Source organism: Seriola lalandi, unplaced genomic scaffold, assembly GCF_002814215.2.
Source record: "Seriola lalandi dorsalis isolate HSWRI2012SDOR001 ecotype SW California unplaced genomic scaffold, Sedor1 jcf7180002054464, whole genome shotgun sequence".
NCBI lineage: Eukaryota > Metazoa > Chordata > Actinopteri > Carangiformes > Carangidae > Seriola > Seriola lalandi.
Genome location: NW_019525017.1, coordinates 1,131,309 through 1,265,261, shown reverse-complemented (window position 1 = coordinate 1,265,261; position 133,953 = coordinate 1,131,309). Strand labels below are relative to the sequence as shown.

Here is a 133,953-nt window from a genome sequence, read left to right as displayed (position 1 = left end):
TGTTTATAATGTTTGATATTGTCATTTCAAGACTAAGGACTTGTTTTCTTATTCACCATGGAAAAAGTTGCAGCACACAGGAATGTTTGTGGTTTCCAACTTGTTTCCACAGTGGCTTTAGATGAACTCAAGTACCCTTTCATTAACACCTCCTGTCATGTTCATGTAATTTAACACTATCATATGTGAATATTCTTAATTTGTTTGTACGCAAAACCCTGTGTTCAGGTCAGTTTGGTCAAACTACTATTTTTACTGCAAGTGACAGAAGCTGGATGTTTCAGCCATTTATTCATACTGCTATTTCACCCATTTATCTATTACTTTTAGCTATTAATCCAAAACCTTAAGCTGTCCATTTCAACTAATTAACTTTTGACAAGGCACACCTGTTAATTGAAAAGCATTCCAGGCGACTGCCTCATGAAGCTTGTTAAGATAATGCCAATTTCTGTCCATGGACCCCCAAGCTTCTGCAGATGATGCACCCACTGGGGTATGTGGGGCAGTAAAAAGCGAATTTAAACTTCCTCTCCAGACACGTTTTAAATTATGTAAAAACCCTCTGCTATGATTAACATTTTGTTTAACATGGTTTTCCCGCATAAAATTGAAAATCAAAAACTGGGGCTGGAACATGGATGTATTATAAGATAAGATTATATTATATCCACGGGCTGGAAGCACGTTTACATTTACTTCCTCATTGGGAAATCTGGATCAGGCCTTGTGCCCCGCCCACCACCGCTGCTCGCGCCAGGTTCACAGGTGAAACAGCAGGGCCAATCAAGGCGACTACTGGAGGAAACATCGGAGAGACTCTGCCACATGTTTGAGCCTCAGTCAGACCCAGACTCAGGAGTTTTTAAAAGGAGTTTGTTGTGCACCATAATCGGCGACTAGAAGACGTATCAGAATGGTAAGTGTAATTATTTGTTTATGTTGTTTGTTAGCTTGTAGCTGGCAGTGGCTGACACGGTGTTAGCGGCGGTGCTAATGCAAACTCTCGCTCTCTGTGCTGACAAGTTTTTGGTGACCAGTGACTCAGCAGTGTGTACCAAGATGGTTAGTGTTAAAGGAAACACGGGAGAGACTCAGCTACATGTTTGAGTCTCAGTCAGACCCAGACTCAGATCAGGAGTGTGTTGTGCACCAAAATCGGTGACTGGCAGTCACAGTTAGCATCTTTTATTTGTTTATGATGTTTGTTAGCTAGTAAGTGGCAGTGGCTGACACAGTGTTAGTTGTTGTGCTAATGCAAACTCTCGCTCTCTGTACTGACAAGGTTTCTGGTTTATTTTTCCCTCCCCTGGTCCCCGCAAATTGACGGGATTGGTTCTTTAGTTATATGATGTATGAAACCCTGGCTGTCTGAATCCGCTTTTATGACACTCATCATTGGGTTTACTGCAGTTCCAAGGTGGAAATGTGCATTCATGGCAGCATGTCATGATATGTCTTGTATTATATAGAAACATCATATGGACATGTTAACAAGATTAAATACTTAATTTTCATCGGAGGGGGTCTTTAAAGCATTTATCGTAAAACCAATTTTCTTCAAGACTTGTTTTCCTGTAAATTGATAATTATACTATTTGTTTTAATTTAATCTGATTTTGAATCAAAAATGTAATTGAATGTTGGCATGAAGAGGCAACAGTGAGATCCTTTTGACAAACTTGCAGCTTGATCTGTGATTTCCTTATATGCTACTGTTATATTAACTGTCAGTGGAGCGTTGTTGCTTTTCATACCTTGCATCTCTTCTAGCCCACTGAAATTATTCATAGCTTATAAGATATATAACTTCATGAATAATGAAAGGCTTTCAATAATGCCATATTAGAAGGTCATACCATGACCAGCATGTGTAATGTTTGATTCACTCTATTCTCTACTCTTTATTGGTCTGTCTCTCATAATAATCAAAGTTTTCTTAGACCTCTTTCCCCTCTCATTTCTATCCATCATTAATTAGTGGGAAAGAACAAGCCCAGTGCACGACTCCTGGAACAAAATGTATGAAAATACAGGACATAGATCAACATCTATTAGCAGCTGTTGTGCTGAGAATTAAGCCAAGAGATTAAAGTCATGTAATGATGGTGTCTTGTCACAGATTTGAGTGATCACATACAGCAGTCTGGTTGTGTGCAAACTGTATTGCACTGATTGGAAAGTCAGAATGGAAATGAAAGTGCACTTTGGGACGGCAAAGTGAAATAGCCTTGTCAGATTCAGTCATGTAAAAGTGGAGTATGCTACGGAGCATCAACTGTCCAAAACAGGAGAAACATCCTTCCTTTTTCTACAGCAGGTTGCTCACAATTATCTGCAAAGCACAGTGTGTTTTTTTCTGTGCTCAACATAGAAAGTGCATTTTGTTTACACACGGCTAAGTCTCTTAATTGAGGCTTAGACAAGACGAGACATGCAACCTGAAAAAATAAGTGATAATTAGTTAGTTGCTTAGTGTTAATCCACAAATCGAATAACAATTTTTTCTATTTTAGTACTTTAGACATTGGGATGAGATTCAAATTTGTATTTTTTTTTTTTTAAACTACACTTGGTGAGACACATTTTCTCTCACAGCTTGAGCAACATTAAATGAGTATCACTCAGGCTTTAGGCCATAATTGCACATCTTCACCTTTGTTATCTCTTCTTCCAGGAGCCAGTTTCATATCTTGTGCAGTTCAGCTGCAGCGGCCCTGGGAATCTTTCTGCCTGAATGCGTCATGATAATTAAAAATGGAATTTATAGTCTGAAGAGCAACCATTTCTGAGGGTTCATTAATTTTTAATGGTTTTCCAGAATGGGAATGGGGGAAATTATGTAAGATAATACATCATACTTTGCACGTCACACAGCATAAACAATATTAGGTGTCACTTTGTCAGTGAGTCCACTTCGAGATCTTGTTCAAAGTACAAAAAAAGGTGGGCTTCTTACAACTCTTAAAAATAACTTTCCTTACTCTATAGTGTAATGTCTCTGCACTTTGACCTCACGATACAAAAAAACGACACCTTCCTACCTTCACAATATGACAGAACTGCATTCAAAACTACAGAGCTTCCTTCCATGTCACTTTTAAAAGAAATTTTAGGTACAAATCCTCCCATGTTTTCATTTTAGACACAGTTCATTTCCTCACAGCTGCCCACAGGAGACTGTTTCTGCTGGCACGGAGTCTACAGACACAGCACCATGCCTGCTGATACACTATGTATGAGAAGCTAGCACAATTAGCCTGGAAAGCCTTCTCTCTCCCTGAAGTGCCTTTTTTTTCACTCTTTCATCTCTCCATTTGCAACACGAGCAAGCTATTTTTGACTGCCTCACTAGTGATGAATACCTAAAAAAAACAAAACAAAACAAATGAAGACAACCTTCTTTGTTTGGAGCCTTTGTGTTTTTACCCTGAGCTGAAGGCGAGCTGGTTGACTTGGCACCCGCATTAATCACATTGGAATGACTTCTTTCATTTAGGAGCTTTTTCTCCATGCGCAGTTGCATTGTTTTTTCCCACAGTTGTCATCGGTTTCATGCGGAGAAATTTTAACGGTCGAGAAGATATGCCACCTCACTTGAAAGTACAACGTGATCAATGGATAGCATTGGCTTGGAGTACACCTCTGCATGCATAAATGGAGCTTTTGTAGAGAAATATGGTCGCAGACACAATGTGTATTCACAATCCTCATGCATATATACACAATCTAACAGAAACATTTACATATTTAGTCTGCCAAGGAGAAAATATACAGTACTTTTGGACCATTCTCGACTTCTGTCATAATCACTTTCTAAACATGAAGAAGAAGTGTTTGTTTCAAGTCTCTCACCAACAACGCATGCAGAGTTCTTCCTTTTAAAACATTTGTGAGGACATAAAACTCTGGAGGCATCCATAAAGTACGTGTCCTCTCTTTTTCTTTGCATGAATCTGCAGTGTCCTCAGTGGTGAGGAGAATACTGATTTTTGTAAAATAATTATTCATTGATTTGCTGCTTGAAATGAGCACAATACTGTTTTAAAATTCTCTGAAATCCCCCACCACCAAAGTATCTGTTTTTTTGTGTGTGTTTTGTTTTTGTTTTTGTCTTTTTTTTTTTTTTTTTTTTTTTAAACATGGAAACTTAAAGGTTACATCGCTATTCCTTCAACCAGACTCTTGCTCCACGCTTCAGGCCTGGAATCGATTGTTAAGTCCAACTGTGCTGCTCTGATGACAGGGGTCCTGATTTGTCACCACCCTGGGAATTTTGCTCACAGCTGCAGCTGGGATAGGCCACCGCCGGCTGTGCTGAAAATGATCGCAGCAGATTTAAGAATGTGAAAGGGCACTTTTCCATGCACAGAGCCTGGGTGTGTTTCTAGTCTGCAAGGTCACAGGCTCGCAAGCCGTTTACACGTCTGCATATTCAATCACTGCTGCCTAATGAGTTGTACAAATTTAATCATGTAGAAGGTTGTTTAGTTCGCCACCAGGTCCTCATTAGATTGTGAGAAGACCTGGGACTCATTCCTCTGCCGTCTACCGCACAAATCTTCTCCATGAATACACAAAGCTATAGCCCAAAATTCAAAAACTGATTATCATGCGTATTCTCTGTGGTCTCAGTGGAGTGTGTAGTTGTTAATCTCATGGGCACACACAAGCTTGGGATAATTGTGCATTAGTTACACTGATCTTTTAACTGTATTTGTTGTTCACTTCATTCTGTGCATCTCTTTTATTGCTATGATGATAATTTTTTATGTTATTTCTATGCATGTTTTATATCATCGCCTGCAGCAAAAGTTGTCTCTGCATATGCAACTTGTTTTTTTTTTTGTTTGTTTGTTTTTTTTCAACATATATTTCTTAAAATGAATTAAGCAAAGTGGTTTACATTAGTTTCCTGAACTGCTTTCACGTTGCTCATGTTTTGATAAACAAACCCGTCATCTCCCAGCCGTCTCACACATCTTGCTGCACAGTGGTGCTGTTTATTTATTTAAGAGTTTGCTAAAAAGGCTAAGTTCCTCAGTGAACACAAGCTGCTTTCTGCGTGTATGTCTGCTTGTTTGCATAAATGCTTATGTGGATGAGTGCTGGTGTCCTGAGAGAGGACATATGTAATACTGTTTGACAAATATGTACTTTTCAATGCCAATGCCAACACTGTGTGGACATTTTTTTACACGGAATTCATCAAAAGTCAATAATTTGTGGCAGTATCTGTTTATTTTTTGCCCCTTTCTTACACTGAATTTACATGTTTTTATTTTTTTAGCCCAAATACTCATTGATTCTTGGACATCAAAACTTTCTCCATCCATCCGTCCCCTCACAGACTATCCGGTGCTGGGTTGCCGTGGCAACTGGGTGATTGGAGCCACCCAGGTGTCCTTTCCCCAGCAACATTTTTCAGCTTCTCCTAGGAGTTCACAAATGCTCCCAGGCCACCTGGAACATGTAGTTCCCCAGCGAGTCCAAGATGTCTTCCCAGCTGTTTGCACCAGTGCTCTTAAAGGAAGAGTCTCTGGTCCATCTTTACCAGGTGCACTATCCTGCTTGTCGCCACAGTGGAGGTTCAGAATGAAAACCAATGAGAATATTAAGAGCTTTGCTATGTCGCCCACGTCTGTCTTCACCACCATGGTCCCATAGAATTGCATCAGCATTGGCAAAAAAAAAAGCAATACCATCCTAATGTCACAGAGTAAGACGCTGTCCAGCACTGGGCTGCACCTGGATATCCTTAGCGATAATTGCAAACGTTAGAACGATGAGCCACTTGTAAGAGGCTAGTAGAACTAGCTGTTCAATGCTTTGCTTTGGACCTGCAGTACTAATTAAGAAGACTTGACAGCGTCAATAACAATATATCACTCTGGTCATTACCCTGAGGAGCAAATACACCCACCTCACAATTCTCAACAACTTGTAATATTGATATGGGCCTTAAGCAAGCTGATTGACTGAATCAGCTCATGTCCCAAGACAAGTTTGTAACATAAAAGAAAAACCACATATAGTAAATGGTGTATATCCAAAAACCTATGCAAGTATAAAAGAAACACTCATGCAAAAATCTCCAAACAACCCCTCTGCAAGTTCAGTCAGTCCAGAGAGCGATATCGCAGCCAAGTCCTATTGGTATATGTGTGCATGAGCACAGTGACCCCCTTAGCTGAATTCAAATAATGAACATTTATTATTTGCCATTAAAGAACTGTGTAGTGTTTAAAAACATGCATGTGGTGAAGTAATTAGCAGACATCAGTAAAAAGAAATGTCTTATGCAAATTTTTCCTTGGTAATTAAAATATATTCAGAAGTAACCTATTAATAGTGCATTTACCTCATGAATCATGTCGTATTACTCTCTTTTACATAATACATTAGCTGCTTTTGAAAATAAAAACTTAGTAGTAGTAGAGATTTGTGCCTTTTCAGAAGTATTTTCTCTTTGGTTTTACAAGAGCAAAGGCTTGGCAAATGCATGTCTGGTTAACTTCCCCACCTCCAATAAATAGCAGGGAACCCTCCTGGCCTGTCTCCCATGTAGTGAATGAGACAGTGCAAATGGAGCTTTGGTCTCAGCCTTGAGCCAGACACTGAACTGTACGGTAACACGTCACTACTAACTACTACAGAGCAGAGGTGTTTATGCGTGTGATGCATACACAATCAACTGTGCCTCCTGAACCGTTTACGTTCTCATCACAGTTCAGTACTTTGCTTCATCCACTCCTCTTCACATGTGACTTATCTGCTGTCCCAACGGCCCGACTGGGCTAAGGTCACACAGGGACAGTGAGGAGGGACAGAGACCCTGAAACACACAGCTGGCTTCGGCTTGCTACTCTAACATGCACACACACTCACACACACTCACACACACACTCTCCTGTTCTGAGGGAGGAGGCTGCTCACTGCATCAGGGAAATCAATTGACCAGAAGAATAACACTGAGCTGCAGATGAAGATCTGATGATCCCGAGGGGGGAGTGGTGTGTCGGGGACTGTGTGTGCGTGCGCGTACGTGTGTGTGTGCACGTGTGAGAGGAGGGCTTAGTCAAGCTTAGTGTTTAATAAGTAGATGGCTCAATTTTCCAGAGATGCAGAGTCTGTTATTGCTTGCTCACCTTCTGTATTATCTATTAATCATCATCCTCTTTTGTTACCTAAGCTAACAAAATCAATTACGTTCATTCATTTGATTTCTTACGCTACATAAAAACGTCATTTGCATATGGACCCCTAAAGTGTGCAATCAGTATTGACATTACCACATTTGAAATGATACATATCACAGTCACGTCAGCCTATTAGATCTCCACAGACGTATGTGTTTCCATCACATATGTCCCGATTATATTTATAGTAGGTCTTCAGAATCAGTGCCAAGATCGAGGCTGCCAAGGACAGATGGCACTTCCTCTTTAAGCCACAGCTTTTTAATAAAGAGCATGGCATAAACAGCAAAAACTGGGAGATAAAAGGCTGGAACAAAAAACAAATCAGAATGCAGTAAAGCAGAAGAGAGAAAATGCTTGAGGTTTAAGTCACAGATCTGAAGCTCCGAGGGTCATATTTACCGACAAATTCACCCCAGTCAGTCCTCTTTTTTTTTTTTTTTTTTTTTTAACCATGGCTAACTGAATTTCTGACTCCCTGTTTAGATTTCCTGGCAAGTGTGCAGGGGATAGTATTTTTGGTCTTCTTTGAATAACTGCCAGTTTAGATGTGATCCATCTTTAGCGATCCAGACTGGGGCATCTCTGACGCTGGTGATGATGTAAGAGCTTCAGTGGGCTATTACTGTGAGGGACCCATCATTTTGGCAGAGACGGGAATGCAAACACAATACTTCATACAAGTTTATATTAAATGCCTATGAAGAATTATACTTTTAAAAACTGTTTTATTTGCCATTGCATTACAAGACTTTTATTAAGAGTATTGCTTCATTTAGGTTTCTGCATCATGGCAAGTTAAAATATCTCAGCATTTATAGGCTGCAGCTTCGCTGCTTTCTCCGCTGCTTCCATTTCTGAAAATGTTTTGTCCTTTGAAGATAAGAGAGACACGACTAATGAGCGATAAGTCCCAGAGCAACAATAGCAGACCAGACTTCAGTGTCAGGGCTGAGCTTCCTCTCTGCCATTATCCAAAATGCTGCTTATTTTATGTCCTTCTAATGTCATCAGCTTTCAGCTTCTCTAACGTCTGGCAGTGTATTGAATCTATCCAAGGCCTATAGAAAGGAATAAAGAACATTATACATTGTCATGGAATTTTTAGTTAGGTTTTAGTCTGTCCTAAGCCTTGATGACGGACTACCCCCCCCCCAGATTCCACATAAGTCACCTTGTAAGCTGTTCCAAATTTTCTACTTTGAATATGCATCACACTGAAGCTTAAAAAAATGGGCAGTCTTCTTAAATGTTTATCTTTTTTAGAGGGGATGTCCTGAGGAGATCCTCTGAATCGGGATTGAGCTGATCCAGGATATATGATTTTTATTTTTTTTGATAGTTTGGGAGTGTAGAGGTAAACAGGAAACACAGGGAGGGAAAGACAGTGGGGCATGACGTACAGCGGCATGTTGTGTTCGTATGTTATGCATCTTAACTATAATGTTAATTGGGTTGCGCCCGATCCAGGAATTATATTATGAATCAGACTCAGATGTATGCGGTAAAGCCCCATTTCTTATTCTTTCTTTGTTTGCTTTGAGTACAAAACACCCCAGCATGCTCCTCGCTCTGCATAAATTTGGAAACACGTTATTTGAGAAATATTGGATCAGACTGTAACTGGGACCAGGAGCACAGAATGTGATTAGGACAGTCTTTTAGCTTTTTAGTGCTGTATAATTGCTCACATGTACAGATGACACATGCATGATACATTATATACAGTATATATATATATATATATATATATATATATATATTATTTCTAAGTGCACACATTATGCAACATTATCAAGCAGCAGAGGCCATGCATTCACTCATCTTTGCACCCCATTTTCTCCTCTCCCATTTTCTCTCCTTTACAATCCATTCTCGTCCTCTTTCTCGCTGCTACCCATCCCACTGCTCCATAACTTCCTCTTTCTCTATTTCCCCAATTACTTAAGCCTCATTCATCCCCATCTCTTCCCTCCACACTTCACATACTCGTCTTCATGGATGAGGGTGCATTACAAAAAACACTACCCCCCTCAGGATCCTTAAGTAGGTCTGACGTAGCTGCATGGGAAGAATGACGCAGATGTATTCATAAGAGTAGGTGGTGTAGTCCTCAGGAGAGAAACAGACAGGGGTAGGGGGGTGGCAAAAGGGAAACAGGAGACTGAGCAAGAAGGCAGGGAGAAGAGCGAGAAATGAAAGGAGACAAGGAAATGGGAGTGGAAAGGGAGGCGACTGAGGGAGACAGATGAAGAGGGGGAATGTGAGAGGGGACAGATTGATGAATGAATGTTTGTGCACGCCATGGCGAGGCAAATGCCAATTTACTACACCAAGCAAGTATTTCAAATTGAAGTGATGTTTAGAGAGAAGCTGGAGGGGGATCCACTTGCATTCAAAGCTCTCCCTTGTTTCATCTTCAAATCCCTCCTGAGTAGAGACTAAAAAACACCAAAATGAACTCAACAAATTATTTAACTGTTATAGTGATCATTTGCACATTTCAAAAACACTGTGTATTGCACTGAATCAAAATAAGAGCTACAAGCTTTTGTCTCAGCAGTGTTAAACTTGACTACAGGAGCTGAATAGTAATCTCTCGCATGCTGCAAGCTCTTGAGGCCGTCAGACACGACTGACCTCACAAGGTCTTTGTAGAAGTTACTGTTCTATTTTGCATAACGACCTCCCTCTGCTTATTCCCCGCTTCACACCTGCAATGATTTATTTGTTTAACCAACTGGGGGCAGCAGAATCAACTTGTGAACACAACATTGACACATCATTACCCTTCAAAACCCTGTCTTTTAGAAAAATTCATACGAATCTAATTTTCAAAGGCTAATACAAGAAGAGAACATAACGCTAACCAGATTACATTTTCTATTGTTATAAAGCAGAGCTGTTTTTAATTAGCGTATTTAGCAAGTTGCAAAAACTGCACATACTGAATGTAAATACAGAAAGTTCACTGACGTATTTGTTTTCTGCCACAATACCTGATTTTGCAGTACAACATCCAGTTACAACAGCATTTTTACATTTTTCTGTGGTTATGTTTAGGCCCTTCAGCACTTGGTGAAGGTTAGGAACAGAGTGTGGTCTAGTTTGATACAGAAAATGCTAAAGCTAATTTTAATTATTGTGTTAAACTAAGCACAGACGGGGGTCAGGATGTGAAGCCTGGGCTGTGGTGTGACTGTTATGCGCTTTGAAACACCAGCCACTTCCTAGCAGCTCCAGTGCTATAAGTAAATATAGAGCTTCACTCAATAAAATGTTGCTTCTGAACATAATCTTATCCAGCCATTGGTTACATCTTTCTCCACTGCATAACTGGGAAAACAATTTAGTAATATATAAAATGTAATTTCAAGCAGACAGGGTTGCCATTTAAGTTGATTTGGCAAACCTTTTAGCAACATTACCATTCTTTTAAGTCATGTTTCCGGTCGCCGAGCAAATATAAGTCTAATATTCACTCTCTTTTAGCGCTGTTTTTGGTCTCTACCACCTCTCGAGGGAAATATCTGGCTCTCCACTGTGTTCACCCGCTTGTCGCTAACTGTGTCTTTCTACTGTTTGGTGCTGAACAGGTAGTTTACAGTAGGTTTTTAGAGCTTTTTCACTGAGAACCTGTTTTGACCGTTAACGACAGATGGTGAGAGTGAACCAGAACAATAAGGTTGTGGGCTGGACAGCTAAACAATGAACTGAAAGTCACTATATAGATGTGTAAAGCCCGGGGAGGCTGCAGGTAATTCTCTCCATGTTCATCATTAGAAACGAGATTGTCACATTGTTTTCACATTGTCATTTGATACGTTGTGTTTGGAAAGAAAAATAAATTATAGCCACTTTAAATGTCGTGTGTTGAATTTGCAGCAGTAAAAGGTTTCATTACAGGTGACACCTCCTGCTGAGTTTGTTTGAGCGCAGTGTGCTCAAAAAAAAAAAAGGCTCCAGTTAAATCAATTTCCATGGTGCGGCAGTCTGTGGTGAATTACTTTTAAATATGTTTTCATTACAGTATTACTTAGAGCTCCACCACAGTGAATGGTATACAAGCCTCTTTAAACAGGTAATGGCTGCAGCACAGTGATAGCATCAAGAATGAATGCAGCTGTGCACTGTAACAGAGTATATATCTAGGAATGCTTGTAATAATGTCAGAAGACGTGCACTACCCCCGTGCCTCTGTTTTTATGTGTGTCTGAGCCTTAAATTGTGTGTTTTATGATATTTTCTCAGGACAGTTAGTTATCCGGCATGTTAGCCTGTCAGCACGATACCTGAGAAGGGTATAGATAGATTTCAGTGAAGCTTGGTAAACAGATTGATTTTGATTTAAACCACAAGTGATTAGGTAATGATCCACTTCTGTGATTTTTACCATTAAAAGATTTGCCATATTTGTATCACTAACTGAAGAGGCTTTATTGTTAATTCTCAAGTTGTCAGGATGAATTTTTGGATAAATGTGGATAAAAATAATGCACAAGACATCTGTCTTTCAGTGTAGGCATATTCACTCAGGTATGGTTGCTTAATATGTGTAGGCATCATATGGCTTTGTGTGTAGAATAAGATGGTTTTTACAACCTTTGTAAGTATCTCAAGGGGAATACAGGTGGTGTAGGATACCTACTGTACAGATGTTGGCTGCAATCCAGCAATGGATGAACTGTCCGTAGGATGGTGTTGGTGTGTTTGTGTTCAGCTCAGCATCTAAACTAAACTCAGAACTCATTGGAAAGAACACACACACACCCACACACACACACTACACACAGTCAGTGCGTCTCTTGCTAGCTAGCTTACAACACAGTCGGTTCAAATGCTGTTTGGAACGACTGACTGTGAATGTCTCATCTGGTGTCACATTATCATGAAGGAGCTGACATGTAAACACCATGAGAAATACAGAAGTGCTGTCGCTATTAATCATCACTTTTATTTGTAGTTCTGTTTTTGTGATGATATTGAACATATTGTGTTCATATATACAGTGATATACAAACAATGTAGTTTGTGCACGCATGGCGCAATACTGAGGTCATGAGGTCATGAGCCCCCACCCCCTACCCACCCTTTATCCGACCATCCTTTACCCTCCTCAGAAAATTCTGACCACACACCAAAAAGAAAATATCGACTTTTTCTTACACATTGGATTTTGTCGTGTGTAATTGTAGTTAACTGTTGAATTATTTTTCCTATAAATCAGAATTTCTTCCATGAAGGTATAAATGCACACTGCCAGGGATAATGTCAAATGTAAATGTGTAAGTTTTTTTTATTTGTACAATGTAAACATGTTTTTAAAGCCTCCCAAATAAAATACCAAGGCCGTGTCCTCATATGTCGTTATAGAGAAAATATGAGTCCTTGTACTTTACCTACACACACATCTTTCTTCACCTCCTTCTGTGACCTGTTAGCTTCACCCAATAACTACATACAGTGTATAACATCCCTGCACTCTGCAGAAACAGCTCAGACACAGACCTTCGTTCTCTCCCAGCGCTCGTACTAATGAACCTCGTACTTTGATGAATTAACAGACCAGAACTCTGTTTGTCTGTTTTAATATCACACAGGGTATAAGGCGCGAAGACGAAATGAATCTGAACCAGGATATGAGCGTACTGCCTGGAACAGCGTGCGTAAACAGAATCGCTGTGTGTGCAGAGCTGTTGTTTCCTCTCTGTGACGGGGAACGCTGACATGTGTAACTAAGTTATTTATAAGATTTAGCTGATGATGAGGAGGATGATTGCAACAAAGCGCAGCAGCGCTTCGCTCCCTCCTCAGCAGAAGTGTGATAGACTCACCGGGACGGCATGAAAACACAATTATCCTGTTTCTGAAGTGTTTCGACTGGGCTAATCAGTGAAGTATGAAATGGCATTACTCACATCACTATATACTGCGTATTATGGTGTTTTTGTAGAACACCTGGGTATAAAACCTTCATGCATGCAAAGGAGGGCAGAAAGGAAAAATTTATGAAGGAGGAGATGCAGAAGATGCAAATGGGATCTTGCAGCTTTGGCGTATACTTCATGTAGTCTTCTTTCCTTGAGAACCAAAGGTAATGAGAGAATAAAAGAAAATAACCACAAAAGGAATAAGATTGAATAATTTTTTTTTTTTGCCAGGTGAAGCCCTGTATTTAATCATGTAATATGTTTAATTAATACATGGGTAGGAAGAAAAATACAATTACTAATGCAAAACCCTAATTAAAATCCATTTGTGCTGATTTGTAATCACGAGCATGATTTTCTTTCTGTTTGAATAATTGAAAAAGTGAAACGCTCTTATAGCTCATACCAGTGTTTGCAGACTCTTTGTTTTAATAACCCCACAGTTCGTTAGAAAACTTTCTTTTGTCCAACTAACTAGAAAAGCAAATGTTAATGAAGCACAGAGAAACGGACATATCATAAAGGCTGCAATATCAAAGTGTTTTTCTTTTTTTTTTTCTGTGATGATGATGAAAGTTCTGTGCCTTGTATTGTCAGCATGGCAGTAGAAAATGTTCTCCGGATTATTATCACCACAATGAAATGCATAGATTTGTGCAGGACAGAAAGGAAGATGCCCGTGGCAGACAATACTTCTGATTCCATTCATCGCACTCATTTTATCCAAAACAGTGGTGCCCGCAGCAGCACAGAGGGTTTGCAGAGGACAGCAGAGAGGAAGCTTGTAGGCTACCTTTTGTTCGCTGCTAGGCAACCTCAACTTTACAGCTGTTGATTGGCGGTAGTGTGTGCATATATATGCGTGTGTGTGTGCGCTGTGTGTTTATCCCTTCTTCTCCAAAGCTTCACTTCCCGTCTTAGAGTTTCATAATGGTAAACATTCACTTGATGGTTGCCTGAAATGCACCATCCTTCCAAACTGTTTTCAGATGCAGAGCGCCTTAAATGTTTGCAGTCGAGCCTGCTTTTAACTTCCAAATTGCTCCCCTGCATTGCTCCATCTGTTTCGATTTGGGCCAGCCTCACCAAGACTCAGCCAGTTCAGTCAGACAGGCCAAAGTACTTTAAGAATGATTAAATTTTAAACTCTTTTTCCTGTTGCTTACCATTGTACAGTGTCGGCAACCCAGCTTTCAAGAAACGCTTACGTAATGTGACAAAATTTAATCAACCACTGAGTGTGTTGTGTAACAAGCTTACACCGGAACCTCAGAACATATTGTAATTATATTGAGGCGACCTCATCCCAATATAGAGGTCATAATGGGTCATTTGACACATAATCAGATGCTGTTAATATCTTTATTTTGGTTTTGCATTGACTGAGCTTATTCCCAGGTCTGGTTACAGACGGCTCTGGCTTGACCACCGTAGGTGGAGCTGTATCTTTTTCCAGACTCATTTCTGATGGAACTGGCAGGAGTTTACGCAGAGAAATTCTCATGTTAATCCAAGTGAAACTTTTGCAATCAATAGGTGACGGTCAAAGTTCCTATTATTTTTCAACACTGGAGGAATAACTATAGCAGGAAATTACATAATAGGCCTATATACGCACAATTTGAATAAAATGTTTCATTGAAGATGTTAACAATGGTTAATAAAACATTTGCTTTAGTGCTGAATAGAAAAGCTTTATTACAGACAGATAGATCTGTCTGAAACTTTATATGTTCAGACTGGTTATCAAACCATATACTGTACACACGCTTCTTCCATTTCAACCTCTAGTACCTCCATTACCCATAATTCCATCTGCTGACAGTTGCGGCAGCCTTGAGCCTCTGAGTTCAGGCTACAGAGGTCTGATAAACTCACTTCTTTCTACCACCACTGTGCCAAATAGTTTTCAATCTTGTAGTCTTCAGCTCCAACCGGAGTTTTTGCATCTTCCCCTGGAACCACAAAAGCTTCATACATGTAGCAGCACTGCCCAAGATATGTAAACAGACTGTACACAATCATCGGCCTTTCCTTTTGATAATAGTTATGACTATTAAACCATAAACCTGATAAAGGTCATAAAATGAAATGAGTAAAATATGAATTGTACATAATAAACATTCAGTATTTTCAGGGTACATATAAATGCATATGAAAAGAATTAAATGTCACAGACTTGATCACAAAATCTTCATAGCCCACAGTGAATAAAACCTTTTCTCTCAATCATCTTTTCATATACAGGTCAAGACGAAGCTGTGTCTGAAAAATGCCTGGTACAGAAAGAATGCCATGCGTTTAAATGGTTAAAATACCCTCAGAAGAAGACTATTAATATCTCCTCCTCCTCAAGGGCTTCTTATGTGCTCAATGCAGATGCATCTAAGGGAGAACACTGTCACAGCCACACTGGTCGCCAGGACAACTTCTGTGTTTGGCTTTTCTGGGATTTAAGACTCTTTGTTTTCCTCACGTAGGTGACGGCAAATGGGCACATGATCTGACACTTTACATTTTCGGGGGGGAAACACAATGATTTATTAGAGTCGGTGTGTGGGTGAAAAAATGTTTCCCCAGCTTGACGATAAACTTGCATTTCATTGCTGCTAGAAACCAAGTATCTCCAAAATGTCAACTTCTTTTTTCAAATCCTTCAGTTTATCTGAAAAAATTAAGAAATAAACAAAGAAGACAGAGACACTAAACACTGTAACATATGTACATATAGGCCTACTGAATCTTCATATATGAAATGTACATAAAAATAAATATATATGAAAATGGAACAGTTTCATGCAGTGTATTGACTTCAATGTCTAGCCGATACAAATATTTATATTGTAGACATATATTACATAAATATATATATCCATCCCAAAGCCTGTCAATATACTGTAAGTTGATATTAAATATAGTAGGGTCCAAAGGTCTGAGACTTTTCCTATAGACATTGAAATTAATAAGAAATTGAAGACATATATAAACATCTAGAATATCATATGTATGTTGTTTTTATAAAGTTGTATATATAAATTAAATGTATATTATTAACAAATATGTTTGCACCATGTTATACATTATAAAAATGATTTGTGTAAATATTTTCAATATACAAATTTTATTATGGGTTTCATATACGTATGTGTATGTGATAATGTATCTGACATATATGACATCACTCTTGATATAGGGACATAATTGAAAAGCTACACTACAATAATTTTTAGTTAATTAGTAATTCATGTTTTGCTGGTGCAGATAAGAGGATCCTTCACTTAAATGTGGCTCTCAACCTCCAAGGCAACTCAAAGGCTTTATTCTTAATCTGTAAAGCATTAATATATTAATGCATTATGTATTTCTTATTTTTTATTGTAAAGTTTTACCATAGAAATTAAACTAGGCTTTCAGACCTCTAAACATTTAATTTATTTGACTATAGATTTACCCATTTTCATTAAAAACAGTTTCAGACAAAAGTATGTATTTTTCAGAACCCGTCAGTGTGAGAGAAGGGAAGTAATTAACTGGACACGCTCTGATATGTAGTATTTCTCTCTGTGTTGGGCGCTGATATGAAGATGAATTAAGTGTGAAGACTGAGTGCAAGTTTGATGGCAAACATGTTTGAAAAGAGGAGGACAAATTGCCTTCCCCCTCGGTCTGAATATCACAGATATGACGAGAGGAAGGAGCATTTTTCTAGCTCGCACAATCAATCTGTCCCTCCAGTGAGTTTCTGTGTTTGCTGCAAAAATGTTTTCATAAGTACTGCTTTAAACATTTCTGCTCTGAAATCAGCTTCTTGGGATCTTGGCCTTCAACTCTTGGATGACCTCATCAGCCAAGCAACATGCGGTACTTGAGAAGACCCTCGGCTCGCTTTAATGATGTGTTCAAATTGAGGAGCAAGCACTGTGTTAATTACTTTATATACAATGAGGTAATTAATGAGGTAGTCTATGCTGCCGTGTATTTTTAGTGTTAATGCAGTTAATGAGATTGAGCTACTATTTTTTTTCTTCCCCCCCCCCCCCCCCCCCCCCCCGCTGCTTTGAGAAGAATAAGTCGTCAGGTCATTTCTTTAAGGTTTCCTCCGAGCTGCTGCAGCTTTCCAAAGCATCTCATCTTTTTTCATGATGAATTATGTCTTACAGGAAGTGGATGGTTCTCTCAGTAGGATTCCTGTTTTCTTCCATAAAAGCCGTTTCTCTCCTCAGCTGTTTTAATCACAAACAACAAGCATCCAGTCATATCATGTTACCAACCATGGAGAGGTATTGAGATTACCCTGGCAACACAGACATGTGTTTACACCAGATGCAAAGCAAACCACTTCACGGGACTTGTTTTAATCACCTCTTGGAAACCAGCGGCGTTTGCTGTCACCCCAATCAAACTTTGTCTCTACTTCGCAGAAAACAACACTGAGATCACAGGTTGTGACAAGAGAGTCGGAGCGGCGTGAAGCTGCTGTCAGGAGTGAAATCAGTGAGAGTGATTCACTTTCCTCAGTACATTCATAGAGGTGTAGAGTGTGACTCACTTGGTTCTCAACCTGTAGCACATAAACATATGTCTAACTTTTTTTTTTTTTTTCTGTTCATAGCTATTTTCGGCCACATACGCCTCTGAATCTCCCTGGATCCCCACTATATCAGTGCAGCAGTTCTACAGTACAGTGCTGTAATTATTAAGTTATATTTTATTATTGTTATTATTACTGATGCAAATGACTCCCTTCAGTTAAACAGTAACCAAAATACAAAAATAATTATCTAAGACCAGAGGCCATCTCACTAGTAAGCTAGACCACCTCAAAACATATGTGACATCCCAACTACAGTCTCCATATGTGGGCCTTCCCCAGTCTCCAATAACTTGCCTGCAGATGGTACAAAATGTGGATACAAGGATGTTGGCCTGGTATTAAAATTACAAGCATATCACTCCAGTCCTGGCCTCTCTACTTTAGCTCCCTGTTCATTTTAGAATCCAATTTAATGCCTTGATAATTGTTTTTCAAGGCTCTAAATGGTCAGGCCCCATCTTACATTACAGACCTTATTCACTGGCACTCAGCTCCTGCGTCTCTTAGATCTAACAACAAATCCCTCTTAAAACTAAAAGGTGACTGAGCTTTTGCAGTTGCTGTTCCACAATTGTGGAACCAGTTACCATTAGAAATTAGATGTGCCCCCTCCATCTATGTTTTACAATCTAGGCTAAAGACACATTTTTTTTCACTGGCCTCTTTGGCCCACTAATCTGTTGTAATGTCTTTAATTCTGTATTTGTCCCTGGTTGTTTATTTTTGTGGTGGAATGTTGTCTCTTTTTTTGTACATCACTTTGGTCAGCTTGAGTTGTGTTTGAATGTGATTTACTAAAATAAATTTTACTGCCTTAGGTCAGTGGAGCAAATGTTATCTACCTTATTATGCCATTTGGTAATTGTCAATTCATTATTGAAAACTTTAATCTTCATTTATGCTGAATTGTACAAATGTCAGTTTTTAGCAGGTTCAGAGTACCTGCTGATCAAAGGGCTACCCTAACGATTAATTGTAATTATTTAACCAGGAGTGTAAGCCAGCCCTGTATTCGTGAATGTTTGTGAGTGACTGAGTGATTGTAGTTGAGTTGATCATAAATTAAGGATTTGGTTGGCCAAATGCCACATGACTGAGTTGGAGTTTACCCATTTGCTGTTGCTCTTTCAAAATGAATTGGTGCAAACAGTTTCTAGTAAGGGGGATGTTTACAGCCTGCAGTATTGCCAACTTAGTGTATTTGTCACTAGATTTAGAGACTAAATCTACTTTGGCTAGACTACAACAGCAGAATGGGGCTTTTATTAGCTCAACTTCTGAAGGTAACAGGCATTTAAAATAAAAAAAAAAGTCTAAACAGGGCTTATATTTCTGTGCTGACGTGCTTCAGTAAGCCATTTCCGGTTGCTGGTGTTCCTCTTGTTCACATGCTATTCACTTACCGATGGCTTCTCTCTCTCCCTCCCTCAGTCTTGTTTCGTTATTCCTCTGCTTCCTTTGGCGATGAGGGTACATGTAAATGCAGTTTGTTTGCTATAATGGAGGTGACGCTCTATGAATTCAAAGTGCGACTACGCTTCCCTGCAGATCCTGAGTAGCCAGTAGGCCGGTGCAGCTGGGTGATTGCATGACTGCCTGTAACAAGAGGCGTAGCCCTAAGCCCACAGTTCACACCCATACAGGGTCCAGCCATGTACTAGGTTTATACCTTGTCCTTTTTAAATTAAACTGCTCATATGACCATGACAAATTCAAATTTATGAAATTCCAATACCATCTCCCCTGACTTTAATCCTGCTCCATAAGTGCGTCACACAGGAACTGAAATGGATTCATTCTTTCACTGGCAGGGGCTGCATGCTGTGCTGGGTCACTGCTGGTTGAATTATCTGCTACAGAATGGGGAGAGTATATTCCCCAGAGTGTCTCCTGTGCACACTCGTCCATGTCTGGTGGCGGTGCCATGGGTGTTGAGGTGAGTAAGTCTAGTGTGTGACGTCAAAGCTGAGGCTTTCTTCGTTAACTGTCGGAGCAGCAGGGCACCAAGTTTCATCAAGCAGCTGCTAATATTCAAAAACTGCTGGGATGGGATATGCTATATCACTGAGATATTTAATTCAGGGTGAGAAAAAGAGACCTGCCTGTGTTGACACTGAGAAGGCTGACTTCCTTTTTCCATCAGAATCACTGCAGCTTGACTCTGAGTTGCTGCAGCTTCAAGGCTCAGGACAAACAAACACATTTAATACTTCCTCAAGGTCACAGGCAGCGATTTCACGGGTACTTGGGTCTTCAGGTGCGCAGCTAATTGTGAGCACCTTTTGAAGATACCACATGTGGAGGGGTCATATGAGGAGAATTGTAACATTTTCCAAGAAAATACAGGAGCCTGGCTGAACATATGTTACCCCCCACAATTCTCCCCGATTATTTGCTTTAATATTTAATTTACATGTCATTGATTTTTTGATTTTTTTTCAGGCAAAACCCCAGGGAAAAAAAATCAATTAAGTGCCTAAACTCAAAGTTCACACACCAGGATAACAAAGAGAGAGTGCCACGGGATCAGAGCCATTTTGCTGTTCTGGACATTCCACTGCAAAAGAGAAACCTTAAAACTGAAAACCAGGTTAATGGCTCCACAGAACGAACCCGATGACTGTCAGAAATCCAGGTTCAAACCACCAGTCACATTAACCTAATACTTTAATTGTAGGATAGACTGCTTTCAGAGGCGTAGACACCTCTTTAAAATGGGTGGACTTCACCTAAATAGATCTGGGATGAAGCTTTTCACCATTAACCTACAATACTCACTTCTCCATCCATCTGCTCATCACATAAAGATGTTCAACCATCTTCCCTGCATCCACCCTAATTCCTACGCAGCAACCCATGATACTAAAGACTGTGATGTGAACGTCAAACTGTCACCCTCTTCCTCCCTCTGCTCCACCCTCTCCCTTGGCCTAACTGAGGACATGGAAAGACATGTCAACATGGCTATCAAACACATGACCAAGGCCTTCCAGCCATTCCCAGCAACTACAATAACAGTCTACAGACACCCAGATCTTCCACCACCTCTCCATCTGAAAAACTGTCTGAGGCGCAGGCTGAGAGAAAGCTAATGGACGTCAGTAATCTGGCTTCCCAGATGAAAAACATAAACAGGCAAATTTAATATTCTTCTCCAATGTAACCAAACTGAACATGAATGTAAGGTCTCTATCAAGTATTTCATCATAAATAACCTCATTTATTTTCTAACTGGGACCTGGCTTGGAACAAGTGGACAGGCAGTACTGACAGACCTCGCCACCTAACTCAAACTTTACTCACTCCTTTCTCCTTTCCTCTTTCTTTCATCATAAAACATTGAATTTTGGTGGTTTTCTCCTCCCTTTGAATATCATGCTGTCTTACTGAACTGCAACCCTACTATTCTTGACGTTATGGTCTCCAGGCCCCCGGAGCACAGTCCTGTATTCTTTGATGAATTCTGACATTTTTCGACAAGTCTCTGCAGGTACGACAATATTCTAATCATGGGTGATTTTAAGTGTTGATGTGAAATCAGATGCTGGCTGTTGCATTACATAATCTTTTATATTCCACGGGCTTCAGTCAGTTAAGCGTGGCCACACACTTCATCTTGTTATCACTAGAGGACTTTCTACCTCTCTTACGTCAGACACTGATGTTGCTATCTTTGATCATTTTGGCATATTTTTCACCCACCTTGCACAATAAGAGCGTTTACTTCACTCTGATGCTGCAGATCGTTTCATGTCCGTTTTAAATGAGAATTCAACACCTCCCTTGACCTGTGTCCATTGTAATTAACAGCTTGGTTAACTTTTCAGAAAGCACCTCCATTGATTCAGTTGCACCCCTTTAGAATAAGAACAAAATACAAACCTGCACGAAATACAACTGCACTTAAAGGAAACTGCAGAAAGACTGGACAACAATGGCGGAAAACAAAATTACAAGAACAACATTTTGAGGAGAGAGCCCATCGCAGTTCTCCAAAGCTCAAGGTATTGTCCACAGACTGTTTGACCAAAACTCAAAGATATTTATTTTAGTATTATATATGACAAAGAAAAGCACAGAATCGTCACAGTTGAAAAGCTGAAACCAATGAATTTTTGGCATTTATGCTTGAAATATCACTGGAGTGATAAATCTGTTATCAAAATAGTTGCTGATTAATTCTCTACAGATTTACTAACTGATAAAGAAACTAATTGTTTCTGGGTTTTTACAGTTGGGGGAAAAGGATATCTCGGCGCTGCTGCACTGATTCTTCTATAGCGTTTTGGAAATGCAATGCTAAATTGCGAATACCTCACTTAACACAAGGAACACAGTCATAACCACAGAGGACAGGAATATGACTTCCAATTTATTAGAGAAATCTTTTGCAATATACTGTGTTAAAATTATACCTCTAGTCTTTTGACAAAAAAAAAAGAACTACATATAAGTAGTAGAAGATGATGATGATGATGATGATGATGATGATGGTGAGGCAGACCACTCTTCTGTAGCTTTTACTCACCACAGGTGCAATCACAGCATCACAGTGTTGAAGTGCTCTCTAACCACAGCAACAGGCTATTTTCTCAATAATACAAAATCCATGTCCCAGCAGGCGTCTGAAATACCCCTCACACTAACTGAGAGACTGACTGGTAGGTAGTCATTATAAAAATAAAAAAAAACTGCAAATGAAAATATTGATGGGAAGTGTTTCCTATCATATTGTTTGTTGTTAAATGCTCCAGCTATTGAAGTGAGCAGTTCATGTATTGGCCTCCATAAAGAAAGTAAATCTTGCTCAGGTCTGTTTGCAATCAGGCAAAAATAATTAATCTCTGCTTATCTTAGCCAAATAAGAAGCCATTTAAATGATCCAGTCAACACAATGCAGGAAATCATCTCCCATGTCCAGCCGGAGTTGGTGGTTTGCCTTCCTACTATCAGCGAGTTCTGGTGGACATGAATCATCTTTGCCGAGCCGCTAGCAGTAATTCTTCTGTCACAGCTGCATCTCTTGTTTCCCCACTTGTTACCGAAAGTCATTAGCAGATAATTGAAAGTAACGACACTGATTATGAGAAGCGCTTGAGCAGCATCCCTGGGGTCTTTGCAATTTACAAGCTGGCAATGACATGCAGACGATGCTATTGTCTACCACAATCCGTAAGGGAGTTGTGCTGTTTACAGGCAGGAAAAAAATAATAGTTTTGGTTTATGATTAATGATTATGTTGTGTTTCAGCATGTCTGTCTCCGTATCACCAATGCTGACCTCTGAGTTAGCTTTCTCCCTTGTTGATAGAGAACCACAGTGGGTAGGGGAAAAAGATAAGGAAAATACTCCCCAAGACATTTAATAAAGTTAAGAAGCCGACGCACCTCAGGACACAGGGATGATTTTGATATCGTCAAAATTTCCAGCATATGCAGATAAATGCTTCGAGGAATAGTTAGCCATTTTGAGAAATAGAGAACATTCGCTGTCTTGAATGTACGGCTACAGTCTATTAGCTTTGCTGAGCAAAAACAATGGAGATAGAGAAAAATAGCTAGCCTGGCGCTGTCCGAAGGTAACCTGCGATCAGCCAAGAAAGAAAAAGAAAAGAAAGACAGTAAGGACTTTGATAAGAGTGGTATCAATTTACTCTAAGCAATAAAGCAAATAAGCATTTTCCCCAAAATGTCAAACTATTGTTTTGAAGTGATGCGATTTATTTTTTCAAAGCCAAAACGGCACATTAATGCACTCTAGCAACAGTGCGCAGTGGCTTATCATAGCTAAGCTAATGTTAGCAAACTTAAGATAGACATTAACATTATGACTACATGACTAAATTTTAGCATTTTACATTAACCCATAATTGTTGCTTGTGTCCACATTGGCAGGTGTACAGCTAAAGTTAGCTAGTTAGCAGTGGGTGATTTGGTCCAGCAAATTGCCCAGTATCATCAGATTGATAGCAAAGGATTACACTAATAAGAATTCACAAAGCTTTATGAAAATGTATTTGATGTTCTGAGATGTATGTTATTATTGGCAAGACTTCAAAATCTATTTGTTCTTTTTTTGCATAGAGTCAACAGCCCTTTATTTCACACAGAGAAGGCAAAAACAGACCATGAATAACTCTCAAAAATCATCACTTGTTTGTGATCAATATTCTTTTCTTCTGTTTTCGAAGGGATGATAAAAGCAGAGCTCTTATGTTGTTGTTGTTGTTGTTGTTGTTGTTTTATTTCACATATGCTCTGTCATTCCTGTTCCTTCAGATATTTGTCTCCTTTTCATTTTCATTTAACTTAATGTCCCAGATATGCATTTAAAGATTGTCTGGCATATAGGAAAGTGCCATTAAGCAGCCTTGGATGAAGCAGTGCGTCACAGATTTTGGATACATAACAACATGGTGGATTTGTCCTTTTTAGGCTGGGGGTGAAGAGCTGGAAGAATTGAAGCATGGGAGATGACAGATGTTGGTGGGTGGCGCATGCAGGTCTCGTGGCAGCAGACAGTGCACATTCAGCCTTCAAAATGCAGGGAGAATTTCTGCCTTGAGTGGTGATAATATGAATATGAATGAAAATATGAAGCTTGTGGTTTTCATTTAGAGCCACAAGAGTCTGAACAAGAGGATTCTCCATGATTAATACATTCAAATGTGACTTCAAGCAGTAAAACAGGATTCAGACATGTTTTGTTTTTGTGGCCATCTGAGCATATAACTAATTAATTAAACAGACAAGCCTCCCAAAATAATGCTTAGATCTTACCATGTTTCTGATCCTGGCTCACATAAACACCTGCTGTTCAGAAACCTTTTTTCATTATGTTTTAATATTGGGTTGCACTTATTTCAAGATTCCTTCAATTACATTGCATTATGCTTCCACAGTGCATCTAATATCCATCTAAAATGCAATTAAACACACATAATCTGCAAACTGCCTATTAGATTGTGATAGATTATGATATTCTGTGTACTAAATTTTGACCGGAGGAAAGAGAGAATGCTGTCAGTAAATGTTTCTGTCAGTCTTCCTGTTAAATTTAGACTTTTCTTTGCCTGTTTGTGGCACAAGAGGAAAGATCAGGAGGTCTCAAAAAACACCATGATTCATACTCTATGGAAGATTTGATCAGAATCTGTGTGCTAGAGGGACGGTCAAAGGTTCATCAGATTCATTATGTATCATACACTGGGGATCAGGGCAAATTTCATGTGGCGGTCTTCTTAGTGGTTATCTTAATATTTTGAAAAGTAATTGTAAAATGTCTGGAGGGCGATTTTGGAAACGCTGATGCTGCCCTACCGTTAGCGTTCACAGAACATAATGTGCACATACAGCTCTGTACATTGTAGCCTGTTGTACAAGTGATACTGGATATCTTCTGTGCAGAGGAAGCCAGTTGTGTACTGAAGTAGAGATATGGTAAAATGCGGCACAAACAGGCGTCCTGCAGCTTAATGAGCCATCTGTACTGGAGACAGAATACCCACTCTAACATAAGGACAAAATGTTTCAGTATTATAAACCTAAACAAACACACACAAGCAAACGCTCAAGAGAAAGCGCTTGTACAGTACCCCCACAGCAAGGAATGCGGCGCTGGTTTCTAAAACAAGAAAGAAAATTTCAGAGCTCTTCTTCTAAACCGAGACCTTCTCAGTTGCTATAGCAATGGTGGCAGACGACCACACACTGTCTGAGAGTTTTTTTGTCTGACACTGACAAAATTTAGTGGCATACCTCAGGCAACACGCATACAGTACACATAAATAGGTTACTGACGGAGTACAGGTTTGCCGCGACCTAAAAACAGCACACATTTTGGAAAAACAAGGTTATTTTCTAATCACTCCTCTGCACTGAATTTGGTGTACACTCACTTTGTCTGTTTTCTCCGCTCTGACACTCTTTTCCTGTCCTTTCCTTTCCCTCGCCAGCTCTCCAGCTGTGATCAGACACTATTTCACATAACGCCTCAGTCTAGATCTGAGGGAGCGGGGAACCTCCCTTCACAGACAACCCCTGCTGAGATCACTATCACTATCTGAGTTTCCTACTTTCGACTCTCCGGCAGCTTTTCCAGCGTCATGCCTGCAGCTGTTTTGCAGAATACATCAGGGACACAGGAATAGTTCGTGGTGCATCCGACGGTTTCAGGGTGATTCATCTGTAGGTGCAGAGGCAGGAAGCTGAGGTGACGCAGGAGGTTTAATACTGTACAGTATGTTCCCTGTGGTGTTAGAATGAGCAGAAAATAATATTACTCTGCAACTTAGAGCGCTTAAAAATATCAGCCTCCTTTTGTTTACTATGCATACAACCTCTGGAAGAATGCTTCGCCTGTACTTGTTTGTCTTCTTACGCAGCTGAATTTCCACTGAAAAAAACCCACAGTTGGTGGTTCATGTAAAGACACAACAGCTGCATCTCTTTATTGTTCACCAGCAAGGCAGAAATGTTCAGTAATTACATGCCTGTGACCTCTGTTTGTACAAATCTGTCCTCATCTTTATCTGTGAGACAGCCTTGGAAACGCTGTACAATAGCTTCAACTCTTACCAGGCAGAATTTGGAGGTTGTGAGCCACATGTGTGAGCACTCTGTCTGCGTTTAAAAGCCACATAAAACTTTTAGGAATAACTTATTGCATTAAAAATGTCTTTAAAATGGAAAATGTGCTGCAAGTTTACCTGAATTATTTACTGTTCTCTGATTTCTCTTTCATTCACAGACCCAAGTGAAGCTACAAGGACATGACAACCCCTTTTATTTCTGCCAAACATTTCATGCTGTGATTATATCAAGTTGAGAGTGTGAGTGGGATTTTTCTCTCTGAGGGTTCTAATGGCACTTACATGAAATCTTATCCAAGCGATACATGGTAGAGATCACTGTGAAACCTGGCAATTGACGTTTTAGATGTGCTGACATGAATCGGGACAGTGAGTGGTCTCTCCGTCTCTTACACAGTGACCTCATGTTGCCGACGTTAGCCCTTGCTGAGGGAGCATAACTGAGGAGGATTTAACACTCGATCTCATGGAGACAGCTGCATCCAGGGAGATCACTTTCCTAGCTGCCCATGCTCCTGGACCACTTACTGAAGGCTTAACATCCAGCTTCCTTCAGTCCTGGGAATCAATTTGGTTTAGCTGACGGTCTTTTAAAAGCTGCAACTGAGGAATAATCCAGCATTGCTGAATCATTGCAGGGTCAGTTCAGCCCAATCGAGGAAAAAAAAACAAAACAAACATATTTTCCTGCTTAACCCATATCGGTATGTAGGCATGTAGATCGTTATTGAATAGTCGTGGGAAAAAAAGCAGCAGCAACATGTATGTGAATTATCCTGTTTGTCCAAAGACAAGTTGCTGCTGAGTTAAATGTGATGCTTTAGCCAGAAAATAGTAGATGCCACTCGGATTCATGGGGAAATGTTTGTGCTTTTTGTGATGTGGATGACCTGATACTTTAAACTCAAGTGGCATTAAATGCATCCACTTTTTGGCTCAGCCTGAGTTTAGCATCTTCCATTTATTTATTTATTTTATTTTTTATTTTTTTTCAGCTGAGCACTAGAGCTAACACAATTAGGACTCTTACACTGCCACTAGGCTGCTGTAGCCCTTTAAGGGCAGAGAACAAGCTATCACAAAGGACAAGCTTCCACTCACTACACAAGCCCTGCGTGTCATGGTTGACCTTTCCTTTCTCTTGCACTGTCTGAACTGATTAGCTTTTCTCAGTGGCAGATACACCACAGCTTACCGCCACTGTCCAAACTCAGTCTGATAACAACTTGAGCAAACTCCTCCACTCTGACACCACAGCTGAAACGCAGTAAGAAGGGGTGGTGGGCTGATAACTGTTCCCATCTTCGGTGCCATATTCTAACCGCCCTTGAACTCATTTGCTCTTTTGAGGGCAGCAGATAATTCCTATCTACAGATGTGTTAATTGGGCTTTCGGAAGGAAGTCAGCATATTAAAGTAGTCTGGGGGCTCGCTGGTGAAGCAGACCAAAGCCTCGGGAAATCACATGTGATTCAAGCTGACCTTCATCTAATGTGCAGTCTGGGGACCATACAAAGCTGGGCTGAATTAGCTTTGCCAACACTGGCAGAAAAAAATTCCACCACAGTATTTCTAACTAACCACAAAAATACCCAGGAGCCACGACGTGGTGCATAAATTTATTTCAACATATATTAACATTTTGTATATTCTTTTTTTTTTCCGTTTTTGTTAAAGACACAATACGTATAGTATTTACATGAGATTCTACAACAACACTTGCTGGCAGGAAACAGTTTGATAATTTGATAAGGATAAACTGGGTAAGAGGAAGGCTACTCTCTAGAGCTTCAATAAAACTTTATATAATTTGACACCTCATCATTAAACTTGACAATTCCTGTTATAACAGTCCATGAGAAACAACTGTGTACACCGCTATGTCTATGTCTAATGATGATAATGGCTGTGATGAATACAAAGCCAAAGCTGCTCACATCAGAGCGCTGAGTCAAGTTGGGGGCTACATGTATATTTAAGTTTATGATGTGTCATGTTATGATGGATCATATTACGTTGAATCATATTACATTACCTTATGTTATGATGCATCATTTTATATGTCCTCTTATGACACATCATCATATGATGTCATTTTATTATGCGTCATATGTTGTCACGATAAATTTCCTTGTTATGATGCATCATATTTTAATGTATCATGTGATCTTGTGTCATGTTATGTTACACCAGCGTTGTGTTTTGCAATGATATAGCATCATGCAACCCAATGTTATGTTATGTTTCATTGCGTTAAGTTGTGTTACTTGACCTTAAGCACACAATATGAGGATCCATCTAATCCCTGTCTTTTTGTTGTAAAGCAGGGCTGATTCACACCCCACTACAATCTACTGACGGATTACCTTTTGACAAATGCTATGAGGCAGCCAGCATCTCAGCATACAATACACCCCTTTGACAAGGCTTCAGCCTCAATCAGGTCACCTTTGCAAAATCAAGAGTGAGGCTGGAACGAGACGAGGGAAATGATAGGGACCATCAACGGCTCTGATTATGTAAGATGAAAATGGATAAAGACTTTGGTCTGTGAACTGGCTCATAAAATTGAAGAAAATGTGTATATGCAGAAATGAGTCCTCCAGTATAATAAGCTCAGCAGCTGTCTGGAGGGGGGGGGGGGGGGGGGGGGGGGGGGGGGGTTAGTGACCAGTTATTTCATTTGGGCTCAATTAGACTTGACGTTCAAGAAGACAGGACAGAAACCGAACCAGAGGAACATTGGTGCTGTCACTATAGCGACAGAGCTGATGGGCTGTCATGGGAGAAGTGGGTATATAAGAAAAGTAAAGACAAAAACACACACACACACCTGACTGACATTACAGTAAAGCAATCGAAGCAGGGAAAGTGATGGTAATGAGCATGCATTGAACCATACACACTGAACATACTGTGCTTTTTAGATGCTTTCGTAATTAGCGGTATCTTTTTGGAAGCTGTGTGTCAGGATCAATCAACAGCTTGCAGAACATTAATGGCTGACACAGAGGTCATTCCTGCAGACAAAAAACACCTGGGTACTGCTATTCGAATGACACATTTGGATGGCTTCCCAGAGAGAGGCAGGAAGATTAAATTAAAGGTGAGCACGGGAGCAACATCATATTCTGAGCAGTTGGGATTGTGTGTTTAATGTTGCATCTCGATAATCAAATATTGGAACACGTTTTGTGATGCTTGGAAAATTAATTTGTACGGTGCTGACCTGCAAAGCAGCTCTGAGCTTTAAATGATTGTACACTGAAAATGGATGTTGCTCATGATAAGGTTACAGTCACAGGAAAATGCACAAATGAGTGATGTCTGTTCACCAATTTGGGTCAAGAAAACTTGGTCCAGTTCAGAAAAAACCCAAAGCAGTAAAAGAAAACTGAGATCAGCAACTGCTACCATGTTATACATTGTGATAGGTTTTAGATCATATCTCTATATATTTAATTTCCTGTGGTGGACTGTACATTCTGTCACATTGTGTTGCTACATACAGTGCCTTGCCCCAACAGTAAATGTAAAACCCTAAAACCCACTTTCCCTGTTGTAGAAAAATTAGTACAGCTACATAGTTGAACTACCTGATATTACGGTGCACTCCTAGAAATATCAAATTATTTACAATAAAGAGTCGTAGTTTTCTCCTCCTTTACAAAAATCTTGTGCTTTAGCTTTTGAATCACACACATACATGTCCAAACACACACAGCAGGTAGAAAAGAAACAATACTCTTTGTTCCATCACCCTTTCCATTCAGAAAATGTACAATCCCTGTATTCTACTGCGTTACACTGGAGATGAAGTTCGGAAGTGGCCGATGTGTCTTCCAGCCAGTCGATGGTTTTCCATTAATGATAAAACAGGAAGTGACCCACTGAAGTGTCCTGAGGGGGTGTCTATCACTGATGATCTGTATTTCGGGCGACACACCTTCGTGAAAAGACGTCTCATACAAACTGCTACATTAAGCTTTCTTTTTTTTTTTTTTTTTCTTTTGAACACTTTCTCTTAAAAATGTCGAGGACAAAATTGGAACAGTTGGAAGTTGGCAGGAAGTCTGACAAATGGCGGACGAATGTAGTTGCGTAGGTTGCCCTCAGATCACCAGCCTCCGACTGAACAGCATCGCCTGATCAGGTGACGTTTTGGCCTCCCTGGAGCTCGTATTCGGAGATGAATAAAGACTAAAGTAAAGAGACACGGACTGATGAGTGAGAAGAGACAGAATCTGTTTTCATGAAGTATCTAATTATAGAATCATTAGCACCACCACAGTGTATGAGCCGAAAACACGAATGTCTGGATGGTAGAATGAGCTGCTGAGAGGAACATCATCAGCGGACTGTTAAACGCTGCCTGCATGGCTGCTCAGCTTGGGAAGCAGTCTTTGGTCACAAATCAAAACCTAAGCGGCATGTGCCAATGATGAGCTGTCCGAGTGTGTACCGCTGATTGATGATGTCCATTTCCACAGCGGTGGATGTGATCCTGAGCTTTCTCTTTCATGGTTAAAGTCGGTCTCCTTTTTAACTGGAGTCTCTGTGGTAGTTATTAACACCTCTTCACAGTTTGTTATTGCTGTGAAAAGCTATCCAAGTCTCCAGCGCTAACATTAGCGTGGTCACACGCAGATTTCAATGGCAGTTGCCATCACCATCTGGCTTTTGTTCTTGTCTCGGCCTGGAGACTGGTGCTGTCCAGACTCCTCTCTGGGAGACAGCGGGTCAGACAGGACACTACGTTTGAGTGGTGCTGGGCGCAAGCAAGATGTTCCTGGAGGAGTGGAGGGCTCAGGGTGTCGGTGGGAGGAACGTGTTGTAGTGGAGGACGAGGATGAAGTGCAACTGCCAGTACACACTCCCGAGCTTGACCTTTCCCCTCTCTTGGCTCGGCAGGATGCTCTGCGCCTGAGCTCGCTGACCAGCTCATACTTGACAAAGCAGAAAACATCCTTGACTCCACAGCGTTTTTCCGGCTCAGCGGCGAGCAGCCTCTGAAACATGCGCAAGGCATCATCAGTGAATCTGCGCCACTGAGACGGGTACGTTCCCACAGGGCACCCTGCTTTCTGCCAGCGCCGGAACTCCTCGTAGAAGGCATCGGCCTGCAGCGCTGCCTCCCAGGGGAAATTGCCCGTCAGCATACAGAAGACCAGCACGCCGAACGCCCACACATCCAGGCTGGTGGTCACAAGGAAACCTTCAGCACGACTGGCCCGGCACACCTCTGGCGCCGTGTAGGGAATGGTGCCACTCACCCGTTTCACACGGCAGCCCACGCGCCGGGTCATGCCAAAGTCTGCCAGCTTGATGCGGCGGCATTCGCGGTCAAACAAGAGCACATTCTCAGGTTTGACATCCCGATGCACCAGGTTTTTACTGTGCATAAAGTCCAGCGCCAGGCCCAGTTGTTGCATGCAGCGTTTGACCATTTCCTCTGGTAGACCCACCTGAGAGAGAGACAGAGTGGAGCAAGCAACAGAAAGTGTTGGAGACAGAAAGAGAAAAAGTGAGATTTTGATTATTACAGTCTAATACATGCAGCACAGTGTGTAGGAGGTGAGACTATAGGAGGCGATACAAGAGAAAAAAAACTTGATGGTGAGGTTACAGTACTGTTTGAAAGAATAGGTGATGGTTATGTTGAGAGGAGGAATGGAAGTACAGAGTGAAAAGTGATAAGCTTCTCCAAAAAGGAAAACTGAAACAAAAGAGTCTCAGTTCAGAGTTCTTCAACCATTTTTAATGAGTCTTCAGAAGAACCTTGAAGTCAAGCTCTCCCGACACATCAACTGGAATAGCACTAAAGCAAAGTGAGAGCTCTGCGCACAGAGAAAAGCAGGACAAAGACAAGGCTCCAATCCCACGAGAGCTTGTTAAAACCGCCGTGTCTGAACATGGCAACTGATTGGAGCAGCTCTGGCTGAGTGAGGACGGTGATTGGTGGAAGGAAGGATGATACCGTTACCTGTGGGGGGATGATGTCGAAAAGGTCCCCAGCGGGGGCATATTCTTGTCCAAATACATAGCTGTCCTCCGTCTCAAAAAGCACGTCCAGGACTTTGATGATGAAAGGGCTGCAGCTAAGTGAGCCTGTTAGACTGTATTCCCGCAGGAAACTCTTCAGCTTCGTCTTGTTCTTGGTAACAAACTTCAGCGCCATTTTGGTGCCTACGTAAATCAGACATAATATACAGAACACATGAGCAGACACAATTAAACTTTGGTCTATTAAACCTGTATATCATATCATATCAAGTACTGCCAATATTTTACTATTCAAAATATTCAAATCATTATCAAAAAAAAAGCACTTAAAAGTGAATTTGGAAGTGTTGACTGATACTCTACGAGAACTACCCAACCCTGTCTTGTAACAGCTGCTAGCTTCATTCATATAAACACATACAGTGAATGAATCACACCTCCATTACACACGTACAGCCAGCTGCTCACGTTAATAGCTGCAGAAATACAGAGGCTCTTTAGTGTGCACACAGCACTGTTAATCTCCAATGGCCTCTCAGCCCCTCAGCATCCCTCTGCACTACTTTATAATGCTTAGTTATACTGCTTTCAGCCTGAGTCAGTCAGCTCTCTAACCTTGATTTTCTTATAACAGAGGATTAAACAGTAGTCCTAACAAAAATCCTTAACAAACCCCTTTTAACTGTGCTGAAATTAAATTTCTTGGCACAATGCCTCGACACTTTATAACACGCTGATCGGCCTTAACCGGTTACCGTCAGCTGTGAGGCATCCTGGCACAATGTGGATATTGAGATCAGAACAAACTGTTTGATTACATTTCGTTTTTTTATTTACACTTGATTGATAAGTGATTAAAAAAAATAATTGACAATCACGACATATGAGACAGGAACAGATCTTGGTGCCTTTACCAACTCACCCTGTGTTCTGTGAGCCACCAGGTCCACCTTGCCGTACGTGCCCTTCCCCAGCTCGCGGATGTGCTCATACTGTTTGGCTACATCTGCTGCCGTAAGAGAAGTAATGGCCAGGGCCTGCATGTCCTCCACTGGCACCCCTCCGCAGTAGCCCATCTTGGATGTAGGGGAGCCCCCGCCGCTGCCCACCCGTCCCGGCCCAGATGGAGAAAGAGACAGGCTCGCCTTGACGCTGTGGGGCAGACTAAATGAAGACAGCACTGCTTAGTGTCAGGTTTTATTCTGCTGTGATGGTAGCAGGTGATATAAATTTTATGCATGAATGTGTTTATGACAGAATGCTCCTCAATATCTTTATTCTTTATGTTTGCTGGCGCACATCCATATATTCTTATCCGTACAGGTTGTCTCAGTGGGGGGGTAAATCAGAGAGGCTTGAGCAACCTCCATTTCCATACAATCAATTCAGTGAAAGGCATCAACAGGGGAAGTGCTTTCAGTAAATGTATTGGACATCCTGCTGTCCCCCTAGATCACTCTGGCCAGCTTTCAGATATGGTCTCAGACAGCACTTACTGGCAGACAGCTATGGGAAAATCAATACGACCAGGTAGAAGGACTAACAAATGGAAATAAATGGAAGGAGCTGACAGCTTCAAGGTGTATACATGCTGGAAGGACAAGCCGAAGATCATCTGTGACCACGTTGACGTGATCATACATATGCATTGTCCGAACAGTTGAAGAAATCAATGTGGGGCTGCTTAGTTTTGCCCGGCTTTGCACAGTGGTTGCTCTGAGTATATCATTCATATTGCTGAAGCTTAAAAAAAAGAGAAATACTGCAACAGAAAAGTTATTGCTGATTTTCAGAAGTGCCAAGTATGAAATAGGTCAAACTGATCCTAGGAGGCAAAAATAGAAAAAAAAAAAGCTGTTTTAATTGCAAGTTCAGATGGAGTCAGCCACACTAACTGTACCAACTGACAACAAATTAACAATCTGAGATGAGTGACATGAGTCTCAGGAAGAACAAACTGCACAAAATGGACCTTTTTGATGAAATGAAGCGGATCACACTAATGATCCTACCCATTGTCTCCGTCTCTCTTCAACCCTCCCTCCCCTCCTCCGTACACACACAATCAAATGTAATCATCCAATCATGCACTGCACGCACACACATGCAGTATACTCTAATAGGCATCAAATCAGCACAAACAATTTTGCTGATGGCCTCCTTCATCCATCATTCAACGGCAACTGTTTTGCTCTTTGTTCTTCTTTCCCCGCAGCCAGACACCTAAACAAGAGCATCACAAATGTGAGTGTGTGTCGACTGTTAGGCAAATTTTTTTTGGGGGGGGGGGCACAAAGCTCAATTCATGCACAGTTCCTAATGTATAGGTGATGAAAACATGGAACAGGAAGTTTTGTTCAGACATTTTGAAGTTGTTGAGGTTCCTATCTTGTGGGGAGGGTGATAAATATAGCTATTAGACAGCGAAAACTAAAATAGGATGCGACCATTTGCAGCCTTGTGTTCTTGGCTCAGCACTCTTTGTCGAAGAAAAGAAAAAAACAACAACACTGCAAATAGAAAGAGTGCCATGTGTACTGTATGTATCTCTGCAGATCACACTTGCTTCTTGATTTTATCACAAGCTTGGAGTTGGTTATATAAGAGACTATGAATATTGTAGCCTACTCATGCTGAGCGTGCCCACTGTATAGCCTTCAGCGAGTCGACACAAAAGTTGATCACTATCCAAACCAGTCTGTGGTCCAGGATTGGTGATTAAACATTTAAACAGGACAGACAGACAGACAGACTGGAAGCACATTTCCTCTGACCGCCCACCTCGCGTGGCCCCATAGCCTCTACCAGTGAGAGAGAAGCAGAGCGAAGGGAGCGCTTGTTTACTGGCACTCCTTCCAGTCAGCTCCACGGGCAGAGTGTGCAGCACTCCGGCATGGATCTTAATCACATTACTCAGCTCCCACAAAGACAAAAGCAGCCCCCCCCCTCTCCACCAGCATCACCCAGCAGCGCAGGATGCTTTGCACTCATTTCCTTTGCAGAACTGGATTAAGAGTCCTGATATGTGATGTGTGGTTGGGAAGACGGCGCTCTCCGCAGCTGCAATGACGCTGTAAATGTCAACCAGAAACTGCAGTATAGTGCCTCAGAGGTGTGGAGATGAAGTTATGTGGTTTCTGGGCAATGATTGTGTGTGTGAGTGTTTATGTGTGAGTGTTTGGGAGGGAAGACAGGGAGGAGGGGTGTATCAGTCGCACAGTGACACTCTATCAAAGGCCCTTTGTGTTCCTACCTCTGAGAGGGAGCAGCTGTGAGCCTCGCACGACTCAGCTCTCGTGCTCGGCCACAGCCACATGCCCCACTGATCTCCCATGCTGCCCTCTGCTCCTCTCCTGTCCTCTCGGGGCGGCTAAAGACAAGGTACCATGAACACGCTCCACATACAGATGAGGATTTGGCTTGAGACACATTTTAATGTCTGTGGGTTTTTGAGCCAGTCCAACTCATTGTTAATCATCTGTAAGCCCTTTAAAAACAGATCCCTTAGCTGCCTGTTAATTCCTGTATTGTTTTTATTGCTGTTGCTGTGGTAAGACCTTGTAACTTCAATATTTGAGATTTTCATGCTTTAATTGTGATGATCTGGTTTTCAGATAATCAAGTGTCAGTGGATTCCACTGGCATTTGATTATCTGAAAACCGTTTTGAAAATCTGAATAGATCAACTCAAAAATACACTGCATAAACAATGACAGTGAAAACAAGCCTTTTTTCCTAATGCCTAAAAAGTGGAGATACAGGGTTTTCACTCAGCAGCAACAATCTGTTTTCCAGCCACTAATTTCCCCTCAAATACAGATTGACAATCCAGCTCCATTTAGCAATTACTCAAATTGAGATGAGTGCATTCACAGTATAACCCTCTTAAAAACCAGGTTGTTCCCAGAAAAAGGCAAAACATTCACTTTTATGTCCAAATAAGCACTTTGACTGTCTGGAAACCTGTTGTGGCTGAACTGACTCCACGTGTCCCCACACGAGATTAAACTGCAGAAGCAGTTGACCTTTTCTTCTATAAACACTTAGCTAGAAATGAGAACAGGGATGAACCCTTTGATGCCACTGGCAACCACTCCTCTTGTAACAGGCTGTCTCTTTACAGCCTCAGGGTGTGCTCTTGCTATGTTCCTCATCCTGTGTGTTCCTAGCCTCTGAACTCTGAGGGTTACACTTGTGACTGCAAGTCTTCAGTTGGCGCTTCTCAGCTGTTTCAGCTGTCCAATGTCAGAGACACAGTAAGCTTCATTTCTGGCCATGCTAACAACTTGGCTCTAGGCATTCACTCAGGTATTCATGGTCTCTAAAGGATAATCCTAGTTTTTCTGACTTTTCCATGGTACCAGCATGAGGACAAACTTTTCACCTATCCTGTGAAATATCTCAACATCTACAAGATTTTGGTTCCTACATGATGCATCCAAATGACTTTAGTGGTCCTCTGATTTTTCTTTTAGTGCTACCACATCTTTGGCTTTGAGTGAAACAGTTGGATGGATTGCCATGAACATAACATTCATGTTCCCCTCAGGATGAACTGTAATAACTCTGTTCCCTTAATGGTCGTCTTTGTCTCGCACCATCGTCAGTTCAAAATCTCAATTTCCCTAATACTTTGGTTCATGACTAAATTGCTAAACTAGAACAATGAACATGGTAAACATTGTGCCTGTTAAACATCAGCATGTGAGCACGTTAGCATGCTGGACTTAGCATTTTGCTCAAAGCACTCTTGTTAGTCTTGTTTACATGTTTCAAACATTTCAAGGTTAGTTTCAATAGCAGCGCTTTTGTTCTCAGAACATTAACAGAACATGGATTAACCGCTCATTGCCACTGGAAATCCGAGCCTGCAAGTGGCTGCATCTTCTCTTTCACAGTGTCATGTGACTCATCAGGGACAATAACTGTGTATTCAGTGAGCTACTGGCTCTCCCGCTGTAAACTGTGTGATGCAGTTGCAATGAACTGTGACATGACATTGATTACCACACAAAGACTTTATAGAGGTGAAGTTCAACCTTGAATACAGATTCACATCAGTTGTGTGTGTACAAGATGAAAATTTGGGTATTTGAGTTGATGTTGCACGGTGCACCATCGTCAGTAACAACGGCATTTTAATGTGCATAAAGCATATATTAAAGATAGAGGAGGATGAGAGTCAGCAGGTTTACACTATGTGTTTGTTCTTTTTAGTCCATTCCTCCTGCTTTCCTTCTCCCCTCTTTCTCTTTTGTCTGTTGCTGAAAATGTAAACAAGGGACTAATGAAAGAAATAAATAGATTTCTGAGCCTGCCTCACGTCTCTACCTCTCTCCGTTACTAATGGACTAGTTGCATTGCTCTCGGCAGAAGAGTCATTATGGGTGAAGACTGATCTCCTGTGTCCAATTTACTGTCAAAATGCCCGACGTGTCTCGCCTCCAGGTCAAAGTGAAACCAGTGAGTGAAATATGATGTGACTGACAGGGTTTCTCTCACTCTGTGTGTCTCAAAATAAACCAGCTGCATGCACAGACACACATATAGAGTGGATGATGTGCATGTTCCGTGTCCATCTTCCGGGTTGTCTCAGGGAGGACGGTTTGAATAAAAAAACAAACCGCTGTCCTCCAAAGCGATCTATCATTCGATCAAAATGGGCTTCACCATGACAGCCAGTTGCATTCAGGACACACTGTTCCCCACACAAGCATAAAAAAAAAAACTGAATCACCTTCCTCAGCGCACAGATCATCAGTGTCAGTGAGTTGGTGGGTTTTGTGCCTCCGCCAACACATAGCTGAAGAAAGCTCCCGCTGTGCCGTGATAGGTGAACCTGCGGCCCAGGCCACGGACACTCACTTTGACAAATCACCTGCTCTCAGCTGTGCCCGGCTGCCCACATGGACGATCCCTGCTGGGACCGAGTGCTGTGTAACCCATCCCTGATTTGTCTCGCCTCTTCTCTCCTTCCCATCATCCCTCTCTCTCTCTCCCTCTCTGTATATCTCATATCCCAAGCAGCTACAGCATGCTGAAAGGTCCTGGCAAACGCACTGGCAGCCACTGGCCTCCCGCTGGAATGACCTATGACCCGGGGAAGGGATAACCCAAGGTGAAATAGATCAAAACAATGAGAGTGAGAGTGGAGATTGTCTCTGGGAGGTGATACTGCGAGGAGATTTGGCTTAATGTTGAAGACAAATGATTATCAAAGGGAAAAAAATGGGCACAACGGTAAATGAAGCAGAAACAAAGCATTGCACGGCAGAGTCCATCACTATTATAGTTTAGGATTATGGCTTTGACATTAGACTCCACAGCATGTGATTGTAAATGACAATCATAAATGTCATCTTCACCCTCATTGTAATCATGTCCTGCAGAAAATCATTCAGCAGTGAAATATCACTGCAATAAGCTATCCAGGGAACATACTGTACCTAACCCCCACTCTTATCACAATCCTGTAGCCTCAAGTTCCAGTAGGGAGGCTTCATGTGATGGGAGGGAGGGAGGGAGAGAGAGAGAGGGGAAGAGAGAGAGAGAGCCAGATTGGGGAAATCCAATGAGACTGAACTGCATCCCTCCCTTTGTACCACATGCTATAGACTGTGTCCCTTTGATGTCAAATACATGGGTAAATGTGGCTCTAATATGAGCTCAGTAAAATGGGGTCTAAATGGGGGTGTGGCTAAATGATGCAACACTGCTTAGGGGTACATTGCTTTTTTCTTTGCTTTTTTTTTGGACCACTTCATCCTCCACTTCAAGGCAAGCTGACAGTACATGGTGAGTTGTGATCCTGCTCACACACAATAGCCTCTAACCACAATCAGCGCACTAATGTTGATTGCTGAGGCTGCGTTCACCCGCCCACCTCTCTCACTCAAATTCAAATTCAACAATGCTTTAATTGCATGAAAGGGTATTAGCCATCACTGCAAGAGCGAGCGTGAGCCACTACAAAATATGAGATAATTAAAAAGAAGAACATACTGCACAGTGTACAGAAACCAAACACTAATGAACCAAATAATAATAAAAAATAATAATAATCATAATCATTAATAACCGTAACAGGTCAAAAGGAAAACAAAGGACAACACACACACAAACATAAATGTAAACTGCGTTCAGTATACACTACTATACACACACACACACACACACGTACGCAGTATGGACCTTGAGTGACAGTTGTGTCATTAGACTGCTGTTTTCTCACTGAGATGATGGCAGGCTAGCGTGTCATCTGCAGACACTTGTGTTGTTTCTTTATCTCGGCCCAGCAGGACACAGACTTTTGAACAAGAGATTAAAGAAATAATGCTTCTCGTCCTCATAGTGTCCTAATTGACTGTTTGCATCCTCTCTGTTTTCCGTGGCAGCCATGTTTTCCTGTGGTCATCTATGGCTGGACTGTGGCTGCTGAGTCTCCCAGTACTCGCTGTAAAACTGTGTATTCGTGATGTCCATTTCTTTGACTTTTGTGACAGTGTGAAGGGCAAAGATGAGTTGACTTGGTGTTTGTGCGCCAGCTGTTGGAGTGGGTCATATAAAACCTTTATACTGCAGCTGTCTGCAGTAACAGAAGATACCGTGTGGACTCACACAATGTTTTCGTTCAATTCAAGATGATGAATTTCAAGTTTATAACTGAGTTAGGCTCACTTTCATTAAAAAACACACTTCTATGCATCCATCATTTTTTTTGGGGGGGGGGGGGTTTGTTTGCTGATTGCTTGTTGCTGATCACCAGAGTCAATGATGTTGAGTGTTTCCTAATATCAGGATAAAATGACATGCATAGAATTTCCATTGTTTATATAGCATTGACAGCATTGTGTTTGTATTTCACATGTTAACATGACACATCACCTGCTTCAGGTATCCAGGTAGAGAAACTCTGACTCTGACTTTTACTTGATTTTTGTATGAACAGCTCTTTAAAGACACAGCTGCTGTCAAGGCAAAACCCCCCTGCCATTACTGCTGCTTCTCCCCACCAATACAATGTTTGTGACAAAATGAAATCCATGTGTGCTGGCTGCTATTGTGTTTCATTTAGAGTCCATTACCAGCCCCCAAGCTTTGCTTTTACAGGGTTTGCTCGATCAAGTCCGCTGCTCATTTAAATGCATTAGACGGCATTAACGATGAGATATCACCTGTCTGCCCTGGACAAAGTATAAAAGGGCCATTAAAACTGGAGTGCCCCGGATGCCCTCGCATCCATCTAGCACAGACTGAATCACAAAAGCAGAGTGAGAAACAAATAGGTGCAGATATCACGAATAATGTGGGTGAAAATACAAATTAAGCCGCAGCTCAGCCATTAACACTAGTTAGAATTAATCATTGGCAAATGATGAATAAAGATGTAGAGCTGTATAATAACTGTTGACACTGAGGTTTTATTACTGTACACCGGGTTTCACAGAGTATTTATTATGCATGTGAACAGTGTCCATTCAGTAAACATAAATTTACTGAGGGGGTATGGGTACCCAATATAGCTTATAAATAGGTAATATATAGGCTGTATATAGGCCAAATAGGGTCTTTCTTTCTTTCTTTGCAGGTTACAGTATCATGTAGACTGACCTGGTTTCAAGCACCTCAGGGTGCATCTAGGTGTTACTCACTCACCTGCTGGCGACCTGTCTCTCTCCTCCATGGTCCTGCATCCGCTCGGCGAGCAGAGCTGCTGCGCTCTGCTCAGCACTGATCCGCCGGGGTCTGCAGGAAACTGATAGATTGCTCTCCGCGTTTGATGGAAGTTATCGATCAGTTATAGGTGCTGAGAAAACTGCGCAGGTCCTTTAAAAACAACAAAATAAACAACAACCTCAGATGCTTGCAGTTTCACAGCTGCCAAAGCCTGGATGAGGTCCGTCGCTGCGCTTTGCTTGCTGCCCGCCCAAGATGATGATTCCTGCCTAGTTTCTGGAGATGCGCTGCAGTTTTTGTGACTTTCTTTGGAGGCGGATGAAATCAAAGCATCATCTGATGCTGGATGCTGTGATGAGGACACAGGCTGGGATCCCTCCTCTGAGCGCCCACCATCTCAACCTGCCAAGCAGCGGGAGGAGGGTGCGTGTTTATCTTTCGCTCCTCCAGTGGTCCGCATGACCCAGTTCAGCACCACACACACTGAGACGAACCCATTCATTCACATCTACACAGAGGCTTCAGCAAAGCTCTGCAGTCTGCATGGACACATCTTCATGTTCCCCACTCCCTCTAAACTCAGCTCCGCGTCCTGCAGTCACTGTCGGCCGGTCAGTCTGGTCTGTCCGTCGGTCTAGCGGGACTCTGGGGTTGAGGGGGGGGGGGGGGGGGGGGGGTTGGTCTCAGATGTTGCTCCTCTGCTGGTCCTACCAGTCAGCTCCTTCATTGTTCACCGTCTCCACCCTCTGGCAAACTAATACTCTCACGTGTCCCGGGTCCTAGCGCCTGGACGCTCCCATCCATCCACCATCCATCCTCAGTGCCTCCATGAGCTTTTTTACTTTTGATTCATGCTCTGAAGGAACAAGCTGCCCCACTCTTGCATAATTCAACAGCTTATGGCCTCAAGTACTTCACACGGTGACTTTGCCAACTGTCCTTAGGCTATTAGGTAACAGCGAAGTACGACTTTCAATTAATTCACTGCCCTGGCAGCTCCCCTTTACTGTACATGTTTAACAACAGGCCTCCTGCCAGGCGTGTTTGCCAACCACAACAGATTGGACTGAGAAAACAGCATCGACATAACAAGGATAACCACAGTGCATCATCATCACCATCAAGGACCACTGATGGAGTGAGTGAATTGGTGTTTCGAGAGGTGAAATGATTGGAAGCTTGTTTTGTTTTTTTCAAAGAAATATCAGAAATAAGGACTGTGCTGAATTTCCTTCTATGTTTTTGTGTTACTTCCTGACACTTTTAACTCACCTCAGACCCCAAATGTCAGATAATAAATGGGCTATACCAAAGAGCATCTTGATTTTAATTCTATTATTCCAGTTTTTCTTGTATTAACTTTTTCTTTCTGTATCATTCTTTCTACTTTTTTCCCCAGATGCAAGTGATGGCCATACCCAGGCTGAAACAAGACTAGGGTGAAATATTAGCTGTTTTTTTTCTTCCATCAGTCCAGGATCAGGAAGAGAGGACGAAGGAAGCCTCTAGAAAAAAAAAGCAAGAACAGGGGAATATGAGCTTTCTGTTTTGTGAAACAAAATCATTTGACCAGGGGTGTTTTTATCCTTGTCGAGGAGACGGTGGATATTAAATAGCTGCATCTTCAGCACCTCTAAGACATTCAGGTTCCCCACACAGCACATGGCAGTGAGGCGGAGAGTTTCCTCGGGGGTTATCGTGGGAACAGAGCTGTCATAAATCATAGGAAGGGTCGAGCACTGTGGGCTGACAGCAGAGAGCACCGAGGGTCAAACACACCAGGGGGACACACCTCTGAGCTGTGAACAAATAGAGCACGGCTGCTCCTCCTGCTCCTCCTCTCCCTTCCTCACTTCTCTTTCAGACACCAGACTCATGTCCTAGTTTCTACTTTTTATGTGTCACCTCAAGTTTTCCACCTCTTGTTGTAAGGGGGTGGCCTTGTTTTGTCACTGTTCTCAAATTTCTCTTCATGTGGAGTTTACTCTGTTACTCTGTGTCCTAGCTGCTCTATAAACTGCAGTGTCATAGTGCGGGGACATTTACATCGGGTCTCCATCTGCTCTGTTTTAGAGTTTGGATAAAATCTACAACATCACCAGGCGATACAAACTGTTAAACATACGATACAGCAACTGTGTATTTTTGAGACCCACAGGAGGGAATGACAGAAAGACATTCCTGTGTTTTTCTTCCTGTGCAGACAATTTAAAATTATTGCTGCATGGGCACCCGTGCAAGTCTGATTTAATTCTTGCTATCAACCCCAATCAACGTGTCTGTTAATTGATGAGTAATAGGATCTCATGAGATTATTGGAGTTATATTTGCTGTAGCTGATTTCATTATTAGCAGAAGTTGGAGGAAAGTGGAATCAGTTTAAAATAATCTTACAGATGGGACACTTGATTCCCAATCACACCCCTGCCTGTAGATGAGTATGAATATGTAGCTCACATTAATAACTTTAAAAACGTTTCCTTGTCAACAATCCAACTAAATCCCTGGAACATTTTTGCAACATTTGGTTTGAACAGCAGGTACTTAAACTTTGAACAGAAGGAGAGATTTTTCACTTTGGAGAACATGTGGAGTAACATTTAGCATTCAGGCAGAAAAAAAAAAAGGATTGAATTCAAAGCAGCCTGCTCATGTACAAAGCTACACCCCACCTTCACACCTCCATGCATTGGTCCATAATAGCCTCTTTCTGTCTTACTTTAGCTCTCTCCTTCCTCTGCCTCTTTCACTTTCTCAGTCACTGGTTCCCCAGTGGAAGAATGACTTTCTGACTGCAATCTCAACAGCAGAGCTATTTCGCATCTTTCCTCTTTTTTTTCTTTTTTTTTTTACAATCCAAAAACAGAAAAAGCAACTCACAGCCACATCACCCTCTCCCACTGAACATAGTCATCTCCTCCTCTGCAGACTCCTCCTGTAACACCCCCGATATCTCATCCTTGGCTTCTATTCCATTTGGTTCTCATGACATTTTTACCATTTTTCAATATGTGCGTGTGAATTGCAGTCTGGGATTTGTCTAGAATATGACATTTATCTCAGTATTAAAAAAACAATACAGTAGATGTACAGTATTCCCTAATGACACATCTCAAAACTAAAAGCAACCAGAATTAATTGTTGAGATGTTTCTGAAAGACTTACAGAAAACACACACACAAACCAGTTCACCACTGATCTTCAGCGTGATTTTTCAGGTGAATTACTCTTGATAAACAATAGCATTCAGAGTCTTAATGTGGTTTGTCGTTTATTTATATCATATTATATATTCCGACACAAAGTGCATTACAGAGGCATAGAAATGTAGAACAAATAACACATTTGGAAGACATTAAATGCTTAAAAGAGAATAAAGAAAGTAACAAAGCACAAGCAAAAAGAAGCAAATAAATAGTTCAAGATTAAAAAGACAGAATTTACAGAAATTTAATGGAAAGTCACAGCAAACAATAATGTTTTAAGCCCTGATTTAAATGTGCTGACAGGTGGGGAGCATAAAACTAAAAGCTGTTTCACTGTGTTTGGATCCTGGGAAAACTTGGTAAACCTGGATGCTTTGTAAGATAGTCTACAAGTAAATCAGAAATTAAGCCATTTAGTGCTTTATAGACAAGTGAAAGGCTAATAAAATCTGTCCTTTGACACACAGGAAGCCAGTGCTGTGCATTAAGGACTGCTGTGATGTGCTCCACTTTCTTGGTGTTGGGGAAGACTCTGGCAGCAGCATTCAGGATGAGCTGCAGCTTTCTGGTTGATTTTCTTTCACTGAGACCTGTCAAGGCACCATTACAGTAGTCTAGCCTGCTGAAAAGGAACGTGTGAATACGTTTTTCTGTATCTTTTTTTGGACAGAAATCTTTTCATTCTTGCTGTGTTTTTAAGGTGGTAGTCTGATTTTGTAATTGTCTTTGTGGCAGATTAGTTACAGTTACATACAAATCCCATGCAGCAAATTACAAAAAAAACACATGTGTGAGCTGATGCTTGTTTTAGAGCTTTGTACATACAGCAAAATATTACCCTGAAGGCAAATTGTAAAAACGGAACTACATTTCCCATAATGCCATTGGGTTTTTGCTCTTCGCGGTTGGTCAGGACTGGTTGATGACGGTAAAACTATGCGCGCGTAACCTTGTGCTACAGCACAGAATTCCTGTCAAATCAGCTGTGGAACCAGCGTCAACACATTTCGATGTTATAGTTTGTCGTCAACATTATTCCGGAGCCATGAGCAAATATATTTTACCAGTCTCTGTGTTTGGGACAGTGTTTGGAGGCGCTGTTTTACTGAAGTGAGTAGCTCTTCATAATGTGACGTAAGGCCACTGTATCATGATATTTCACACTGTGTTTATGTGCTGATACAAATATGCTGTGAAGTTGAGAGTCGTTGCCTGGGCACAATATGTTCAACACCTATATCTAATGCATTCAATACACAACAACCCTGCTGCACTTCTGTGTGGCCCATAACATTCACTTAACTCAGTCTTAACCTGGCTGCTGTTGTACTGCAGTGAACTGCTGTATATTGTAAGGTAGTCTAATTATGTTAAGTTATTAACCTAGTAGTATTTTTTTCCTCCCATGGTGAGAGGACAACATTAACTGCTACTTAACAATTGAGTACAACAACTCAACAAAGTACAGACTCATTGGCCCAGTTCTAAAGATGGATATGCTTCACAAATGCAGCATATATAACAGGGTCATTGTACCAGACCGAAGAGGCTGTGAGGGTTTTCATAATATTCTGTTCACACTTAATAAGGCTTGTGTTTATTTAAATTATGGGAATTCTTTGTTCTTCCATGTGTTATCTTACTTAATGAGATAGAACAACGTGACATGATGAGCCACTTTAGTCGACTTGAGGTCAAGTCCAGGACAAAATGCATGTTGGTCAAAATCAGGACCAAATGTTTAAGATGAAGCAATAAAACTGGCCAGATTCACCTGTGAGGGGTTACTATTAACCCTTTTCCTCCCCCTCTTGTGCAATGTACAGTATTCCTATGATGGATTGTTAGATCACACCAATTTTGCTGTGTGGTAACTTGATTAAACACATAAATATAGAAGATATATGCAAGACTGAAATACTGAAGGACTTAAGACTAGATTTTGACACAGGGACTCTATTGAAGACTAAGTTATAAAGTAGGAACAACTTTAAAGCTCCAACACACCCAGAGTGAATCCACACAGGAGTTTTCACTTATTGCTGATTAGACCTCTTCGCTTATGTACAGAGTTTGGTGACATCAGCCTGACTGGAGGTCTAATCAGCCAATTATTGAAAACACCTGTGCTGGACATTTAATATCAGTTGATATTGGGCTGCTGGGCTGCATATTCCCAAACACATTAGACTGAGAGAAATCCACCCGGTTTTGATGTTGAACTGGGAGGTGTTACAATCTCATGTGCCTAAATAAAACTGCACTGCACTTTGTTTTAATTCCTCCCGTAGGAACCATGTGACTGGAGGCCGGTGTCCTAGTAAGGCTACTGTTACTGGAAAGACTGTGGTTATAACAGGAGCTAACACGGGCATTGGGAAAGAGACTGCCCAAGAGCTGGCCAAGAGAGGTGTGCAGAAAACATGATGTCACTCTCATTTGGTGCATGTAGGCACAATATCAAAAATCTTAAGCGGTTATTCTGTTCTTGCTGACACACTCCATTTCCCGTTCCCTACATCGTCAGGGGGCCGGATCATTATGGGATGTCGCGACATGGAGAAGTGCGAGGCAGCTGCAAAGGAAATACGAGGGAAGACCCTGAATCCTCATGTTTACGCCCGTCACCTTGATTTGGCCTCCATGAAATCCATCCGAGAGTTTGCAGAGTCAGTCAAAAAAGGTGAGGACACAAAACATATCGTGTGCTCAATAACAGAAATGAAGCAGAGTCAGTAACAATTTGTTGAATATGATTTTTATTGTCTTGTAGAGGAGCAGAGAGTGGATGTTCTGGTCAACAATGCAGGGGTCATGAGATGTCCAGCGTGGAGGACAGAAGATGGCTTCGACATGCAGTTCGGAGTGAATTACTTAGGTACTAGAATGAAAACAACAGGCAGATTAAGACAGATAGTGCTGTCTCTATAAAAAAAATAAATCTAAACAATCTTTACATTACTTAAGCTCTCCCTTATTCCATCACTACCTGATTTCGATAGTTTCTCTCTTCCTCCAGGCCACTTCTTGTTGACAAATCTACTGCTGGATAAGTTGAAAGAGTCCGCCCCCAGCAGAGTGATCAACCTGGCCTCACTCGCCCACATCGTTGGAAAGATTGACTTCGAGGACTTGAACTGGGAGAAGAAGAAGTTTGATACCAAGCAGGCGTACTGTCAGAGCAAGCTTGCCAATGTTCTGTTCACCAGAGAGCTCGCCAAGCGATTACAAGGCAAGTCTACTGGCTGTTGCATATGTGGGCATGTGTGGGAGGGAGTACGGCCCAGGTTCTTGTTTGTAATTGGCCATTGGATATATATTTTTAAACAATGCTGTGTGTGTGTGTGTGTGTGTGTGTGTGTGTGTGTGTGCGTGTGCGTGTGCGTGTGCGTGTGCGTGCGTGTGTGCTTGCAACAGGCACAGGAGTCACAGTGAATGCTGTACACCCAGGCGTTGTTGCCACGGAGCTCGGGAGGCACACCGGTTTGCACCAATCACAGTTCTCGAGCTCTGTGCTCAGTGAGTATCCTGCTTACTTATTGGATTCCGAATTTAGAGTAATCGATAAATCCAGTCAGGTTCTGCTTACCTAATACATATGCAACAGTAAGCTTAGGCCGTACAGATTCTGATATGTGGCAATGGTCTCAGTGAACTTTCTACACTTCTCTTCTTGTTCTGGATAAATAAGCAGAACCTCAAAAATAACTCGCAACATTTCTGCAATACCACCTTGCAAAAATACTCCATTAAAGTGAGAGTCCTGTTCTGAAAATGGTACTTGATTAAAAGTGCATGAGTATTAATAATGAAATATACAGTGAAATGTAATGATACAATACTATTATATATTTTATTGATACACAATAACAATGATACACAAAGGAGCAACAAGTGTTTAACTGTTGTTGTTGGTTGAGGTGCAGCTAATGTTTAACCACGTGATAAACTGTTGAGTAGTTTCACGCATTGTAATTTATAAACTCATTTAGATTTTGTATGTAAAATCTTAATGCATAAAGTAACTTCTAACTAAAGCTGTGAAATAAATGTGTGAATTTAAAACAAAATCAGTATTACAAGAGTTCTACTTCACAGCTACATGTTCCACATTATATCAGCCGAAAAATTCTATTACAGTTTAAATAAAACCTCTGAAATCTGAACTCACAGTGCTCCCATTGCTGTTGCCGCGACAGCTTCTCTGTACTCTGTTCTGGGAATTGGCGGATAGATTTTTCTTTTCTTTTCTTTTTTTTTTACTCTGCAATGATTATATTTTTAATTACATGATACACTCTGGGGTAATAAACAACCTCCACTGTGAGGAGAAAAGCGTCTGGTATTGAGATCATTTACAGTCAGTGAAGAAGATAATAAAAATTCACAATACAACATGTGCGAATACAACGTGTGATTTAGATGTGAAACGTAACTGAATGTAATTGATGCACCTTCTTGTACGTGTTTCATTTAGTCATTTTCCAGAGAAAACAGAATGGTTCCAGTTACTACTTGAATTTGTACTTGACATTGGTCATTTAATGAAATACAAGTATTTCATTGGAGCATTAAACCATCAAAACTTCTCTGTGGACCCCCACCCCACCCCACAGGTCCCTTTTTCTCTCTGTTGGTGAAGAATCCAGAACTTGGGGCCCAGCCGAGCATCTACCTGGCCGTGTCTGAGGAGATGGAGGGTGTGACGGGACGCTACTATGATGTGATGACAGAAAAGGAACCAGCGCCCCTGGCCCTGGATGAGGAGGTAGCTCGTAAGCTGTGGGAGGTCAGCAGCAGGCTGGTCGGTCTGGAGGAGGAAGGACAGACCGGCAAGTCAAACCCTCCAGCGGAAGGCCAGTGCAAAGCTGCACAGACGGACCCAGTGCAAAAACATGGACGCAGCCCAGGACCAGCTGTCAGTGCTGTGGGGCTGTAGGTCGGCTCTGGCCTCTGGGCCAGTAGGAAATAATGGACGTCTATGACTTCAGCTATGCCAGGCTCATTGCAACAATTATCTGTCTGTGATTCTGGTTGTCTGTATAATGGAAGTTTTTTGTACATGCCTTTATGTTCCTGCATCAGGATATGTCTTTAAAACATGTACAACAAGCAGCCTTTGACAATGGACTTTTGACTCGTTCTTGCTTATGCCTCTGCGCTGGTGACAGAATTCTTGGGTTGTCCCTCGCTCTGTCCGTCCCATTCTCATTAACACGATATCTCAGTAAAGCCTTGAGGAAATTCCTTCAAATTTGGCACAAATGTCCACTTGAACTAAAAAATGAACTGATTAGATTTTGGTGGTCAGAGGTCAAGGTCAGGGTTATCTTAACAAAGAACAGTTTTGGCCTCTTGAATTTGATATCTCAAGACCACCTTGAGGGAATTTGTTGAGATTTCGCATAAAACATTCACTTGGACAGATGAGCTGATTAGAATTTGGTGGTCAAAGGTCAAGGTCACTGTGACCTCACAAGCCACGTTACCAGCCATAACTCACAAATTCATACACAATTTGATTCAAATGTCTATAAGGATAAAATTAAGTGGTGAAATTTTATATCCAAATGGTCAAAGGGCAACATCACTGTGACATCATAATGTTCTTTAAAAACACCTCTGGATATTATTCAATGCTTAAACTCAGCAAGGGGAGAATGTGACCAGATTTCCTGCAACTAGGCTGGTTGGCAGGAGGCATATAAACTGCGAGGCGGTACTTCTAGTTTTTCTTTTAAAAAGAGAGTATGTATCTTTAAATGGACATTTGAGATTTCTAATTCTGCTAAAACTGCTATTTATTGTTATGTGTATGGTATGTGGGATTAAAACTGAAAGGGGCTCATCTTATCTTAAAATAACCAAAACATTTAATTAAAAATCTCCACCATAAAACATGAATATTTAAACTTTTTTCATCCGACAACTTTTCTACAATATAGTTTTCTTTCACTCCTAAAAATCACATCACACATAAGCACAAACAGTATTTAGCCCCTATTTTCAAATGATGTTTGAATCTAGTCTCTGTAAATTTGAAGTAGAAGTGTATTTATAGTAGGAGGCATTCTTCTGCAACATCACTGTAGGTGCACAGACTACTGCAAATGGTTTTTCTTTTTGTGGATTCAAGCAGAAAATGCTGACATATAGTGCCATCTGGCTGCCAAGCATTAAAATACAGGTGCCTGGGAGCTGATCCGCATAAACCTTTTATTCAAATGGCCTTAGTTATTTTTGCATAATCTTTCTTTTTTTGTACAGATTATGTGTACATTGGTGCTGACCATTTTCTTAAGTATTCAGTTGTTTTAGATTTTTGAAAGTACTTTTCTTTGAAGCCATTGATTTAGTTTAGTTAAACATGGTATAAAAATCAATTTGCAGAGACTTAGACCTTACTTACTTTACTTATATACTAATAATCGATTACAGAAAACGTGGCCTATTTTCTTTTTTTTATCATTGCATAGTATCCTGATGCAGACACTGTAGATCACTTTACACTTACAACTGCTTTACCATACAATCATATTATAGCCTTTATAATCTCGACTAAAAAATAAAGACACTGCAAATGGATTTCCATACTAACATACACATTACTAAGGAAGTTTGACAGGCATAGTCAAAATATAAAACAGTATAGTATGAAAAAAATGTCAGTAATTGTGGTTTCCTGGCAAAAGTGGAAAATATTGGCATGGTCCTTTGAAGTTAAATTTGTGTTTAAAAGAGTCTAAGCATCCATTAAATGCACCTCTGTAAAAAGAAAATCAAACCAATCAAGTTACAAAAGCACTCATCTTATATTTCTGATTCTCCCCAGCATGAATCTGCAGTCATGCAGCCTAAGTGCAGAGGATGATATCCATCCCAAAAGTCTTTGGGATCCATTGCATAGGGCTTTTTCCAACAGTAAATCCCAAAGTACTGATCAATATTGTCCACTCTCTGTTCCAGTGCACACTGATCGGCCCAAACCTGAAATGATACACCCTGGATCGTTTATTTCAGTGTTAGTTTACCGGAGAAAACCCTTTCTGGTGCCATCCTAGAAGATGATGAGTATTGGAGATGAGCTACAGAATCACAGGATTTTCCTTTGCTCCCTGGACTGAAAAGACCTTTACAGTCTCTTGAGCAGGTTGTTGACTGATCTGGTTTCTCCCTCTAGCATGGATCAAATCGATCCTGACCTCTAAAGTTTTGGACTCGCAGTATTTTCTGAATTTTAACGCTGTTTAATATGTAAATTCTCCCTATCATTACATACTGTCTCTTAAACAGACAAAAAAAAAAAAATAAAATAAAACGTGTGGAAAGCGAGACATTCGTGCTCTTGAACACGCAGGCACGAATCAGACGGACTTCATTGCCCACAATGCATCAGTGAAGGACACCGAAAAAGTAAACGTCCAAAGTACAAATAGTTCCTGCTGAAAAAAAAGAAACATTTTATGGGTGAGGAATAATGTAAAGTTACCTCATCAGATTCAGATAAGACCTTCGTGTGCAGGTCGTGTGTCACCGAACAGGAGTTGGACGCTTCTTTCTGCACTTCAACAAAACTAGCTTGTTTTCTTCAGCAGGAAATACCACGGCAGCTACATGTTAGTACCGACATATTTACATAACAGCGTGCTGTGTAAAGCGGTGGATTCATTTAACTTAGTCTGCAGTAGATTTAATGAATGTCAGTTGCAGTGCTGTGATGTGAAGCAAAAATACGAATCAAAAATACCTTTCACTGAGTTGGACTGACGGTCTGTGTCACTGCAATGCAGTTTTTCGTAGTTTGGCATCATGATTTTTGTAACTCTTCACCTTGCCACAAACTTATGTTGATGTTCCGTCATGACCTCGAGTAACTTGACAAGTAATGTAGAAAATTACTGATACAGTATAGTGCTTATTGGCATTCAGTTTTATACTACTTTTACACTGTAAGTGTGATTGACCTTAAATTCTGCAATGCTTTGGAGGGTACGTCACAAAAATCACGACAGCGTGTCAGCAGCAGTACAAATAGTAACACGTAGATTCTTATGAACAATGACGAAAAAGAGAGTTAAAACAACCTTTTTAGATGAATTTGAATATCTGACAATTCTAACAAAAACAATCATTATTATCTAGATCCAGACTGCTGCAGCAGGTTACTGTATTTTGTAAGGTATTTCTGCTATTTTGTGCAACTCCTGTATTTATAGACCATTCAAATTCTAGATTTAGATGATGGTATTGCCGGTGTGTTTGCATCTACCTGACATGCATTATTTATCAGCATGGCAGGTCCGCAGAAAAAGGGAGAACCGCTGCCAGAAGATGTGGGTACAGATGACTGCCTGACTTCATACACACACATCTACAGTCCAGATTTACTAAAGTAAGCATGAAAACATGTGATTTTGGATGAATTTCCCATCACCATTACTGATTGATTTACTGCATTTCACTGTAGTTGGCTCTGTGCAGGACTACTTTTTGTTCACTTGTCACTCTAATAACTGCATAAGGTGACCTTTGAGGATTTGCACTTTATTTTTCAGGGATCAGGTTGCTTTCATCACAGGTGGGGGATCTGGAATTGGACTCAGAATAGCTGAAATCTTCATGAGGTGAGAGGGAGTGCCAGATTATTTCTCCATAACGTCCGTCATAAATCTGTAACATGGAAAGTAATTTCATAATTCTGTGTCAGAATTATGAAATTACTATTAGTCTTAAACAGCAAAATGTGTGAGGGAGATGGTATGTAGGTGCACTTTAAACCCTCGAGTTGTGTTATCTGCTAGTCAGTTTCATCATTTTGCTTGAGCTTGTGTGACAAAGTTGAAATAGTTAAATATTAAACTAATGTGGCAAAAAATTGTTTATCTTTTATAAAAATCAACACCTCATCTTGTAACTTAATGTCCTGGCTGTTCATAGTGCTGACTGCCAGATTTGTAGACTTCAGGCTCACCCCTAAATGTTCTTGGCTCTAACATTTACTTCATCCTTCATTTTTTACGTTGCGTCCCCTGTTTCCTGTTCTCACCTTCTGTCCTACTTGTCTTGTCATCAAGTTACCCCCGCTGTCTCTGTGTTAGCCTCACACACGCAGGTATCCTTGTTCATATCATATTTCACTCTCTTCTTTTTCTCAGGCACGGCTGCGACACAGTGATTGCCAGCAGGAACTTGGACAAGCTCAAAGAGGTTATTCCTCTTGCACAATTTCCACAATCCTAAAAGATGTATGTTAAACCATTACTAAATAGTAATGCGCTGGCCTCATGTGATGTCTCTGTGTGTCTCTCTAGGTCGCTAAAAAGCTGTCTGCTGTGTCAGGACGCCGCTGTCTCCCTTTGTGTATAGATGTGCGGCAGCCTGAGAGCATCGCAGCAGCTGTGGATGAGACACTGAAAGAGCTGGGCCGTGTAGACATCCTTATTAACAGTATGTGACCTCTTAATCACAAGTCTAAAAAAATATGTGTTTTTGTGCTGGTGATTAATGCGTTTGCGGTGGGAGCAGTCTCTCACCCATTAGCTACTTGTCATTCTACAAGGCATCCTGCTAACATAGGTACTGAGATATTTTAAGGTGTCTGTAAGGTGAAGCAGGTGCACATGTACTTTGAACAAAGGGCAAGTGTGTCGTTTAATCATCAACTGTTCTGATGCTGCATCTATCATTATCTTCTATGTTTGCAACCTACTCGCTGTTACATACTGTTACATCACTACAAGATTATTATTAGTTGTCAAATCAAATTCAGATTGCCTATGCAAGGTGAAAAAAAAAAAAGCATTCATGAAAAATTCAACTCCTTTGTCTGTGTATAGGATTTCTTTGTTCGGTGGTGTGTCATAATTTTGGCCCCGGTGCTGTTTCTGGCAGATGCTGCTGGAAACTTCCTCTGCCCGGCTACGGCGCTCTCCTTCAATGCCTTCAAGACGGTCATGGAGATAGACACTATGGGGACATTCAACACCAGCAAAGTGGTTTATGAGAAGTGGTTCAAGGTACAATGCATGTTTTCATCTGTCTGTGTGACACAATATTCCTTAACTTCAAGTTAAGGAGCTATAGATAAATTGTTTACTGCCCCACAGCACATAATTGATGATAGTACTGTATCTACAGGAAGATAATTAGGTAGTTGATCAATAACTTTCAGTCAGATTCACTTTCTGCAATTCCCCCTGATCACCAAAAGAGGACAGTAAAGATCACAGATTACTGAATGCCGCCTTTTTAGCTAAATGGGAGTTAAATGGCAGCCTCTGCCCTCTGAAGCTGTTTTGATCATTTACGTATTGCATTGATTTCGAGCCTCCCATCATTTGTGGGCGCAGGATCACGGTGGCAACATAGTGAACATCTCTGCAACACTGGGCTACAAGGGGCAGGCCCTCCAGGTGCATGCTGGCTCTGCGAAGGCTGCAAATGGTAAGAGCATTTTCAGTGTTACGTAACGGCTTCCAAATGAGAATCTAATGAGTCTCTGCTGCCTCTGCTGTCCTCAGATGCCATGACTAAGCACCTGGCTGTGGAGTGGGGGCCCAGTGGGGTGAGAGTCAATTCTGTGGCGCCAGGTCCTATCTCTGGCACAGAAGGATACCGCAGACTGGGTAAACACTATGTTCACTTAATGGTTCATTTAATGCTCTTATATTAAACAAGCAGTCCTGTATTATAAGCAATGGTTTGATCTCTTACAGTATGCGACGATTTCATAAACAACCCTCAGAAACATTTACAATCGGGGTGATTGAAAAATAATTGTAACAATAAATTGTGTAATTAGACTTGTATATAATTAATATTGTTAAATAACACCCGTGTGTGGAATTTGACGGACAGTGCTAGTTAAATGGCAAATTTCGGGGAACGTCAGACAGAAAACATTGGGCCCCTCGGATGCGTAGCATAACAGTGTAAGTAAGAGTGTCTGGTAACGCTTTTTTTTTTTCATTTTAAACCTCTCAGGTGGCCCCAGAGGGGAGGCTGCTGGTGCCTTCCAGTCCATTCCTCTGCAGCGAGCAGGCAACAAGACAGAGATGGCCCACTGCACTCTTTTCTTGGCCAGCCAGGCATCGTCCTATGTGACTGGAGCCGTCCTGGTGGCTGATGGCGGGGCGTGGTTGACCTCCGCGAATGACGTCTCCATGCTGTTGGGTATAGCCACCTCTAAATCCGCTAAACTCTGAAAAGGGGCTCTCCTGTCCTCCTCCTGACCCAGGTGTGTAGGAGGAGGTGCAGCTTGAGGTCCATGTGGAGAGACAGTATATGATTGAGAATGAAGTGATTGTGTTGTGGATTGTGTCTTCTCAAAGTTTAAATGACAGGAATACAATATGACACATATTAATCCACTTGTCTCTCTTATCTTCTTTCAGGTTATTGGTCATCTGAAAAGAAAAGAGACAAGTAAATGCTGAAAACAAATGGGTAATTTAGGGGCCACCTGCAGAACTGATATGCTCCATGTACAGTGTTTGTGGTGTATCTCACCCACTGCTGTCTGAAGAGTGTGTTGGAGGAGTTGAACACTAACATGCTATACTTATTGTATTATATGTTACAATCTTAGAAGTGGATCAACCTATATAACAATTATGGGACTTTTCAACATCTACAGTGCCATGTATTATACAGTAATCATGCTTTTCTTGTACAGTCGTGTTTATCACAAGCCATTTCGTGTGGTTTCTCAGTACCTCTCATTCATTAATAAAACTTTTGTATAATTAGTTAATGATGACTACAGTTTGCATTTACCATTGCAAGTCATTTTTCTTTCTTTTTGTGGTAAAAAGATCCAACTTCCTTGGCTATTGAAGTTTGGATCATACCTGTAGAATGAAACTGACTGTTTTCAACATTAGTGAGATGGATTTTATTTAGTGTTATCCAACTGGGGTTCAGGACTGTACATGTCACAAGTTGACGGAAAGAAAAAAAATACACACACACTTACACACACAAAAAACAAATATGATTACACAAAATTATCTTCTTGAATTTTCCCATTTTTTCCCATGTGAAATCAAGGATAAAGATCTGTGAAAATCCTACAAGTGAAAGAGTTTGAAAAGGAAAAAAATTGATTTTCACTTGTAGCTCATGTCCACCTGTGACTAGTGGTTGTAAGTATATGGTAATTCGATACAAGTCAAAATTGGTTGAGAGCCACCACTGAATTAAATGACCAATATGATGAAGCCTACAGTATGTAACTGCAAATCTGAAGAAAATCAATACCGCTGCAAGTCAGATGGGGGAGCCAAAACATTACAATTGCATCCATTAAACAATTTTCTCAAAATGATGAATCTCCTGTGTCCACATGAGTTGTCCAACAATATCATATTGGTTTATATGTTATGTCAGGAGTTATTAGAGCTTAAAGAAACAACCGTTTAACCGGTGGACCTGGCGGCTTCACAGACCACATCCACCGAATGAAATGCCATTGAGCAAAACAAACCCTGTTAGTTTGCCCCGCTCACTACACTGACCCCGAACATTGACCTCCGGCCGTTTCAAATACTGTCATTCTTTGACGTATGTGCGCAGGTGAGTGTTTTGTATGTTGGCCACGAGCCTTGTGCATAAACACAAATCATAAGGTGATAGCTGGTAGCTGCCATAAAACCAATGATACTGCGGGGTATTTTGTACGCTTGCGTGAAACGTCAGTGGTGTGTATGCGGCTGGAGGAGGAGGAGGCGGCGGAGGAGGATGGGACACTGCTGATGCTGATGCGAGAGCTTTCGGTGTCTGTGATCAACATCGGTAGACTGACCGCTACATGATGGAGCTTATTCGTCTAATTTAATACTCCTTTTCGTTTCCTTGTGGGTTTTCGACCACAGCCGCTGGGACAGATGTGTGTTTTGAGACGAGAATAATAAAGGAATTCGGGGTCTCGTCTCGTCACTCGTCTGGCCTGTCTTGTGACTGACACAGGTGGATTGCTGCTGGAAAACGGAATCGAAGTGAAGACATAATATTGGACTATAACAGAGGCGGCAATTCCCGCAGCTACGTCTTGAACCGTGGAATATTGAAGCTGAGACATTTGGTTTAATTTCACTGAGAGGGGTTGGTGGGGGGGGTGGACCGTTTGGCTTGTTAGCTAGCTAATAGGCTAATTTCGCTAGCTAGTCAGTTAGCAGCTTTCCTGGCCAATGGCACGGAAGAAGTGGGATGCTCGAAGGAGGAGTTAATGTTAGTTGCTAGCATAAATTCATTTGAGGAAAGACAGTCGGCGATATATGTAGTAAACCGCCTTGTAATGAGAGATTTAAAATGAACGGTACAGCTAGAGGTTAATTCATGTTTGATTAGCGCTGGTCACATCGTTTCCTCGCCGCACTGTGTGCTCCTCGGCAAATTAGCTTGCGATGGATAAAATCAGATAATCGGCTAAGAAAGCTAATGTTGACAAACACTGGTGACTTAACGCTTTAATTTATGCTGTTTCAAACGGTCTCGTTGCCAATGATGCTGTCAGTAGTGTTTGACAGTTGAGCTCTGAGACTTTATTTCGGTGATTTATTAGCTTTCAGGCCGAAGTGAAGTATGTTGACGTTGGATGTGCTGAAGCTGGAACATTTGGCAACAACCAGGAGCGGGTCTGCCATGACAGAGAGGGACATAGTGAGTCAAAACACACTTGCATCAGTATTATATCTGCTAAGGCTAAGAAATGAATATGACTTTTGAGTTTAGGTAACATTGTTATTGAGGTGTGGACGGCAACCACTGAAGCGGAAAACAACAAATACAGCAATTTGTTACTCTGTTACCTGCCTGACATCGTTTCTGTAACCGACCGACTCTCTTAAAATGATCAATTTTGATTTACCTTTATGCAGTTATTTATAAAATCACAATAACTACCAGCATCTTTTAAATGTCAGAGCTAGACAATGCGTGTAGGAATTCCACACATTTATTTAAAGATTTCACAGAGAAAGTGTGGGGCCATTTAAAAACATGGCATTAAAATTGAAGAACTGGATCTTGACAACAGCAGTGAGATAAGACGTCAGCAGCTTTCACAAGTTTGCGAAGGGACACAGCCAATATAAATGGAACCGACAGTTCTCTCTGGCCCTTTGGGGCACACACAGTGGGAGTCAGACCAGCCATTTCCTCGTGGATTTCACACACTGGATTCAGACAATGGAGGTGTGCTTTGTCAAAACATGAGTGGCCAAACAGGTTTGGATTTCAGAGACGGTGACCAGGATCAAACATCCCAACAAAGTGAAGAAGAAAAGGTTTTCCAGGACAAGCCGGTAGAGTTGGACAACCTCATAAATATCTCTGATTTTTCTTGTGGAGATGTGAAATTTGAGGCCAATCAATCTTTAAACTGCAAAACCTCTCTCCATCGTACTCATCTAGAGGAATTGTCTTACACAGAAAAAACTGAGGGACCTGATGATATCAGTGACTGTACTTTATCATGGCTATTTCCTCCCAACCTCACTGATGTGGTTGGAAAAAACTTTGCCTGTGAGGAACTGAATGTGACACAGGAGGCCCTTCTTGAGGGCTCAAATGGCCTCAGTAGTCAGGCTGAGCTAATAAGCCTCAGTGTACCTGTCTCTCCATCAAAGATTTCCACAAAGAATTCCGAGGCCAACATAAGGGATCCATTTATGTTGGTAGATCTCTCAAATGACACCCCTTGTCTCCCCCCAGAGTCTTCAGGTGAGTTCAACCCACAGGGTGTCAGTGAGGAGCTGGTAGACCTGTCACAAGAGGAGCAGGCGGGTCTCCCTCCCTCACAGAGCAGGGAGACTTTGTCACCTGAAACTGGAGACAAAGGTTTATTCCCTGATCAAGTGACTGATCTGCCTGTAACCAGTAGCACTACCCTGGAAGGTTTGCCTGAGAACTGCTTCTCACAAAACCATGTCAGCACGCCACTGGAGTGTTTTGAAGGATCTGTGCCTTTGTTGGATTTAAAGGTTCCAGATTGTGACAGCAGTCTGAGCCTGTGCCCAGCCAGTCCTGCCTCTGTTATCTGCACAGGTGCGCTGTTACATTTATCAACAGAGGAGTCAGAGGTGGAACATGCAGGAGCTGCTGTAATTAGAAATCTGACTTCAGAGCAACAAGGTGAGAATGACTCATTTGCTCTGAGTTTGTCAGCTGAACCTTCATCACTGACAGTGCCTCTGGCTGAAGATGCCTTCATTGAGGGTAATTTCACCAGTGAGAGTTATTCTGTGGAGAATGTGTCTAAGGATTTGATGGAAGACAAAACTTGTTCTGAAGCCAAAAATCAGGGGAATGAGGCAATGGCTTTGGATCTGTGCTTAACTGCTGATGAGGTCCATGATGAGGAAACATGGGATTTGAAACCACAGGAGGGTGTGCAGGGTGGAAGTGTTCCAGATCCAACAACTGAACAGAGGGAAGAGGAGAAGGTGATAGACACTAACCAGCTGGAACGATCAGATTGTCATGAAATAGCCCCCTTTGATTTTTCAGTTCAGGACTTGAACACTTCTTCTCCTGAGGCTGGATGGACTAGTGAGCAAACTGTGGAGACAATTTCCCTTTCTAAGATGGTGGTAGATGACTCACTGCCAATGGTTTCAGCTGTGAGCACAAGAGAGGAAGATGTCTCCCCACTAAAAGCTGTATTCGACGCTTTAGACCAAGATGGAGATGGCTTTGTTCGGATTGAGGAGTTTATGGAGTTTGCTGCTGCCTATGGGGCTGATCAGGTAAGATCCCTTGTTTTCTGTTGATCCCCCCCCCCCAAGCAGGCAGCTACTGGGTAATGCATGCTGAGTGCAGTTCTTTGTAAAACCATATAAACCTCCATATACGTAAATGATTTATTATTGATTTTCCTGCTGCAGCTCGGAGAGTTTCCTGCAAAGAGTCTGCTTCATGCAGTCAAATCAAATTCATCTGGCTGATGTCGCTTTTACAGTGTTTCAAGTGGTTTAAGATCCAAATCTATTTTGTTGTTAGAAGTAAAGTCAGTAAATGCCAAGTTTAGTCATTTTGAATGATAGTTCTGTCAAAAACCAAAATTTACATATAGAGATTAGTGCTGTGGTGGGTATCATTGATATGACATCAAATATGAGTTAAAATGTTGTACATATAATGAAGCAGAGGTAACATGACCCGTGCTTGGGTGCTGTTGTGTTCCCCACAAAGCATCTCTCAACATTCAGTGTAATAGATTTGGCTAATGCTGCTGCATATTGTTAAAACCATGGCTGGATTAGTTTGTCGTCTATATTTGGTGAGTATTCAAGAGCGAGGATTTGGGTTATCATCGAGATAAGTCTGTCGAGCATATTGGCTGTAATGAATTCTGTCAGGCCTGGAACTCCTCCATATGTCAAATGACAAGCACTCATCTTTTTCCATTTGCATATCCCGTGGTTTGGGGATAATCTCATGTGAAATGGTTGATGATTCTCACTACACCCATGACACTCACCCATTTGTTGTATGTCACCCTTTGTAACAGGTCTTTAACTTTAATTTTGCAAGATAAGTTAGTAAGTTACAGGTCAAGAGGTAACGAACCATTCCTAAAAAAAAAATAAATAAATAAATAAAAAACTTGAAACCTAAACTTAAATCTTTTGAGTACTGTAGGTTCAGGTGGTCTCACCGAAAGTTAAATTCAGACCTCACACGCCCCTGAGTAAAAAATTACCTCAGTTTCTTTTCCTGTCAGACGTGCTTCTTTGTATGCTTGTTTACAGGAATCACACTGAGCTTCAGTAAGTGATCACACCAGTTGGAGTGCCCCACCGAGCATGTGTTAGATATCCTCTTCAACTCATGATGACTCTTTTTGTTTATAATATTAATCTTGTCACTTACAGCATTTCTAATCCATGTTTAAAATACTTCCCTTGTAGTTTTAAAATGTTGGTATTAGGTAGATTCAGGCAACATAATGAATTTAAGAATATTAACCAGCTTAATTTAAACTATTTTTGATGAACTTTGAACATGGCCTTTGGGTGAGCGTGGGTACTCCACACACAGAGCGTGGTGCTGGCTCACTAATGCTTTTTAATCCCTTCTCTCCCAGTTCAAAGCGCCTCTATTGCCCCTGATCTGTCCCGTGTCTAGCCGTAGATATCTGTGGCTCCCCAGGCAGGGAATTGTGAAGGATTAAGAGTAAAATGTATTTTCCTGAGTCAGAGGGACTTCATGGTTTGGGTGCTGTCCACCAACTGCCCATGACCTTGTTTTGAGGGACAAAGCGGGCTTTTGTCATGTTAGTCTAATGTAAATCAATTCCACCTGTTGTGTGACCAGGCGGCGCTAAAGGTGATACATTTACATGACACTGGTAGGTGATTTTATTTCATAGGTGTGGTCTGCTTGTTGTTATTCCATAATCTTTGGTTTCTGGTGGACTTCTCTTCCCTGGAACCAATGTTACAACCACTTCCTTTGGATCTCAGCTTCCTGACGGTTTCCTTCGACTGCTTTGCGTCTTTCTTTGTGTTTAGCTATCAGATATCTGCAGGCGCCAATATGTGCCATTACAGGAAGCTCCCCTTAGATTTCTGTCCTTCCATGATCAGAGACAGACAGAGGCTCTGGCATGTTTTGCCTTTTTTCATTTATAATGAATAAGCAGGCAGCAGACAGACTTATCTTCAGAATTTTTTGGAATGTTATATAATGCCTGTAAAAAGTGGATTTGGCATCCATTAACTGAACTCAAGGATCAGTGGGAAAACCAGGTCTGATCTAACAAGGCCCACACACAAACACACATTATGATTGTTTCTTTGCTGAGGTAGAAAAATGCTTCTCTCTTCTCATATCAGTTTGGAATACATGTGCTAATGTGTTTTTCATATTTGGATAAGCTTTACCCTGATATGTCCTTGTGTTTCAGTCATCTGGAGATAAAAGTGGTTTGAATAAGCGCCACGCCTGAGCGACTCTGATTAGCGAAATTTTACTGTGGACCATGATGGAAACACATGTATTTTAGCAGTGTGGTTGAGAATATACTGTTTCAAAAGGACATTCATAAATAACACATTGCCAGTAGGGATGTAAACAAATGGGGTTTTGGGGTTAAGCTCAGGGTGTCATATGGAGGTTTATTAGCAGGAATTATTTCAGATGGCATTAAACAATATTTGATATAGTTATTAATTTTTTTATTGTGTCTACAAACCTCACAGATCGATCTTTGTATTCTCTCTGCCAAGCCTTCCCCTTTGTGTTATTGTTTATATTATCAGTTTGGTTGAGGGCTATAGGAGCAGGCCTTACATGTGCACCTCTTTGCAAATGTCCCAGCAGTCTGTTACAGACAGCAGGAAGGTATTCATGAGCTATTTGCATGGATGTTCAGCTAGTGCTTGTATGCTAAGCATGCAAATGTTTGCTCCAGAATTATTCCAGGATATGATAGTGACCATGTGCATACACACACATAATGCATTGTGTGTTGTTTGAATATGAGAATCATATAATGTAGAATCTTAAAGGAGAATAGTTGAACTTATTTCAAGGAGCGAACTTAATACTCTGTTGGAGAAACGAGACACATCCTCACCCATCTGAGTTAATTCATATGTTCCTCTCTGAAGTCCCAGCACTTCCTCTTTCATTATATTAATTCACAAGTGCTGACTCTACCACTTTTTCTGTGAAACATTTGTCAATTATGAAACAGATTTACTAATTGATGGTTAATTCGTAGCCTGTAGTACAGATGTCAAATCATTGTCATGAAACCTTCTCTTTTAAAGTAGTTTAGGGATAATTCTTAACAACGTTAGGAACACTATGATCAGTTAATACTGACCTGCCGCTATCTGTGCAGGTACTACTCTGTAAGACGTTTTGATGAATAACAGTGAAAGAAATTGCTCTCAAAAGTGAAAAGTCCTGCAGGCATGTGCCAAATCTGTGAATTTAGTCATTGAATAGCTCTTTCCAACCACATCTGGTTTTGACCCTGATTCACAAAAGCTATACTGAACTGCATTGTGGTCGGGTCTCCCTTGACAGTCGTCACTCCCAACCCTGCTTTAGCCAGCCTCCCACCCCTCACCCGCTGCTTTTATGTACTGCCCCTCTAATCCACAATGGAATGTCCCATGCCCTGAAACGTCCCCTCTCTTGAGTTCACTTTAGTGTGCATGTGTTTTAATGTTTTATATTCAAAGATCATTCAGCCTTTTTTTTTTTTTTTTTTTTTTTTTCTGTTCGCTTTTTCCAACCCACTAAGTTTATGATCATGGTTATCAAAGTTTTGTTTCGGAACTATTGTGAAATCCCCTCCAGGCAAGACTCTCACCAAAGGGTATTCTTCTCCATGGGGTTATGCACAACAGTGGTCTGTGTGGAGGCGGTCAGGCGTGCCCCGGCACTGATTAGACACAAATACAGGAAACAGAAAAACCACAGTGCCTTCACTGCCCCGCTAAGCAGTGGAACTGACAGAGATGCATTTGAATTTAGTTTTTATCTCGGCCTTACCACTGTCTCTCAGGGCCGTGCTTGTTAGGTTCGCAATATTACATAATACAGTATTACTGATAATACTGTGAATTACATTTTCAAAAACAAAGACTAACATTTTGAATTAAGTGTTAAATGGCTAGAAAAGCAAAGAGTGACAAAAACAACAACGAGACAAATACTAAAATGTAAGTATTTTGATGAATAGTTGTTGAGTAATTTGCTAAAATGGGGACAGTTTTCCAGTTGAACAGCTGTGCAGAGGCTTTCCCAGGGTCTTGGGGGGCCAAATAACAACTGAACTGAAATCAAAGTCACCTATGGTTTTTAGGTTAGACCTAGGAATAGCCAACAGGCTCTGCTCACAAGACCTAGGGGGCCTGGCACTGCTGTACAGACTGAACAACTCAGATATAGGCCATGGATAGCTTCTGCAGAATAGTGGATTTACACTGCTATGGTTGCTTTGGCTGTCAAAGTCTTTTATAGGTGTTTAATTGAACTGTCAGTTTTTTTTTGTTTTTTTTTTTTACTGTAGAAGCAATAACAAAACGAATTCACTGCTTATTGTAACTGTTAAGTAAAAATGTCATCTGGACCACAGACACCCATATATTCCCCAGTCACACCTCGGTTTTCTCACCTCACTCAGCAGAGCTGTTTCTAAATGGCTGCATGGAACAAAATCATTTCCTGTGACCCATGATGTTCCATAGTGAAATGGTAAACTGAGGACTTTTATTTAAACACCACACCCACAGATTCCTTTTAAAAAAAAGTTCAATCTTTTGAAGGACCCTGTCTCTTCACCGGCCCTTCTTCAGCTTAGAGTATATAGCAAATCTACTGCATGGGAAGGTTTTACCAAAGCAGAGATGGGAGTGGGATGTACCTTGATTCCACATGCTAAACTTAACACCGCAGTGCTAACCACCATTCAGCGAGAACAGGCACTCCTCTCTAAATACAGCTGGGTTGAATTCACCGAACCCAGATCATAAGCCACAGGGGTTGTCAGAGTCAGTTTATTAAGAGTTTCAGCCCTCTCAGCCTCCTGAGTCGCAGCTCAGCGTTGCTAAGAAGCTCAACTTGTTTTTTCTTCTTCTGTGTAACCGATATAAAAAGTGTGGAAGTGAGAGGCTGCACACAGAACGAAAGTCTCAATGAAATGACCATGTTCACATTGTGTGCTTCCTTTCTCAAGGAATAAGTGAGGCGAAACCACAGAAACCACACCCGACATACTCTCACGCTCCCTCCCAGCTAATTCTGTCAGTGATACACGCCTGAAATTATGCTGTAATAATGGGTTAGTAATTTTGTGATGGACGACATTTGACTTAGTCTATTATTTGTGTAAAAAGATTTTGATTGCTCGGCGCCACCAATAATTCTGCAGATATAGGCCCATATCTAGTTCAAGGTTTAGGTCTTAGAGAGCCAGCTGACTAGATAGTAATCATTAACAAGTGCAATGTGCCAGGGAATTCGTACAGGTGAAGGTTCTCTCAGTACAGATCAGATTACATTTAATTTCACATACACTAGGAGTCAATTTTCAATCTTAAGAAATTGTTGATCCAAGGTTAACTGTTGTTTTTTTTAATCCTCCAAGGTCCTATGGTTACTGAGGCACACTTTCTCTTGTTGCCAGGTAACTGACTGTAGGAGCATACAGTATGTAGGTGCACTTACATAACCCATTTAACACTTGAGTGCAGCAGCATGTCTTTGCAGAAAAGGCGATATATTGCTTCACATTATGAGTGTACATGAATTCAAGTTTAGAGCAAAAAAAATCTGGTATTCGGGTCACAAAACCTCTCAGTAACATTTTTCTTTCTTATTTTTCCCTTTTTGTTTTTCTTATGATATACAGAAAGTATAAAGACAGTGCCCTGTGTACACTTCAAAATCCTTGTAAACCCACTATTGCATGTCAAAAGCTGCTTTTCCTCTGGAGGTCAGAAGTGTTTTATTGGTGGCTGTTTGCTCCTGTAAAAAAGTTGATGTAATTCTGTAGATGAACTGTCATATGAATGAAATGAACTTAGGAAATAGGTAGTAGTTTTGTGTATTTTAAGTTCAGATAAAGTCCTGCTTTGTTCTTTGGCCTGTGTTTTGCTTCTCCACTGAAGTCAGTAATCAAACATTGCAGCAAAGTCATTTGCCCTGGAAAACTTGCCCCTTACATCATGTATTACGTCGTCAAGGCAACCCAAATGATAGGGTTATGGTAGAAGGGTTTTTTTTACTATTGCCAAGATGAAATTAGATTTGAAGGTTGTGGTACTTTTATCTTTCAGGTGAAGGATCTGACCAAGTTTTTGGATCCCAGTGGCCTGGGAGTGATCAGCTTTGAAGACTTCCACCGTGGAATCTCTGCAATTAGCAATGGAGGTGAGTCATCAGATTTACTTATTTAAAACTTTTTACGTGTCCACAGTTGTTGAAATTACATATTTTTCTAGACTTGGTATGTCATGTGCCGCCTCATTTATTATTTTTCCCTTTTAAGTGTCACCTTTTTGTGGACTCAATCAACTTCTTTTCTAAGACGCTGGAGATAACAGATTTAATGATTTGTGAAGCCTACCTATTAAAAATATTTGGACATAATATGTCTTGCTTGTGCCGTGTGCAATAAATGTGATGCATGCTAAAATCTTAAAGTGTAATTACTGAAGTTTTTATATGTAAATGTAGAATTCCATTTGTAAAAACGTTCACCAGTCGTTTACCTAATTCTGCTGTAAAGAGTCCCTCAGTAGCAGTTTCTTGCACCTTCATTTAGTCTCCAGCATCTGGCTCCATCGCTCTGCATTCCCCATGGGGCCAAATATTGTTATCAACACAGTATGTTCACATCCATCGTTCAGCCGAGGTGAGGGATTTTGAAAGGAACGGCAGAAGACTGACCCAAATTCTTTGTAACGGGACTCAAAATGCTGTTATTCTTTCTTTAACCATTTTGGTGCCCTCCTGTTCCACTTTATGTTGAAAACTACTGTAAGTTGCGAGGAGTCATATACTGTATTTGCCTCTTTAAGTGCTCTTGTCTTGACAGTTATATCACCAGGTTTCTAAGGCCTAACCACAGTTGTCAATCTGATCCAAATATTGAATTGCCTCTAAATTTGAACCATTTTCCATGGTCACAACAATTAGTGAAATGTACACGATGTATCGACAGTTTACAGTACACGCTGGCTGTGTTGACATACTGTACAGGTTGTGATGATGTCACAGCAGTAGTGCGCTGTTTGCCTTGATCCACCCTGCGTATTGATTTGTGGAACTCTTTCCCAAGGCTTTCTGGGTTGCACAGCTCTGGTTACTCAGACCATTAATAAGTCATGCACTGGAAAGCATGAGATGCTCAGACACATGGGCTGATTGGTGAGTTTTTAGAGCAGGAGTGGCAGAGAGATGGGGTTTGGATAGAGTCCTATTCACCTAAATTATTTACTCTCCTCTCTTTCTGCCCTGTCTTCTCTGTTTCTCGCCTTCTGGTCACTAGTTGCAACAGTGTGTTGTCACATTGATAAAACACAGTTATTCCACATACGTACTGGACAAGTCTGTCAAAGAAGCTATGCTTTTATACATGCTGTATAATGCCACAATTCTTAATGTGAGGGCTATTTCACAGCTTACACAATCTGAAATAATTGGCTTCACAGACCGTAAATTAATGTCTTCACTGCACTCCACCTTCATTTTGTTCATTTTGGCAGCATTCGTTCGTGGAAAGGGTGCCTTTTTAATAAAGACAGGCCTGCCAGCTATGGAAATGCCTGATCCCCTGCAGTGGCTCTGGCATGTCTGGAACAAAAAAAAAAAAGTTGGTCTAGAAAATATCTGTGTCTGATATTTTGAGATTATGCCAGGAGACTGCCGGTGTGTCGCTGAAACAGAGGCTAGCTTCTCTCACACAGCTCCATTCGGCACACACTCATTTCACTTAAATGGGCTGCAATGTGTACGAATCTCGAAGAGCAACGGGTTGAATAAGACCAAGGGGAACAAAAACCCTTGGGTCTACTGGCAGCTTTTGAGAACACTGTTTGTGTTCTGTTCTCTCAGTAGGGTGCTATTCACAGCTCTGTTTACTAGATACAGGAGCCATAGTGGTTGATGGGACGCCATCTTGTTGGTCTGTCTCAGGTTACACCACTTTTCTGCAGGACCTTTCAACAGAGGCCTGTATTGACACATTTAAATTGGATATGGGTTACTTCTTGTCCTTTTTTTATTGTTTTATTTTGCCCATATCTAACATTACATGCTATAGCCCTTGTAATATAGAGTGTAAAAGTTACATAATGTTTACTGTCGCATCATGTTGAGTTTGCTGACTGTAAATATACAATGGCACGACAGCAAGGACACAGAGTCTCGAATGTGCTGATTAGATACCTGAGTAAACACATTAGAGGCAGAGATATCAGTTTGTCAAACATTGGTATTTACAGTCAGCATGTTAATGGAGTCACATTTATTTGTTTGGAAAAAAAACAACAACAAATATGATAGCAATGCTTTTTAATGTCTAAGAAAAAAAAATGAAAATACAGTTCCAAAAATGTTTTTCCTTTTTGAATTTTGAATTAAATAATCCAATTGGAGTTGTGTTTTTTTTTTTTTTAAAGCAAATAATCTTAATCTAAATCTTACATCTAAATTAGAAATATAAAATGACACAAAAACATGGTAATCTATTTTAAGTAAAACATTCAATTGTTATTAGATTATGACATTAGATTTCAATTAAATTCAAGTTTCAGTCGGGATGAAGAAGATGTGTTTGGCAGACATTAAAATGAATATTATTTAAAAGAAAATTTACTTAATCTTGATTTAGGATATATCATCGATTGCTGTCTCATGATCATTTAGTGTATTTCAGGAAAAAAAAAAAAAATGCCCACTGGATCCTGAAAATTTAATTGCATAATTTGTACTTGTTGAAAACACAAATGCATATTTGATGATGAAAAATGCATATGAATTTTCAAGCATGCATTTTTAACTATTAGCTTTTTATCAAGTTGCATAAGTAAGTGTAAAACTAATCTCTGTAAGAATTTGCCTCCACACTTGAAGAGGATCGTGATACTGAATATTTTAAAGTTTACAGCATTTTCTTTAGTTTCCCCATCGACTTCTGTTGTTTCATATACCTGCTGTCACCTCCCTCTCTTCTCTCTGCATCATGGCTGTTTGTTTGCTCATGGACATTGGTACAATACACACCCATCTTGTGTTTGTTGAGCCTCCTCTGCTGTTTGACTTTATGTGTTTATTCTGCACACATTAAACCAGTCTTCTTCCTCTCATAACTGCAGGTCCGGAGCCACAACTCTACAACGTAAACTACAGCCCCGGGGATGGAGCTGTGGGCTGTCCAGAGGAATACGATGAGGTGAGGCAAAGCTCTTGAGTCTTAGCCTCTCTCTAGTTGTGCATGTGGCCCAGTTGTTGTGGCCTCAGTTCCCACTGTTGCACACAACAGGACAGTGTGAAGGTCACATGCTGACCTCCCCGTGCACTCTCACTCGTCCCACTGTAATTCACTGAGTGGCTTGCAGAGCTATCATTACCACTCTGTGAACGTTCCACAGACTGAACACCCTGGTTTGGCTGACACTAAATAGCATCTGGCAGGCTAGGCTTTTGAGTATTCTTTGACAAATATTGGATTAGCTGGAATGTGCTAGAGTTTTTACATGTGTGTAGCCTTGTGTTTTTACAGTTGTGGTAAGCATATGTGGAATTCCTGTCTCCTCTTGTGCACGCAACTTGTATATTTAACCATCATTGTTGCTGGCCTCTGCAAAATTGAAACGTTTCTGCTATTGTGTGCACATCAAGCACTGTAGCCCTGCGGCTGTTGTTTTAGTGCTGTATATTGCACAGCATTAGCCCCCTCTATTGGTGTAGTGTAGAAGTGCAGGCCCATGTACTTAAGTCAAGAGTGCAAATGGATTCCCACCACTTCATCCCATTTTACTGGTTGCATAAGTTGATAATTCATGCAGCACATGAAGGCCGGCCTTGTTACAACAGACCATTCATATGCTATAATTGATGGAGCACCATCAAGTTGAGGGTCAAATTTAGATAATTGGATTTACTGTAGATGTTAAATGGTCTGTATATTATATCGCATGTGTCCAAATGAGTTAATCAAGAAATAGATCTTCCTCTTCTGTGTGTTCTAATGATGCCTAAATGATGTGTGATACAGCTCAAAGACCTGATGTAAATAGCTGAGTTGCTTTAGATGTTAGACTAATATTAATGTTCAAATACAAATGAGCGTCTGTCCAGGGTAATTTATTTATTTTTTTTTATTTTTTTTAAGTTAAGGTCTAATTTATATAATGTTTGCTTACATATGACTATTTGCAAACTGCTAAGCTTCTTGGTCTTTGTACAGTTTTTGCAATGCAGTTTGGTTCTTACACTTATAAGGTTTTTCATTGAAATATTACATGTATTTCAGTGTTTTCTCTCATGTGCAATTAAGCTGGAAACAAATGAATGAAAACAAATTGATCAGAAAATGGCCACAAGAAAAAACTGAAGGAACATTAGATGCCAGTCCGAAGCAAGACGCTGTTATTTATATATAAAGTATTTTCTACACAAGATATTCTAGTTGCTGTAGCTGCTGTTTGCTGGAACCCGTAAGCAGAGTTCTGGGGAAGTTTCTGTATGTTTGAAGTAGTCGCCACACCTGCGTCCATTGCCTTGTTTTTCCCTTGAGTTTCTGGCAAAAAAAGGGTTCCTCTCTCTCAATGGCTGTGCTGTTCTAGCCCTGTTTGCTTTCAAAACAGGCAAGGTAAGGCTGTTGAGCTGAGGCTGGGAATGAGAGTAAGGCAATGCCCCATCCACCCCATTTTTCCCTTACTAAATATTTTCTACCTTTGCTAACTTTCACATTTCCATCTCACATTTGAATTCATAAATAGAAACATAACTGCATTAATAGTGGCCTTTCCATTTGTTATAACTTATGTCTCTGTAATTGTTGGTATTGGCTCATATTCTGAGCCAATGAGTTTTACAGCTTAACAGCATGTTAGTTTTCTATTGGCACACAGTCATATCGTTATGGCAGGTTGTTGTGATGTACAGTATGGCCCTCATTCACTGTGCTGCCTGAGACATGTAGAACATGGCTTAATGATTTATACTGTCACACTGGGCCGGGAAGTGAAGCTCCCGGGAGCCAGCAAAGATTAAACAGTTATTCAGCTGATCGTGTGCTGTTTTAACTCGGGGCTGAAAGCTGGTAGTAGTTGATTGAGCACTACAGCTGACTTCTGTTACTCTTTGGACTTTGTCTCTGTCTCCACCCCTCTGACCACCCAGCAGAGCTGAACGAGGTGTTACGGTATTTTCCATTTTTCCAACATACTCTCTCTCACTCTCTCTGAGAGTGACGGTGAGGAAGCGTTAGTAGGAGTTATTAGGAGGCTCTCATGGCAGGCCAGCTTTCCTGTCAGTGAGACTGGACAGAGAGAATGGTCCTGGGCATGGTGGATAGCCCTCTGGGCCCTGCGTCTCCTGACACTTCGTTTATAATGGTATGTCCTGCTTTTACGACATGCCTCACCTGTCCTTTCTTCATTACTGCTTTATAGTTCTGATACATGATGATGTGTGTCTAGTGTCAGATGTTCTTTTTTGGCATGTGTCAGTCTGTGGGTTTTGTGTTTAGCATTTGGTATTTAGTGCTGGGCAAGCCTGAGGCTTGCACGTTTTTATCTGAACTTGTTGCTTAGAGGTGTTGATACAGCAGGTTTTCCTTGGAACAGCCATCTGAATCACAGCAGACTGCGTCTCTGAAGTCTGTTTATGCTCTGTGTTTTGTTTGGTTGATGGTGTAATTGGCATCACTACCAACTGGCCAGACCTGAAGATTCAAAACAGACCATCTTTGTAATAGATGCTGTTTTTTGCACTCTTCAAGCTATAGGTTTTTTTTTTTTTTTTTTTTTTTTTTTTAACTCATAAATGCAAAATAAATTTAGAGTGATGGTAAAAGCTTGTTGAATACTACTTCTTTGTTTGATCATTATTGCTGTATTGGAGCAAAGTTTTCTAAAGCCATGCTATTATTTAAATCCGAAAATACAGTATATGCAGCATTCACTCTAGTGTGTGTGTGTATAGTAAGTTCCATTCACATTCATGCCCTGCTTTTACCTTGGTGAATTATTCATATCAGTTTGGATTTGTACTGCTTGATTTACTGCTTGATAAGTAATCTGTGATTTGATTATTCTTGTTCTGTTTCTGTTGCTGCAGCAAAATGAGGTGACCGACAGTGCATACCTGGGCTCCGAGAGCACATACAGTGAGTGTGAAACCTTCACTGATGAGGACACAGGGGCCCTCGTACCCCCTGAGATGCATGAGGATGTGGAGACGGACAGCGGCATCGAGGCCACGCTGCATGACCCTGAAGATGGCGGAAATAGGTCAGTATAAATTTCACACTCAGCCATATACACAATGCCAATTTTGGCCAGTGTGCTCATATTTCCTGGACATATGTCTCCTCTGCCGTGCATTTGGTGATGAGAAAGCTGCTTGTGACCCTGAATGACTTCTGTCATGAATCATCAATTGTAATCCACTTGTCATGAGAACCAGATCAACGTCATAATGCTGTTCGAAATTGCTGCTGGCTACAGAATTTACCGTAAATGTGTGTCAAATCTCCAGCTAAGGGTTAGCCCTGGAGTTGCCCTGCACTGACCTTTCACACAGACCACGTGGTTTACAAGTCTTGTGTGCCCAGTGCTGGATCACTCAGGTTCTATTTGGGTCACCAGACAGGCAGATTAAACGGAAGCAATAGACAGCCGCAACTTTATTGACCCAGTGTCTTGAATTCCTCTAAATACACCAGTGTGTCAGTCAGACATACAGTATGTTACTAATATTTTGTGTTTGGTCTCCTCATTTTTGTCCTTAGTTGTCCTTTTTTAAATGTAGCCGCTCATGTACTCATACACCGTGCACTGTCACGGGCAGTTTGAGGTAACATTTCCCATAGTCACCGGGGACTTTCACTGTTGATGTTTTCTTTGAGGCTGAACAGGAAAAGCTCATTCAGAGATAACTTGAAATGTGAACAGTGTAAGCATGAGAAACCTTGAACACAAAGTCCTTCCACCATTCTTTACCGATGGCAGTACGTCTCGGTGGTTCTTCATTTGTTTGGGCTGAAAAGAGACTGAGAGCCGCTCATCTTCTCTGAATTCTCAGGTTATGGCATAAGCTGTTGATGATTACAGTAAGTGAAATATTTTCAGTGTTTAATGTATGTTCTGGCTTTTTGTCACAGCGATATTCATTTGTCTTATGTTCTTTGGCTTATGGTCGCTTTGGACTGAAGTTGGATTTTTCGATCCTTTTTTGTGTTTGCACTGGAAAATGCCGAGTTATCCGAGTCGACGTCAGTGCTGCCTGCTTAAAGTTTTCAAAATAGGGAAGGTCATCCTTTTTACTGACTACCTCTGCATTCCAATTGTGTTGCAAATAAGTTGGTGTGATGGGTGTCTCCTACTGACACACAGCTGTCACTCTGTGTCACACATTGGAGTCGGTTTTTCAATAATTAACTGAATTGAAATCATGGCTCTATTTGGTAAAGTGTTGGATTTTAAACCGCTCTGACTCAAAGACAGTATATGTATATTGTGATCAGTTTGAATTACTCTGTGTAGAGAGGATTATGGATTGAGTAAACAGTAGTTTTTGACTTATAACTAGGGTGCAAAGGGTCAACAGAAGGGCAAGATGGATGGATCATCCCATCATTATTTTATTACAGCTTCAGTCTTGAAAACATACTGCTTTTGTTTTGGAAAAGTGAACTCTAGTCACTGGAATTTAATTCCAGCGCAAAAGACAAAGTAGTACCACAGTATACTGTATTTGTCACATGTATCATTGATGAGCATAGTAGTGAGTCATTTTGGACCAGCAGGACGGTAACAAACTGTCTCTCTCCATTATTTTCATCAGATAAGAAAGATGAATAGAACTTTTTATATATTTTAGAGTCTAGATCAGACTCTGATCATGTACCGAGTTTCTCTCATTTTCATGGGTTAAAGAAATTTGCTTCTTTATTTCTTATTATTATTATTGTTAAAGGCGAGTAGCTGCTGCAGATGAGGCCCATGTATCTGCACGAGTCTTGTTGATATAGTATTCAGGGCAAACACAAGGGAGGAAATGCAGAACAGTGAGACCTTTGCTGACTGTGTGACCTGTCTCTCCGGCTTGATGACGGATTGGAGTGCTCTGCCTGACATGGATGTGTTTGGACTTCCCATTCCATGATTGAGCCTTGAATTCCAGGAAGTGTTGAGTTAGCTCTTTTTTTGTTTTCCTTTTTTCCCCCTTTCTTTGGCATGGGCTAATCTGATTCTCTCCCTTCCACTCACTCATACCATTGCCACCCTAAATCTAACTGCTGACTGGAAGGCAACACTCACGCTTTATGACTCTATGACCTTCATATCCTCTCACTTCAGCAGTGTGTTTACTAAAAACAAGTAACCTCATTGCTGACTCGCCTCCTAGAATAAAAGAAACCCCACTCTGATTTGTCAGTGACTTATCATGCCGGTGAATATCTGTGAGTGAAGTTGTTTGTATAAAAAATTTGGACATGTTTCTCACTGCCAAACTTTTTAAAGGCATTTTCCAAGTCAAAAACAGTTTGTTATTTAACATTGACTGTGAGTAAGTGAAACAAAAAGGCTAGTAACTAAACTGAGTTTTTTGCAAAGCAGCCTGGTTAACCGACTGAACCCTAGCTGCAGCCTGCAGCCAGATAAGACATAGTCAGAGCTGGAGAATATGCACTGGACTGGGGATTAAGAATCTAACAGGATTAGCCTCCCCCACCCCCCTCTGTTTTACCCCTGTGTCCCTGCACACATTTGGTCCTTGGAAGGTCAGCAGGACTGTCTGTTGGCCGTTGCTTAGCCTCAAATCTGATTAACCCACTCACTCAGTCAACCCTTTCTGGTACAGCCTCAAGTCTTTTCGGTTGCACAGACGATGCACCATCAGTCATGTGGCGCTGTAGATTGGCAGCTCATTAGGACCACAGACGTGGCCGTTTTGAAAGGCCGGACCCTTTTTTTTCTCCAAACAGGAGAGTCTTGGTTTTTATTTTAAATCGGTGTAACCTGTGAAGTTTCAGGATTCCACTCTGGTTGTCTGGGGTTTTAACTCCAGTTGCTCCACGGCTTTCACGCCAGGGCAGTGGAGGGCGTTTAAAGATGCGGTCCCTCTCTTCACCATCCCTCTGTGTGAAGGACCTCAATATGGGGCCAACTAGTAAGAACCTGAGTAAAGGGTAAGTGGCTTCAGAAATGGTTGTTCTACCGTTTAAACGGTTCAGCCGAATGTTTGTTCAGGGTGGTACTGCAGCTGAAACTGCGTTGTTGGCAGATTTAATGAGATGAATAGTTGCCAGAGTTGTTTGCAGAGTTTGACAGATTTTTTGTGCAACAGTAGGTTTTCACACTGTAAATTGAGGTGATGTTTTAGCATTGAATTAGACAGATGGATGCCTTTTTTTCTTTTTTCTTTTTGTAAACAAGCAAAATGGGCTTTGTCATCATGTGCTGAGAAAGCAAATGTTTGTGCTGATTTGGACATCCTCGTCCTGTGTGTGTGTTTTAAGACGTCTAGCATATCCTGCTGGACAACAGGAAAAAGGCTAGCTTTCCTGTTCAACGAACATCAAGGGGTTTAAGCTCTTGTAACACTATCAAATTCACATTGTGTAAGATAAGCAGCCCGTTATGAAAGCTGAAGTCACAGCTCCTGACCCACATCAGACCCCACGAAGGCTCCTCTGACGTGTCTGAAGTGTTGCCATCGTGGTTTTGCATTACCTACGAGGCACAAAACATTTTGTTTCTGCCAAAGCAGCCTTTGGGATTAATGTGAATTAACAGATTACCTTTGAAGACAAGTGATCGTTGAACTTGTCCAGATTGCCGTTCTTCCTGGGGAGGAGATTAATTATACTTGTGTGGGATTTACAGTAGGCTCTAATCATTTCCAGGCTTATGGGTCCCAACACCCCAACCCTCAGCCAGGCTTTTTAGAGCTTGTTACTGAAATACTATTGCATGTGTATATTTTTTGTTTTATTGGAGTCGGAAGATGGGCCTTGTTTGGTTTGGCTGAAATTATGGTTTCTTAAATGGATGGTTATGTAGCTGTTTATAACCGGTTGGTCGTCCATTTTTATTCCATCTAAACATGACATATTTTCCTCTATTTTTGGCTAGGACCTAAAGTTAACTACACTGTTGTCTGTATACACAAGTGAACACACACACTAATACAGTAATCCATTCTTATGTGTCCCTCAGGTTTTCCCTGAACTCTGAGCTCCATAACCACTCCCTGGTGACGGTCATCAGTGGAGAGGAGGAGCACTTTGAGGACTTTGGTGAAAGCAATACCTCAGAGTTGCTACTGGAGAGCAGCGTGGAGGGGACGGAGGGGGAGGCCGACTCTTCTCTCGTGCAGCCCCTGGAGCAGGTCAATGGCTCCTCACTTCTGTCTCCCAGGTACGAGCACGTCTTCGCTGCACTGGGTCGAGTTTTGACTAATTCTGACCAAAACGTATCAAAACATTTTACATTTGTTGTGCTCTATATTTTCAAAAAAGTCCTGATTCCTCCTACGAAATTAGACACCCCAAAGGTTATTTAACTGACGTGAATATTAATACAATTTGCATCAGGCTGTCAAATAACTTTCCTTTTTATCAACCCTTCCTGATAAGAGGTGTGTGACACTGTTACATTCTCAGCTGCATTGTCGAGGCCCAAATGCCTCTATGTACATTCTTCAGAGAAAATGTTTTTTCTTTCAACAAAGCCACTGGGGTCAAACATTGATAAGAGCTATCTGGAGATGTCCTTCACAACCCTGTCTGCCTCCTTTTTCTGATGAAGGGCAAGATTAATGGAGCGAATACAAAGTTCATTCCGGCAGGCTTACTCTCACTCTAGCAAAGAATATTGGAAATGCGGATACTTGGATAAATTCTTCTCTAAAACTGCTAAAGACAAAACATTTCTCAGTTAAACTGTTTAAGTCTTAAGGGTGGTGTCTGTCACCAACTGTTCTGGGACAGGCAGAAGGTGGGTGTATTGTTGCGTTGAGTTCAAACACATAACAAGCTTTGCCTCTAGGCTGCAGTAGCACAGGCACCGGTTGACGTTAGCAGTGTAAAGACAAACACTGTAATACAGCCAACACATACACTCCTCTTTATGGCACACTTCATTTGTGTTGAAGCACCTGCTGTAGCCTTTTCCCAGTCATCTCTTTCCTCCGTCCTCCTCTGTTTTCATCAGTGACTCTAAGCTGGATAATGCGTAATTCCCACTTGGGTGATATTTCCGTAATTTGCTTTGCCAGGAAGCTCTTAACAGATAACTACCCAGTCTTTTTTTTTTTTTTATCCCATTGACAATATGGAAATAAGCTGATCATTGAAGTACAGCCTCTCTGTTTATTCCTACTGTTTTGTATGAGTAATTGTTATAATAACAGGTAGGCTAACATAGCAAAAAAACTACGTGATTATGTGTAACATGATGTTTGGATATTTACTTGAATGATCCACATTTTGAAAATGATGTCTTCATAGCACAATGTAAAGGATACATTCAAGTAAATAGGATAAATCTAAGAAGATAATAAGGGGAGAATCCTTAAATTATAAATTAATGAAATTATTATGTAATTTTATATTATCACATTTTAAGTTATATTTTTATATTAGAAAAACTCTTTGTGAAAGACTATATCACATACAAGTTGAGCACAGATCTGCCTGCTTGTCAGGGTGAAAAAAAAAATCACACACACACACACACACACACAAAAAATAACTGCATCCCACAAACTTCACCCACTCAGTGTGAATGCGTCACCATGTTTTGGAGCCATTCGTGCTCATTGTTGGCGCATGTAGCCGCGCTGCCTACACACACCCCCTTATTTATCAGTCTACATATTACAGAACTTTGTCTACATCACTGCAGCATTTTTTTAACAAAGTCATCCCTCATGCTGTCAGTAGAAAACGGCAACAGTGCATATGACCATAAAGTGACACTCATTCAAAGTCTGCTATGTAACACAGCGTTTCTGCCTACATTAACAAGAACCTGTGCCAGTTTGTTGCATAATTCAGACGTGACTCGCTTCCTGAATGAACAATCAGCTGGTAGAGGTGATGTGAGGAGAGGGTACAAACTCCCAACAATGAAATGAGCAACCATGTGATTAATTTGTGTCATTTTGATTTATTTAAAGAAGTAGTAAGAAGTCTGAAGGTTTCTTTGAAAAGACACCAAGGTTGAATAGAGAAGAATGTTTGGCAGCAGGGGAAAATAAATCTTTCACTGAAGAGAGTTCGACACATTCCTTTTCCCAGAATGTTTTGTTTCTATCCAGAAAACAAATCAAGGCCACACTGCACAGTCTGTTTCACGTCTCCCTCCCACCGAAGCCCTCAAACTTTACTCTTTCAAACTCTTCTGTGGATTTCACTAACACCTCCTGCACCCTCAGAGGTGTCCTGTGCCATCTCAGTGCACTGCACTCCCCCACACCCCGACTCCCCTCCCTCTGTCCCTCCTTCTTGTCCATCACTCACCACTTCCTCCTCCTCTTCCTCCTTGTTTCCTCTTTCCAGTGCACCTGCTCCTCTCCCTGACTGCTTTCAGAGCTTCCTCAGGGAGGAGGCGCTGGACTTTTTCTGTAGCCAGTGTCACAAACAAATAAGTCGTCTCGAGGACCTCTCCACTCGCCTCAATTTCCTAGAGATGACTAGGTAACACATCATTCACAACCCACTCCGACTGTAAGCTGTGTGAATGTGTTTGCAGTGCTGAATAGATACAGTATCGCGCATGTTCTCATGATGTGTGCATGCTGTGTTGGACTAGCAACAACATGGTGTGTGTTTCGTCATGTTAGCATTTAGCATTTATTGATGGAAAAACGCACTTAAGGAATTTCAGTTTTCACTTTTCACAGCCAGTTCCTTCCCATTGTTACCATCTGTGCAAATTATCATTTGTCACTCATGCATAATAAACATTTTTCACATTAATTGATTGATTGATTGTACTTGTTTAGTTAATTTGAATGAGGTTGTAGAGATATGAAATAATAATCCTGGGTATCACAGGTGAGTGGTGTCTATTCCATTACCTTCATGCTTCATTTGAGTTGTTGCAAAATGCCAGCTGGTAGTTGAGTAAAGCTTTTCAAAGAACCTGCTTTTATCAGAACAAACATGCTGATCCAGGATTACTGACCAGTAGCTGTATTACAGAAACTTAGTAACTCTCAAATCCTATTTCCTCTCTTTACGAACTGTGCAACTGCAGAACATAAGATGACTAACTTTTAAAGAATTTAGAAATCTATAAAACTTCGAATTGCCATATAGTTTTGTAAGTTTCTATAATGCAATTTGTTACAGGTCTGTTAAGCAAAACCAATCCTAGATCAGAATTTGTATAGCTTTATTACGCTGCTGTGCTTGTGTTAGATTGCTGTGATGTGTGAATATTTTCTAGAAGTTTTGTGTAAAATCTAGTGATTTACTAGTAAAGTAATAAGACCCCATCATGCCCCTGGATTCCTTAATGGGGCTCTGCTGTCAAAGAGAAGGACTGGGGGTGGATAAGAGGACCATCAGAAGATGGTATCTCTTTCCTCTTTCCTTTTTCTTTTCCTGACCATTTTTCCTGTTGTTCTGTCTCCCTATCCAGCGCTGGTAAGAGGCTGTCCAGCAAGAAAGTAGCAAGGTAAGCAAAATAGTTGCTCTGATTTCAGTAAGCAAGGTCTCGTATTTCTAGTATGATTGTAATAGATAGTTGTGTTTGGCATGAGAAAATGACACTTTATCAAATGTCAACTGGCTCCTGGGAGTTACGTTGTTTTGTTTTTTTTCCTCTCCACGTGCAGACATCTCCTCCAGAACAGCTCCATGACTCTGGACACCATGAGCGACTTAACACGGGACATCCTGGAGCTCGCTGACAATGACATCACAGACAAGGTGACATAGTAAAAATAAACACACCTGCCTCTGCAGCCCTCTGGTTACACACATTCATATGTCTGAGCTGTCAGTTTTCACTTTTTGAAGTAGCTATTAAAGGAAGGAGAAACTTTTCATATTGGCAATTACACAGATACGTCAGTACTGCAACACATCATAGTTGATTACTCTTAACAATACATTTCAAATTTTGTTTTGCTAACCATGAAGGGTTTACTTTTCCCAGGTGCTCCTCCTTGAGCGTCGAGTGGCGGAGCTGGAGAAGGAGTCGGAGGCCTCGGGGGAGCAGCACGCTCGGCTGCGCCAGGAGAACCTTCAGCTGGTGCACCGGGCAAATGCCCTGGAGGAGCAACTGAAGGAGCAGGAGCTCCATGCTGACGAGCAACTACAGCAAGAGACCCGCCGCCACAAGGAGGCCCTGAGCAAGCTGGAGAGGGAGAGGGGGCTGGAGCTTGAAAACCTGCAGGCCAGGTGAGCACATGAGGAAAGACCTGGCTGTTTTTAGAATATCTTATCTATAAATATGTTTACTGTACAACAGATTGCTTTATAATGTGAATAAGATTTGTCCATGCCACCTGGTTTATTTCATTTGTCATCAGATATTCAGATGTTTTTGATACTGGACTCTGTGATCGTTGAAATCTGAGTGTGATTTCCATGATGACTTTTTAGGTTGTGCTTTTTGGTATGTTTATTTTACTTGATTTAATGGTACATTAAAAACACATTTGTTCATGGTGACGCTAGTGGTTGACATAGTGTTTGTTGGAGGAATAGTGCCACCTTCTGGCACATAGCTGCCACTGAACATAAACTGTCTATATGGTACAATATCGTCAACCATTAACAAACAGTGCAGATATAGCAGTTGTTACTTTGTGGTTGCAGTGTTGCTTTTTGATATGAATGTCTTGCACTTGTTTCTCAGGCTGCAGCAAATGGATGAGGAGAACAGTGAGCTGCGGTCCTGTGTTCCTTGTCTACGAGCAAACATCGAGCGACTAGAGGAGGTGAGAGCAATAAAACTTATCTCCGGGTTTGTTTTTCCTTCCTTGGGCTCACACTGTAATCTTTCTCATAAGTTCCATTCCTCAACTTCTGTGTTTTTTTTTTATTTTCCAGGAGAAGAGGAAGCTGCAAGATGAGACAGAAGTCATGTCTGACAGACTTAAGGATGAGACGGAGTCCCGCAGGAAGATGGGTGACAAGCTCAGCCACGAGCGCCACCAGAGCCATAAGGAGAAGGAGTGCACACAGGAGGTGGAACTGCTTTCTCTATGTACAAAATAAACAATGCCCTGTGTATCGAAATATAATACAATACAGTGTAGAGTTACACGGCATGCCCTTTACCCACCATTTTATGCGATTCCTAATGACTTAACTAACTGATGTCTCTTGATCTGTTTCTACCACAGCTAATTGAAGACCTACGTAAACAGCTTGAGCACCTACAGCTGTACAAGTTGGAGGCCGAAGCAAAGAGAGGGCGCTCACCCGGCGCAGGGCTGCAGGAGTATCAGACCCGCACCCGCGAAGCCGAGCTGGAGCAAGAGATCAAACGACTCAAACAGGTAGGTTTTCCTCATTTCTCTGACTCCTCACTCGATTTTTGTAGCGTTTTCTCATTCCATCACTCGGACCAGACTGTCGTGACATAGAAGAATGATTTAACACTTGGCCTGCAGTCTATTATGATGCATTACATTTGACTTGACCTCTCCAGGACAACCGCAGCTTGAAGGAGCAGAATGACGAGTTAAACGGCCAGATCATCAACCTGAGCATCCAGGGAGCCAAGAACCTGATGTCGGCCTCATTCTCCGACTCCCTGGCAGCTGAGATCAACTCTGTGTCTCGCGCAGAGGTGTGTTTAGAAAACAAGAAGGTTTTACAACATCGTCACGACCAGTTTACCTTTTTATTTGAATTCTCCACTGACTTCTGTTTCTCTGTGTCCAGCTGATGGAGGCTATCCACAAGCAGGAGGAGATCAACTACAGACTCCAGGACTACATCGACAAAATCATCGTGGCCATCATGGAGTCCAACCCCTCCATCCTAGAGGTCAAATAGACACCATGCAGCCAGAGAGCCACTTGGAGTGACTCCTCAGGCTGTTAAATAATATTCCAGACTTGGCTAAAAGAAAACTACCAAGAGAGGATGTAAAAATATTCAGACATAATTTTGGTAGAAAAAAAATACAACAACGCACTCAAGTTACCCCCCACCCCACCCCACCTACCCCACCAAAAGAAAAAAAACAAAAAAAGGAAAAATTTAAGATTTTTAACAAGTCCATGGCTGTCAGTGAAAAATAAGCTATTTTCAGTTAGATATCCCCTGAGTCTGTACTTATTTGTGAGTGGTAAGTGTTAACCCTCCACAAAACACTTGGGTTCTGGTGACTTCCATGTATTTGGCTAGAGGGACCTGAGTCACCCCCCCCCCCGTGAGAATGTGTAAATGTGTGCAAGAGGTCAGTATCATTCGGAGTAGAAATCTACCCCATCCCTTTCCCAAAACAAAGTGTCAATGTTTGATTGAGCTTAAAAAAAAAATCAAATAAACAACGATCAGACAATTATACCTAAAGGCCTTAAATGAAAGGTGATCAAAGGATACATTCATTCTGCGTACCATACATGCCTCAGTGCAGTCGGTGGGCTGTGACGTCCTGATCCAAGCTGAGTCGTGTTTTAATCACACGAGAGAAAGCCGTATGAAGCTTTGGTCAGGAAAGAGACAAGTAAACTTTGTCTTTAATAAGTTAAAAACTTGCTGTGCTGCCTATCAGGCCCTATAACAGTGTGTTGTGTCCTTTGACCAAGTTCAACTGTCTTTCCAGTGAACCCAAGTGAGGGACATTTCTAGGAGTTGAGGATGAGAAATGCCCGGAGGGTTGTGTGCGTGTGTGTGTGTGTGTGTGTGTGTGTGTGTGTGTGTGTGTGTGTGTGTGTGTGTATGTGAGGTGTTTGAAATTTTTTTTTTTTTTTTTTTTTGCTCTGTGTTACTTAAAAGGTTTTGAAAAAGCTAGGTGACACTAGAAGACGTAACAAGAATGACACAGTCAATCTTGTTAAAGTCTCAGTCTCCCAAATGAAGGAACCGGCTGGTTTATAATGTGCTTCATCTCATTTATTTTTACAATGAAACAGGGTCCCGGTGCTCAGGTGGGCTGGAGACCTCAAGTGGAAAAATCACTACATTTCCCATCACTCCCTGGCACAAACGTTAGATAACTCAAACTTATCTCACTAAATGTAGACTGACTGACTGTAACCGACAAACTATAACCACCTCGTCACTTTGTAAAATCTCCAGACACTTGAATTAAGCATGAAGGGAAACTGATGAGTGATTCTGGGAATTGTAGTTTTATTTTTCTAAGTACAGCCCACCTGATCCCAGTGTTCTCTTGCTGAGTGAAAGTGACAGAGAGCAAGCTGATTCAGGTTACCAACCTTTTTTTTTTTTTCTCTTTGCTGCACAGGTGATGTATGGTCAGTAAAAATGACACTCGGGAGGTTGTATGTGAAGAATCAAATGGTTGTACTTTGCACTAAGGTTTGTTTTGATTTCTTTATTGTTGTTGTTGATAAAACTGTTGATTGTGAAGGGATCAAATGTAAAATTGAAGATATTTTGAAGCCCGTACGAAGATGATAGCACGTTGGATTTGTTGCTACAGACAGATGCAGCAGCAAAGTTGGGGCTGGTGTGTGCTGCAGAAATCCCACTCATGCTTAAGAAGAAAAAACACATCACACTATTCTTACTGTCATGTTCAATCGGAAATATTCAAGAATACTACAAAAAAAACTCTTAAGATTAGTTTTCATTTAAATACTGTATTTTTTCAGCCATCAGGATTTCATCTGAGCTTTTTCCCTGGATTTTGGCCAGTTTTATTTTTCCAGAACTGATCTGCATAATATTGAAGAGAGATGGCAGACTTTGGTAGCAATAATGCTTGGCAGGAAAGTGGACATTGGTGGAAGGCAGATGAAACGAACCTGCTCTTTATTTCCTCTGCTGAAGCAACATCTGCGTTTTCAAAGACTGATTTTTTGAACTGATGCCGTGTTTATCGGTACTGTGCAGCGTCAGTGCTTTTGGACATTTCTTTCTGACTCAGAAACTGAACTTAAGTGTCGGATTAACCCGCCAGATATCTTGAAGGATTTATAGTCGAAGCCGGGGAGGTTGTTTTCTTTTTGTCCAAACAGCACGGCGTTCTGCACCAGTATCTTAAGAAGAATTCCTATTTTTCACCCTGTTTAATCCCCTCTAAATCTTATCTCACTGCTCTTCTTCACCTGCCACTCCATGGAAAAATGGCCTTGGATGTAAATGACTTGTACATGTAAAGTTTTTTCTACACTCATTCTAGATTCTAGGTATTTTTATAGCCAGAAAAGAAAAGAACATTTCTTTTTCTTGTCTTAAGCTGAGAGACAGCTGCCTGTATTCTTCTCTAGCATGTAGCGTGTACAGTATCTGTTTTGGGTTTTTTTTTGTTCATTTTTTTTTTTTTATTTTAAATCACATGCAGATATTTATTCATCATTCAACACAAACAGCAACTCACACTCTGTGACCTGTTCTGCTGAAACTATATTTGTACATTTTTGAATTCACAAGGGGAGATCACTAATTCACAGTGAATGAATCTGTGGGAGAATCTATTGAATTAAGACACATTTAAAGCAAAGGCGTGTTGTCCTTGGGTGAGTCTCCATTATGTGAAACAGCTTGAATATGAGCTGCTCAGACTGGTCGTTGTTGAGGTTGTCGCACTCTTCCATAATGCTGAGGTGGCTTTGACCTGTTCAGGGTTGTGATTTTTAGATCTATGGCAGAGTCTGCAGTTTCTACTGTTGTCTTCCCAGATGGAGTCAGGTACTGCATGGAAACACAGATTCTTATTGTATATCTCTGATTCAGTTGTTTGACATATGTTTTGAATGACAAATCATATGCTATAATATCCATCAGTGGAGTTCTAGGTTGTGACACCTCATAATATCAGCACGACACCTAAAAACTCATATCTAGGCTTGCTGAGCTCAGCATCCTGCCTTTTTAGTGTAATGCGAAGTTTACCCCAACAGATTTAATGCTTTATTCTTTAGAGTAATGAGTCATTTATGCTTTATAACGAGGAAACAGGATGACACCTGAACACAATGGGTTATATTACAGTTAATTCTCTCCTTGCATCACATTTTATTGTCAGCTTTTGACAGATAGTTTGAGGACTAACACGACTGGCAACAGAATAACTAGATGACAGGTGAGACTACAGAGCTGATAAAACATTCCCTCTTAGCAGAGCTGAAGGTGTTTGCACTTTAAACAAATCCAATTTCTCCATTTTAACTCCTGCTTTCAAAATGACCAAAGACAGACATTTGAACCTAAACTGATCATTTTCTCTATCAGGGTCCGTGATAACGCTTTTGGTTATAGCCTGTACTGTTCTAATAAACCACAAATTGACAGATTCTCAGCTTGCCCTGAAAGAAAAAAGAAACTGGCCTGCTAGTCTAACACTGTGCCTCTGTGTCTCAAACTTTGCCTCTAAACTAACCTGATGATGAGCCCTGGGAAAAGCACTGACCACATGACTGTCAGTTTGTTAAATTATAGAGATGAAACCTGTAAATATGAATTGTCATTTTTGTGAATTTATTTTCTCTCTCTCTCTCTCTCTCTCTCTCACGCTCACTTCCAGTGTCCAAAGAAAGTTTGCTCAAGGCACAAACATCACTACTGGAGTAGTGCATGGCTTGCCATTATGTGACATGGGAAGATAAAAAGAGAATATTGTAGAAAAGAGAAATTGTAAAAGTTAAATTTATTCCTATTTTCAAAAATAAATGTATAAATTATAACAGTATTGGTTACAGCTGTATATTATTTTTGAAGATCCCCAAATGATCTAATCCTAATTGTTACTGGGGAAATATAATTTCTGTCATTGTAAAAAGAGAAAATTTAAAGGTAAGCAGTGAAAGTAAGATTAGAAAAATAAATGGAATAAAAGGACCCTGTGTTGGTTGTCATGTTTTTTTGCAAGTATATCCATTTTACCATGTGTTTGCTTATTCTGCACACGTACTTAATATATGTTGGAGTTTTCCGCAGAAAACAAGCTCACTCTTAAACCATACACATTATTTACACAATTAATTTGACAGAAGAAAAGTTAAGGCGTTAACCCCATTCCTTCACTGTGACTGGCAGGATCTCACATGGTCATTTCAGGTTTCAAGTTTTGTTTTGAAGGATTTGAGTACGGTATGGTACTTTTTCTCAGGAATGTGTAAACTGACCATCACTAAGGTCAGAGCCTTGAGGTTCGTTCAGGTGCGTTTTGAATATCTTCATCTCCAGATGCCTGTTCCTTCTTCCTCTAACCCATAGATCTCCAATCACTCTTTGTATGTTTTTGTCTCCAGTGTCTGATCAACATTATGTTAAGTACCAGACCTTGAAGGAAGGTGTGAAGCCCATTTGTCTCCTAATAGTAACCATGTAAGTGTAGGTGTGCAATAAAATCAACTCATACTTGATTTGTGTCTTGAATCAGTGGGGGCCCATTTGTGTTAATCAGTATTCAGTTGGTAAATGAATAACCAAAAGACACACAACAACATAATAATAATAATAATAATAATAATAATAATAACATGGAAAAAGCAATGGAAAACAAATTGTGTATATAATAACTCATACAATGGATTAATTGGTGTTGAATAATAAAATATTTAGACACAATTATATTTATAAAAAGGACATAAGAGTAAAAGTTCTGGTTTTATATTTGTTTACAGTTTACTACAGTGGTCCAAGAGGTCAGATTTAAACTACTGTTCAATTTTTTTTCAGATGTTACAGATGCTGTCACCTAAGTCACACAATGGTCTCTTATGATGCTGGACCAGTATAATTACTATGAAATGTGATGTTTAGCTCATATTACTCTTGAGAAAACTTGATGTCAGATGCTGAAACCACTTCAATTAAAGGCTGTAATGTAACCCGCAAATTGTATTATTATTTTCACTATCAATCAGTTTAATCTAATATTATTCTTGAACTACTCACATATGTATGCTTACATGCCGGTTTTTATTTTAAGTCATCGGCTTGCACTTTTTTAATTGATTAATTCGCCGATTAGTTCATTTGTTAATCGATGTAGAAAGTTATACACTGGGTATGACATCACGAGCACCCAGAAGTGTTGCAAAACGTTACGTTACGTTTCCTTCTTGAATGCGGCACCAGGGCAGACTGTCCCCGGAACCTTACGTCGCCGTCTTGCTCACCACGAACGTATTTTGACGGAGCACAAGCAAAACGAAGCGACAGCGCGGGCTGTCATAACGTGAACTGACAGTAGGAATTGTAAATTTCTCCTCGAAAAGAAATGTTTTAATGTCACAATGGCTGTAAATTGTGTCCGCAGTCGTCATGTAAATTACTGTTGTCTCGTTTAATCAAAAGTCTCAGGTGCGTATCACTTTTGACGGACTAGCGGCTTAAGCTAATTCCAATGTAGATGCATGTTTATTTATTTATGTTTATTCTGTATTGTGAAACCTTTCTTCGATGATAACGATCCTCTGCACTCAATGACTGTTAGCTACAGGATCGATAGATAGACTTTAACTCAGACTTAGACTTAAGTTAGACTTAATTCTACTCAGCACGAGTGAAGGTCCAAAAGGTTTTGCTGTGATATACTGATATCAGTTGTAGCTTTATTGCATTTTAGAAATTGTCTAAATGAAATAATGGTTATTCATTATAGGAGACTAATTTTGTTGTGTGGAGATGGATGCCTTCACAGAAACGTCATTGCTGTTTTGGGGTAAAGTGTCCCTTTAATTTTTTGTCTAGGATGTAAAGCCACCAGTTAATAACTTTTTCAAAATGGAATCACTCACCCCTTACACTGAGGTCCGTCTGATGGTGGCCCAGTGCTTCCGGACACTCACTACATCCACAGATGACAAAGACATTATTGCTGCTCTTCAAACACTCCACTCTTACTTGGATGTAGGACCCGAGAGCACACCCACTTCAGTTCAGCGGGCTGAATTCAGAAGAGCTCACTACACCCGCACCCTTCAGTTCCTTGTCAGCAACATCCAGGCAGACTGGTTGCACAAACTCACAGCAGCCCAGCGCACAGAGTTATGGGGTGGCCTGTTCCTCCACGGACCTCCAGAGCAGGCTCTGCTGGTGCTGATGGAGGGAATAGGAGCGCTGAGGTTGGTGCGGCTGGAAGAGGGATGTGAAGCATGTTTATCATTTTGTCCATTCATTAATTACTATGTTGTCTCTTTTCTGCAGACCCAGCACGAATCTGGTTTACCTGGTCAGCATCACTGAGAAGTTCCTTCAGAGTGGTCGCCTCGCTGACCTGCTGTGGTCATACTGTCTGGAGGCAGCTCCCTCTGACTCCCCTCAGCTCCGAGAGACTCTCCTGGGGCGTATAGTGGCGCTGCCGGACCTCACCGCCAACAGGTTACATCCCAACAACAAGCCCCTCTTTCTTCCTCAGCAGTACTACCCGTTACTTGCCACAGAGATGCTCACTGCCCTGGAGCGGACCTGCAAGGCCCTGAAAGGTGAGGGAACATCTGTCAAGCACTTAGCAATAATGAGAGATTTCATAAAAATGTGTTATGTGTCAGGATAAACTGTCATTTCTGTAATTGTTTGTTTGTGTGTGACAGATGGAACAGACTGTTCCTTAACTTTTGTGGCTCAGACTCTAGGAAAAGTGTGTATCCAGGGACATAGCGGTGAGTTTATTTACTGTGTGTATGAAAAGTTTCTATATTGCTTCTCCTCTCATAGTTTTCCCACATTCACACAGCAAGCCTCTTGGTCTATGGGTAGCTCCATTATTCAGTAAATTTATAAATAACAATTTTGTTAATTGTTTAAAGTATTGATCAAAGAAATTTTATAGCTTTTGTCTGTTTTACATGTTCTATTGTCCATGAAATACTATTGTCCATGAAATTCAATTCACCGGTAAGAAAATAAGGAATTGATAAACTTTCAGGGACTGTTGACAGCTGATTATGGTGAAATATTTGGTCATACCAAATATTTCTTGGCTCTTCAAGTTTATTATCATTCATACATAAATAATATTTTTCTTTCACTAGTTGTATAGGAAATAAATTGACCCTTGGTTATTTATTGCAGCATCCATAGTGACACAGAATCCCTTAAATCGTCCTTTGGCTTTTTCTTCCTCTTGTAGATGTTGTCCTGGCAGTTATGGCTCCTCAGCTGTCTGCCTCCACACGCTCAGACATGGTGTGGCAGAGGGTTTGCTGGAAGCTGCTGGAGAATGTTCCACAGCGATGGATAGAGAGCGTACTCACTGGATTGGTGCAGGCTGTCAGGGGGTAAGGTGGTTATAGCTTCAGTCAGGCTGGGAAGGTCATACTCATTTAAACAGACATCTGTTTATCTGGACACTAGCGGTCAATTCTCTGTCAGCCCATAATTAACCACGTCTCTTGCCTCTTTTTTCCAGGCCTGAGGCCTTGGGACGGATTATTGGGAATCTAGTGTTAACAAATAAAAAGGCCCAGTTTGTCATCACTCATAAACTGCTGTTACTACAGTATAAGTATAAGGTAAGAAGATAACTTGCAGCCTTACAGTAAATCATATGTGTATTTTGAAAATATCATATGAAGTATGTGTTTTTTCTTTGCCAGACTCAAGTCTTGAGAATAGTTCTGGGTTACCTCGCAGCAGACAGAGAGCGAAGGCCACTACTAATACAGGTGAGTTTATGGTATGTGCAGCAGCCTAATGATATCATGTTAAATGCATTATGCTCATATTACATGTATTTGTGTATGTTTTCAGGTGTTACGGTCTGTGTCCCAGGCCTGGGCTAACCCCAGTGCAGTGAAACACACACCTCTAGAGCAGCAGGTGTATGTTAGCAAGGCCTTACTGCTGAGTGTGAGCCTGCTGAGAGACTCTGAGCTTCAGGAGCTACGCTCAGGTACGATTCTGGCAACTTGTGTTGTGTATCATTCATCTCCAAACACAAGTTACTAGGTTTTCACTTAGTAGCAGCAGCAACCGTAATGCAATCATATAAACTGAAGGAGATTGTTGCTTAACTCAGCTCTCCTCTTCCTCTTCTCAGAGTTACTTCAGTGTATGTTGGGTGGCATGCAGAGCCACCTGGACAGCAGTGTGGTGCATATCAGGCGTTTGGGCATGGTGGTGGGAGAGTGCCTGAGCTCTCGCATGGATATCAATGGAACTAAGCTCAAATTTGAGGTACAGTCAATGTGTAATTACTAGTCAGAGCAGTTAGCTCCAAAACATTTGATGAATGACTTCACTGAAATGCCATTATTTTACCTGATTTTGCGCGTTGTGTTGTGTTGCAGTACGATCAGGATGAGGAAACTCAAGAGCTGCTTTCTCTCATGACCCCTGTCACTAGTGATGAACCAGAGCCTGAGCCTGTAGAAGGGTAGGTGTTAAACATCACTTCAAGATTTGGAAGCTTGGCCCATTGATCAATTTATTTAAGTGATGAGAACATGAGGTCCACTCTCTTCAATGTTCCCCAGAAGGTGATACGCTTTAATGCACTGTGCCGACGATTATGAATGTTGACGTATTGTCTTTAAAAAAGGGAAATGAGAAATGATTCCATCACTGTGTTGCAGTTTGCTCACCTGAAATTGTTCCAAAAATTTGAAAAAATCTGTCATCTTCAGAGTTGATCGTCCTCAAGAGACCAATGAAGTGACTCCATCTACTCAGAATGTAACATCTCAAAATAAATCAGGACCTCAGCCAAAAACTGATCCAGAGTCTGACCTGGATAGGTGAGTATAAATAAGGTTTTGAAGTATTTGTCATTTTTGTTTAGCATTGGAGGGATTATTGAGGTGTATTGTTGACCACGAGTCTTTTATCGATCCAGTGATGATGAGCTCACTCCGTACGATATGTCTGGAGATCAGGAGATCAGTCAAGCATCCCCACCTCGCTACCTACGCGACTGTCTGGAAAGTACGGCTTCACAGATCTAATCTCTTCAATTTAAGTGATCTTATCTAATGCAGTTGTTTTTAAGTGTTGTGTGACTAACTCCAGTGTTTTATTATCTTATAACCCATCCAGATTTAATATCGTCAGAGGACCCGATGCGTGTGGAGCTCAGTTTGAGAGTTGCTGAGGGTTTGGTGAGGAAGAACGTTTTTGCAACCAGAGAAGTATGACACCAACACCAAAACATTCCAGTATTTTATTCTTCTTAAAGCAAATATTACAGACCATTTCTCACATTATGATTCATATTTATTTGTTATGCCATTTTCAGATCAGTGTCCAGCTGACCAAAGTGCTTCTTCACATGGAGGATAAATACAGCATTAATGGCTTCCTGAGTCTCAGACAGGCAACTATGGTGGCTCTCACTGCCACTGACTGTATCCCTGTATGATCTTCCACCTCAGTTTCAGCACTGTGTACCTTTTCCTGTTCAAAATTACTGTTCAAAAATCCATTCTGTCTTTTTTCACAATGTCTATTTATGCTCTTTGATAGGTGACTCAGTATTTGACTGCAGAGTTTTACTCCTTGAACTACAGTCTTCGCCAGCGACTGGATATCTTGGAGGTGAAAACAACAGCAGTATTTTCACCAAATAAATGTATTGATTGATTTGATCTCTTTTAATCATTGCCACAAGTGTATTCATGAAGCTGTTCTTGTTTTGTTTTATTAGGTCCTTGCTCTGGCAGCTCAGGAACTCTCTAAACCAATCACTGAAAAGAGAGATCCATCCACTGGCACTGCTGCCAGTACTGATTTGACTGCATACCCTGGTGACAACCCTGTCCACTGGCGACAAGTAGTAGAGAAGCGGATTCAAAGCAAGACCAAACGCCTCAGTAAGGTACTTACAGTAGACAGACATTTTCTTCTGCCATGTCAGTGTATGAGTGAAGGCTTAATCCTGAGCTCTACATTGATATCTCTCATTGCTACAGGGTCTCACACAACCTCCAGCTACGGCCACCCCTAACCGTTATGCGCCAGTTGCCGGACACTTCTTTTTTCCACTGCTCAGGAATTATGACAAGTAAGTGTTTTCTTTTCTGCAAATTCAAAAGATCAACATTCATAGTTTTTATGCTTAAGTGTACACCTTTTAAAACATGAAATTTAATATTTTTCTGCTAGGCCTGAAGTGACCTTTGACCTGTTGGGCAGTGATCACCTGGTACTGGGAAGGTTGATCCACACCTTGGGTCTCTTCATGCATCTGGCAGTCAACGCACCGGTAGTTTTATTCAGCTGTCCATGCTGACCTGATTATGTGTATATGTGTATATATGTGTGTGTGTATATACATGTGTGTATATATATATATATATATATATATGTGTGTGTGTGTGTGTATAATTAATATATGTATTTATATTTCAATATATCAGTATATTGTGATATTACAATAAGCTAACCACATGTGCTATTGTACTTCAGATAGCTGCACAGATGGGTCGGGCTTTGCTGGATTTTGTGTGGGCAGTGCGCTACCATGTTGACCAGTGAGTATAATGCATGTGTTTTTCTCAGTGTGAATTGATTTTTTGACTGTGAATCTGAAGAGGACTCTTGTGGCCATTAACAACACAGTAGGGTAGTATTCCTGCCACTAACCAGGCTTTTTACCATCAACATTAATTAGGTTACTGTATGTTTATGGTTGCATTCCTTTCCTAGCAACTTGTTTCATCACTTGGCCACTCTAGAATTACCACATTCTGAAAAAAAAATAACAGTAGAGCAGGCGATAAGGTGTGGACGGGCTGTTTGTCATTGTCTTATTTCAATCTGAGCTGTAACCTGAAATATGTCTGTGTTAAAGGATGGTGAGAAGAGGCGTCCTCTTCGCTGTCTGCTCTGTGTTTCTGAGCATGCCCAGTCAAAACCTGCTGTTGGACCTCAGCGATCAGCTGTTTGAGACCAGAACCTGGCTGGCAGGTAAAAAAAAAAAAATCTCTGAAGGCAACAAAGGTGAAATGAGAAATCTGTCCTTTTCTTCATGGAACCTTGACATAGAAGTAATTGGATTTTAAGGGCTGTAGATACATTTGATTTAAGTCTCTATTTATAAAGTGAGTCAGGCAGAGCATTTGTTCAAGCTCTAAGTTATTACAGGATAACAATTTTAGTCATTAGTGTTTCATTTAGAATCTATGCATGAATAAAGCAAATAGTTTGTATGTTACTAATAATAGATTAACACTAAAACACATGTTTCTTGTAAATGGGCTCGCACCTGCATAATGTAATTCTGTCAGGCATGTCCCTGCATTTGCACATATCCATGGACACACAAACACACACAGCACACCCATACACAGCTGGGCCGAATATTTCTGGGAAGTAGATGAGAAACCAGGATGTCCTGTCCTACACAGAGTGTCCGTGACGCGATTGGCTCATCAACTCATCAGTTGTTTTGTTTGTGTTCACAGATGTGGCTGAAGGAGACCCAGATTCAGATTGCCGGAGTCTGGCAGTACAGAGTCTGGTGCTGCTGGATAAGAGCCTGAGGAAACAGCTACAAGATCCACAAACACTTAGTCTGGAATCATGAGCATAGCATCAAGAATGAACAATGAAATACTGTATGTCTCTGTGATGTGGGGTCGGCTTTACCGTACCTCCACCTACGCACTGGCGTGCACAGAGCCTGGAGACTAGAGTTTGGAGGTCGATGGAAATGACGTGCCGGATATTTGCTGGCAGGGGGTCTGGCCTGGTGGTAATGGATGATCCGGACACTGAAGGATGTCGTTTCAGCTCAAGAAGTGCTTGTTGCAGGTGCTGCAGAAAATTTTTCATATCCGGGAACACACAGTCAACCAGAGGAAAGAAGGGCGCACGTCATCTCACACATTTCTTAATGTATTTCTGCATACCTAAATCATGCACACACACACACATTTCAATATACTTATTGTTTAGATGCACATATTGTGTATAATTCATGAAGCAGATAAAATATTAATTGAATGGAGAATAGAATGCCATTTTTGTCCACCAATAAAAGGTACTTCATGAGGATATCCTTTTCACCCTCTTTCCTGTACTGGCACATCTCTCCATACTGTGGTTGTTTGTTTGCAAAGGATATCCTGTGAATATTCACGTGCACACATTCACAATAATGGAAATACTACTACAACTTCCCCTTGAGACATAAATGAAATGTGTGTGTTCATCTCTATGTTCCCAAACAATGATTTACAATTACCAACTACAGAATTGTCTGTGAACATCACTGTACAAGCTCAAAATCATTTGGACCCTAATTTAAAAAAAAAAAAGGGTGTAGTCATAAGCATGACTTACCATTTCTTGCTGGTTGTGGGGGGCCATAAGGTGTGGTTCTGGCCTGAGGTGGATTCTGGTATCCCTTTGAAAAAAAATTATATTAAATAAAATGAATTTCCATTGCAGGGCGAACAAGGACATTTTAAGCAGCTCTTCACAATACAATATTGAAAATATTTTTACTTAAAATTTGTTCAAGCACAAACACCAAAGGTGATATTTAAAAGTAAGGCTAACAAAAGTTAAAATTTTTAAGGAGGTTTTATTTCTTAGAAATGAATAGTGTGTTTCCAAGTACAGTGTACGCCTGATAGTATGCATGTACGTGCAAGTGCTTATAACCAGTATATTTGTATATACAAATGAAGAATTCAGTTTTGGCCCAGCAGCTTCTCATACAACTGACTAAAGCTGAGTGACACACATTAGTATTGTGCGACGATGTGGATAATAACAAACTCAGAAATACGTTTGAGCACAGATTTAAGTTTGCTCAGGTCATGTTATTATTTGCTCAAAGATATTTTTTCTTCAAAATATAATTAGTTTGTTTGCAAAATGTATTTGTGCTCAGAAAGTCCCCTTGTGCGCTCAGGAATGAGACAAAAATAAGTCAATTTTACAGTGATTACTATTAAATGTATGTTTAGAATATAAAATACAAAAAATACGATACGATATATACAGATAACCCACAACCAGGCCTGAAGCGAACCACACGTGCTGGACTGCCATTACTGTTCTGGCGGTGGGCCTGAATGGCATTTCTTAATTTCCTGCTGTTTACCCCAATGCCAGCCCTTCCTTTAGCAGCAGGACGGAATCAGATTACATTACATCCTGTTTCATTAAAAGACACAAAACACGTGAGCAAACACACACATTGTAAATATACCACATTTCACACCCATCCAACCTGTAAAGAGATTACTGGTATCATTTCTTTACTATTGAGTTTGTTGCAACCATTCATCCATTTGTGCAAAGTGTTTTATATTTACAGATTACACATTTACACAAATAACAATGAGACAAATCTACCCCCATAGACAGGAGATGAAAATGTGTTGACAAGACAGGATTGAAGAAAAGAGGAGGAAAGGAGAGTAGAGGTGGAGCAGATGTGTATATATACGGCAGTAATATTTTTGCATCTTCATTTTATGGTCAGAAATATTAAAACTTTTTGTTTTATATTTTTCCTTTTTGAGTGGAGGACATTCCCAGGGATAGATGAGTGGAGCTGATAGAGTGAAAGAAGAAGAAAAGAGGAGGGAATGAGCACAGTGATCAGGAGTAGATCAAATAAAATACAGTATGATAATATTACAGTACATGTCCATGTTGTTTATGCTATTCCTTAAAGAAATGTTATATCATTAGAGTAAATGTTCTTCTGTTGGCCTGATATTCAGTTCAGAGTATTGAAGACATTCACTTGTGGCCTTGTTATGGATATGACTGCTCAGTTAGAGCAGCCCATAATATTATGGTCTGGATTTAAATGTAGATTTGGAATCTAAACATTAAATATGGTGAACTGTACTCCAGCATAGTGTAAAAAAATAGGTTTCAAGATTAGTAATGCTGTTTATGCCAAATTCATTCCCCACCTATGTCATGTAAATTCAAATACAAATACATCAGACAATCAATTCTTGCCTCTTTTTATGTGGCAGCAGTGAAAATTAGTCATTGTCAAAATTTGTTGTGTTGTGGTTTCAGAATGATGGAAACAGTGAATGGGAAAAAAAATTCCCGGTGGAGCATGTCCCCTGAATATTGGCAGAAGTTTGGGATAAGCCCGAATGTTTACAATATCTGGCTCCGGCCCTACTCAAAGCATTTCTGATGTGTCTATTATCGCATCAGAAAAAATGCCATTTTACTTGCACTACTTTCGACAACAACTCGGGTTATGTTCGTTGTTTTCCGTAACTCCGCCTCCTGTCGAGCCCTAGAGGTTGTCAGGGGCAACTGAGAGAGACGCTTTATGCCCAGACAGGAGGCTACACAACACTGGAAGTTACGGTCGATGTTTTAAGCTGTTTTGAGTTTAAACAACTAATTTGATCTGACATTTACCCGAAGAAACCGACAGCGAGGTGAGTCTTCAGACAATTTATCAGAACGGTTAACGCCATTCTACGGTAGCGAGTGCCAGCAATGAATGCTAACTTTACCTAGCTTATTTAGCGTAGCTAATGTTAGTAGCTAAAGCTAACTTAACCATTTGCCCCATAATGACATAACATAACGTTAATGTTTGTTGACAGTGCTAACCATCATGGCGAATTTATCGCTTCATCACAGTCTACATTGTTTTGGTGTACCCATAAGTAAACTAACGTTAGCTAAGCTAAAGTAAAATTATAGACTGAATCACTGAAAGCTATTTGAGGGTACAACGTAGAGTTAACTAGTTAGTGATTGACGAGCTTTTAAAACAGTAATTAGCCAAACTGCAATAGTGAGTAGTAGCTGGTACAGAGACATGCAAGTGCACACAGATTACTGACTAATAACCACGTGTAATATTGGATTTTCCATCTAGCTGATATCCCCTTTCGTATTCAGAGAGAAGCACTGGGGACATGGCGGTGTATTTTGACCACCGTATTGAGGCCCCTGAAAGCAGTGCTGTACCCTCTCAGTTGACCTGGCACTCGGCTCTTCCTGTATTGGCTGTGGCCTCAAGCAGCCCCGCCACTGGAGGCAATGTAGACCTCTACCTGCAGCAGGTAAACACCTTTGAAGATGCACTTTGACAGAGAAAGAGAGGACACTTCGTTATATTCACAGTATGTGAATATGATCAATTACAGCATACTTAATAAAGTTTGCATACTTAAAATCGTCCCTGGTCATATGCAGGGAGAGTATGTGGAGAGCTGCCATGTAGAACGTCCATACCAACCCACAGTGCTGCGCTGGCATCCCACAAAGCCAGTGTTGGCACTTGGCTGGGAGAAAGGAGAGGTAGTGCTGCTGACATACCCCTCTGGAGATCAAACAGTCCTCCCCAGCACACATACAGCCTACATCACACTGCTGGAGTGGAGCAGCTCTGGGAGCCGCTTGGTGAGCGGGGATCAGGTGAGTGTATTCCAGTGACTGTATACACAGACACCATGGCACACATATGCATGTCTTATCTACATACTGATGCATTCATAGCCTCTGGATATACTGGTGGGCCTGATCACCATACATGATACAAAGGCATTTTCTGATAACCAACATGGCATATTTGGCACAAGACTTCCCATTTCTTATTGTTGCATTGTGTAAACATCGTGTAATTATTTGTTGACAGACTGGAGCTCTAGCTGTGTGGAAGGTTGATGCTAGAGGGAGACTTCAAGGAAACCATCTAGTGAAGCATGAATACAACAAACCTTTAACTTGCTGCATCTTCAGACCTGCCTCACCTGGGGAGTAAGTAGTTGGGTATTCTTCTTTTCATAAGTCCTTAGCAGTAAGCTTATATTGAAAACAATGTTATATCAATATGTTCTCTTGATCTCAATGCTGTGTTGCTGATAATAGGACCTAACTCTTGTTACAGTGACGTGGCGATGCTAGCACGGGCATCAGTGAGTGGAGATGAGAGTGCTCTGGATATGTTCAGCTGGAAGGGAGCGCCTCTCAAAATGGGCCCACAGGAGGGACTTGCGTTCTATGTCAGCACCGTAGATGGTGAGTTTTTTCCTTTCTGTTTTGGGTTCTGTGTTTTAAGTCAAGATGCAATGTGTAGCTCATGATGTAAACAGTCAATATCTGTGACCAATGATTTCCAGCAATGACACATCTATGAGACAGCTCATGATGGAATGTAATAACAAAAAAGAATTATTGTTTTTTGGTTTGTGTGTGCATTGTAGCCAATAGTGGTTACTCACTTATAGTGCTATGCTCCATCAACAAGCAGTTACAAAAAATGTTGGGAGTACATTACATTTCCAAAACAGTATTGTGCAGTAGGAATCCAGAGTGTCTAGGGAGAATATAACAGTTTTGCTATGGCTACATAGCCAACGTTAGAATTAACAGCTGTTTACTTACCAGTCTGGATGAAATGTTGCAAGTTCAGTATCAAAATTAATTTCTTTGCTCGCCAAGAGCTGTCTTCAATGGTGGAAAGCAAAACCTTTATTGACTCTTGTTTTGCTTCTCTTTTCTTCTTCTGAAGTTAGCATCCCAACCAGCTAACTAGCCTATCTTGCCACTTTCCTATAGCAAATCACTGTAGAGTCCAGTCTGCCCTGAAGAAGTAGTGCTGCTCAGATGGTGTATTGTAACCTCTTGTATTATAAATGCAGCAATGGCGAAAGCTTTTGGTGAGCGACCATCATCACGACAAGCTCCCAGGAAGACACCATGTTCCTTGGTGGAGAAAACTTACAAATAGCCCCTTTAAGGAAAGACTTAACTTATTTGGACTTAAATTTTGAATATTAATCCATATTAAAAATGTTATCCTCATTTGTTGTTATCAGTGTCAAGTCTGACCTCTCAAATCTGTTTCATTTGTTAAATTGGATTTTTTGAAAAAGAATCAAAAACATGTTAAAATTGTGTTGATCTTTTTTACTGTGTGAAGCAGTTGTCACAGTAATCCTTTAAGATTCTCCAGAAAGGGCAGGTCTGAAAAGCATACCAATCATCACCATCAGATTTCTGGAAAATATCATAATTTCGTTCCATGATGATATGATATGTTGATATCTTATTTTTTAATCTTTAACCCTGTGTTCATGGTATATAGGTAAGGTCCACAGTGTGGATGAGCACTGTAAGACAAGCACACTTCTCAGTGTGGAGGGTTCAATCAAGAAACTGTTCTACCTTGAGAAAAGAGAGGCCCTCGCTGTGATCACAGAGACCCTGATGCTGTCACAATACACTCTGGGATCTGAGGGAGGAGCCCAGGAATTCATGAAGGTAGACTAAGATCAGTGAAGAGGCAGTTTCTTTTGTTTCTGTTGAAAACCATGGTTTTTTTGATGGGTGATGTTCGTACTTGTAAATCACTGTAAAGGACTGTTGAAAGTGGTACACAATTCAGTTTTTGAAATTTTTTCTCATGACAGGTGAAGTTGAGCAGCAAATCTGGACAGAATGTAGACATTGTCTGGACAGATAACAGCCTCCTCATCACAGCAACAGGGGAACAGACTGTCAGGTCAGCATACACATATTGTTTGTAGACACATACACAACTATTTGAAACCTGAATAATGTCCTGCCCCTCTGTTTTCATAGGCTGTGGGACCTAGAGCGAGATGACAACTATGTTTTGTCACTGGACGAAAGACTGGGGTTTGAGAGAGGAGAGCTGATCAACTGTGTTTCTTACTGTACAGGAAAAGGTAACTGGAAATTATTTGTCCTATTGTGTAAAATGTAGAGTATAAAGTGCTGTTTTTTCTTCACTGGTGGATCTGCTAATTTCCAGCTTTATTTCATCACATTCTCAAATCCTGAGTAGACTGATTACATATACCACACTGTTAACTCAAGCTTTACAGACTTATTTCATACTCACAAATCCTCATTGCCTTTGTATAACATTGCGGCCTTCTCAGAAATCCTGGCAGCTGGCACAAGCCACGGGCGCATCGCATTTTGGAGGATGGTAGCGCAGCCAGGTGGTAGCAAAGGTGACACCAAGGTGCAGTGGAAGCTACAGACACCCACTGAAATACAGGGAAATGTCACTCAGCTACAGGTACTGTCTAGGCCAGCATTTATACACAACTGCTCTATTATTATAAATTAATATCAGTCACATACCATGAATATAATAATGGTATTCATCATATGTATAGTATTCTGCTGGGAAAGTTCACTCAGACCTTCCATTTCAGTGGGGCTCCAGCATTAATCTGCTGGCAGCCAACAACTCAAACACAGTCCTGATCCTTTGTGAGCATGTGATGTCAGCCCACTTCAGCCAGCAGGTGGCAGCAGTGCAGCTTACCCCAACCCAGCTCAGCATTGCTCAGTTCACCACAGGAGTGAACCTTGCTCTGCAGTCTGACATACACATCAAGGGAGTGTGTGTGACTAAGGTAAGCATGGAAGGGATGTACATGTTGAATTGATCACTACAAAGGTTAGCTCATGAAAACAAGTAAAAATTTAAACTGATATTATTATTATTGTAACTGCTTGTCTGTTGTCATACCAACAGGACTCAGTGACAGTGTGGAGTGGCAAGCAGGTCACTGTGTATGAGGTTTCAGGGACAGTTCTACGCAATACAGGTACAACAGAGTGACACTGTCATGATTTCCGTGTCCTTCATCTCATCCTTACTTTGTCATCTCATTCTTTTCCTTTCTATTTCTCTTCTCTCTGTACCTCCTCTCTTGCTGATTTTCCAGGATCGTTTCCTTGTGACTCCCATGTAGTAGCTGTACATGGTGAGAACCTCTACACAGTGGAACCTAACAGGGTTCAGATTCGCACACCACAGGTCTGTTTGCCCAACCTGGAATCCATTATCCAGTATTCTCATTGACACAGCGTTTTAATGTGCATGTTGAGAAGGCCTCTCTGAAACTGTTCTTTTAGTGCTGAATTAGAATTGATTTTTAAAAAGTATAAACATGCATGCAAGTGGTATTTGTCACCATAAATCTGGTTCATTGTTGAACCATTGTTTTTCCTCTCTTTTCTTAAGGGCACCGTGAAGCAACTGCTTACTTTCTCCAAGGCAGAGGGCAACCCTGTCCTACTCAGTGTGTGCCAGTCTTACCTGGTTGTGGGCACAGACACAGCACACATCAGAGTCTTTGACCTCTCTCGAAGGTATGACGTTAATGTGGATGTCGGTGTCACTTCCCTTTGTTAAAAAGTAGTAAAATGAAGGCCAGCTAGCTTCCATGTATTGTGAATTTCTGTTCATTAATAATTTATCTTTTCAAAGTCTTTTCTTGTCCAACAATACCAGTTTCACTTTATGTCTTTAAAGAGATGCTAAAGCTCACTGCAGTGCTAAGAACCTGGCTGACCAGATTGCCAGTCTGGGAGCCTTGAGGTCAATCAAGTGTAACGCCAATGGCAGCCAAGTCAGCATCCTAATCTCTCAGGTGAATGGACAAAATACAACAGTCACACTCTACTTTTTGAATATTGGTTAATGAAAGCTGACAAAATATTTTTGATTAAAGCCACCAGTATTTTACACTTACTTTCAGAATCTTAAAATGCCACCATTTCATTTTAATATTTCTCTTAACTGAATATAACTCTCTCCTCTCAGGTTAATGGGCGACCCGATCACAAAGTGTACTTTTATGATGTTGAGATGGACACTGTGACACATTTCGACTTCTTCATTGGCAGACCATCAAGCGGTATCTCACATCCTGATGACGGTGAAAGGTAAATTTAGTTGCTTTGGTCTGTATCTGTATTCTTCCCATGTAAAGTTTTCTCCTCTGGTTGTTTTATACGCCATATTTCCTTATCTGTATTTCAGGCAGCAGTTTCAGGGGACAGAGCTCAGTGGTCGGTGCCCTGTATCTCACTTCTGGGATGAGAGCGAACCTCGTCTTTTTGTTTGTGAGACGGTGCCGATCAGCTCTGAATCATCATCTGCCAGTTACTTGGATATGGTAAAGACTGTTGTTTAACATTGACATTGTCCTGTACAGCTCTGTGAGCAAGGCTTGGCACTAAAGCTGCTGATTGATGTCATCTGGTATGACCTGTGCTAAAAAAGATATACACACACTACTATACAGCCCTTTTGGGTACAAGTGAGAACCAAGAGGCAATATAAATTTTGATTCATTCATTTATCTTAGACAGCCAGTCAGAATGTGATTACTTTTTTTTAAATGATTTTAATAAACTTACAGTAAATCTAAAGTAGCTTGACATTGCATTGTCTTCGTTCCGTTTAGGTGGACATGTCCGTGGTGACACTCTTCTGTACACAGGAGCACGGTTTACTCCTACAGGACTGCTACCCCAAACCGACAGGCCTGCAGGCCCTTCTCGCTCTGGATGTGCCCTTTTATTATTTCAGCTGCAAGGTGAGTACAGAGAACACTATTCTACATGCGTGTGGTCTCTTCAGTGGGGGGTTTCTGATACAGCATGTGGGGCTTCTCTCTAGAAAGATGAAGAATATCTGTTTCAGATCTTGAGTTTTCTTAAACATATTCCTTGTGTTTTTGTATGCACCCACCACTGTTCTTATGTGAAACACTGTGCGTTTGGTCTAACACACCCCAGCTATTGTTTTGGAGGGGTGGTGTCTTTCGACCAGAAGTAAGTATCTGTCCCCCTCAGTTTATTCAGAAAGCTTTGAGTATTCTTGGCTCCCAACTTCCAACCACTGTGATCGTGTATGCCTTGTGCTGCATTGAAGCAAAAGTAAAAAATACTGTCTCCCCAGGATCAGCAGCATAAGAGCTTCCCTGAAATATTGAGAGCTCACTAATCTGTGTCTGTTTCCTAATGCTTGTCTTGATGAATAGATTTGGTCTGTGGTGTTTTGGTTGATGTTTGGTTTGCTTTGTACCCTCCCCATTCCCCAGTGCCCATGTTTTCCCCAGGATTTAGCATTTTACATTTTTGTGATCCCACTTCACAACATGCTTCATTTATTACTGGCTCTGAATCACATGTTACCAATATTGACATCATGATGTTCTAACCCTTCTCAGCCTGGTGAGAGGGATCCGGGTTCAACAGAGGTTTCAGCCACAACATCAGCACCTCCACACCAGACCCAGCCATCAAGAGGGACGCCTGCCAAGTTCCCCCCTATGGTGTCCAGACGAGCTCTCAGGGACTTTGTGGGCCTGGAGAACTGTGAGAAGGCCACCCGCGATGCCATGCTCAACTTCAGCTTCTACCTGACAATCGGTGATATGGATGAAGCCTTCAAGTCTATCAAGCTCATCAAAAGGTAGGGCATCAATATGTGCATGTCATTATTGCATGTATCAACTCAATGATGTCTGTAAAGAGAGGAGACATGCAGAATGACATGCCCACTGTTGGCACATCCCCTGTTTGATCCACGTCATCACATCCCCCAACTGTCCTTTCTACAGGGGCTTTAGTTCAAAGCCAAGTGATGGCCAGGGGGAAAGCATTGTTGCTACAGCCTTGACTATTCTCTGAAGTGCTTTTGACTTGTGATGAGAATGCGGTATTGTTGCCCCTTGCTTTTCTTCACCCCTCATTTCACTCAACACTTTTGACTGCTGAGATAAAACTGCCACAATAAGTCTGTAACCTTAACTTTGATATGCTTTCTTTAAGTCTGAGGGGTGGTCATGGGAGGCAACACTATCTATTTTGTTATTTTCTTTAAAGGTCTTACTTATCTCTAAGCAATATAAGCATTTTAAGCCAGTCACTTGAAAGATCAGTGAAGGAAGATGCCAGACCCTATCTGCCTTTGAAAAGGCTAATAAATTTGAAATGCTTATATGTTTCATTTGATAATATTTTGGTCTAAGGTCAAAAGTTTGCTTGTAAGTGTATTATTGATCAAATTAGATCCACCAAAGTCAAACTTTTTATTCGTTTATGTAAGTACATGAAATAGATTTTTAAACACAGGACATGATTAAGGACTTTTTCTGTGTCTATGCTGAGGGAAGGAACCTTTCAATGTGTATATATGTGACTGTTTCAGTTAGTGTGTGGGTGTGTGCTGAGGGGATGTACTTTTCTAAACACACTGCGACTCACACACACACATGAGGTCCCCCTGCCAGTTTGGTCCAAAAGGAGTGCCCTCTCAATTCTTGTGAACTTCAAATCAGGTCACAAAAAAGGATGTGCACGTCCAATCTTGTATATGTGTCATGGTGAAATGCACATGTGATTTCATCAAAGATATGATATTATCTTTAGCAGAATACGTGATTCCGGGCACTCGGGCTGAATTCTGCAGTAGCGTTGCTTTTGCACGTACAAACATTACTCAAATGGGAAAATAGCATAGAAACAAACAAATGGGAAAATAACATATCCCACTGGCCGGATATTCCAAAGAGTTTAATAGGCCTGATGACAGCTTTACTAAGTTCCTCATTGATGGCTATTTTTACTGCTGCTACTTTTTTTTTTAAGAGATCGGTATTGTGTTCGATTCCCGCAAATCTCCACCCACAGGAATATATATTTCCTGCAGCAGTAAGCTGCATCTTCTGGGACATGTCTCTATGGTGCAGATCTTTGAATGGACAAAGGTTCTCATACTTAAGTCTTAGACTGGCTAGCGATCCAGGAGTCAAGCTCATTTCATCCAATTCACATATTTAAGGTCATATAATAAAAGTATCTGTGGGAGACAATAGAGACAATACACCTGTTTCACACATGTATCTTAAAGAGTCAGTTAAACCCAAATCACAGACATGTAAGTAATTTGTGTATGTGTGAACAACAAAATCCACTACCTCACTCTGTTGATGAAAACTGGGAATGTTGGGAAGTCTGTATCAGAAGAGGCATAAGAGCTCAATTTCTTTTGGGCTTTAATCGCCTCGTCCCTGGACGTTCTGAATAAAGTAGTATTAAATCATTTTATCCAAAACAGTAATTGTCAGTGTGAAAACGCCTCTGCCTCCTAAAGCAGCAAGTCAGATACAGACTGGAACATCTTTGTTCAGTCCAGACTGTGCTGCTTCCTCTCATTCATGTTGTCCTTGACTTTAGGTGACATGCTGCATAGTTATCTGCCCATATGAATGTAAGCCCTCTCTTAATGTCTTTTTGCCACTGCATTTGGTATTTAAAAGCAAAACTCCCCCTTCTCATCAGGAACAGAAACACCCAAGGAAGTGTTCGGGGTGAAGCAGAGACTCATGTATGATGTTGCAGTCATTATAATTGGCTGTGGTTCATGTAACTGTCATGCTCTCAGTTTATGTCATTTATCATTGGAAAGTATGGAATTCACCATTACAGTTCTTCTCCATTGTTAAAAAGTCATTCTTCAAAGAAACTAGTACCATCATTTCATACCATCATCATCAAAATATAGACAGTTGTAGTATTTGTATCATCATTCACTCAGCACATTTGGGTCACTTTACTTATAATGATGGAGGGTTGGAATTCAAAATTATTCATCTAGTGCTCTCACTGATACTTAATCTAGATCAGGTTTGAAATATGTCACACTGAACACAGTCCTTTGTATCTTTGGCTTCAATAGTTGTAGCACAGATCACCTAAAACAATATACAGTATGTGTAGCACTTTTTCTTATTCTCTCACTTGCTTTGTACTGTATGTTGCACCTCTAAACTAATAACTAATACTATCAAATGGCAGTCCATATGGACTCTTAACAGATCTTGAGGGTTAAGCATGGAGATTCATTGGTAACGCATGTCTGTGATAACATATTTGAAAAATATATTTAATCAAGTTCTGTATTGTCCATTTTCAGGTGTAGTGTTGACACCAAATCAGCAACAGCAGCAACCATTGTGTTTGAATATTTACCAATAAATTTATTGAATTTATATGATATATTATTATTTTAATGTGCCCCTATGTTTGGCAACATGAAAGACCCACAGTTCTTTGCAGAAGTATGATATGGTCACAATAATACTACTAATGATACCACTATCATTATATCATATATACACAACTGTATTATATTAATTTAGGTATACAGTATGTACCACAAGCGAGCAGAGTTTCATATGGAAAGCATCATGAAAAATGAATGTAAGTATTGAAATGTGTTTGTCATTTCAAAATGCAGTACATCGCCAAAACATGTGTTACCATCAATTTAACAAATACTGCTTAAAAATTCCAAATCAATTCGCATACATCAATTGGCAAGTCACCTGTCTTTTATTTTCCTTTTTTTCAAGAGGAGAAATATTTATGTCATCATGAGAATTTTCCCTGATGTCTTTGAGTAGATACATGTTCATTTGATCGAAATACCACCTCTCATTGGCTGTTTTAAAATTAAATATTGCCACTGATTTGGATAAGCCCAATCAAATGGTTTGCTGAGGTTGACTGACTCTTCTGCTTTTGCCTTGTTAGTTTACCTACTTACTTGCAACATATATCATTTACATTAATATGTATTAAAATTGTAATAAGCCTTAAAATGATGAAAACAAATATGAGGTATTCTGGTATTATATTTTCAACATCTTTCATAATTTCCAATTTATAATTATGCAGGAGGCCATTTAATAAGTGCACATATAACAAAATAGGTCAAGTTCCAGCTTGATCTTTTCATAAGAAGGCTGTTTCATATGAGACATTCCTAGTCCAAATTCCATGTTTAGCTACCAATTAGCATACCCAAGCATGAATAAATGAAACATCATACAGTATTTGAATATGTTTAGGGCTGCTTTATACAGTAATTTTAAATCTTAAATGTGTGACTTTTGTGCACCAAGCAGCAAAATTGTTCTGATATCTTTGTTTATGGTGGGAGGAGTCGTGAAATATGGAGTACAATAGCAGGTACATGTTAGGCCAGCCATTGTGGAGCCACAGGAATGTCCTCTTCTCTTGAGAGTCACATTGGAGGCACCAGCTGGAGTAAAACATGAATAGTTGAGTGCACAGTCCTGTCAGTGCAGTCTTTCACTCCTCATTGGCTTGGCTCTTGAGGTCACATGGCTCAGCAAGGTGACTCCACGTAGTCATTGTCTAGACGAGGGTGGAAAGGTGTTGCCAGTGAGCGACTGATGATTATAACTCGAGGTGCAAGGCAGTCATCACGGCGGTGTAAAATGTTCCAGATAAGCATGGCTGCAGCCATAGTGGCCAGCAGGCAAGCAGTTATGTCCAAGTAGCAGGAGTAGGAAAGGTGTGTGTAAGGCCCGATCCTGTAGAACGTCACAAGTCCAATCACCAGCACAAAACCTGTACAGGAGCACAGAGAGACAAGACCTTTATCAGTGAAAATGAACTATCATTCTCGTCAATCAACTCACTGTAAATGAGCTTTCAGTTGAATATATTTATTAAACATTTAGCTATTTCTGGCTTTTCTAGTTGCTATGCTGTTTCAGTAGTGTCACAGTTCACATTTAGATAAATAGGCATATTAATACATTTACCAGGAGCTGCCAACAGTGTGCTGTTGCTGGCAATGATAATGCTAATTTGCTGATGTGAAGCATGCAATGTTTATCACCATCTTAGATTAGTATGTTAGCATGATAACATTTGCTAATTAGCACTAAACACAAATATAGTGTCATTAGTTTTTTAAATAAAAAACAAGTCATCAAATATGTATAAAATGTTGCCTATATAACTTGACTTGACCTGAGTATTTCCACTGGATTATTGCTTCTTAATAAAAGTATTCATATCAGCACATATTGGAGAATATATGCGCTGATACCGATATATCTGTGATAGGCCAATATTGGCAGATAAAATTGGCTGACTCTAAAATATTCAGTGTTATTGGACAAATTAAAATTTCAACTGGATGTTGCACTAGGCGAAAAGATCACCAATGTTATTTATAATTCATCCTGAGGGTGACATGAATGTTACACATTTCATGACAGTCCATCCAATAGTTATTTTGACATTTCAGTCAAAACAAGAAAATTGTGAAGTCAGGGAATCAGGAATATTATAACATATTGTGTATTTATACAGTATGTATGTATATATATATATATATATATATATATATATATATATAGGAGATAATTAAATATATATATATATATATATATATGTAATAAAATATTATATATATATATATATATATATATATATGTAATAATGGTGCCGTTCTTGGAGCCAAAAACTAGCCACAGAAAAGAAAATGGCAGAGTAAAGAGAAAAATGTTCTGAAGAAAGTTTTCTTTTCAGCAGTAATTTTTTTTTACCATCTCTAGTTCACTGTGTCTCGGATATTCATTAAGTTTAGGTACACAATTTTACTGTGGAAAGTATAATTGAAGTATATCTAAAGTCGCTATTTAAAATCACACATGCTCACATTTAGACATCCATCCCTGTAGCCTTGTATTTCATAGTTCAGCAGGAGCTCTGTGTGGGGCCTTTGAATTATGAAAACTGTTTCCTCCTAGGAAGAACTTCTAAGATCTCAGGATCAAAGTTCTCAACAGTGTAAAAATATCAGAGCATGAATATATGCTCGGAAAATCCTTTGAGAACTTTTATCTCCTGATTTCTTTGATTCACAATAGTTTAACTCACGCTATGAGGAACTTCTGTTTACATGCAAAGAGTAAAAAGCCATAGCCTTCAATTTCATGCTGTTTCTTTGATCTTTACTTTGTTTTATCAAGATTATTAGTGTCTTCATAGTCCACACCTTTCCTCATTCTTTACCATCAGGGGTGTAGATGAAAGTCCACATAGATTTATGCCAAAGTATCCCTTAGTCAATGCCTCATTTACCACATTCAAGTGTAGTCTGGTGCCATTCAATGGTTCCACAATAATACATGTCTGAAATCTTGCCTCATCCACAGTGGTATAAATACAGGGACCAAAAATAATCACTGGAAATAGGGATGTTGGTGCTTTAGGATATGAATCAGTCCATTTCCTGAAGCAGTCACTGGAACCAAGGGGTGGGGGTTAATTTATATTTCTTTCTCTACCTCTACAGTAAGATGGCTGTAATTGTTTTAAACGAGGATGTGAACAATTGTATCTGTGTATCATTGCGTGTGTACACATAAGAATGCAACTGTTTGCTTAATCTGTTCATGTTTAACCTGTCTGGCTCCTTATCCAAGAAAATGAATAATCTCCTGTTCAGGTTCCAGCCAGGGTGGGCTGTGTGAACCTCTTTTCTGGCACAGACTTATCTCTCAAACTTCCTTCCCCTTTTTCCTCTTTCCATCCTTCCTTCCTTCCCTCCTCTCCACACCCTAAGCTTCGAGGTTAATAGATTTGCTGGACATTTGACATGATCTGTCAGAGAAATCTAAACAAGTCTTATCTAAACGCCATGTCTTGGAAATGCATTTAACTGGTTTGTTTTCCTTCCAGTTACTAATGTCTTGGTTTATTCTTAAAGGTCACAAAATTGATTAGAGTGAATAATCTGCCTCTGTGTATAGCTCAAACCTGTGTCACTTCCTTATTACCAGGAATCTCTTGAGGCCTTAAGAGAAAATCTGATTCCGTTCTGAGCCAGATTTAACAGATCAGAATTGAGTCCCACATTTGCAATTCATCAAAATAGAAAAATAATACATTGATGGAATAAACTGTGTCCCAGAACCATGTGACCTGCAGTTGTGACTTTTGACATATTAGAGCCACTGTGTCCATTCAGAAAACACATTCCAGAGTTGTCTCCAGGGGTGAAATGGCCAATATTGTGCTTTCAGCCTGGACCTGCCAACACTGCTGAGATATCACTGAATGGAACTGGATATTGTTATTCCACACTCTGCTTGCAATGGCTGAGCATTTTGGCACGTCTGAAAATGAAAACATTCCTGAGAAAGAGGGTGATGGGTAAAAATAGCTCATTCACTGACTCGGTGGGGGAGGTCTAAAGCAGGAATGGGGAATGGATTACTGAAGGGTAGAGGCCAATACAAGTGTCTGTACTCAAGAAATGAGGCCCTTTATTTGGATATGAATGTGGTAAAGGAAAGCCACTGTTTGTATTTTTTGCAGCCTCAATTTTAAGATTTTAAATTCTTTACTCTTATAAAAAGGAGTATGGTTACAACTAACAATTATTATTTTATCTGATTTTTATTATATTTTATCAAATATGACCAGTTGTTTAAATAGTGAAAAAAAGTATTTTTCCTGAGCCCACGATAATGTTTTCATATTGTTTATTTTGTCCAACAAACAATCCAAAACCCAAAAATATTGTTAACTCTCAGATAAGATAAATAAGACTATGAGACAAATTAAAGAACAAACTTTTTATCCCTTAACCTTTTATCTAGTTCCACATCAAGTCGAAATTTGAATTTGTCCAATACTTTGTTTTATGGCCAAATATTCGCAGAACTAATGACACACTTGTGTATAGTGCTAATTAGCAAATGTTAATTTGCTAACACACTAATCTAAGACATAAACATGGTAAAACATTACCTGCTTAACATCAACATGCTAGCATTACCATTGTTAAATTGGACATGTGAGTAAATGTTAACATGCTCAACTGAGATGGTTGAACATGATTACCATTCCTAAACATCAGCATGTTAGCTTTGTCACTGTGTGCATATTGACATGCTGACATTAGATTTTATTTTAAAGCACCACTGTACCCACAAGAATCTTAAAATTGTTGCTTGTAAAAGGTCTGAAATTACCTTTTTTCCATAGCTTTAAACCTTATCACATTTACTTCATTAGGTCGTCTGGTCCGTGTTGGTTTAAAGGTGACCTTTCAGACCTGCTGTTAATTACTGTAGACTACTAAACTACAACTTCTAAGGTCAAGAATAAAGTTTGATTCCAACCAAGGGTAAAGACTGTGTAATACAGTTTAAGTATTCTAGAAAAAGCTAGTAAGAACCTTGAGGTGGTATTGTTTTGTTAAACTGTTATTTAGGTCCATATTTTAGCAATAAGACTTGTTAAGCTCTAGGGAAACCAAATCACAGAGACTTATTTTTTCCTCTGTTTAATTTGGATTATACACAAGGCATATTGTAAATTATAATCGTTTCACTGTTATTCTATAAATATTCGTCTGAGTATCCTGTTTTTGTTTGGGAAGATTGATGTCATTTTGTTACTCAGCAGCTTTGTTTGTGGTGTTGTCTAATATTGGAAAATACAGTAATATTGGGCGGGTCTCACCAAGCTCTTAAGATCAAAGCCCTCATCCCTGCTGCAATGCATATCGCAGATGCCAATGATAAAGAGAGGAGTCTTTATTTTCTGCTGCTCTTGAACATTGTGTAAACACAGACTTAAAAGGTAGGCCAGCTTATCTAGACAGGGGCAATTCCCACCCTGCTGTCATATGTACCACAGGACATTTCTCTACCAAAACACACTGTAAACACACAACCACAACACACACACTGACATACACAAATATTCATGCGCATAATCCCTTCTGCCAGTGCAGACACAAACACACAGTCCCTGTAGAAACTGTCTTTTTCCCGTCCATTCCCCCCTCCCTTCTTTTTCCTTCTTCAGCTCGGGGGTTTGCATAACAGGTAGTCACAGACATTTCCTCGTCCTGAGCAGGGATATCCTGGCGCCTGACAGTCGCTCCCTGGCTCGCTGTAGCTCTGGCCCATGGATTCTGGACTGGGACTAAATTTAGACCCAGAACAGACCCCCTTCATTCCGCTCTGCCACAATGATACCAAGTGGCTGAGTGACCACCGCACACAGCACAACACACTTCCTCAGCAGGGGCACTGGGACAGGCCATGCCAGCCAACTCTTTAAAGTGGCACAGTGGGATGCTGCGTGTGGAAGACAGGTTTTGTTACCATGACTGCATTAAGTCATGTCCCGCAAGGATGGCACTCTTTCAGTTTTCTGCTTTCCTAGTTTTCCCCATTTTAATCCCTCTCACTTTGGCTGCTCTCTTAGTTTATTTGGTTTTTATACTCTTTTCTTTTTTCTTCAAAAGTACTGATTTCAAGAAATTAAAGTTTTTTTTTTCAAAATAAAAAAGTAGCAATAAAATAATAATAATGATGTTAAAGTATGCAAAGTCAGTTATTACTACCAATACCATCTGCTTATTATCACATTTTTTATTTGTCCACATTTTGCCATTGATTTATTTTTTTAAATCTTATCTAGCTGGGCTGAAGATTGCTGCCATATAGTAGTTCGTTTTGCATTTTTCTTGTATCTGAAAGTTTTCACAGTGTGTTCATGCTGTCAGAGGCTGATTTTTGGTATTTTAGGGTCAGGTAGGATAGCTCCATCTCTAATTTTATCCCTGTCTTTTAGACATTCTACCAGAGAGCATGTGAACTTCGCTTGCATAAGATTTTAGCTGCAAGGATACTTAACATCTTCATCAGAGAGGTTCTCCTCTGAGGCTCGTCTTCCTGCTGATGCAAATCAATTTAAACAAACGAGCTGTAGGAACACTGGTACTCACTGGCTAGCTGGAAGAGTGCAGCAATGGCTTCCTCCCACCACTGTGATTCCTGTGTGATGAAAGGCAGCTCCATCAGGCCTAGAAGGAAGATCAGCTGACCAACAGTCAGGGCCACTGTCGCCATCAGGTTACATGCTCGCATCATGTCAAACTGCACTTGAGGGAGCAGAAGAAGAGTTGTGTCATATTTCCTGCAATATGATCTAAATTCATTCACAACAAGCTGGATTAAGGCTAAATCAGAAGTCTTAATCTTTAAAAGGAGATTCTGATAATATGTCTCTAGTATAAATTATTAGGACGGTGACATACACATGAATACTATTTTATCGTGAATGGTGAGGCACATCTGACACTGCCAGGCACTGCTGGCCATTGTGCCCAGGCAGGTTGGTGAGTGGACGTTCTTGAATGGGAATTTTTCAATGGAGCTTAATTAAATAAAGCACATAAATCCATCACAACTTGCACTCTGCCTTAAAGTTCATCATGATTAAGTTTATACTCAAACCCTGTTGGCCACATTATTTCCAACAAATTCTTGGCCGGCTGCCACAGACTAATGTTTACACTAATGCATTAGAAGGTAATAAAACTAACACACTTAGATTTGATTTGTGGTTGTACATATCAAGTTGATCTGGTGGTGTTGTGATTTTCAGTGCCCCTTAAAATGTATTTCTTTATTTCCATATGGAAAACAAAAAAAATGACACAGAGCAGAGAAATACCCCTAGTACTGTATTTGTCTCTGTTGAGAACAACTACATCTCAGACGCTGTGACATTTTTGGAAAGTAGACATAAATAACACTGTTATTGTTCAACTTCAAATCTAAATTAAAGTAAAAACTTACATTTGACAGTGCTGCGGGACTCTTGATAGCCTGCATACTCAGACCCCCATCCAAGACCTTCACACTGCCTCTGTGTCCCTTGCCCCTTTCTCCCACCCTGGAGGTCATCACGGCCCCTTTCCCCACCAGTGGGGCACATCCTCCATAGTCCCACACTCCGCTTGCGTCCATCCTCCAGGGCTTGCAGGACCCAGCTGGGGGTGAAGGCTGCAACATTGTTTAAGACCAGGGACAGCAGGGCTACTGCAACCGCTGCTGCCACCAGCCTCTGCACGGCCATGCGACGCCCGCCACCCGCCACCTCGCCCCCTCCCTCGGGTCCGTCCTCCGGACCCTGTTCTTCCTCAGTGTCCTGCCCGCTCCCGTGTCTCTCCTCTGGGGCAACAGCACCACCAGTGCTCTGGGCTCCCTGGCTCCTCTCCTCCGCCACCACCACCACCACCTCCTCCTCCTCCTCCAGCTGTTAGCTTGTGCTGTCCCAGCTCACACAGAGGTGGACTTGCCAAGAGTGTTTTCTTGAGGCTTAGCTAAAGAACATCTCCATTCATCCTCATTCAGGAGTTTGTTGTCGTTGCAGCAGATCCTCAGCCCTCCTCCTCAGACAGCACTGCGGGTACGCGGGGATTAATCCAACTGGCACCTAGGTCCATTCCACTGACTCCGGCTGGCTGCAGCTTGACTCTTGGATATCGCTCCTTAGCTCTCTCCCTGTTTTTCTCTTTGTACTTTCTCCCGATCTTCAGTGCTTTGCTTATTGCACTGGTCGGACTTCGGCGTGCGCAGCTGGCTTCTCTATGTGGACAGTTGATTTTTTTTCTTCTTTTCTCTTCAGTCGCTTCACATTGCCTTCACATTGATGCAAAGAGAGCATAGATTCTCGGGTTGCTAGGAGCTGACTTGTTAATGGCTCTGCCTAAGCTTACCAAGAGTGTCTCTCAACTAGAAGAGCCCCCACTGCCTGACTGGAACAAGAAGTCCTCTAGCCTAACTCCCTCTGCTTCTGTCTGTCTTTCCCCCTCTCTCTCTCTCGCTCACTGTTTCTCTGCAAATCCTGGAGGTCAGAGTTGAAATGTGGGGGAGTTGCTGTTCGTTATAGTCCGAGACATCAGTTCCCAAATGTAACAAGCCGCAAACAGACAGCCCCCTCCTTCACGATCAATTTAAATGTGTTTGTGTCAGTGTGTTTGTGTGAGAGAATGTCCAAAAGACGCCTGTTAGACGTCACTGTTGTGTACTCTTTTGTCTGGAGCCCAGGGGGCGTTCGCTAAAGTTCTCTCTCTCGTGTGCAACAAACATATTGGCCACTGCAGTCAGCCAGCAACAGGATGTGTTTCCTGAGAGGAAAAGAGGATGGGAAGAGGGGCCAAATGTAGACCGGTTCCTTCTCTTGTCTTTCCTTTTCTGGCTCTCTAGATCTTGCCGCTCTGTGTGCGGCGAGCTCGACTTCTCACTTTTCGTTTTCAGGGTTGATTTTTCTGTGACCATATAGAGCATGATTTTGGCTGACACTTACTACTCTTGCTTTCTTTTACTTCACTTGGTCTCCATTCCCCCTCTTAAAGCAGGGCCCCTAAAGATTTGGGGTATTTCCTGTTGCCTAACTTTAATAAACAGCCCACATCTGTATCAGCTAAAGCAAGGAGGAGGGAGGGGACACAAATAGAGACCAGATGGCTGTGGAATCTTAAATTTGGAAATGAAGTGAAAGACAAGGGGGTAGAGGGGTTGATTTACGTCAGCAAGACAAAAGAAAAAAAGAAAGAGAGAAGTGCGCCTCTTGTTTTGAGTTAAAGTCCCACACATATTCTTGCATGATTGTGCTTGCATCAGTGTTTGTATGTAGGGGGTTTGTGGTGGATTTTATTATAATTTTGATAAATGTCGAAGTAATACTACATTACTAGAATTCTGACCAGTGAAGCACAAGAAAGCACACATTTTCATGTCACTGACCTGCATACTAAGGGTTTGGGTCTAAAATATAAACTATAAACCTAAACCAAACTGTAAATAATTGGAACAGATTTTGCCAACACTTCATTATTTTTTCAAATAAGAAATTTCCTGTGTACAGTCACCCTTGCAAACAAGCCATTTCTCTTTTCTCTGTAGTAAAGCGGTATGGGAAAACATGGCACGGATGTGTGTGAAAACCTGCCGGCTGGATGTGGCACGTGTGTGCCTTGGGAATATGGGAAATGCCAGGGCAGCGAAAGCACTGAAGGAGGCGGAGGCTCAGCCTGAACCAGAAGCCCAAACAGCGATGTTGGCCATTCAGCTCGGCATGCTGGTAAGATATTCAAGAATTAGAGTGTAAATGACTCATTGGACATGTCTCACTCACAATCACAATGAGTGCTCATTTTTCTCTGCCCCGTTTATGGACTACTTTAAAGAAAATGCATAAATTTGTATCAACTTTATATGACACCTTTTTCAAATTGGAAAAACATTTCTGAGTCGTGACATGTAAAAACACCATATATTCAAAAGCAGAGAAAATGGATGAGAAAAAAAGACAAGGTCATCCGCTCACTCCAGAAAATGAAATCCATCTAGAGGAAATTTTTTTCTCAGTTCTTCATAGATAACGCTAGTACAATGTAAGGCCACATCCTTTGGCTACAAATAACATGTCCTCTTTTTAGGTCTAAGCATTTCACCGCACAAAGACCATGGGACTTTCCCAACCAAAAGCATTTATCTTTCCATCATCTTTTCCTGTCTTCCAACAGGAAGATGCAGAGAAGTTGTACAAGAGCTGTCAACGCTATGACCTGCTGAACAATTTCTACCAGGCTTCTGGCCAATGGCAGCAAGCTTTGGAAACAGCTGAAATCCATGATCGCATCCATCTACGCACCACCTACTACAGTTATGCCAAATACCTGGAGTCAATGGGTGACAAGACCCTGGCCCTTGCATAGTAAGACACAATCTATTGTGCTTCTATGTTAAAAATAAAGTAGTTTGGCATTTTATTTCTATATCTGATGTTTCTTTGTAAATTTACCCCGGAAACAAAGTTTGATTGACACTGTTTTTGTTGCAGTTATGAGAATTCAGACACACACAGGGCTGAAGTTCCCAGAATGCTCCAGGATGACACAGCATCTCTTGAGGTCTATGTTAGCAAAATGAAAGACAAGTAAGTCCAGACCTTCCTTTGATGGTAAAAAAAACCTTGTCATCTGCATAGGATATCACATTACAAAGTCATCCATACAAAGTTATATTTAAACATTGGTCCTGTCACCTTATCAACCCAGGAACATTTACAAGTGGTGGGCCCAGTACCTTGAGAGCCAGTCAGACATGGATTCAGCACTGCGTTTCTATGAATGTGCTCAAGATTTCTTCTCCTTGGTTCGAGTCCACTGCTACATGGGGAACATCCAGAAGGTGACTCCATTTGTATTAGGAGTCATGTAGTAAAAAGCCTTAGGCATTAACATCCTCAAATAAAGTCCACACATGTGATAGTGAATTTATGTCTTTACCAGGCATCTGAGATAGCCAATAACACAGGTGACAGAGCAGCATCGTACCACTTGGCCAGACATTATGAGGGTCATGATGATATCAAACAGGCTGTCCATTTCTACACACGAGCCCAGGCCTACAACAATGCCATACGACTTTGTAAGGTAAATTACTCTACTGTGTGCTTCATACATATATTTTTGAATCAGAACAGATTTTTATTGGTCATGATATTTGACATTGTACTACTGTACTCTCTCAGTGGCTTGTTGACTTTTATTGTGTGTAAACAGGAGAATGGTCTGGATGACCAGCTGATGAACCTGGCTCTGCTCAGTAACCCAGAGGACATGATGGAAGCTGCCTGTTACTATGAGGAGAAAGGCACCCATATGGACCGAGCTGTCGCACTCTACCACAAGGTTCATCTCAAGTATCTGGTTTTTTGAATGACTGAGATTATGTTTGCGTTGATGCATTCTAAATCATTCCACAAGGGGGCAATATTGCACTATATGTATGTTTGAACTGAACAGTGTTGATTGGTGAAAAAAGCTAGGGATTTGTTTTTATCACAGCAGTATGTTTCATTATTTTCTCCACTGTAGGCTGGTTACGTCTCCAAAGCTCTAGAGTTGGCCTTTGCCACACAGCAGTTCTCTGCACTTCAGCTGATCGCTGAAGATCTAAATGAGAACTCAGATCCAGCCCTCCTGGCCCGCTGCTCTGACTTCTTCATCACACATTCCCAGTATGAGAAGGCTGTGGAGTTACTGGTAGCAGCCAAGAAGGTACCAGTTTGTTTCACTTTTTTGTCTATACATGGAAGTATCAGTTCATATGTGCTTATGTGTGTGTGTGTCTTTATTTTTGTTCCTGTATGTGTACCCAGTACCATCAAGCCCTGGAGCTGTGTGTGACCCAGAACTTGACCATCACAGAGGAGCTGGCAGAGAGAATGACTGTAACTGATTCAAAAGATATGGCTGAGGAGGCCCGCAAGGAAGTGCTGGAGAGGATCGCTGACTGCTGCATGCGTCAGGGCAATTACCACCTGGCTACCAAGAAATATACGCAGGCGGGCAACAAGCTCAAGGTAATGCTGTAGTGTGTAGTAAACACTATAGCAAGCTCAGAACATCTTGCAGGTATCGATGGAAGAGTATAAAGGCTTACTCCACCTGATCTGCCAGCTTGGTGTCATGTGCCATCAGCAACATCTGCAATACATAAAAACAGTTTAGTTAGTTAAAATTTGACAGTGTTAAATCTTTGAAAAGTTTCATTGTATCTTTTTTTAAACAGGCCATGAGGGCACTCCTCAAGTCGGGCGACACAGAGAAAATAGTATTCTTTGCCAACGTTTGTCGTCAGAAGGAGCTTTTCATCATGGCTGCCAACTACCTGCAGTCTCTAGACTGGCGGAAAAATCCAGAGATCTTGAAGACCATCATTGGTTTCTACACTAAAGGCAGAGCTCCAGACCTGCTTGCTGGCTTCTATGAGGCCTGTGCTCAGGTACAGCAAATACGCCAATTTAAAATAAATCACTTTTATTTACAGTACAATAATATTTTGGGAGAGGTCTGTTAATTTTATGGTCGCGGTCTTATATTAGCAGTTCACACTCATTAATTTAACGGATGAAACAACAACCACCTTGTTCTGAAGGAGAAATGTCTTCTAAGAAAAAATGAATTGAGAAAACATGAGTGTACAAATTTTACATTTGGTGATATATCATTTCAAATAGTTGCAACTTCAGAGAATAAACCATGCAAAATAAGCTCTCTGAATAGCAGAGTAGGTTTGTGGTGTTATTTTGTTGCAATGATCTTGGATCCAATAAAAAAGTGTTTGTTGTGTCTCATGGTGTTAAAACTCTTTACAACTGTTCAATCGTAGCGACGGTTTTTAAATTTGTGAAAACCTAATATTTTATAGAATATTTATAAGAGGCCGAAATACTGAATAAACTAAGTTTTTTCTTGTTACCTTTGTTAAGGTGGAAATTGATGATTACCAAAACTATGAGAAGGCACTAGATGCATTGACTGAGGCTGCAAAGTGTCTTTCAAAAGTGAAGGACTCAACTGGAAAACAGGAAGCAAGATTGGCCGACCTGCAGCATAAGATCACCCTAATCAAGAAGTTTGTCCACGCACGCAGGCAAGAATATAGCTCATATTATTCTCCTTTGCATCTTCATAAATACCTATTTTTTTTCCTTTTGAAACAAACATTTTCTGTTGGAGGTTTTGGTGTTGTCTTGATCTGAGGTTTGATTTTGTCCTTTGGCTGCAGGTTGTATGCGGAGGATGCTGGTGAGGCGGTGCAGTTATGTGAAGCCCTGCTGGAGGAGCCAGAGTTGGACCCTGCTGTCAGGATTGGAGATGCATTTGGTTTCTTGGTTGAACACCACTGTCAGCAAGGCAACTTCCAAGTGGTAACTGTCCTTTTTCCCTGCTGTTTTAATAGGTGAAATGACCCCTTAAGTAAAAAAGAAAAAAATATATCTGTGTCGAGTCAAAGAAAGTATTAAAGAGAAGTATGAGTCTGAACTCTTGTAAGTTCCTGGATGCTCATTTCTCTGTCTTCTTCCATCTTTCCTGTCCAGGCCTATCGTAAGCTGGAGGAGCTCCAGAAGCTGTTGCCATCACAGAACGTAAGGTACTACATTAGCCAGGCCAGTCTAGAGTCCCTGCAGAAAGAGATGGGTGTTCCTATGGATCGTGGTGACCACAGGCACAATGTGAAGGAGGACGATGAAGTAGAGGAGGATTTAAATTTGTCTTAAAAGAGTATCTCTGAAATTTTTTTTATATTGTTAAAAAATGTCTAAGTATTTTTAAACATTTAGTTTCTTAAATTGTGTGTATGAAGAGTCTGTATTTTCATCCGCATGACTATATGAGAGTCTACGCTTTCTCAGACCGGGAATGACGGTACAGTTGGTCCTGAACAACGCAGCAACATGGGATGTGTTAGTTACCAATTAACGTCACATTGTTAAAATGAACACGGTAATTGGTTGTTATATGTAAACAGAAGGCACTTAATTATTACACAGGGCAATCACTGTGGAGTGAAGACAGAAAAATGCAGCGAGACAAAGCTACAGGACATGAGGCTTCCACACTTCCACATAAAGACCTGAGAGAATGTCTGTTACCTCAAAAATACCATCTTGTGGTCTTTTTATATAGATTTAAAGTCTAATGCAGAGACAGTGCATTCAGATATAGACTATATCTAACTTATGTACAATACAATGACATTTTCAAAATGTTATCTTTAAGTAACCCTTAACCTGTATGATCTGCAAAAGGTATGGTTTTCTGTTCTACCTTAAATCATGGGTTCATTCATCATTGTTTGGGCAGACTAGCATGGATGAACACTGACTGACTGTCTTTGTCAAAATGAAATTTATGTTATTCTTCTTTTTGGTTATACATTTATCCCCAGGTGTAATTATACAGTTTCAGGCATTTGTTACAGTTTATTTTTTTCTATTCAATGATGTATTATTTGTAAATATCCTCTTAATGTCAAAAGACATATCTCTGAAAAGAATTTGCAGCTATTTTTGATAACTTTCAGCCAGTTTCTACTTAGCACATGATATTGTGAATTAATACATTCAAATCCACTGTTTCTATACATTGTAAAGTTCCTACAATAAAACAATAAAATTAAATAGCACTTTATCACTTTTAAAGTCTCATATCAGCATAGGCCTGTAATATACTGTGATAGACCAAACATGTATTATTTAAACTATTTAGTTCTGCAAACATGTAAGGCTGTTACTCAGTTGAGTCAGCTAACTCCTATGTCGTTGTCATTTGACTATAACATGAAGTCATTGTTGCCGCTAATATATAGTTTCCGTATCTATGATAATGTTATTGACTCCTTTCTAAAACATTATTTACTAAAAGAAAGTAATTTTGAGATCATCATTGCCAGGAGTCAACAGTTGTCCCATCTGTAGTCACAAGAGGGCGCTATTGTCAATGAAATTCACCGCGCAGTGGCTCCAATTCATTTTACAGAGGAGAGGCTGAAACCGGGCCCTGCAGTTTTTCTCAGGTTGAAATAATGCGCTGAAAAAAACAATGTTTAAACGCTAACGTCGCAGTTAGAAGTCCCTGTGCAGTCTTATTTATGATACAGCGGGAGGGAATAGTGTAAACTAAGCTAACTGTAGACATTAATCCTCAACGGGATTGGTTTGAAGTTGGTGGTGAAAGTTGGAATGAGCCTGAATGCAGTTTGCAGCGGCTTTTGTGGCAAAGTTGTTAAAATAAATAAACAGTCTTAGGTATCAAATGAAGTACGACCGAAAAAAACCGTGTCCAGGCCAGGCCCGGTTTTGTTTGTGTTTTTGAACCATGGCAACATTTTGTTGGTGGATACAGTGGGTGCCATTTATGCAGCCACTGAATAAAGATGGCCACTCAGGACCAGTCAACTTCAGATGAATTTCAGGAGCGACTTCAAGCTCTGACAGCGGAAAATGTAAGTATAGTCCTCTTAATGTGCAGTGGTTAATCTTACTTTTCACCTCTCAAAATTAAAATAGGCTAATTTCAGCCTGGTATTTGGTTAATGAAGTAATGCTCAGCTAAAGGAAAAGCTAGCAAAATAGTCCCTAAGGTGTATAATGCAGTACTTTTCAATTATAAGCAGTATATATACATGTAATAAATGATTACCACAATAGTTGTAAGCAGATATAAGTTTATTAATGTATTTGCCAACAACTGTAACTCCTCCAGTAGGCACCCAGATAGGGAGGTTAATTATTCTGCATTAATAAACACTTTGAAATATCCTTGTATTTTCATAGAAATAGGCAACATGGTAGAGTATTATAAACCATTTATAATTATACTACCTTTAAATGCTTAATACAGGAACCTAAAGTAAAGTCTTACAAATACAGTCAACATGTGAGAAAATTTAAGGTGGCATGTACCTTTGTCACCTCACTTCAGCCTCAGCTACGAGACAAAAATGAACGGCTTTTCACCAAAGTGGGCTACCTGGAGAGCAGACTGGGCCACCTGGCCAGCTCCAACACAGATCTGTCCTGCAGGCTGGTCCAGAGTGAAGAGGAAAAACTGAAGGTAGATTGCACCAAACCTGTGTTAAGCATTAAGTAAAGGTTCAATGTATGTATTCAGTATAGCACCAGAGGGATTTGCTTTCTCTGTCCCATCTTTCAGATATCTAAAGAGCTTGTGGAGGAGAAAATTCAGACCAACAAGATGAGAGAGCACTTTGAGGAGGAGATGTTTGAGCTGAAAAACAAGGTGACGGTTGGCTTAAAGTGATGTAGTGTTACATTTTTTAAAAGAGGGTAAAATTTAAGCCTCTATTCGATCAGTATCATAAGAATTAAAAATTCTCTAGGTAAGAGCAAATGTGCAAAAAAGCTGCTCAATTCCACTCATACATATAATTACTTGAAATATCCCGCACCAATAGTAACAAAAGTTATTTGTATTTTCACAAACACACTTATCTGTCCTTTTTTCCCTTCCTGTCTGTGCTGCACTTTCTTTCCCCTGGTTAGATACTGAACCAAGACGGCGTGATAGCAGAGCTCGAGATGGACCGAGACAAGCTATTGAGGGAACTCCAGTCAGCTGAGGCTCGTCTGAGAGTGGGAGAGAAGAGCGGTCAAGACCTGACAGAAGAGTATAACACTCTGAAGAAGAACTACCTGGTGCTGGCTGAGGCCCGTGATAAAGAGCTGGCCCAGAGTGAGGAGCTGAGTGCTGAGCTGCTGGCACTGGCCCAGGCCCAGGACGCCCTCCGCAGGCAGCTGGCGGAGCAGCAGCAGAGCGTCAAGACTACCACCCAGGGCCTTCATGGAGAGCTGGACAGGGTGCAGGTCTTGATCAGACGCATGTCATGTAACAGGGTCAAGGTTAGAAAGTGCATTAGCTGTATTAATAGTGGTACTTTAATGGAATCATTCGCATCAAAATTAAAATTCAGTCATCACTGACACTCTGCTGAGACTCTTGCAGCTCCAACATAAGCAGAACATGATGCTCAAACTGTTTGTGCAACCAACGCCAAATGATTTACCTCAGGGTGCAAATGTCTAACATTTCCCTCATGATTTCCTGTGTTTTACTTGCAAATAAAGCCTTGTTAGCATAAGATGTAATGCCTTTTGGGTACAGTAAAAAGACTGTATGTAAAATGTTTTGATTGGGCTTTTGTTTTGGGTTAAACTTAATCTTCAAAGTTGAATATTTTCACTATTTGAAATGTAAGTCTCCGTTTTATATGATTGTGTTAACAGCCTGAGGATCTGGCAGCACTGGACAAGGAGCAAAAAACTATGGAAAAAACAGTGAGTATTTCTGCATAAAATACAATGTAATTCATTTTTGGGAACAGTGGTCAGCATATATCTTTTACATGTATCAGTACAGCTTCAGTAGCTGCTCTCTATAACCCTGCCATTCATCTGTTGTCACACAGCTTCTTGGGAACCAAGATGAGATCAAAGACATGTTGGAGAAAATGAAGAACAGTTACGAGGAGCAGCAGAAGAAACTGGAGGAGAAAGTGTGAGGGCCAAAGAATGTTTGTCATTTACTGCTGCACAAGCCTCATCAAAATGAAACATCATTATCTTTCCATTTCCAGTCATCAAACAGCCAAACCCATCTCAGGATATATGTCCCAGCGTTCATCCCACATGCATCTGCTCTGTGGTTTGCTCTTTGATTTTTGCTCTGGTTTTATTTACTGTGTGTGTGTGTGTGATGTGGTCTCTTTGCTTCCTCCTGTGATGTGGCTGTCCATGGATTTTGGTCACTACTCTTTTGTGGTTGAGCCTGTGTTTGGTCACCAGGGTGGCTATGGGTAAAGAGCAGCAGGAGAACAAGAGAGCCATCCATAATAGCCAGCAGAAAGTATCTGAGCAGAGTGCGGTGAGCATGAACAGTCCCAGATACTGATTTACAGGACATTGCTGAAGTTATTGTAGATACTATCACTGTTTTGCAGCTTCTAAATAAATGTTATTACAATTTAGAGACCAGGTGAAAAATGGTGGAAATGTGTTGAAATTGAAATTCGTCATTTTCATCCAAGGCCCTGATGTGCTCTCAGAGCCAAGTGAAGGAGGTAGAAGAGCAGAACTCAAAGCTGCAGCTTCAAGTCAAAGAGCTGAATGAGGAATACCGTGCAAGGCTGGTGTGCTATATACAGGACATAGCTGTGAGTAGCAGTGAACACAAAGCACTCAAATCTTTGTAAGTAAGATAATGACAAGTCCATCTTAGTGTATCATTCATTTGTGCATCTTTTAATCCAGGGCTACATTGATGGGCTTGGAGATGGTAAAACTCCTTCAGAGGGAACTAAGATGAGGGCGTTTGTGGAAAGCATGCTTCAGGATGTGCGTTCATCCTACAGGGTCAGGGAGGAACAGCTCGCCTCTGCTGCTCGCTCCTTTAAGAAGAGACTACAGAAGATCACCAAGAGCCATCATGCCCTCCTTATTGCATACAGGTAACACTAATGTTAATTGTCAATGATTACATTTATTCACCATCTGCATAAATATGATCCTAAAACTTAATACTTGGTAAACTGAGGCAAGATGATTAAATTTCCAAACATCAGAAGTGTCATAATGTTAGTGATGATGTAATAATAATGATAATGTAATATGTAGATAATACAATGTAGTTAGTAGGTAACAGAAAAGATTTTAAGAGTCAATAACTGCAACTCTAGTGTTCAACTTTTGATGAAACGTGTTACCTTTACCAGCACTGCTATCATATTAATAATGACTCCATCTATAAAGCATGACTCCGCCATTACTGTATATTTATGTTTTTGTCAACAAATCCCATGAAAAGACAAAAAATAACTATGCAGTAATGGATCTCCCAATGCTTTCTGACTTTCTTATCCTGTTTGTGACACTTAGCACCAAGCCAAGTAAATAGCTTTTTTTTTTTGCTGGGGACTATTTTCTACTGCTATTTAGCTACAATTTGGTTCTCATGTACATCACAATGAATTAGCATGTCACCAGTGCTGATTGATGTATTTTCTATGATATTTTTTGGATAATAACATATATTTGTTACATAGGAAACAAGGATAGAATAGAATACAACCACACTCATACATCTATATATAATGATATTAGGGTTCAGAGGGAGCAGATGTTGGCCAAACCAGAGAGCGGTCTTGACCCTGGACCTCCAGAGGCCCACTTCAGCCTGGAGCCCACTGAGCTGAGAGATGAAACTGAGAAGGAGCTGCAGCACCTTCGTCAGGACAAGGCGAGGCTGGAGGGTCAGCTGCTGGCGGCCCAGGAGCAGGTAGTATAAAAGAAAGATGACTGCTTTGAAGTGGATCAATCTGCTTTGTTTTGTCTGGTGAATGCTTGTATTTGGTCTGTGGGGGATTCTTCTTTGTGTCCATGCTTCCCCTATTTTAAAGCCAAAGAATGTTTGAATTGTAACAATGTCCTGCAGCAACATAAAGGACTATTGTTGCAGAGGTGGATTGCAGATCATGTAACGGCACCGATGTTCCTTTATTTGGTTTACATGAATTTATGTGTTTATGGTGATTCAAGACCTTCACTCTGACTTTTCTGTTCCAGGTGGCTGCCCTCAGAATACCCGTTCAGAACTTAAGCTGTCAGGAGTGAGTGTCCTTTTTCTATTTAATCAAATGACAAAACGTCATCAGCTGTGGAGTGTGTCTTAAAAACGATCATGTAACTTTATTAGGCCGGCAAGACAGGAGCAGACATGTGAGGATTCCTGGCCGGACATAAGGAAACAGCTGAAGGAAATCACAGACTCTACACTGGTAAACAAAACTTTTAGATTGTTTGATGGCATTCTCAATATGGAGAATCTTTTATGTGATAAAGGTGATTTGAAGCTTTTCTTCCTTCAAAAAGGTGAGCTCTGAGAAGGAGCGCACCCTTCTCATCACCAGAGCTGCAGTTGCAGAGGCGCAGGTGTTGGAGTTGCAGGACTATATTGACAACCACCTGGGCAGGTCAGGAAGTCACTGAATCTGTAAATCATATAATGTTTAAATTTCAGAAGAGCGTTATATTGAACTTACCCGCTACCTGCAGGTATAAACAGGAGATCACACATCTCCGCAGACTGCACGGGATACAGGAAGTGGGGCGTTCCCAAAGTGCTAATTCATCTCTCCATTAAGAAAAGTGAAAAACTGAACTCCAGTCATATACAGCAGAATAATGAGATTGCACAGTTTGAAGTTAAAAATCTCACATATATGTCATTTGAAATCTAAATTGTAATCTTAAATATGTATTTCTGTGACATCATACATAAATCAGTGATTGTAAGCAGTTCTAATTCCTGTTTAAATGGATACTCCATATAAATCTAACCGAATAAGCTGTTTTGAAGCATTTAAGCTTGATGTGTGAAACCTTGGTGCTTTTACACCATCACTAGGTGGTGCTGCTCATACTGGTGGTTTTCTCTATGAAAGGCCCCCAAAGAAATCCGGCCTTGAGAAAAAAATGCCTGGAATGTTTGTAAAGCTTATGTCAATTTCACGAGCTCGGGAGAAGAAAGCGCGGTGACAATGAGGGGGTCACCCTGGTGAGAATAATGTCATTACATGTTACCCAGACACATACACGCCTGTGAATACTTTCCCTCAGTGCCGTGCTGAGAACTGTGGCGCAAACAAGCCAGGCTTTTTCCAGAATGAAGGTTCATATTTATAACCCCAGTGTTGGTTTGAATAGGCAACTATTCCCTTTAAATCCCTTTAACAGCGAAAGGCTCTGCTTATTTCTCTCTAGTGTGTTTTGGTGGCTGGGTTTCCCGTCATAGCTGACAGCTGACATAACTTTAAAAATAGAACATCCTTTTAAATGTGGCATTAATTGAAAAGTTTGATCCAAACTTGATCAAAATAAAACTATATGTTGAAAAAAGTTGAAGCAAAAATACTCAGGGGAATGTTGGGAAAAGAAGAGGAGATGGAAAGGCATAGGCATGTCACCCCAATCCCCTTTTCAGGGGGCATGCCAGCCATGGGAGGGGGGTAGCAGGGGTGTGAAAGTTTGAGAGGAATGGGAAGTGGGATTTTGTTAGTAATGTATTACACTCCCAGGGCCCTGGGAAAAGGGGTGGGGGGTGTTCAGCTTGGGTCTGTGCCAACATAGTCACTGTGCCAAAGCGCTGGGTGCTGGGGACCACTCCTCTCACCGGCAGATCTGTGGGAAAATCAAAACCAGGTTGTTCTTTGCTGCTCCGCCAACAAAGACAGAGAGGTGATGTGTCTGCAGAGGCCTCTGCAAACTTGTACAAATGAAATATACTCTGAGTAAACAAAAAGCAAGAAAAGGAGTAGAAATTGTAACATTACAAATGCATTGTAGTAGGAGTTTGTCTGGTGCACCACAGCTGGTCCCCAAGGCAATGTGCCAAGATTTTTGGTCTAATAAATGTGGCAACAAAAAATCTTTAATTTAAATGATAATTTCTCTATGAAACACTAAAAAATATTGCAAAAGATATTATTCAAATAATGCATAAAAAAAAGTCCCACAAAAAGGAGGGATTGGTGAGATCATCTGCAGTTATCACAGTAGCACTGTTGCTAGGATAACAGCACTGAGATCAGTCAAACAACCAAGTAGGGCTGTCATGATATCAGATTTTCACTACACTATTATCGTGGCCAAAAGAATTCACGATGATGATATTATCGTGATATCCATGGAAAATTTTAAGAGGAAAAAAAAGAATGCTATCAGTCATATTAATCTTCTCTGTTTATTGTGCATTTTGTCTGTACGAGTGTTGGCTCCTGATTGGAGCATGTAAGTCAGGACTAAGCCTCCGCGGTACGCGCTCTACCAGGTGAGCCACCAGGGCACCCCGTGGTCCGAGTTTTTAATGACCTGTAGCGTCTACCTGAGGGCAGAGGGTCAATCAGGTGGTAGCCGGGGTGAGAACAGTCTTTGATGATGTTTTCTTGGCTCTGGACAGGTGGCGGGTGTTTGCAATGTCTTGGAGTGAGGGAAGAGGGCAGCCGGTGATTTTCTGTGCTGTGTTAATAATCCTCTGTAGAGGAGGTGGAGAGAGAGAGAGAGAGTCTGTAACCATAACTGTACAAAAGCACACAAAAACACATTTACACTTAATGGATGGTGAAAAGGCAACCACATGACATGATAAACAAAAGATACACAAGACCTCACATCTGCCATCATGATATTATCATACGTGTATTATTAACACACAATCAATATTTCATTTTTTAAAAAGGCTTAAACCTACTTCTGATAATCCTGTTTATATGAAGCAGTGATTTTTAAGGTATAAGGTATGAATTATTTATCAATCTTACTGAAAGTGGAGCGCATCTTGGTCCATCACTGTACCCACAAGCTACAGTACAGCCAATAAAACACACACAGGCATAAAATCTGCTTTTTACACTTGTCACATCCTCATGTCAGACACCACCATCCTACCGTCACAGATGTCACAGATCAGTTTTCCTCTGATCCTCTCAAAACTGTATTTAAAATATTAATATATTCAATACTTATTTACTGTTTATACAATCACATTTTATCATTCAAAATGTTGTATAAATCTGATCTTTGTATCAATTATGTCTATATGGGTTACAGAGCATTAGGATCAAAATATTACTATGAAGTTGCTATTACATGGTCGTTACAGTGATGCTTTTATAATGATGTCTTTGTGGAACCAAGCATTTTGTCCTTTAGTATAATGCAGTCTACAAGTGCCATTGTGTCAGATTTACTCCTTTCTGATTGTCTCATCAGAACTGAACATTTTAACCTTCACAGAGATTAAAGGTCTATTGCATTTCCTTCAGGTGTTGCTTCTGTAGTACGTCCCTGTCCAGCACTTTTCAAAAATAATGATTCCTGATTCTCAACCACTGAAATGCTTCTAACATAATCATTTTATATCATCATCTTTTATTGGTAAATTTTACATTCACTTCACATTCATACTCCTCATGTCAGGCTCTCGTCTCCACAAAGAATTGTTTATTTTCCTTTACTTTCTGTCTCTCACAAAAATATATGATCCCTTTTTGGCATGTGAAATAAAACAACTGGGTGTTACTGTGCACGTTCAAACTAATGTTTTATGTTATTTAATACTATGTTATGCTTGTCGTATTAAAAAAAAGAAGAGAAAAAACATTTGAGCATTTTCACTCTCTATCACGGAGATTGCTGAGCTGTGAAGGCAGAAGCTCAAGTCAAATCAATATAAAACTCAAGCAGTCTGGTTTGTGTGAAATCATTACACTGTAAGGACCCTGACCTAATCAACATTACAACTGCAACTAAACATTTGATTCTTTCTCCACTCTCGTCCGTTTTGTTGTTACTTTGGGCCCAGATTTGTTGTGTGACCAGCACAGTGGGAAAAAGGTTGGATGAATGTGTCATTCTGAGGATGGGAAGCGGGGTGGAGCGATGCAGAGGAAGTACCTCACATGGCCTGCGATGGGCCGCTCGTCAAGAGGCCCTTTGTTTTAGGAGGTTAATGCCTAATTGATACAGGCTTAATGAGAGCGGGCTGTGTGTGCAGAGTGTGTGAGCCGGGGGGCTGGACGGCCCTGCCATAATTGGAACGGACAAGCCTTGTGTGGAGGAGTGCACAGGGAAGGGATTTATGGGAACACAAGGAAAGGAGAGGGAGAGTGGGAACCGGGAAGAAAAGGTGACACTGAGTACGAGGAATGTGGAGGCAGTGGGAGAGGAATCCGATGTGATAGTCAGAGTAATGCAAGATCATGAGAAAGAAATGCAGTGACAATGAAAAAGTGAGCATGAAGTTTAACCAGGACGTTCCCATGGATGTTTAGCCAGTGCTCCTCCCGTGATACTAACATTTACTAAGATACATTTTGAGCTTGCTGCATTGGATATTAATTAATGAGCGAAAAAAACGCCAACATAAACTGTCTGTAACTCTGTTTTATGAGACACCTGTCTTTTCTTTTCTGATGAGCTGTCTTTTCGCCCCCTCTTTCAGTCTGACAGTCTCAGACTATTCATGCAAGAGTCCCCAGCTTCCCTCCAGACAAGCTTTCAGTATGAAGGCTGGAAAGGCATTAAGAGGGAGGAGGGAAGGGGCAGGAGAGGGGAGCACAGAAGAACCGTGCACTTCAGAAAACCTTGAAGAATTAGGACTGAAAGCTATGGAGATTCTGGGTGGCTACGAGAAGGGGAAAAAAAAGAATGAAAAGAAGAAAAAAAATAAAGGGGATCAGTGTGCATAATTATAAAGATGAGAGGGGGAAACAATGAAAAATGGATTCTCGGGGTGAGGGTTAACAGAGTGAGCTGCTAAAGGTAAAAAAAAAAGTGATGAAAATGTGAGTGTGGAAAGAAAAAAAGTCTAGAATATAGGGTGAGAAAAGAGGGGAGGAAGAGTTACAGTAGGGGTGAGAAAGACAGGGGAGGGAGGCAGCTTGATGAACAAGAGCGAGTGAAAATGAGGCTGAGTGTCGGTGAGGGAAGGAGAGAGGGACAGACCCTCTGCTTTCCCACACTCGGCCGGTTCCCACAGTGGACCCGGCTAATCCCTGTCTTAATTGGGGGAGAATTCCAGCGCACATGTTCCCCTGGAATGAGCGTAGAGCGAAGGGAGAGGAAAGCTCTGGAGCTTCTGACACATCAGACAGGCCACAGCGGCTGGGCTGATGCACAATGTGCGAGTGCACTTTGTAGGAATATAAACATGCAGCCCGACTGTCAGCACATCTGATGCATAATTGGCTTCATGAGTTTCTCTGCTTCTTTTTCTTTTCACTCGATCCAACATGAAAAGTGCTCCTAGCAGCCACTTAGCATTGCTTAGTCACATTCCACCATGACTGGAGTATGTAGCTTAAAAGTGTCATGTCATTAATGTTAAAGAATCCTACATGTCGCACACTATCTCTAAAAAGACATGTTTTTCTCTTTATTAAGCTATATGTGCTAAGGACTTAAGATATTTGTCTCCTGGTTATATCTAATACTTTATTGGTGACTGGAATTTTCTTTATGGTGTTCAAAGCATTGAAAATGACATTTAAATGGCATTTCACATGGAAATTGTTGCTGTGAAAACTCTTGGAAGTTAAAAAGTTCGATCTGTGGATTAACCTGAGTTATTCAGATGTATTTATCTAATGGTTAGAGGAACAAATTCCTCTTCTCTTCATTGTATTGGGGTTGCAGCAGAATTTTCATGGGTGGATATATCAACACCTCAGCACTAAAACTTAAACTATCCTCATGATGCACTGAAACTGTGCTTGAAGTATCTTGGTTTTTCAATTTTCTTATTCCCAACTGGCTAAAAATAGAGAAAAAAGTCATAGCAACATATTGACTATTCAGTTTTAAAGGTGTTTGAGGTTGTTTTGATGATTCGAAACCAAAAGTTAATGCTTAACTTAATAATGTAGCCGCTTCTCTCTAGGCTGAAAGAAATCCAACAGTTGCCTCAAAAGACCACGATGCATCATGGCAGGAAAATATTTTGGGTAATAAGTAACAGCACCATTAAACTCCAAACAAAGTGTTCGGTAGATGGATGAATATAGTCAGAAACCCCCAATAATTTCTGTAACTTTCCAAAACGAACCCTCTGACATTCACTCCCTTCTCACACAGTCATTGTCCAAGGGTGCAGAGGTGAGAGCGTTGATAAATCTGACAAAAAATGTCTATATCAAGTAATATATTTGTCTATTAATACTAATAAATGGACACCTGCAAGAGTTTCATGGTGAACGTGGTACAAATCATCACGTTTTCACATTTTTCGCAACACAGCGCACCAGGAGTATCTGTTGACAAATCTTGCCCCGAAGATGAGAAATGCAGGAGAAAAATGCAAGGAGATACTAGTAACATAACAAAACCACTGTGAGTGGCAGTTTCGTTCCTGCCTACCTCTTTCCTTAATAAACATTTCGAACAATAGGGCACAGTGCTATATGTCTCTGAGGAGGTAACCTAAAACGACTGCTCCGAGGAGAAAGATAACAGGCAAAAAAACCCCAAAAAAACAAAAAGCAGGTACGACAGGGGAGGCTGGGCTTTGCGTCAGTACTGCAGGATTAGATTGGACAAACAGAGGTGGGTGGCAGGTAGTGAGAGAAGAACTGAACTGATCTGCCAGGGAAGTTTCTCCCTTTTGTGTAGACAATCGCACAGGTTTTTGTCAGTAAACCATAATCCTGGTGGTTAATTGGCAGGGTTGGAGAGCCCTTCAAAAGACAGCTGTGCTACCTAGTAGTGGGTAGACTCTCAGTCTGGGGGTTTAGTATCCAGAGGGATGACGTCACCTCATGAGGAGTCATTGTTATGCCATTGTATTACAAGTTCAGTTTAGAGATGAGAATTTTAGCATAGAAGGAACTGTAGGAAACAACCTGTAGGAAAAGATCATATGATGATCAGTAATACTGAATATGAATATTTACATTTTTTGCCACACTCACTTGGGGCTGTATGTCGGTTGGTCGGTCATTTGACCCACCTTTTTGGTCCAGACATTTATTCTCTCCAGAGGATGAATCCTTCACACTTTGGTGATCCCCCTGACTTTTCCTATTACCACTATGAGGTTGACACTTTTCTGTTGAGTATCGTGTGAGCCTGTTTCCCCTCGTCCTGCCACAGTGACTGTCTCTAAGTAGCCTTATTAGAGTATAATGTCAGTGTTGGGAGGTTTTTGTGGTTGTACCCCCTGCAGGCGATGTCAGCCCCAGGATACGGTGAGGAGATGGCAGCTGTGTTGAGCTCAAACGGAGGGGTAGCGAGCGGGCCTTCATCGGAGGGGGTCGCAATTCACTCCTTCTGTCTTTCCTTACAATACTTTTTTTTTTTGGCGGGAAAGCACCAAAGACGCTTGTTTGACCCAACTTGTGTTTCTTTGCAGGACCCCCTCCCTGAGAAAAGTGTCGCCCGCCTCCACACTCATACACCATGTCCACCCTGTCTTGATTGATTTTCAGTGCGCATTTTGGAAGGGATTACAGCCATCTGCAGGCTCTTGAGGAACAAAGGAGGCTCCTCGCTCTCCTCCCTTCAGTACTTCAGAGGGATAACATGGCCAGATAAACATGCTCTTGCACCGCTCTACACTTGTTCTCTATTCTGCCTTGACCTCTCAACCCACCCAAACTGCCCACTCCACTTTAAAGCTGACCACGTTTCTCTCTCCCTCTGTCACCCTGCTCGGTGAATAGAGGTTACTCTTTACGCATCGCTTGCTCGCTACAGAAAGACCAGTACGAGCTTGTGCCTTACGAGACTTACTGCGCCGAGGAGGGTAAAGTAGGAGCAGGGCGCGAAGAAGTGCGTGGCTCGATAATGGCTGGCATTTCCCTTGCATGAGAATTAGTGCATAGCAAGTTATCGTGTTCTCAGACCTGAACATTCACAGTTTCCATTTGTGAATCATCACTCCCAGCTGTGCGAGAGTGTTATGGGAACCAGAAATCGTCAGCTGGGATTCTGGGATGCCAAAGTGTGGTCGAGAACGTCATGCACTGCTGCACTCTCAGCTGGTGCTGAGCTGATGGAGACGCACCAGGATGGGCAGCCACCGATGTTTGGTTGGATTACCAGCATTTGTTTATGTGGAAACAAACCCACAGCTGTTTCTCCATCACTTCTTACTAATATTGTTCATGCAGAAGCTGCACAGAAGCCCCGTGACATTCTCTTTCCCCCTGTGGCTTTTTACGTAATCTCATACACTATGGGTTAAAAGCACGTACACCAAATCAACAGAGACACTCATATTTACCTTTAAATTTTAAAGTTATCTTTAATAAATAGGGCTTTAAAGATGGAAATTGTGTATTTTAATGGGAACCTTGGATTGTTATGTCTCATCCTGAAGTGTTTGAGGAACAGTTGGAATGTAAACTGTCAAAGCAAATACCGAACACGAACCTCTTTCTCATCTGCCACTCAGCAACGAGAGGGAAATCACTGGAAAAGGAAAGCAGTGGAAAAGCTGCAGAGATTCAGTCATTCAGAAACCTCAAGTATCTTTTGGCACAAGGCGAGAGATTTGAGATTCAGAGTGTATGTAGAAGTGTATGTCAGGGCATCGCAACCAATGTTTTGGTTCCACAACAGCGCTACAACCCGGCAGCTGTGGACCATGCTGTGGGAAAGACTGGA

General features: G+C 40.9%; 8 protein-coding genes across 18 annotated transcripts; 6 read left to right on the top strand and 2 right to left on the bottom strand.

Moving 5' to 3' along the window:
• Positions 1 to 27,913: 27,913 nt before the first annotated feature.
• sbk1 (SH3 domain binding kinase 1) lies at positions 27,914 to 41,643 on the bottom strand. The gene is made up of 4 exons (XM_023411312.2): positions 40,972 to 41,643; positions 33,239 to 33,480; positions 32,297 to 32,499; positions 27,914 to 31,778 (listed from the first exon to the last, which is right to left on the bottom strand). The coding sequence occupies exons 1-4, from the start codon at positions 41,007 to 41,009 to the stop codon at positions 30,951 to 30,953; spliced, it is 1,311 nt and encodes a 436-aa protein (XP_023267080.1). The 5' UTR covers positions 41,010 to 41,643; the 3' UTR covers positions 27,914 to 30,950.
• Positions 41,644 to 45,120: 3,477 nt separating this feature from the next.
• LOC111658697 (retinol dehydrogenase 13) lies at positions 45,121 to 49,313 on the top strand. The gene is made up of 7 exons (XM_023411313.2): positions 45,121 to 45,308; positions 46,490 to 46,608; positions 46,726 to 46,881; positions 46,972 to 47,076; positions 47,218 to 47,430; positions 47,616 to 47,717; positions 48,815 to 49,313. The coding sequence occupies exons 1-7, from the start codon at positions 45,121 to 45,123 to the stop codon at positions 49,135 to 49,137; spliced, it is 1,206 nt and encodes a 401-aa protein (XP_023267081.2). The 3' UTR covers positions 49,138 to 49,313.
• A 2,286-nt stretch (positions 49,314 to 51,599) lies between these two features.
• Positions 51,600 to 55,950, top strand: decr2 (2,4-dienoyl CoA reductase 2, peroxisomal). Of its 3 annotated transcripts, XM_087175374.1 has the most exons (11): positions 51,600 to 51,814; positions 52,341 to 52,377; positions 52,489 to 52,590; positions 52,754 to 52,822; positions 53,354 to 53,405; positions 53,510 to 53,645; positions 54,090 to 54,214; positions 54,548 to 54,641; positions 54,719 to 54,823; positions 55,182 to 55,370; positions 55,592 to 55,950. In XM_087175374.1, the coding sequence occupies exons 3-11, from the start codon at positions 52,490 to 52,492 to the stop codon at positions 55,624 to 55,626; spliced, it is 906 nt and encodes a 301-aa protein (XP_087031500.1). In that variant the 5' UTR covers positions 51,600 to 51,814; positions 52,341 to 52,377; position 52,489; the 3' UTR covers positions 55,627 to 55,950. The 3 variants fall into 3 exon arrangements, with proteins under 3 accessions (XP_087031500.1, XP_023266961.1, XP_023266963.1); XM_023411193.2 differs by lacking the exon at positions 52,341 to 52,377; XM_023411195.2 differs by lacking the exon at positions 52,341 to 52,377 and having other exon boundaries at positions 51,601 to 51,814; positions 55,182 to 55,434.
• Positions 55,951 to 56,935: 985 nt separating this feature from the next.
• rab11fip3 (RAB11 family interacting protein 3 (class II)) lies at positions 56,936 to 85,896 on the top strand. Of its 7 annotated transcripts, none has more exons than XR_002761016.2 (16): positions 56,936 to 59,944; positions 65,996 to 66,089; positions 69,038 to 69,114; positions 72,009 to 72,181; positions 76,115 to 76,315; positions 78,460 to 78,597; positions 79,547 to 79,582; positions 79,743 to 79,836; positions 80,066 to 80,310; positions 80,771 to 80,852; positions 80,965 to 81,102; positions 81,261 to 81,416; positions 81,569 to 81,709; positions 81,805 to 81,909; positions 83,339 to 83,412; positions 83,709 to 85,896. XR_002761016.2 is itself a non-coding variant. In XM_023411279.2 (15 exons), the coding sequence occupies exons 1-15, from the start codon at positions 58,292 to 58,294 to the stop codon at positions 83,354 to 83,356; spliced, it is 3,351 nt and encodes a 1,116-aa protein (XP_023267047.1). In that variant the 5' UTR covers positions 56,937 to 58,291; the 3' UTR covers positions 83,357 to 85,896. The 7 variants fall into 7 exon arrangements, 3 of the variants coding, with proteins under 3 accessions (XP_023267047.1, XP_023267048.1, XP_023267049.1); XR_002761017.2 differs by having other exon boundaries at positions 56,937 to 59,944; positions 85,583 to 85,896; XR_015437573.1 differs by having other exon boundaries at positions 56,937 to 59,944; positions 81,805 to 83,412; positions 85,583 to 85,896.
• Positions 85,897 to 87,191: 1,295 nt separating this feature from the next.
• Positions 87,192 to 94,030, top strand: telo2 (TEL2, telomere maintenance 2, homolog (S. cerevisiae)). 2 transcript variants are annotated; one of them, XM_023411199.2, is made up of 21 exons: positions 87,192 to 87,252; positions 87,757 to 88,130; positions 88,213 to 88,490; positions 88,599 to 88,667; positions 89,138 to 89,285; positions 89,417 to 89,519; positions 89,604 to 89,672; positions 89,758 to 89,899; positions 90,047 to 90,183; positions 90,297 to 90,382; positions 90,633 to 90,743; positions 90,842 to 90,930; positions 91,042 to 91,133; positions 91,241 to 91,357; positions 91,468 to 91,539; positions 91,649 to 91,819; positions 91,914 to 92,005; positions 92,107 to 92,206; positions 92,410 to 92,474; positions 92,795 to 92,910; positions 93,408 to 94,030. In XM_023411199.2, the coding sequence occupies exons 2-21, from the start codon at positions 87,790 to 87,792 to the stop codon at positions 93,527 to 93,529; spliced, it is 2,520 nt and encodes an 839-aa protein (XP_023266967.1). In that variant the 5' UTR covers positions 87,192 to 87,252; positions 87,757 to 87,789; the 3' UTR covers positions 93,530 to 94,030. The 2 variants fall into 2 exon arrangements, with proteins under 2 accessions (XP_023266967.1, XP_023266966.1); XM_023411198.2 differs by having other exon boundaries at positions 87,200 to 87,366.
• Positions 94,031 to 96,241: 2,211 nt separating this feature from the next.
• On the top strand, positions 96,242 to 120,409 carry ift140 (intraflagellar transport 140 homolog (Chlamydomonas)). Of its 2 annotated transcripts, none has more exons than XM_087175373.1 (30): positions 96,242 to 96,374; positions 96,847 to 97,010; positions 97,144 to 97,365; positions 97,586 to 97,707; positions 97,838 to 97,968; positions 99,038 to 99,213; positions 99,363 to 99,454; positions 99,535 to 99,641; positions 99,858 to 100,000; positions 100,140 to 100,343; positions 100,466 to 100,538; positions 100,659 to 100,750; positions 100,958 to 101,085; positions 101,249 to 101,366; positions 101,540 to 101,661; positions 101,759 to 101,894; positions 102,186 to 102,317; positions 102,954 to 103,198; positions 115,329 to 115,506; positions 115,952 to 116,142; positions 116,269 to 116,364; positions 116,486 to 116,618; positions 116,720 to 116,863; positions 116,993 to 117,121; positions 117,308 to 117,490; positions 117,592 to 117,795; positions 118,005 to 118,217; positions 118,705 to 118,868; positions 119,004 to 119,145; positions 119,317 to 120,409. In XM_087175373.1, exons 2-30 carry the CDS (start codon positions 96,864 to 96,866, stop codon positions 119,494 to 119,496), a joined length of 4,347 nt encoding a protein of 1,448 aa, XP_087031499.1. In that variant the 5' UTR covers positions 96,242 to 96,374; positions 96,847 to 96,863; the 3' UTR covers positions 119,497 to 120,409. The 2 variants fall into 2 exon arrangements, with proteins under 2 accessions (XP_087031499.1, XP_023267040.1); XM_023411272.2 differs by having other exon boundaries at positions 96,248 to 96,374; positions 96,824 to 97,010.
• On the bottom strand, positions 103,804 to 114,430 carry tmem204 (transmembrane protein 204). The gene is made up of 3 exons (XM_023411274.2): positions 113,217 to 114,430; positions 112,361 to 112,516; positions 103,804 to 107,166 (listed from the first exon to the last, which is right to left on the bottom strand). Exons 1-3 carry the CDS (start codon positions 113,494 to 113,496, stop codon positions 106,922 to 106,924), a joined length of 681 nt encoding a protein of 226 aa, XP_023267042.1. The 5' UTR covers positions 113,497 to 114,430; the 3' UTR covers positions 103,804 to 106,921.
• Positions 120,410 to 121,154: 745 nt separating the features above from the next.
• On the top strand, positions 121,155 to 126,729 carry ccdc78 (coiled-coil domain containing 78). Its single transcript, XM_023411219.2, has 14 exons — positions 121,155 to 121,223; positions 121,703 to 121,834; positions 121,934 to 122,020; positions 122,284 to 122,640; positions 123,025 to 123,075; positions 123,207 to 123,295; positions 123,583 to 123,661; positions 123,825 to 123,950; positions 124,048 to 124,244; positions 124,897 to 125,071; positions 125,359 to 125,402; positions 125,489 to 125,570; positions 125,665 to 125,765; positions 125,848 to 126,729. Exons 1-14 carry the CDS (start codon positions 121,155 to 121,157, stop codon positions 125,933 to 125,935), a joined length of 1,677 nt encoding a protein of 558 aa, XP_023266987.1. The 3' UTR covers positions 125,936 to 126,729.
• Positions 126,730 to 133,953: the final 7,224 nt, after the last annotated feature.

What these genes read in the sequence shown, in the direction of transcription:
- tmem204 (XM_023411274.2), bottom strand. Translation starts at nt 113,496, where the DNA reads ATGGCCGTGCAGAGGCTGGTGGCAGCAGCGGTTGCAGTAGCCCTGCTG. An exon ending in GTCCCGCAGCACTGTCAAAT is followed by an intron (nt 112,517 to 113,216) that starts GTAAGTTTTTAC and finishes TGCTCCCTCAAG; the next exon opens with TGCAGTTTGACATGATGCGA. An exon ending in TGCACTCTTCCAGCTAGCCA is followed by an intron (nt 107,167 to 112,360) that starts GTGAGTACCAGT and finishes GCTCCTGTACAG; the next exon opens with GTTTTGTGCTGGTGATTGGA.
- sbk1 (XM_023411312.2), bottom strand. Translation starts at nt 41,009, where the DNA reads ATGCAGGACCATGGAGGAGAGAGACAGGTCGCCAGCAG. An exon ending in GAGAGACAGGTCGCCAGCAG is followed by an intron (nt 33,481 to 40,971) that starts GTGAGTGAGTAA and finishes GTCTTCATTTAG; the next exon opens with TCTGCCCCACAGCGTCAAGG. An exon ending in GGTGGCTCACAGAACACAGG is followed by an intron (nt 32,500 to 33,238) that starts GTGAGTTGGTAA and finishes TGATTTACGTAG; the next exon opens with GCACCAAAATGGCGCTGAAG.
- LOC111658697 (XM_023411313.2), top strand. Translation starts at nt 45,121, where the DNA reads ATGACGGTAAAACTATGCGCGCGTAACCTTGTGCTACAGCACAGAATT. An exon ending in GGAGGCGCTGTTTTACTGAA is followed by an intron (nt 45,309 to 46,489) that starts GTGAGTAGCTCT and finishes TTCCTCCCGTAG; the next exon opens with GAACCATGTGACTGGAGGCC. An exon ending in CCAAGAGCTGGCCAAGAGAG is followed by an intron (nt 46,609 to 46,725) that starts GTGTGCAGAAAA and finishes CTACATCGTCAG; the next exon opens with GGGGCCGGATCATTATGGGA.
- decr2 (XM_023411193.2), top strand. Translation starts at nt 52,490, where the DNA reads ATGGCAGGTCCGCAGAAAAAGGGAGAACCGCTGCCAGAAGATGTGGGT. An exon ending in CTCTGCGAAGGCTGCAAATG is followed by an intron (nt 54,642 to 54,718) that starts GTAAGAGCATTT and finishes TGCTGTCCTCAG; the next exon opens with ATGCCATGACTAAGCACCTG. An exon ending in AGAAGGATACCGCAGACTGG is followed by an intron (nt 54,824 to 55,181) that starts GTAAACACTATG and finishes TAAACCTCTCAG; the next exon opens with GTGGCCCCAGAGGGGAGGCT.
- ccdc78 (XM_023411219.2), top strand. Translation starts at nt 121,155, where the DNA reads ATGGCCACTCAGGACCAGTCAACTTCAGATGAATTTCAGGAGCGACTT. An exon ending in GCTATATACAGGACATAGCT is followed by an intron (nt 123,951 to 124,047) that starts GTGAGTAGCAGT and finishes CTTTTAATCCAG; the next exon opens with GGCTACATTGATGGGCTTGG. An exon ending in GCCCTCCTTATTGCATACAG is followed by an intron (nt 124,245 to 124,896) that starts GTAACACTAATG and finishes TAATGATATTAG; the next exon opens with GGTTCAGAGGGAGCAGATGT.
- ift140 (XM_087175373.1), top strand. Translation starts at nt 96,864, where the DNA reads ATGGCGGTGTATTTTGACCACCGTATTGAGGCCCCTGAAAGCAGTGCT. An exon ending in GCTTGGTGAGCGGGGATCAG is followed by an intron (nt 97,366 to 97,585) that starts GTGAGTGTATTC and finishes ATTTGTTGACAG; the next exon opens with ACTGGAGCTCTAGCTGTGTG. An exon ending in TCTATCAAGCTCATCAAAAG is followed by an intron (nt 103,199 to 115,328) that starts GTAGGGCATCAA and finishes TTTTCTCTGTAG; the next exon opens with TAAAGCGGTATGGGAAAACA.
- rab11fip3 (XM_023411279.2), top strand. Translation starts at nt 58,292, where the DNA reads ATGGAACCGACAGTTCTCTCTGGCCCTTTGGGGCACACACAGTGGGAG. An exon ending in AATTTCCTAGAGATGACTAG is followed by an intron (nt 78,598 to 79,546) that starts GTAACACATCAT and finishes CTCCCTATCCAG; the next exon opens with CGCTGGTAAGAGGCTGTCCA. An exon ending in ACATCGAGCGACTAGAGGAG is followed by an intron (nt 80,853 to 80,964) that starts GTGAGAGCAATA and finishes TTTATTTTCCAG; the next exon opens with GAGAAGAGGAAGCTGCAAGA.
- telo2 (XM_023411199.2), top strand. Translation starts at nt 87,790, where the DNA reads ATGGAATCACTCACCCCTTACACTGAGGTCCGTCTGATGGTGGCCCAG. An exon ending in TTGGTGCAGGCTGTCAGGGG is followed by an intron (nt 89,286 to 89,416) that starts GTAAGGTGGTTA and finishes TCTTTTTTCCAG; the next exon opens with GCCTGAGGCCTTGGGACGGA. An exon ending in TACTACAGTATAAGTATAAG is followed by an intron (nt 89,520 to 89,603) that starts GTAAGAAGATAA and finishes TTTCTTTGCCAG; the next exon opens with ACTCAAGTCTTGAGAATAGT.